General features: G+C 49.5%; 1 protein-coding gene across 1 annotated transcript; it reads left to right on the top strand.

The window, feature by feature from the left end:
• The first annotated feature begins 1,563 nt into the window (after positions 1–1,563).
• On the top strand, positions 1,564–91,934 carry LOC144717819 (MFS-type transporter SLC18B1-like). Its single transcript, XM_078593493.1, has 15 exons — positions 1,564–1,652; positions 12,946–13,018; positions 18,421–18,541; positions 19,995–20,090; positions 22,100–22,173; positions 33,440–33,587; positions 42,212–42,371; positions 57,772–57,920; positions 67,278–67,379; positions 68,987–69,078; positions 84,762–84,857; positions 87,079–87,153; positions 88,108–88,201; positions 89,298–89,350; positions 91,337–91,934. The coding sequence occupies exons 3-15, from the start codon at positions 18,431–18,433 to the stop codon at positions 91,521–91,523; spliced, it is 1,437 nt and encodes a 478-aa protein (XP_078449619.1). The 5' UTR covers positions 1,564–1,652; positions 12,946–13,018; positions 18,421–18,430; the 3' UTR covers positions 91,524–91,934.
• Positions 91,935–117,485: the final 25,551 nt, after the last annotated feature.

The raw sequence follows: 117,485 nt of genomic DNA, 5'->3' as shown, positions 1-117,485 counted from the left end.
GTTCCTGGATTGGTGCGCAGTTTCACGGTTTGAATCCAGTGGCCGCCCTGGGTAATACTGCGGATGTAATAACCATACAAATACGCTGTCTGCTTTAGAGTGGATGTGAAAGATCCCGTGATGTCATTCACAAGAGTCGGCCATTGTGTGCCATTATTTTTGTCCAAATTTGTAAAATAACCCACAAACTACTCAATTGGGATTGTGGCATTAACCTGTGACTTCACTCATGAATGGTGGCATAATTAAGAATGATAATGGTGCATAATCATCTTTCCTGTAATGTCAATACCGAGTATTGACCCATCTAATACATCCCTCAATTGAGTAAAATCTTGAGGTATAGGCAATTCCAAGTCATCTTAACCCTGAAATTTCTAGGCATTGCCGTGGTATTGGTATTGCTGTTGTAAAGATTACACGAAGAGCACTTCACATCCATGAACTCGAGTTGCCATCATTCCAGGTATCATGGGTATTTAGTACAATACCAGGGTCACTGATTGTCACATAAACACGCACTATCAATAAGAACCTGACACCCACCAATTTATGTGAGATGTAAAATCTACAGAAATTTTAAATCAAGAGCACAGGCGTAATAAGTTGTGCACTACATTATACAGTAATTTAGTTTGATTGAATGGCTTCTTAACCTCATTTTAATAGTTTTTAAAACCACAAGTTTGTTAACTTCCACATTGCCCTGTACTTATAGCCACAATTTCCCTGCACATTATTTAAATTCTACATTGCTTTTAATCACTTTGTTTTATTACATTTTTACAAGTATTTTAATAACTGTTAATTAAAAAAAAACATCAAGACGCATTTTTATTGCATTACTAATGAGTAATTTCATAGTTATTTTTCCCTTCAACTCTGCAACCAAAATGTAATTTACCGACGGAGGAAAGGTAGATGCGTCTTTTGAGTTGACGTGGGCTGATTTCACGTGAAAGTGGCATCCAGTCCTGGTGTGCACACACTGCATTTATGGTCTCCGCCTCTGAAGAGGGGAGAACCACGTGATAAAACTGGGACTTTGAACGTTTAATGCTCACCTCAAAGTGGATTGTCCTGGGGAAATCAAGACAGGTGGCATCCTGCAGATAATAGGAAGCGACTGGAGCTACGTACGGTGGGATAGAGGATCAACATACATACTTGCACGTCCTACAGAGGAAGTGTTTCCTGCGTTCTCCGTCTGCTGGTACACCAGTGTTTCTTTGGTTCAACATATATACAGCACATACGACCAATGTTTCATTTTGTCCAATTCTTGGCATACAAAAAAAAATGTTGCCCGGTTATAAAGGAACTTCCCAGCCGGCAACGTTTGGAGTGGGGGGGGGTGGCGGTTGCTGCGTTTCTGTTGAGTAAGGCCCCCGTCCTGGGTGGCTTGCGGGTTTGAGTGGCGAGAGGAGGAAGTTGCTCGAGGGTTGCGAAACTCCCCTCGGCACGACGGGAGGAGCGCCCCCGTCGCTGCACCTGCGAACGCGCCATCCGTGGACTCCGCACGTGCATACTTCCCTCCGTGGGTCTCAAGAGCTCCGTGCGTCCGTAGGACTCGGGATGAACGGGAGGACTTGGACTCGCTGCAATTGTTGCGCTGCGTTATTGGACCCAGGGCAGCTGTGAAGTGGAAGTCGGTAAGTTGAGTTCTGAGGTCGAGTATGTATGTCGAACTTCTTTCGCACCGTACGTAGCCAACCGTGCTAATCGGAGGTGCGGGGGGAAGGAATACAAAGTAGACGCAAAAAAGCAGTTCTGAAGAAATTCATTTTCAAACTAGCAATAGTTGATTGTAATGGCTGTGTGACCCTACCCCAGGAAACATTTTTTTAATTTAAGTTTCGTAATATTTTTTTTATAATTTGCAGTCAAAGGTGAAAAGCTGAACTATGTTACTTAGAACAGACTTTATCGTCGTTGCTTTGGAGTATTTTCACGTGTTGCTTCTACACTCTGCAATCAGCCCCCTGAATGTTGTGTATTGTGGAAAGTGCACAGTGTTCCTTACATTTAGAAGACATAATTTAGCCTCTGGTTGGAGACCCGTGTTTGCCCATGACATTGTTTTGAGACATTACATTTTTGAAACTCGGTGGTTTATATATATATTTGGAAAACACACAAATAGTCCACACAGTTGTTTCATTACCCTAAGTACATGGAACATTTTTCCTGCCTCTGCTCGTTTTTTTCCCAAGAGCTTGCTGAAATACCGTTACGACCGAATCGATTACCGCCATGACGGAATCGATTAGCACGGTTGGCTACGTACGGTGCGAAAGAAGTTCAACACACGCATGTATGTTGAACTTCTGTACGTCGTCCTGAATATTAAATAGGATTTTTCATTGATAGTTGTATTATATGGCGCAGCTTTGTAAAACAATTGTCAGTTGTAAAGTCACTTTGCCCCATCCCCGCTCGCCTTCACAAGCCATGACAATGCAACAAAAATGTTCATTTTCAACAGCCAGCGGCGGCTTAGTGGTCAATTGTCACCACCCGTGGCACAGATCAGTTTCTGCAGCCGTTTCGTAACTTCTATACACGCGTATGTTGAACTTATTTCGTACCATACGTACCATACGTAGCCAACCGTGTTCATCGGAGGTGCGGGAGAAGGAGAACAAGCTAAAAAAAAAACAGTTCGAAAGAAATTAGTTTTCAATCGAGATTATTGAAGAGTGCACAGCTCCAGTGGCTTTCTAATATCGGAAAGAAGAACGTTCCAGACGGCCGCAGAAGCGCGTCTGAAAGCGCGCGATGCGGTGAACCGTCTTTGTTCGATGGTTAGCCAAAAGCTGTTGCTGCGAGGATGAGCGGAGTTTGCGTGATGATGGTTTATGCTCCTTGAAAAGAATCTGCAGGGAATCACTAAAGCGCTAGGAGATTAAATATGTTGTGGATTCAACTGAGTCGCAGACTTACTCTGTGGAGGCAACACATATTTCTGAACACCAACGCATACAGTAACACAAAGGGGTTACTGCCCCTGGTGAATACAGTGGCGGCGTGTCAGTGGATGCCGCGGTGGCGAGGTGTTCATTCCCTCGCCTGGTATGCAGGAGGTCGTTGGTTCGATCCCGACCATGACGATGCCTGTATATTTGGAGTGTGCATGACTTCCGATTTTTCTCTGGGTCCTCCGATTTCCCCCCTCTACATTTAGAATCAACATGCATTTAGAGTATTTGGCCGTTTTAAATGTCCACGTGATGAGGCACTCCGTTGAGCTACCTTTTGTGGCCAGGTCGCTGCTGACTAAGAGCGATATAGCTCAGTGGGCCTTACCTAGTAAATATATATATATATTAATAACATTCATGGTCTTGCTTGAGGTTGAATGCAGGTTGCAGATCTTCACTTTGCTCCTCACCAAACCAAACGAGAAGTGTGGTGAATATGGTTGTGCAGGATCCATTTCCTAGGTCAGCTGTCCTGGGCAATGTATAAGTATTCCTGGGACATCAAAAGTCCCCGGATGTTGCCAGCTGTATAGTGATACACCACTCAAGACAATGTATCTTCTGGTAATGCAGGATATTCTTCTGCCCGTAATATGTCATGGTGTTCTTGTGCCACAATGATGACAAACCCCAAAGTGAATTATGACCAAATGACCCCCATGAACGACGTGGCGCGCGGAAGCATTCATCCAGCAGTGGACTGATTGATAATGGGCTGTCTGCAAATGGTCATATTTTGTTGACTATACACACTTTACAGGTCAGATGTCCTTCTGAGACGAGTGCACGCTGACTTGAAAGCAGCTGCCCGCATCGCTGCGGGCTGCTAGCCACGTGGTGAGCTTGTACGTTCACGAAGGGAAGTGGTGGGAGACCGCGGTCAGAGTGAAGCAGCCTTGATGCCCAAGGAAACGTGGTCAGCTCCCCTAGGTGGGCGACTTCTTGGGGATGCTGCGCAAAGACCACGCGCCAGGAACGTGGGTGTGAATGTTTCCCTTTGGCCGTGCGCTCACTTCTTTTTTCTTCAGCATAATGGAAAGACGTGTACATGTGTAATGCGGGCGTAAACGACCTCCCGGAAGTGACGTCATGGGGGGAGGAGTTACGTCACGTGGGGGAGAGGGTAAGGGTCTATAAGGGGGGTAACCGGAAGCAGTCGGGAGTGATCGGGGACTGGGAAAAGTGAGAGGCCACGCAGGGCGAAGGGTGAGAGAGAGTGGCGAGGTCGCCACACACCCGAGCCACGAGGATCGGCACCGTCGGCCAACGGTGACCGACCCCGGGGCAGGAGGAGCAGCGAGGAGGCTGCAGAGAGCAGCGGGTCTGCAAGGGAGGAGTCGGCAGCAGGGGTCTGCACGACGTGACAGCGACGGGGCTGCTAGGAGGGAGTTTGGGCTACGTGAGCGACAGCAGCCTGGGGCTGCAGAGTGGAGAGTATATAGGGGAGTACCGTGAGGGAAAAGAGATCGAACCCAAATAAAGGACACAGGACAGAGAGAAGCGTCCGAGTCTTTTATTACACTGGTGTCAAAGTCGAACGGTATGGCTAAACAACTGAGAAAAAAGAATATTCCGTCTCCGGCATCGGCTTCATCTTCCGACGACGATGACCTTCCTCCTGCGGTGGACCCGACTCCGGCAGAGGAGGAGATCCGTGCTGGGACGAGTGCGGGTCCAGGGGTCCAAGATGTCGCCGCGTCGGCGGACCAGTCTGCACCAAAGGATGCGGATTTGAGATGGAGTCAGATGGCGGAGCAACTTGAAACTCTCAAGAACGTGCTTGCACAGTTGTGTGCGCTCGTTACGCCGAGGACGGCGTCGGAAGGCGATGTTGGTGGTCCGCAGGAGCCCGGGTTGTCTTCAATGTCGACGCCATCAGCCACGCGGCATGAAGACGCCATCTTGGGCGTGGCGCACGACGAAAGGCGGGAAGCCGCCATTTTGGGCCCTCCGCGACGGAAGGCCGCCATCTTGTCGACACCACGCTGTGACGCCATGTTGAACATGCCACCGGAAGAGTCAGCGGCTGGAGGGAACGCGCCAAGGCGTCGCAGTCGTCACCTAACGACTGTCAAGGAATTCTCCATCGGGGGCGATTGGAGTGTGTTCGCCTGCAGATTTTTGGCAGCGATGCGCTCGGCGAGGTGGACTGACGCCGAGGCATTAGAAGTTCTTCCGACTCTCCTTGATGATGAGTCCGTTAGATTCTTTCGCTCTATAAAAGCCGCGAAGAAGAAAACATTGCGTGGTGTGTTCGACGAAATGGCAGACGCTTACGAGCCGCCGGATGACGCTCATCGCCGGTTTGTGCAACGACAACGCGCACCCGAGGAGTCTCCGGTGGCGTATAGGGGCGCGGTACTGGAGCTGGCAATGGCCGCATACCCGGAGATGGAGCCTGACCTGTTGGAACCTCTCATCCTGGGGAAGATGTTGGAGTTGTCCCGGGATCTCGGCATTCCCATGCCGGTGTGCGGTCACGAGAAGCTCACATCCCGGGCTGCGGCTAAGTGTCTGGACGCCCAGTTCAACCTGCGCCGGTGGAAGCAGGTTACGGCGTGGACGGGTGGGCCCATCGTCGAAGGGGGAGCCGTGGGTTGGGACCCCAAGAAAGCTGTTTATGTGCCGGACGACAGGAGCCCGCAGGAGCTGTCGGCTGCCGCTGCTCCGTGGCCGGAGCCGCGGGCTGCGCCGCCGACACGGCCGCGTCGGGACGGGGCGCCCGCAGCAAGGCGCAACAACATCGACTGCTTCCGCTGCGGGCGTAAGGGCCATTATGCCAGGGACTGCTGGGCCCGCGTCCCGGGTCCGCCCCAGCAGGAGGCCTCGACAGCGGCCGCTCCAAGGAAGGATTCGCCAGCACAGGCAAGTCGGTGCGCACCAGACACCCGGCAAGGCTTGACACCTCACTCATCACCGTTGTCATGCGATCCGGGTGTTTTTAATAACGGGAGACCATTGACTGTGCCTTGTCGTTCGGTAACGCAGTGGCGTAAGTTGGCTCGGCGGGTCGTCGCGGCTGCTACCGGTTCGTCCACCGTACCTGGGTCGATACAAGGGGTGGACGTACGGATTTTGGTAGATTCCGGAGCGTCCGCGACCATTATTTCGGATGTAATATTCCATCTCTTGAACATCCCACCAGAGGCCGTGAGTCCGGCTTACGCTTCCTGCGTCGCCGCGAACGGGGGTAGCATGGGCATTGTGGGCCAGGTGTACGCTACAATTACTATCGGGGGAGTGTCGGCCTCGGGAATTGTGTTAATTTCGAGGTCTCTTGCGGTTCCTTGTTTATTAGGGACCGATTTTCTGGCCAAAATGCCCATTTTAATTAGAATTAATGAGAACTGCATTCAATTACCGGAAGGCCGTAAAATTGCCTTTTTGCCGTCGCCCTGGGGGCGACCTGCTTCTGTCGCCCAGGTGCAGGCGTTGTCCGAAGTGTCTGTTGATATTCCACCTGGCTCACAGATTCTCATTCCTTTGCGTTATCGGAAGCCTGTACCTGGTCGTCAAGGAGCGATTGGGGTTTTGTTGTCACCGTCCGCCACCATCACGGGTGGATCGGCGCTGGTTGGGGCACAAACTATTGTTAGGCCAGACCAGCAGCCGTTTTTGCAGGTGCTTAACGCGAGTGCCGAAAGCGTGTGTGTGCCGGCGGGTACCGTTGTGGCACATGCCACTACTGCGTTTACAGCTCATGATGATCTGTCCGGCCGGGGGGTTGTTGGAGGTGTTTCGGGGCCCGGAGCTGTGGATGACCGCTGGATTGCTGAATTGTGTGGGGAGAATTCAGCTCTTTCTGGGGAACAGCGTTGTGCGATTCGTAAATTGTTATCGAGCTATTCCGATGTGTTTAGTTCCGATGATTTGGACTTAGGACGCACCTCGTTGCTTTACCATCATATTGACACAGGGGACGCTGCCCCTATTCGGTTGAACTCGCATCGGATGAGTCCAGCTGAGCGAGAGCATGTTCGAGGGGCAGTGGATGACATGTTGGCTGCGGACATAATATCTCCGTCTAACAGCCCATGGGGCGCACCTGTTGTTTTGGTCAAGAAAAAAGATGGCAAATTGCGATTTTGTGTAGACTTTCGTAAATTAAATAAGGTGTCGGTGGCAGATGCGTATCCCCTGCCGCGTATGGACGACTCTCTCGATGCCTTGTCGGGGGCGAAGTTCTTTTCAACGCTAGATCTCTCTTCGGGCTTCTGGCAGCTTCCCCTCGACGAGTCCTCGCGAGAAAAGACTGCTTTCCGTACGCCGCAGGGGTTATTTCAATTTAACTGTCTTCCGATGGGGCTGAATGCGGCCCCTGCCACTTTTCAGAGGTTGATGGAGTTGGTATTAACGGGGTTGCAGTGGGAGACATGTCTTATATATTTGGACGATATTATCGTTTTCAGCCGCACATTTGACGAGCATTTATCGCGGTTGGAGGCCGTGTTCACCAGGATGCGTTCTGCTAATTTGAAATTTAAGCCCAAGAAATGTCACCTGCTGCAACACTCCGTGCGTTATTTGGGCCACATCATCAGTGCGGACGGGGTGGCCACGGATCCGGACAAAACTGCGTGCGTCCGTGACTGGCCAACCCCTGCCACGGTGGGGGATGTGCGTCGGTTTTTGGGGTTCGCCTCATATTATCAGAGGTTTGTTCCAAATTTTGCTACGATCGCGAGGCCTTTGCATCTCCTGACGGGTAAAGGACACAAGTTTGCTTGGGGACCCCAGAGGAGGCGGCGTTTCGAGGCCTACGCGATCTATTGGCTACGGCACCGACGTTGGATTATCCGGATTTTGCGCATCCCTTCATTCTGGATACGGACGCGAGTGACACGGGTATTGGGGCGGTGTTATCTCAGTCCAAAGATGGTGTAGAACGCGTGGTCGCGTATGGTAGCCGGGTTTTGTCTCCCACTGAAACCCGCTACTGTGTCACTCGCAGGGAACTTTTGGCTATTGTTTTTTTTCTCCGCCAATTTCGACCGTATCTGTACGGTCGTTCGTTATGGTTCGCACGGATCATGCGGCCTTGCAGTATGCTCTTAAAATGGACCAACCATCCGGCCAGCTGGCGCGATGGTTGGACACGCTGCAAGAATTTTCCTTCCAAATTCACCATCGGAAGGGAGTGCGTCACGCTAATGCGGACGCACTTTCCAGGCTGCCGCAGCGATCCCCTTGCGCATGTGCGTCGGGGACGCATAGGTGTGGCCCGATTCAGCACCCCCCTCCGCCTGTCGCGCTGGCAGTCGAAGTGCCGGAAGCTCCACTTGAGCCGGGGCCGGCTGATGGGGGACCGGCTGATGGCATTCTACATCTCCCGAGGTCTGTGTGGATTCGGGAACAGATGTTGGATGATTCCTTGGTAACGTTACGTAAGCGGCCTGTCAAGGGGAGTGGGCGACTCTGTGCGGGCGGCGTGCCGGAAACCGCTCTCCGTGATGGCTTGCTGATGTGGAGGGAAGGGATGCAGGAACGCTGGCGTCTGGTTGTACCGGCATCATTGTGGTACGAATTGATGAGGACTCTGCATTGTGACACGCTTTTACATCTGGGGGTGCAGAAGACGCTATTGACGCTGCAGCGAGACTACTATTGGCACGGCATGACGACGGATGTCGTCGGGCACGTTCGCGCGTGTCCCGATTGTGCCCGCCGTAAGCAGCCTAAACATCCATATGTACCGCCGATACAATCCATCCAGGTGTCTCGAGTTAATGAGTTGGTGGCGTTAGATATTTTGGGACCCTTTCCGCCATCCGCTAGGGGAAATAAATATTTGCTGGTAGGGGTGGAGTACCTCTCCCGCTGGCCGGTGGCCTGGCCTTTGCCTGACCAGTCAGCGGCGTCTATCACGGACGCCTTTCTTTTTGGGTATGTTATGGACAAAGGGGTGCCGGAGAGGCTCCTTACAGACCAAGGCCGGAATTTTTCCTCCAAATTGTTGGGGGAGGTGTGTGCGGCGCTGGGTACAAAAAAAATACGGACATCTCCCTACCACCCACAAACGGATGGTATGGTGGAACGGCTTAATCGGACCCTGTCCGCCATGTTGTGCCATACGGTTAGTGAAAAACAATCGGATTGGGATTTGCATATCCCTGGGGTGCTTTCAGCGTACCGGATGACGCCACATGCGGCTACAGGATATTCGCCGTTTTTTCTAATGTACGGTCGTGAAAACGTACCGCCGATTAATGAACAGTTGGGAACCGAGGCGAGGGGACCTGTCAAGCCTCTTCCTGATTACATTCAGGACACCGTTCGCCGAGTCACTGAGGCGCGGGTGGAGGCTCGCATGGCTACGGCCAAAGCCCAGGCTCGGAACGAGCGGTGTGCGCGACGTTCAAAAGGGGAATGCCCTTGGAAAACGGGGGACCTGGCCTGGCTCCATTGTCCACAGGTGCGGCCAGGTACCTCTCCTAAATTACATAAGCCATGGCAAGGGCCGGTTCGCCTCATCGAGGTTCCCAACCCACAGTCGGCGCGTGTTCGGTTTGGTTCTCGGCGTTGGTTCGTCCATACATCTCGGTTGAAACCATACGTGGCCCCTCGACCGGATGCGTCATCTCCTGAGGTTGCCTTGCCGGGGTCTGTTGCTGCCGACTCGCCCTTGCCTGTGCCTGCTGACTTTGCTAGAGCGCCTGTCGTGCCTTTCACAGATGAACCGGCGTGACGCGGCAGGGGAAAGCAGACCCAGCTCGGGGTGTGCCTACCACGGCTGCGGAACCTTTGAGGCCCGCAGCCCTTCCTACCCCGCCGCGGGCACGATCGCGGGACGCCTCTGATGCTGCGCCTTTGAAAATAGGGGACCGGGACGTTGCCAGGCCTCCAATAGCGACAGACGAACTTCAGCCTGTCGCTCTTAAAACCCTGCCACGTTCCCGCTCGGCGGGAGGGCCACCGACCGTCCGGGACGGCCCGGCGACCCGCACCCGCTCGAAATCCCTCACATTTCGTTAATTGTTGTGTTGTGTTCTTGTTCTTTCCGTATAGTATCGTGTGTTCTGTGTCCTTTTTCGTATTCGGTCGTGTTCGCTCGCATTGCTTATTGGAGTTGTGTTCAGCCGAGGTCGGCTGGATTTTCTCTACGGGGGAGGGTGGTGTAATGCGAGCGTAAACGACCTCCCGGAAGTGACGTCATGGGGGGAGGAGTTACGTCACGTGGGGGAGAGGGTAAGGGTCTATAAGGGGGGTAACCAGAAGCAGTCGGGAGTGATCGGGGACTGGGAAAAGTGAGAGGCCACGCAGGGCGAAGGGTGAGAGAGAGTGGCGAGGTCGCCACACACCCGAGCCACGAGGATCGGCACCGTCGGCCAACGGTGACCGACCCCGGGGCAGGAGGAGCAGCGAGGAGGCTGCAGAGAGCAGCGGGTCTGCAAGGGAGGAGTCGGCAGCAGGGGTCTGCACGACGTGACAGCGACGGGGCTGCTAGGAGGGAGTTTGGGCTACGTGAGCGACAGCAGCCTGGGGCTGCAGAGTGGAGAGTATATAGGGGAGTACCGTGAGGGAAAAGAGATCGAACCCAAATAAAGGACACAGGACAGAGAGAAGCGTCCGAGTCTTTTATTACACATGTGCACGTCCATGTTTTACATTTGTGAGCCACGCAACAGCTTTCGTGGGGTAGCGCGACTATTAGTCTTCGACTTACGCTCACCCGACTTACGGCCACCCGACTTATGAACACCCGACTTCCGAACATCCACACTTACGAACCAGCTTCTATGACAGAATCACAATATTGTAATAATCATTTATAAAGCGCCCTTAAACAATCGTTGTCAGGGCGTCATACGTTTTTAACATCGAATTGCAAACGCAACGTCACAAACTGAACCGCGTAACCCCCCCCCGCCAAATGTTAATGAGTCACCGCATCTCGCTGGGAGTGAGTGGGTTGTGTGTGCACGCGCGTGCCCGTGCGCGTGTGTGGGGAGCGGTGGTGCAGCGGTTAGCGCTGTGCTGCGCTACGAACCCGGCGACCCGAGTTCGATTCCCGCTCACGGCCAACACCGGTGACGATTGTCTGAACCGGTCCTGGGCCTCCCCTAGGTCGACTCAGCCTCAAATCAGTATCTGGTCCGGTGTGTGTAAACATCGCCACTGGGGAGACAAAGGCGGCCGGGCGTGGTGCTGGCCACCCACCCCTTCGTGTGCCGTGCCGGCCTTCATAGGTGCTCGCTAACAGCACTTGCCCCCTACAGTCTGTTAAGGCTATACGGGGGATCTTTGTCATGTGGGGAGCGGTGGTGCAGCGGTTAGCGCTGTGCTGCGCTACAAACCCGGCGACCCGAGTTCGATTTCCGTTCACGACCAACAGCAAGTGACGATTATCTGCACCAGTCCTGGGCCTCCCCTAGGTCGACTCAACCTTAAACGAGTACCTGGTGCGTTGTGTGAGTGAACATCGCCACTGGGGGGAGACAAAGGCGGCCGTGCGTGGTGCTGGCTACCGCCGCCCCCTCGTGTGCCGTGCCGGCCTTCGTGGGTGCTAGTGGCCAACAGCACTTGCCACAAGTGTCTGTTACAGGCTACTACTACACGGGGGCATCTTTGCCTTTGGTGGGGCACCAGGGCTGAGTGCCAACTGGGTGGGGGTGGTCGTGGGGGGTGGAGGGGGTGGAGGGGGGGTGGAGGGGGTTTGTGGAGAGGGGGGGTGGAGGAGGGGGGAGAGCCCCCACCCTGGCACCTCCCTCGTACCTGCTCTGTGTGAGCCACGCGTCGAGTCAACATTTCACGAGCTAATCATTTACACACCACGTACGCGCATTGATTTTGTTAATTTCTTTGTTTTAAAGTCCGCTTTTGCTAACATTAAAGCGACGACGTTTATGTTTAGACTGTATTAAAGTAATGAGAAGTGTGCACCATCAAAAGCAGTTTATTTACCATTGTATGCAAACTCATTGTGTTATGTCTCCAGATATATAGTGTAATTAAAAATACCGTATATCCATCCAGTCCGTCTGCCGATTGTGTTTTCAGACCGATTGATTTTACCCCAAAATCAATCAATTAAGTAAAACTATGGACTGGTTTCAACCGTCTGGTTCTAAATCACCAGGATCCGGCTTGTATGTACGTACAGTACGTTGAACTTCTTTCGCACCGTACGTAGCCAACCGTACCAATTGGAAGTACGGGGAAGGGTAACTAACCAAACAAAAAAGCAGTTCTAAAGAAATGAGTTTTCAATCTAGATTGAAAAGCGCATGTAGAGATGCGGTGAAGGGAACTTACTGCTGGGTTGCGAGAAGAAGTTGGAAAGTTGTAGGTTCGTGAGAAAGCACCTGCAGTGCTGTGTCTGCAGTGAAGTGAAAGATGGAAACGTAACTGAAAGTTGTTTAAAAAAAATTCCACATACGGATCACCAGTTTTCTCATCGACTACAGACACTTAGTAAATTATACCCCGATGGCAATCATTCAAAGATTATCAGCGTATCGAGGACTACCATTGCCTCCATTCTACGTTGTTACAGGTTATTGCCCACTCGAGCTCACCTTTACATCCCTTGTATAGGAGCCTTGTAAATACCGCTGGGCTGCAATCTGGTTAAACAGAGGGGGGACATCCATCAGCAGGGTAAACATAGATAACGTCGTTGCTTTTGTGGTTGGTGTCCACGTTGCTTTACAGCAGCCGCACCCGTCCACACCACTCGGGGTTGCCTCACTCGACAATCTCTACCCCCACTTTGTTGTCGGCAAGAACAAAAAGCGACCGAACACGGCCTGTCTCGTGGGCGCCACAGACCCGAGAGGTTTGGGGGAGCCGGCTCAGAAACGCGGAGAAAGGCATCGCGCGCACGGGAGTGAGGAGTTGAGAGATAAGCTGGGATTTCAGAAGAGAAGGGGGGCTTTGTTTTAGGTGGCATTGCAGGAGAAGGGAGGAGAGGCAGCAGGAGTGCTTTTGTCATCACCGTCGCCTTTGCTGTGCTGCCCGTCTCCAGGTGACCGCTGCAAACGAGAGAGGGCGACCTGCAGCGGTAACCAGACGTCGTTGCTGTCAGATCGCCACCGCAGGTAAGGGAGGCGTGCAGACGTTTCTCAACGCTCGTGGAATGGGTCATCATTACTTGAGCACACGAGGGCCATTGGTCCGTCGCGTGCTTTCTGGCTGTGCCATGTTGTTACCGCCCGTTTGTCCGGCACACGATGTTCCGACATTTCTCTCCCAACGTGCTCGGGATGTTTTTTTATTCGTTTTCAGCATGTTGCGTGAAACGTTGGACATCGTGCCGAACAACACGCGGTACAACATGTGTACAACGCATCGGGAGAGCTCTACAGCACAATAATCCCCGGCCCGTCGGACAAATCAGACACCGGCAGGTCAATCGTTGGAGATGAAGAGGCGATACGTGGAGGGACAAATGGCTTCAACCGAGAAGGATGGACGAACCAACGGCGACGGCCCACTCGGATACGCACACATTGTGGCTGTTTCACCTCGACCACTTTCACGGGTCCTTGCCAGGGCTTATGTAACTTAGGAGATGTCCCGTCCGACACCTGGGGGCAATGCAACCATGCTTTGTCGCCGATAGACCACGGCAACACGTGATCCCGCTTCCCTGCATTATGTTCACTGCACACCTATTTTTTGGCGGCGTTAACTCTGGCCGCATCTCGAGCCGTAGAAATGCACTGTAGGGAAATTTGCACATGCTCAGACAATCTAGATTTCCCTTTATCCAGTGACGAACCCAATTGGGCATCTATAGAGGGCACATTCTCCCTCCCATACATGAGAAAAAAATGGCGAAAACCCCGTGGAAGCATGAGGGGCCATCCTATACGCGGCGAGTATACTCGGCACATGCAAATCCCAATCCGTCTGCCCAGCGTCGACCGCCTGACAGAGCATGGAGGTCAAAGTTCTATTCAGGCGCTCCAACATCCCATCCGTCTGTGGGTGGTATGGCGACGTCCTAATTTTCCTAGTACCCAAAGCGTCGCAAACCTCACACAGCAATTTAGACGAGAAATAGCGCCCCTGGTCAGTAAACAATTGCTCCGGGGCTCCCTTGTCCATCACATAACCGTACAAAAACGCCTCCGCAATGGAGGCCGCTGACTGGTCAGGCAGCTTACAAGCCATAGGCCATCGGGAAAAACATTCGACCCCCACTAAAAGAAATGTATTCCCTCGTGGAGTGGCCAGAAAGGAATCAAGGATATCGAGCGCCACCAATTCGTTGATACGCGAAACCGAAATGGATTACAGTGGCGGATGGGACCTCCGCTGCGGCGGTTTCCTGCGCGCGCATTCAGCACATCCTTGGATCCATCTGGAAACTTCGGCTGTCATCCCCGGCCAATAATAGTCACGCTGCAGTGTCAAGAAGGACTTCTGGACACCGAGGTGCAACAGCTTATCCTCGTGCAGCGCGCGAACCAAGTCACCCCGGAGAGCGGTGGGGATGACAAGCCGCCAGCGATCCAACATGTCCTCTGTCCACATCAAAAGGCCGTCATGACCGCTATAGTTTCCCGTGCATTTTCCGCGCAACCCCGCAAGACCCCTCAGGAATCGTCATTCAGCTGCTCGTGCACTCAAGCAGTCCTCCTCCATCTCCGCTTTTACAGCAAAACCTTGGATTGCGAGCATAATTTGTTCTGGAAACGTGTTTGTAAACCAAAGCACTCGTATATCAAAGCGAATTTCCCCATAAGAAATAATGGAAACTCAGATGATTCGTTACACAACCCAAAAATATTCATATAAAAATTATTAATACTAAATACCTTTTAACATTTTTATTATTTAAATGTAATATAAAGTAATCAAATTTATTAATTCAATTTAATCGTGGCTGGTGTGAGGGAGACGAGAGAGAGGAGAGAAGGAGGAGGGTTATTGTGTAGGACGACTTTCATTGTCACTAACGGAATCACTGCCATCTCTTGGCTCACTGGAATCTTTTTCTTTTTGTGCAACTTTAACAAGGAACCTATCCAATTACACTTGCTTTTGCCTCCTTTTGAGAAGGCAAAAAGCATTGTTGCAGTACAGTTACTAAAGAACAGTCACTACACTTGGACACAAAATTTAAAAAAATTCTTTACGCACTCACACGTGGTCACAACACTATAGTAAACAGTATACACTCGCACGTATGTTGACTGTACAAGTGAGGCACGCCGACTGAGACCGAGCATGGGAGACGATTACCCACAATCCCGCAGCGAGAGAGGAAGAGAAGAACCATCGGCTCAGTTGTGATCACGTGACGCTCGGCAGACAAAGCGTATACGTATTACTCGTATTGCAAGACCTCGCTCGTTTATCAAGCTAAAATGTAGGATTTTTTTGCTCGTCTTGCAAAACACTCGCAGACCAAGTTACTCGCAATCCAAGGTTTTACTGTATTGCCGCATGCGCGGCTAGGCTCCACCTCCGGCCACGCCCTCTCATGGAACTTTCTAGCCGGTTCTCGGAGTTTCTCGGCCGTCTCCACCCTTCACCTTTCGCCCAGATACCTCTCCTTTTGGAGATTGGATAATGTTTATCGTGGTGCCTGTATCCGTGCTTCCCTTTCCAACCAGTAGATGTCACTATCTCATTACACATTTATACTGCAGGAGACATCCGATGAGCTATGAAGCTCTTTTTCTCACAGATGTCCAGTAGGGGCGGGCTCAGAAAGTTACAATAACAAATAGTAGAAAAACACGGTCGAAAGCCAAAGTATAGCAAAGGTAAACAAATCACACGGAAAAAACTACTTTTTTAAAAATCTTAGCAGGTAAAGCCCACTGAGCTATTCACTTCTTATTTCAAGAGCCACCTGGCGACAAATGATAGCTTAACGAAGTGCCATTGAAATGTATAGCAGCTGAATAATCTAAATTCACTAAACACGTGTTTTTAAACGTGGAGGGGAAAAACCCGGAGGATCCGGAGAGAGAAAAAAAAATCCACGCTGCAGCTGCTGGGACAGACTGACGGCATTCACCGCTTACCAGGCCGGCGGGGGGGGGCAGGTGGAGATAAATTCACAATCGCAAGAGTAATTAAAACGCCCACCCCCTCCCCTTCACCCCCCACCCACCCCCCCTGGGCCAGGTGTTCGATCACAAGAAGTTATCGGCGCGTTGGATTTAATTGTGGCGCGGCTGGCGCGCTGCGCTTAGTGTCCGTCTCATGTTGACCTCCGCCGAGGCCCTCATTAATCACGAGGACGCGGCGCGCACGGCACACGCGGGCAAAGTAATCGCTGACCTTTGGCCGCACGTTCAATCGGGGCCTCCCTATTGTGGCTTCGCTTGGACAGGTTTGGTTTTTTTTTATTTTCCCACGTCATCCGTCTCCCAGTTTCCCCCTTGCTGTTATACCCCGTGATTAACGCCGCCGGATGTGATTTTCCCACGCGCGACCACAAGTCTCTCGGACAGGAGACCTGGGAAATTATAAATTGAAGGACACAAACAAGCACTGTCCGTGTCATTGGAAGATGAAGGTCACTCTGTCAACTGTTACCCAAAGGAGTTAGATAGCGTCCGCAAGCATTGTGAAGGGCCATATCCATCTGCACACATTCATGTTGACTGTTGGCAATAACACAGAGTACTAGGGTATATCTTAAATAAATAAATAAACATTTGCCAAATTACTGAGAGACAGGAAGGCGTCACGATGACGTCTCAGCCATGAGGGTTCTTTGACCATACTTCACCATGATGGTCAGTGTGGGTTGGTGGAGGGTGAGGAGACTTGGATCTGTTAAGATATCACTCTCCACCGATGTTAACCACGACCAGGAATTTAATCCAAGCTAGCCGGGTTCATAGTGCAGTGCGCTCATCGCTGCTCCACCGCTGCGCACCATTAGCATTATACAAATGTCTGTTGCATATTCATCACGGCACCTGTGCCAGGTGTGCCCATGAGGGACGGCGTTCGCCGCTTTCTTGCAGAGGATTGTAGTTAGTGCCCCGGTGGCCGCCCTGGTTAATACTGCGGGTGCATTAACAGTGGGCAATACTTAGCGCCCGTTTGTTTCACAGTGAACGTTACAGATTCCCTGATGTCATTCCAAACGAGTAGGCCATTGTGTGCTGACATCACGGTCCAAAGTTACTCGCAAATGACTTTTATTTATATTACACACTGCAGCAATCATCACACCCTACCGGCAGACTCGTGCCCATTTGCCAGCCAGGTGTTGTGTCACGTTGTGCCCACAGGGATAGCTGCCACTGGGGGTGCCCTTTCAAATGTTTTGAAATGAGATGTGAAGTGCTGTGAGACATCCCCAGCGTATAGGAGCAGCTCTAACACAAGAACATTTATATATTTTTTAAAGTATATTTTAACAATTTGTGTAATTAACACTAAATAACATATTTTGTTATATATAGCAGTATTAATTCCAAATGTGCTAAAGCTTTATTGTTGGATTTTATTACGTTGTAACATCAGGGATTCATTTTGCTGAATCTGCCTATTGCCCATGTCACCAACTCTGCATATATTATCATATCCGCCATTCCACATCCAGTGTTCCTTTCTCTTGGACCGTGGCTACGAGTAGCGCACCAGCTACTCCGGCTTATCAGAATACAATCCCTGTGCACCACTCGTTAACGCGGCCCCTTAATGTTCTCTATTAACGCTCATGAGCATTATTATACTTTTTGGTTCTTTCGGTAAAGTCACGTAGAAGGGAAATAATACAATAATAAAAATAAAACAATAATCATCATCAGATGTGAAAACCACAGCAAGAAACGTTGTGAGAATTTGATTGTTTTATTTTATTAATTTTATTATTTCCCTTCTGCGTGACTTTACCGAAAGAACCAAGAATATGAATCCCTGCAGTCACGAAAGCTTTAAATAGAAACATTATTATACTCTTTGGTTCTGTGTTTTGTCTCTCTCTCAAATTTAGCAATCTTTGGAAGAACGTAATCAACCAGGTAGGGTGTTGACTCTTGTGTTAGCCGACTCTATGTGTTGTATTGCATTGTATTTACAAGGTTACTATGTTTGTTTTCTCATTCATTCTTACCTGATGATGGTTGCTTGTGTTGCAATCGAAACGTCGTTTTCTATTATTATTTATTTTCTTTCTACGTGACTTTACCGAAAGAACCAAAGCGTAATTCCTGCAGTTACGAAAGCTTCGAATCGTTATTATAGTTACTGTATTACCATCTAAAGCTTTCGTGACTGCAGGGATTCATCTTCCTGGTACTTTCGGTAAAGTCACGTAGAAGGGAAATAATAAAATATATATTTTTTAATTCTTTCCCTTGTACGTGACTTTACCGAAAGAACCAGGAAGATGAATAATAAAATACATTTTTAAAATTTTATTATTTCCCTTCTACGTGACTTTACCGAAAGAACCAGGAAGATTTATTACCATCGTCATGATTCTCCTCGATCCTATGTGCTCCTTTGCTGGCCGGCCTAGGGGTGACGCGATGTGTGGCACCATGCAGAGTCAGCAGGTCACGATGCTGCTGATGGTGGGCTCCGCCGCCTTCCTGGAGACCGTCCTCTCCACCGCCCTCTACCCCTTCTTCCCTCAGGAGGTGGGTGCCTTCAGCTCGGCACCGCACGAGCGCAGCTGCCTTCTCTGTCCCTTCTCTCTCTTAAGAGCTGGCCAAACACACCCCAAATATAGGAGCACAGAGCTTTTTGGGCAATTATTGGCATCGGTTATGAATGCTTCCCCACTCACCTCACGGTTTTACCACAACTCCGTGTGAGCACTGTGCGCGTTCCTTCGTAACGGAGGAGTCGCTGCCGAACTACCGCCGTGGTGAAGTTCATTCCCTCACTCACATCGCCACGGTGGCGAGATGTTAACTACCTTGCCTGGTATATAAGAGGTCGTGGGTTCGATCCCGACCGACCCTTGCGCCTGCTGTATATTTGGAGTTTGTGTGTCTCTGTCACCGTGAACGCGTGGCTATATCTCTGGGTCCTCCGGTTTTTCCTTCCACATTTAGAAACAACATCACGCGTTTAGAGTTTTTGGCTGCTCTATATTTCCACATGATGATAAGCCGCTTTGTTGAGCAATTTTTAGTGGCCAGGTCGCTTCTGAAAAAGAGCTACAGAGCTCGGTGGGCCTTCCCTGGTGAAAAAAAAATATTTTAAATTGTTTAGTTTTAAAAATGAGTTTTCTTTCAAGAGGGTTCCTCTTGGGATGTTTAACCAAGTATTTTTGAGTGCTCTTTACATATGTGAGGAAACTTGAGTGCTCATAGGACTGAGTAGGCCATTGTGTGCTGACATCATGGGCCAAATTTGTAAAATTTGGCAAATTCGCTTCTGATTAAAGAGCTGTATAGTTCAATGGGCCTTACCTGGTAAAATAAAAAAGTTTTTTTATGTAGTTTACGGTTTATTTGAGTCTATGTGTGGCCTTGAGTCTCTTTGAGTCTCCATGTGAGTCTTTTATTCTCTATGCAAATCTGTGAGCCTCCCCCATAAATAAGGGCTTTATGCCATCACGTAGTCATGACTACGATAAAATTCAATCCCTTGCTCACTTCACCCACACAGCAGTAAGAATGTCAGAATCAGAATATTTACCGTATTCATGGCTATGGGAATCCGATGAGCTTATGAAGTTATTTTTCACAGATGGCGAGTATTTCACTGATTCGAAGCTTTCGTGACTGCAGGAATTACTCTTTGGTTCTTTCGGCAAAGTCACGTAGAAAATAAAGTAAAATAATAGAATACGATATTTTGGTTGCAACATACACAAAGACACACACAAAGACACACTGAGCGGTGTGTCTTTGTGTGTGTCTCTCTCTGCATGTGTGTCTGCCTATGCTGTTCCTGTGTCTGTGTTTTAGCATTCATTCTTACCTGATGATGGTTGCTTGTGTTGCAACCGAAACGTCGTATTCTATTAGTTGATTTGATTTTCTACGTGAATTTACCGAAAGAACCAAAGAGTATTTTACTGATGTATGATTGAGCACCAGACGCGTTACCCAGCTGTGCATGCGCGCGCGTCTTCTGCAGGCCGGCAAAAAGGGGGCGAACGTGACAATCGTGGGCATCATCTACGGATGCTTCTCCGTCACACAACTCGTCTCCTCGCTGCTCATCGGGAAACTGGTGAGGGCGGCACGGTGACAATCTCTTAGAGTGACACAAGCACACTTAGGGCACACACACGCACACTGATGGCACGCACACCTCGGGCAAACACACGCACACTGAGGACAAACACACAAATACTGAGGTCGCACGCGCGCGCACTGAGGGTGCAGACTAAGGGTGCACACACGCACACACTGAGGGGCACACTGCGGGTGCACACGCACACTGAGGGCACACACAGATATATAAGATTCGCTCACTGTCATGAAGAGAAAACGACTTAGAGGCGCGTGGAACCAAAGATAAGCAGGAAGACAGCCACGCGATGAGCCGGCGCCAAAAATTTCCCAAGTTCTGCGGTCCTCTACATATAGGCATTATCGGCCATGTGGGGGGAAACTGGAGCACATGGGGAAAACGCACAACACGCGTGGAGGAAACATTCCCATACAGACAGAACAGCTGGAGTCCACAGTTTTGCTTGACTGCTTTCTGGCAAAGCAGGGTTATAGAACCTTGGCGCAATCCACTGACCCTCATTCTCCACAGTGCTGGATGGACTACAGACGTGCGCCACCACCACCCGGATAAATATTTGTTTTTGTTTGGAGAGACCAAACAGTGTAATCAAAGACTGAAATTGAATATTATAAACTAAACTATTTTTCTTTTTACACGGTAAGGCCCACTGAGCTATCGAGCTCTTTGTCAGAAGTGACCAGGCCATCACAAATGATAGCTCAGCGAAGTTGCTCATCACGTGGACATTTATTGCAGCCAAATACTCTCAGCGCATGTTGATTCTAAATGTGGAGGGAAAAACCAGAGGACCCGGACAAAAATCTACGTGACCACGGGGAGAGAGACACCGCAAACTCCAAATATACAGCAGGCGTCAGGGTCGGGATCGAGGTAGTGAACATTTCGTCACCGCGTTCGCCACATTGAATGATCGTTAAGGCGATAATGCCCTCTTCTGGCCACTTTGTGGACGAATTAGAGACATGAGAGGCTTCGTGGGAGCGGCACCCTCTGTGCGCGTGTCCACTTGGCCGCTGAGACGTCACCGCGCATGAATCACGGCGGTGGGAGCCCTGCTTCTCGTAAGTCCCCGTCTTGAGATTAAAGCCAACCGCGACCTCCCCTGGCCACCCTCCCTCCCCTTCCTCACATCCTGCGTAAACAATACCGCGTCTCTCGGTGCTTTATGACCTTTAGACATTTTAATTGGTTTGTTTATTGGGGATCTCCTGGCCGTGCGATCCCGTACACAGTGTGCTGCGGCACGCACGCACGCCCATACTGTGACCCCGCACAACATTTCCTGTTTGGTCCCTTTTTCCCTTGAACCGCGTTTGCATTGCGTGTGAAGTCTGTGCCTGGCCCAATACACATCAACGTCGGCCCACGGCCCAAAGGAAATTGAGCGAGACGCGAAGGCATTATTGACTCCCGTGGATCCAGGTCGCTGGCCAACGAGCGAGGAGTCAATGTGGCATTCGTAATGTGAAAGCGCTGTTGCTGCCACCCCAAGCAACGCCGATGTGTGTTTGATGAAGTTGGGGTGTGAATGGGGTGGTCGGGTGGCCCCCTGTGGGGCAGACACGGTTTAAGCAAGGCTGTCGCCGGCGTCCCAAGCCTTTAGCGAAACTTGAAATGTGCTGGCTTAAACTTTGTCTCGCCTCATGCTCGAATCATGTTATGGGCAAAGGGATGGGTTACCTGACCAGTGGGCGGGGTTACCTCACCAGTGGGCGGGGTTACCTGAGCAGTGGGTGGGGCTAATGTGGTTATAGATCACTGTTTGAAATTAAGCGGGCCCACGAGAGCGAGGGGCTGCCAGCTCGCCACGCGTTGCGGTTGAGCCTCACAGAAACGCGGTGGCTTTAAGGCTTGGGTTGCAGTGCGACCGTTTGTGAACGGCAACGGGGATGCGAGCCGTTTGTATGTACTGTACGTTGAACGTCTTTCACACCGTACATAGCCAACCGCTGACCCATGCCACGTGCCCATGTCTGCCCCAGGTGCCATGCGTGGGAGCCAAGGTGCTGTTCATCACGGGGGTCCTCATCTCGGGCGTGTGCACCGTTATGTTCGGGTAACGACCGCGTCCGGACTCCACCCACCCTCTCACCCCAACACGCTCTCACCCCAACACGCTCTCACCCCAACACGCTCTCACCCCAACACGCTCTCACCCCAACACGCTTTCACCCCAACACGCTCTCACCCCAACACGCTCTCACCCCAACACGCTCTCACCCCAACACGCTCTCACCCCAACACGCTCTCACCCCAACACGCTCTCACCCCAACACGGTGCATTTGCGACCCCCGCATCTGTGGACGTTTGACGGTCATCACTGTGACCTGACTCGCACACTGTGCGCACGTGTTTTAGTCCACTGTTTTGGGAGGTTGAGGTTGGTGGATCATGTGCGTGAGTCACCCGGTCCATAGATGCCAGGAGAACAAGCAATTTTTCATGGGCTCTGAATGAATATGGTGGAAGAGTAGGCCAACTATCCCCTAGAGGGGCCCACTTGAGCTACTCTGAGTGGTGGCCTCTCCTCTAACGGTGGTGTGAGAAAGTCTTTACCCGAATGGATGTTGAACTTCTTTCGTACCATACATAGCCAACCGTGCTAATCGGAGGTGCGGGGAAAGGACAACAAACTAAACTCATAAAGAAGTTTTGAAGAATTTAGCTTTCAAATGTACGAATTCCTGGCACATGTAAAACACTCAACCAGGAATTGGACAAATATCACAATGCATGAGCCTCTTTCGAACGTTATAAGACTCAGAGAGGCATCCCTGGATAAATAAATAAAGACCAGTGTTAGGAGCTGAACTCAGACACGTTCTTTTCAGTATCATGGCATCGTCCGCGTACCTCCCAATCGTCTCGACATTAAGACACGCGTTTAAATTATACTGGTAGGAACCTCCTGGTTACACCAGCCCACAGGGGATTATTGTGTCCGTCCGTCCGTCATGCAAGGAGGGGCTGGGTGGGGAGGGAGGGGCTGGGTGGGGAGGGGAGGGTGGTCAGGGGCTGGGTGGGGAGGGTGGGGCTGGGTGGGGGGGGTAGAAGGGGTGGGGCTGGGTGGGGAGGTGCTGGTCACCCCGTGGTGCCCTTATAAAACTCAACGTTTAACCTACTCACGCCGGCTTGTGCCCGCCCTCACAGTCGGGCATATTTGCGGAATACACCACGCCTCCGTTGACCCTGGCCATTGACCGAGCAACCCAACGTTCCTACCAGTTCCCTCTGCAGGAATGTGTTTAAAATGCTAACGTGAGTCGATACCCAAGGGGTTCCTATGGGAGCCGAAACGTTAACCGAAAAAAAACTTTAACCGATGATGTCACTGTTAACCGAGGGACTTCTGTAATTTGATTATTAAATCAAAATAAAATATTCTCCCTGCGAGAAAAAGCTTCGGGTTGCACTCATTATGTCCGTTGAGCCAGCGATGCAACGTTGACCGTGACCCACCGCGTAACGCTTCTAAGCATGGACAAGAGGGCCAGGAGGAGGATGACGCTCGCAAATCCCACGCACGTGCGGCTTCCGCGTGGCTTCCGCGTGGCTGCACGAGGTGATTGCAAACCAGCGGTGCGGATGACCTCCATTGACCCCTTCCCAAATCAGAGCCACGGCGTATCGCGCGGGTATCAATGCGCTGTCGGTGTGCACCCGTGCCGCATTACCGGCAGCCTCGTATAGGCTGTATTGTCGCTCGGCGTGCACATGATGGGGAATAGAGCAATGAGACGCGGAACTGCTGACGGCGCAGAGGTGCGTTCAGGCCCATCCAGAGGGATATGGGGCCTCAGTATATATTCGCGCTGTGAAAATTTGGTTTGTCTTTTATTTAATTTTACCGGTAACAGAATTGAATAAAACAATGAAAAAATGGTACGAAAATTGGTTCCCGGTTTGCCGGACATATGTCTAATACACGGTGGTGAGATTAAAACTTCTCGGTCTGGTATACAGAAGGTCGTGGGTTCGATCCCGACCCAAGCAATGCCTTATATTTGGAGATTGCATGTTCTCCCCGTGGTCGTGTGGATTTATCTCCGGGTCCTCCGGTTTTTCCTTCCACATTTAAATCAACGTGCGTTTAGAATTATTGGCTGCTACACCATTTCCATGTGATAAGCCGCTTAGTTGAGCTAATACTTGAGACCAGGTCGCTTCTGAAAAATATCTATATAGCTCAGTGGGCCTTACCTGATAAGATAAAAAAAAGAGTTTACAGATTTTTTAATAGTTTTTTTATTATAATTTATAATAATTAACAAGACATTTTTACCTTTTTAGCTGAGTCGGTGGGAGGGGATGCTGCAGGCATGCTACAATGGCGAGTGCTCTGCAACTGCAATCCAGAGGTTGTCGCCCGTTTGGTTCAATCTCCCAGGCGTGGAAATTTAAACAATGGGGTCGGGTATTTTTTTTTAAATCCCCACCTCCTCTGTCCTCCCAGCAGTGTAAACGGGTTCACCACAGTTAGATGATCGGCAGATCTGCGCGTGGTGGGGTAAAGTGTGTGTACGCTCATCTCATCCAAGACGTCCGACCTGCACGCAAGAGTAGGCCAAATACCTTCTAGAGCTCCCTCATGCATGTGTAGAGGTGTAATTGTGTATGGGAGCGGATGGCAAACAAACACAAGGGGCGTGGTTAGGGCCGTACACATAGGAGGTGGCCACACCGACGTCCGCACCTGCATCCCCCACGGGCCCCTCCCGGGGGGGCCGCGGACTATAAGAGGGGGTGAGCCGGAGGGCTCGAGGTCGAGGTATCAGCTTTAACCAGCGAAGACGGAAGACCAGCTAGAATAGGCCCCGGAGCTCCCCTGGCTCGCTGTCCTTATCAGGGCCGACCAGGGCAAGCCGGTGGCGTGGCCCCGAGAGCCCAGACTGACGAGCAGGTCTGGGAACTCAGGGGGTCGGATCCCAGCTTGACCAGGGCTGGGACAGGTAGCCTCCCCTAGCTCCCTAGTGGAGGACTTGGGCTTAGGTTAGCGGGGCTTAGATGTTGTGTCTCCCTGTTAGCCGAGTAAGGGGACGTTACCCCTTAGGTCCTGTGTATACTCGCTAACTGTATACAAGTTGTGTTAATAAATAAGTGTGCCTCCGATCCCGTCGTCAAGCCTCCTGAGTAATTACTACACATGAGCAAGCAATTGCAGGGCCACGCCTTTAACAAGTGAACCACGCGGTGACTTGCGCAAGCCATGCGGTTTCTACGTTCGTGCACAGTGCCAACGATCGGTGCTTCCATTACTCACATTCCGCTGGACATGGTTACAGGCTCCTGATTTTCAGAACCGGTAACCATTTCCATAATCGGCTACCGGTTCACCGGTTATTGTTGTTGTCTAATATTCCCCAGTACACACGGTGTTGCCAGGGGACCCCCAATCCCTTCCCATGTAAATGTCGCACCTCTGATTAGCACGGTAGGCTACGTCCGGTGCGAAATAAGTTGAACGTACATACATTTTAAAATTAACATTTTTTCTTCTTCTGGGTTTTTTCTACCTCGGCGTGGGGCCCCCGTCCTGGTGTTGCTTCCTTCTCTCACTCGTCAGGCCTGGGTGCATTCTGTGCCAGTTAGAAGTCATGCAGACTTCTGGCTGGGGGGTGGGATTCAGCATTGCCTGTTTTGCGCAGTGTCTGTATGAAGGTGCGTGGTTCAGTCGTTCAAACGAGCGTGGCCGGGTGGCGCTCATTTCTGTTTTACAGCCCTGAGCCAATTGGCGAAGGATTTCACATTTCCGAGGGTATTGGCCGGTTAATGTGGAGGACAGCTACTTGCCTTCTCACGGAGAGTGCAGCTTGTGTCCGTATGTATGTAGAACTTTGTTTTCGGCATTGTACGTAGCCAACCGTGCTAATCGGAGGTGTGGGGTTTTTTTTTCCACGTGTAAAATCACTTATGAATACATTTGGAAAACCCCAGTGTGTAATTCTCTTTAAAAAAATATTCCTTGGATTTTGTGAAGGCTTTCCCCGGGTAAATGTCGTTACTATTGTAATGCGGGCGAAAGCGACCTTCCGGATGTGACGTCACGAGGAGGCGGAGCCAGGTGACGTGGGTGAAAGGTTGGGGTCCTTAAGCGGGTAAACCGGAAAGAGAAGGCAGTCGGGGTGTGAATGGAAAGGTGTGGGGCCACGCGGGCGTACGAGCCGAGGGGGCACCGTCGAAGCGGGGGCCAACCCCGGGAACAGTAGGGAGCTACTGGGAGGTGTAAAGCTGCAGATAGAGATAGGCAGTAAGGCTGTGTGTGAGGGGCAGCGGGGTGGCTGCCAAGAGTCGCAGGAGCGACGAGAAGAGGAGACAGCACGAGGCTGTCAGGGCTGCAGCAGGAACAGCCAAGGGAGCTGTGTGAGAGTACAGCAGCGGAGCTGCTGTGGGGCTGCAAGAGCGACAAGAACAGCAGCGGGGCTGCTGATGGTGGCTGGAGTGACAGCGGAACCAGCACTGAGAGAATAAGAGAGACAGCCGTGTGGGAACGCAGTACGGACCGAATAAAGGACACTGAGCCAGAGATCGTGGTCAAGTCTTTTATTACACTATTACTATTATAGCCCCTTTGTGTCGAAACTCTAAGCCCTCGCGCTGACGTTTCTTGCAAATGACCGAGTCAGCCCCTGATTGTAAAGGACCGTGATAAACTGTTATGATGGGGGAGAAGCTGATTTTTCAGTGATAGTTTTGAATTTCACAATGGTGGATCTCAGTTCTGTGGTGGGGGGGGTGTTGCCGCTATTGTATGTGCGTTTTCTCTGCCAATTGTGGTTTCATCTCACGTACAGGATTAACTGAGGAAGGAAACTCATTATTGGATGTCCTAATGGATTTTGGGTATTAAAATAATGAAAAGATAAGGATATGTTTCACCAATTAAGTATAATATAAATAAAGTAGTAGTAATACTCAGAGGTGGGACAAAGTCATTGTTATGCAAGTCCAAGTCGAGTCGCAAGTCATCAAATTCATGACTCGAGTCTGACTCGAGTCCAAGTCACATGACTCGAGTCCACATCTCAGAGGTGGGACAAAGTCATTGTTATGCAAGTCCAAGTCGAGTCGCAAGTCATCAAATTCATGACTCGAGTCTGACTCGAGTCCAAGTCACATGACTCGAGTCCACACCTCTGGTAATACTAATATGTTTGGTCCATCAACTCATACACCTTTGGGGACCAGCATACCAATGTTTTCCAGCAGAATTTGTTTAAGCAGGCAAACTCTGCACTGGTTTTAACATTCGGAATCTCAGCAAAGGGTTGTGGCCAGTTACTCCAGTCCCGCTGGCTTGTCGGATGTCATAGGCCAGAGCCCTCCGCCATTAGATACCACGCGGTTCATTCAGTGCAGTACAGCAACGTTGCACAAATATACGGAACATCTGCGTTGTATTTTATGTAAACGCATTGCGATAGTAAAGATACATGTGAGCGTCTGAGCTCGCCTCTTAGAGCAGCAGACCAGTGTAATGACGATCGGCTGTCAAGTATTACCGTTGAACGAATATACAAATAGGTGCGACCATTATTCACGAACAATGTTACATTAACTGTGGGGCCGTCCATAAATGACGTCACGCGATTTTGGACGATTTTTGACCCCCCTCCCCCTTTTCACACAGCGTCACAAAAAGTCAGACCCCCACTCAAATATGACGTCACAAAGCTCTGCCCCCCCCCCAAAAAAAAACATGCATCAAATCGCTTTAAACTATTGTCATTGTAGTGCGTATTTAATGTGGCGCTGCACTCTAATGTCGTAGGAGAAAACATTTATCAAAAAGTCTATTTAATTAAGTAGAACGTGTCTATATTTATTTAAAGTTGCGCATTTTTATGTGACGTCACATTTCTCAACCCCCCCCCCCCTCGTCACACATCGTCACAAATGTCTGACACCCCCCCCGCCCTAGGTGCGTGACGTCATTTATGGACGGCCCCTGTAGAAAATTAGGGTTTATACCGAGTAGACATGCCAACGTTGGACCAACGTTGGCATTTGGTCAGAGCCATTATGCCAACGTCACAACCTTCCACGTTTGCCGGCCAAGTACTGAGTTGTGATCTATGCCCGGCTTTCGGTGCCAAGCGATGAGCTGCGTTCCGCTTCACGGTGCCTCGTGGTGAGATGGTGGCGCATCACACATCATCACCAATCCAGGCGGGTGACGATCGGAGCAGAATTATCGCAGCATTGCAGTGCCGAGCGTTTTAATTAGAGTTCTGCACGTGCGCATTCAGGTTAATTCATTAAGTGGTGGGATGGGGGGGAGGGCACTTTAACAAATGCCATCGGATTAATTGACATTAGGCAAATGTCCTCGTATGCACCTGGCAAAAGAAGCGGTGGCGGCGGCGGCCCCCGCCACGTGACCTCTTAGTGGGAGCCTCCCTTGACGCGTGCCCCCCAGTTTGGTGAAGCGGTTCGCTGCGGATCGAGAGCCCGGGGCCAGAAAAAAACACTTTAAGGACTTCCATTTAGACCAAGCGTGCAGAACCGTGCATATGATTTCTGTCTCCATCACAGATCACAGATGAATCTGAATTCTGTCTCAATCACCGATCACAGATGAATCTGAATTCTGTCTCCATCACAGAGCACAGATGAATCTGATTTCTGTCTCCATCAAAGGTCACAACGCTCGCTTTACCATGTCATACACACCCAATTCTCTCTCTCTCTCGATCTCTTTGCCGTTCTACTCAGTGCTGAGGGGTTTCCATGACCTCGCTGATGAAACTCATGCCGTCTCGGCGATGTTGAGCTTTTCTGTGACTGCTACCGATTACATTTACAATTACACGCTGTCCATCTGTCTGTATCACTTGCTTCCCCCCCCCCCCCCTGATTCCGAATGTATCGAATATCAACAGTTTCTCCAGCTTTTTCCCTTCACGCCTGGCTACGTGTCAGAAACACTTCAGGGTTTCCTCGTGCATTTTTACTGGGGTGCACTGTCTTTCTCCTTCATCGCTATTTAGAAGCAAACTTTTAGTCGATTCCTCTTGCTGTCCGCATCATGCAATTCGTCGTCTTCCTTAGCACTGCTGAAAAACAAATCTCCGATCTTACTTCGGTTTGATAATCTGTGTGCGTTCTAGGCAAATATCGTCACTTGGAAGACAAAGACGACGGGGCATGGTCCTAGACGCGCCACCCCTCATATGCAGTGCCAGCCCTTAATAGGCGCTCGCTAACAGCACTTACCACAACAATCCGTGAAAGAATACACGATGGAAATGTTTGTGCACGTGCAATTGGCCGTTGCGTGCGATAAATAAGGAGGGAGGATCTGCGTGACTTTTTGTTTCCCTTTTTTTCTCGACAACTCTTCGGCACGCGGGGCGTGCGTGCGTGCCGTCTCGTCCCTGGGTCCCGAGCAGGTGGAGGAAACGAATCGAGTGTTTGTGCTGCGCTTTAAAACACGTGCTCCAGTCTTCGCGGTATCACGGACAAAAACCTCCCCCAACGTTCGTGTGGGCTGTGCCCGGGTTTGTTTCCTCGGAGCGCCCGATCGGACCGAGTCAGCGAAGGGTGTTGGTGGCTTAACAGTCCACGCCCGAGTGTCAAGAGGGCCTGGTGCTGGATTTACACCTTGCAGCACTTGTGTGCGCGCGCGAGTGCACAGGATGCACGCAGCTGACACGCGGCCAGAAACAATGCACCGCTCCATAAAAGAGTCAACATTCTATTTATTGCTCGAATTATGATGGGCGCGCGGCCGGGGTTCTCTTTCTATCGATAGTCCTGGGCCATTGACATTTCACTCTTAGTTTGTTCTTGTAATTAAAGTAAATACATCACATCACAGTTGTTTTTTTTTATATATTGTGCGTGTGCTGTGTCTGAACGTGACAGCTTTTTCCGTTGGGAAATCTTGCAGAAAGCAGGGGTTAGCGTCACTCCGCACTGGAGCATGGCCTCTGAAAGATGACGCCGCACAAAACTACTGGAATATTTGTTGCCGCTAATTAACACCGGCGGTGCTGAATTCTCTCTCTCTCCGAGGCAGCTGCCACGTGTGCCCCTGTGTATTAGTTGATCACGTGACAATCAAGCCTCAGAACGTTTGGAGTCATCTGAGCTGGAAATATCTCAAATTGATGGAAAACTTAACTTGTTTGAGGATTTTCTGCAGAATGTATTGATGTCAGGGCTGGAACCGTGAAACTAGCCACACACAAAAAACCCGGTTTAATCACAGGCGGATACAGATACAGTTGTGCTCTGATGTGTACTTAGCCTCCTGTGCCAGCGGATCACCCCAGGGAGTCACATGTGGGAACCAGTTTGTCTGCAGATAAAACTCATTGTCGACTTCCCAGAAAGTGATATAGCTGCATCGGTGATGATGATGATTCAAACTTGCTGATGAGGATTAACCTGAACCATTACAAAGACAGCAAACTAGAAGCAACAGAAATGTGTATTTTTTTTAAGACGGATGTTAACCATGTCATGGACAGACAAGAACGAGCGACGTGGATTTATTACGGATTATGGATAGAAAACTGAAATTTAATATGAAGAATTCGAGATTTGTTTTGGGACCTATCATGAGAAAACAAGAGACTGAATATGAATGTGGTTTGACTGGGAACATTGTAGGTGCAAGAGGCCGGGAAGACAGTAAAGTTACAAAGGCAATTTGAACGATTTGATGCAACTGGGAGGAGTATCTAAGAAAAAAAACATTCTTGAGTAAATGTCACAGAGCTCAATGGAAGGAAGGCCATGATGGCCGACATTTTTGGGGTGCCACCGTGGCTATGAGATGTTAACTACCTCGCCTGTTATACAGGAGGTCGTGGATTTGATCTCGACACTGACGCCTGCCGTATATTTTCAGTTTGTATGTTCTCCCCGTGGTCACGTGGATTTTTCTCCGCGTCCTCCGGTTTTTCCCTCCACATTTGGAAACGTTCATTTCCACTTGATAAGCCACTTCTGTGAGCTATCATTTGTGACCAGGTCGTTTCCAACTTAATGGACCTTACCTGGCAAATTTTTTTTTTTTAATAGTTTAGTTTTAGTTTGGGAAAGGACACGGCTCACGTTGAGAGAGATGATTAAGGATGTATGATGCTTATTATGGCTTAAAGATGACGATGTTGACAATTTTGATGATTATGATGATGGTTGAATGGACCCTGGCTGGGATTTCAACTCACGATATCGCCTTATTGTGCGATCAACCGAGGAGGCTCATTCCATCTTGTCTATTGATAACATTGTGTATTCCACCAACAAAAGACAAAGATCCCCCATATAACCATAACAGACTGTAGGGGCAAGTGCTGTTAGTGAGCACATACGAAGGCCGGCACCACACACGAGGGGGTGAGTGGCCAGCATCACGCCCGGCCGCCTTTGTCTCCCTAATGGCGATGCTTACACACCACACCAAGTACTCATTTGAGACTGAGTCGACCGAGGGGAGGCTCATGACCCGTTCAGATAATCGTCTCCGGTGTTGGCCGTGAGCGGGAATCGAACTGGGGTCGTCGGGTTCGGAGCAGAATGTGCTAACCACTGCGCCACCCCTCGGTGTGCGCATTGTGTGTGTGTGTGTGCGCGTATTGTACACACAATAAAAACAATGCACACACACACCGTGTATATAAAACGCTGCTGTCAATGCCCACATTGCCGTTGCCATTTTTTTTTAAACGCAGCGCTACGTTTTGCGATGTGGCGGTATTTTTCGGGTGTGCATGCTGATTTTAAACTTTCATTTCTTCTGGTCTTGCTATTTCTCACCTTGCTATTTGCTTCCGTGCAGTCACTCACTTCCGTGCAATTTTCAACCAAAGCAATTCCCCCCCCCTGGAAATGGAATATTTTTCCCAAAAGAACAATGATCGGTTTTTATTTTATTTATGTACGCATTTAATAATATATAATTCGCAGCCCTTTGTCGTTCTACTGCTGAATGAAGGCCAATCTCTCACGCTGTGTTTGTTCGTGGGGGGGGGGGGGGGTCATTTGACCATACTTCACCAAACTGGTCAGTGGGGCCCTGGGGCCGGTTCAGACGTTAACGATGTGAGCCATAGCTAGAACTCCAACTCGGATAATTGGGTTCACAGCGCAGTGCGCTAACCACCGTACCACGCACCGCTCCACCCTGTTTATGCACTATTTATGCTTTTAATTTTGAATCTGTAATGTTAATTATAGCAAAAAAAATTAAGTCAAATGTTTGAAATTGAATATCCACGGCAATTTAGGAAATGCATTATTTATTCACTCTATTATTCATGTATTACCGGGCTTGATTATTATTGTTTGTTTTACTGGTTTTGTTTAGCGGTTCATAATCCATGCCATTGGGGATGGCTTTCTGGAGCCATCGCTATTCACTGAAGGCCCAGCCACGGCAGTGCGCGTAGCAACAATGTGCCTTTGGAGAGGTAAAGGGTTAAGACCTGAAACCACTTTATCTTAGAGTATGAAAGCAAAACTGTAATGAGCTTCGTCTTGCCTGAAAGCAATCAACTACACAGCACATGCTCGTGGCGTTACTGTGTGATCCCTCTATTGCTGCAGAAACAGACCCTTTTTGTGTTTATCTGTGTGTCAAGATAGATATAGTTTTTTGTTAATCTTGCGTGTAAAGAACAAAGATGTGTCGCCACCACCCCATTGCTTGTTTGAGCTGGCAGATGCCAAGAGCCAGATTTGTATCTTTGACGAATAAACATTTTCATCTGTGATTTATTTTTCTTTGCGAAAAGCTCATCAGGGTCCGCCATCTCGGACAATGGGGCGACAAATTGCCAAGGCTCATTGGACATGTGGCATCCACCCGCCACACTGCCGGCCACTTCCCCCTCTACCTCTCTCCGTAGCCCGGCACCTGGGGCCCCTCCGGCCCATGGGCCTCGGTGCAGTTGTACCACCTGCGACGTGCATAGGCCGTTTCATGAACACGTGACTGTTTTATCGGTAACATTTACTCTTCCGGGAAAGCTTCACCGAGTCCCAACACTCATTCTCCGGAGGGTAAGTTTCGCAGCGGGGAAGTGGGTGGGGGGGGGGGGGTCGTGGTGGGAGGGAGGTGACATCACCATGCATTTTCCCAATTTGGTAATTTGCGTGTCATTTTTCACATTCGCCAAATTTGGGACGACGACACCTCCTCTCAACATCAACCGACAACCAAGGCATCCCGCACGTCCACCGCAAGCAGATGACGGCGCGTACCTTTTAACGGTTGACGCGCCTGCCTGCAACAATTTTAAATATTATCCGGGGCGGCCTCCTGCGGCTCGCGGTTGTGACCATGCCGTGCCGGTCGGTGTGTGTCACGCAGGCTGCTGGACAAGGCTCCGAGCGGCACGGCGTTCATCGCCCTGTGCATCGTGATCCGCTGCCTCGACGGCTTCGGCACGGCCTCCGCCGACACCATGTGCTTCCTCTACATGGCCACCGCCTTCCCCAGCAACGTGGCCACCATGCTGGTGCGTGCCGAGCCCGCGGGCGGGCTCGCGGACTACGGACGCGCTTAGGGTTGCCAGCCATCCTGGTTTTCCCAGGATTGTCCTTTGGGGTGTTGCCATGGTGAGGAGATGTTATCTCCCTCGCCCGGTGCGCAGGAGGTCGTGGGTGCCAACCCGGACCATGGCGCTTGCCTGTTGTATAATTGGAGTTCGTGTATTCTCTTTCTCCCCGAAGTGGTCGTGTGGATTTTTCTCCATGTCCACTGGTTTTGGTCTCCACGTTTATAAATGTGCGTTTATATTACGTGGCTTCTATTATAAATTCGCATGTGTGATGAAAGCCACTTCGATTAGCCAAAATATGTAGCCAGGTAGCCTCTGAAAAAGAGCTAATAGCTTCGTGGGCTTTCTTCGATAAATAAAATAGTAAAATAGTTTGAGGCAGCTGCCAAGTAAACATAAACTATATTTAAAAAAAGATAAACTAAACATGCCAATGTTGGACCAACCATTGGCATGTGGTTGGAATCATTGTGTCAACGTTGGGAAAACGATGGACCAAAGATCCATATTTACTGGACGCTGTACAGGGAAATCTGTAGGTCTTCCTGGGACATTGCTTAATAATTCAGCACACATTCAAGACGACACAATGCCTTTACACTGTAGGTCTCCCCTCTTCTGGCATTTTGAGACAGTCTTCTTCCCATACGACCCAGTGTTTTGTACCCAAGAGTTAACAATCCTATGACACTTGTGCATGCGGGAATTCGCGCGCCAGGCCAAGAGGTCATTGCGGTCAATGACACACCAAGCTTTCGATTCCTAATGATACGTACATTTTCTCAGCTGTGGCACAGTCGAGAAATTTCCTTCAAAGACCGCTCCTCTTCGAGTTTCGCTGCCACCACCTTGCTTGAGGTTATTCTCTCGTTCCACAATCGTGTGCACACTTTCCAGCGTCCTGTGACGCGGCCTCATTCGAAGTTATACGCATACATAGTCATGTCACAACGTATGTATCCAACCGTACTAATCCGAGGTGCGGAGGAAGGACAACAAATGAAACACAAAAAGCAGTTTAAAAAAATAGCTTTCAATTTAGATGTAAAAGTTCATAGCTTTGGTCGCTTCCTAACATCGGAAGGAAGAGCGTTCCAGACGGCCGCAGAAGTGCGTCTGAAAGCGCGCGATGCGGTGACCGCCTTTGTTCGATGGCCAGCTGCCGCTGCTGCTCCGAGGATGACCGGAGTTCGCGTGATGGCTTGCCACGCGCGCCTGGGGTAGTTGGTAGATCCAGCGCAGTTGTGAAACTGAGGTGGCCCCGGAGATAGCAGTACAGCAAGTGGAGTAAACATATTTCCGGGGGGATCTTAGAGCGTTGTCCTCTAATTTGTCGGCGGGGGGGGGGGGGTAACAACCCCGTGCCTCACAGGAGGGCTGAACGATTAATCGATTTCAAATCGAAATCGCAATTTGAAACAATGCGATTACCAAATCGCAAAGGCTGCGATTTTTTGCGATTTAAAAGTCCTATGACTTTTTTTATTAGAATTGTTTTATTTTTGATTATTATAACTTAATTTATTTAACTTAACAATTGTTCTATGTTTGATTGTTCTATTTAAATTAAAACATTTAAATAAATACATGTTGGAAGCAATTAATATATTTTAAGTTCTCATCCTTGCATTAGAATATATAGAGCAGTTAATATTTTGATGGTATCACGTGGTAATGCTCCATCACTAGTTTTAAATCTATTACAGTCAATATTGAACTGAAGCTTGACTTAAAAATGTTTGATCGCAAGTGAAATCGCAATGTCAGAAAAATCGCAATTAGATCTTTTCCCCAAATCGTTCAGTCCTAGTAGTCACAGCAAGAAGGGACTGAGTTTGATGTCTGACTCTGGCGACTGTCTGTATGGAGATTGTGTATTCTCCCCCTGTCCTGCATGGCTTTCCTCATGTAGCAGAGACAACCCGATGCAAAACAACAAATATCTGCAAATTACTCAATTGGGATCACACACAGAAGTAGCAACATCGCCCTCTGCTGCGAAAACGTGGCAGCACCTTCTTGAAAACGGAGTCTTGAGACTTGGTGAGGCTTTCTTGGGTAAATAAATCGAATCATACTAATAAAGACAAAGATCCCCCATATAGTCTTAACAGACTGTTAGGGCAAACACTGATCACGAACGCCTATGAAGGCCGGCACTGCACACGAGGGCTGGGTGGCCAGCGCCACGCCCGGCCACCTTTGTCTCCCTCGTGGCGATGTTTATTTCAGGCCGAGTCGACCTAGGTGGAGGCCCAGGACCGGTTCAGATAAATCAGCACCGGTGTTGGCCGTGACCAGGGAAATCGATCCGGGGTTGCCGGCTTCGTAGCAAAGCGCGCTAACCGCTACACTACCGCTCCCCACAAACAACAACAACAACGATATAATGTACACGTGATCACACGCAAGCAATCTCGCCGTCTGCACGACACGCGGTCTGAGCGGCTGCTTTTACACCAGAGGTCGCAACCGGGTACCCGATACCCGTACTCTACCCGATACCCGGCTAACCGTACCCGGCTGGGTACGGCTACCCGTTTGCGACCCTGGTGCGGCCGGGTACGGGTAGGCCGTGAGTCACTGGTGAGTAACTGTTTGTCACTCATTTCCCAACGTCTTGTCTCTTCTCACAATTCAAGTTCCTAGAATCAACCCACCCACGCCTTGCAACATGGCTTCATCCCAGAGGTCGCAATCAGGTACCCGATACCTGTACCCTACCCGTACCCGGCCGGGTACGGGTAAGGTACGGCCGGGTACGGGTACCCGTTTGCGACCCTGGTGCGGCCGGGTACGGGTACGGGTAAGGAATCAAAACCCGTTTGCGACCTCTGTTTTACTCCTCCTGTGTGGCCGTGTTCCCGGCGTTACACGTGGCCGCCAAGCCCCTCTGGGCTCAGCCGATTGAGCCGCACTCCCTCCGCTCGGCACGAGGGGGCCGCAGAGGAGCGGCCCCCTCCGTGGGACAGCAGCGGGGTCGTGTTGGGGGCAAGTGGCTGCGTCTGCAGACTTTCTCTCGCGAGCCCCAGTTTCTCTCAACAACGCCCACGTAAATTTCGATTTAAAGCTTTCGTGACTGCAGGGATTCATCTTCTTGGTTCTTTCGGTAAAGTCACGTAGAAGGTAAATAATAAAATAATAAAAATAAAACATAATAAAATAATTCTCACGACGTTTCGGCCACAACGCAAGCAGCCGTCCTCAAGGATTATTATTGTATTATTTCCCTTCTACGTGACTTTATCGAAAGAACCAAGAAAACGCCCACGTAGCTTCAGCTAGGACCCAAAGAGCGATGACCAACGTAGAAGTCGGCAAACAAAAAGGTTGCACGTAGAAGAAGGCAACCCTGATGGCGCAGGCAGTGATGAGAAGGAGACTGGGCACTGTTTGGACATGCATGGAGGATGGACTACAACATGAAAATTAAAAGTGTGTTGTTGTTGTTCGGGAAAAATGGAAGGAACCGGAGATAGAGGAAAACCTCGCAGACTTTTTAAACAACTTTTATTGCCACCAGCAGCAACAGCACTGGAGGCCCATTCCGATACGGAATACACAGTCACCAGCAACCAATACCACAAACACAATAAAACCACGCGCTGTGGCGCTAGATACGCCGCGCACAACACAAAAAAAGTCACGTGGTGGTGGTCATCGCGCGCGCCACGCCGACGAGCGAGCGCTTCAGAAGGTGAACACGAGGGTGCCGTTCACGCTGGTACAGAGGGCCCTTCCCGCTCCCCAGCGTTTGAAGAAGACGTGCACATCACCGACACGTGTGTGGTACATGGCGTGCTCCAGCCGGAGCCGCGCCTTTAGCAGGCCCCTGATCACTGGAAGCACAGAGCAGCCGTCAGTGTCACCTTCCAGCATCTTTTTTCTCGTCTTGTACACCGCAATCTTCGCTTGAGCACAGACGAAGTTGGCGAGGTCATGGCGCTTGTTAGGCACCACATATACGAAGCTGCTGTTGTAGAAGGGCACCCACAGAACGGCTTGATGACGACATCACAAGAGATCGGTGCCAGAAAGATGTGGCCACTACTTGAGCATATTGGCACAAGACAGAAGGATGGAATGTGCAGAGAACACCTGGGGCCTATTTGCCCATAGATCGTGGTGATAGCTTCAGTTTAACACGTAGGCTTTCACGACCCATATCCACTGCAAAGGCTTTTTGAGTGAGATTGTGTAAATATAAATGTGTCGTTAAACCCACCACCACCCGAAGAGTTTAGTTACAAACTGTGTTGGAGAGTAAATCCACAACATTTACAATTCTACTACGGCGTTTCTCTGGCGATTAGCCTGATGAAGCTGGTTGTAATCACCAGTGAAAAGTCGTACTTGAATTGTAAATGTTGTGGGTTTACTGTGCAACACACCGGCGTACTGAAGTAGTAACAAATTGGCACGTTTCGTTTCCGTGACAAACCTTACTAATTGGCTGTTTCATGTGTTGGCGGGTTTAACAACACATTCATATTTACGTGATGTAATCCATAGCTTCACTCTTGTTACTTATGTTCTCCACAACGACACTATTGATTATGTTGTGTTTTGTATTCTATCGTTTGGCCTCGCTAAAAGAGACGGTCCTTGCCTATAAATATCTGGCAGTTCACCGGCATAGATTCAAGCCAGGCGTGACTGCTGATGAGACACCATGTGTCGAAGCCGGTCCACAGTTTGCTTAAACTGAATCAATGCTGCTGAAATTATTTTGGGGTGGTTAGTTGTGTTAAAATATATTTGTTTTAATGTGGATAGACAGATATGTGAGGGAGACATTGTCTGCTTATCTGGGCACCAAGGTGGCGGGATGTTAACTACCTCCCCTGGTATACAGGAGGTCATGGTTTCGATCCCGACCCTGACGCCTATATATTTGGAGTTTGCATGTCTCTCTCTCTGTGGTTGCGTACATTTTTCTCCGGATCCTCTGATTTTTCCCTCCACATTTAAAATCAACATACGCTTGAGTATTTGGCCGCTATAAATCTTCACGTGACAAGCCACTTCAGTGAGATATCATTTGTGATAGCCAGGTCACTTCTGAAAAAGAGCTCGATAGCTCAGTGGACCTTACCTGATAAAATACAAAATAATAGTTTCAATTGTTTAAATTTATACTCTTTGGTTTTTTCGGTAAAGTCACGTAGGTAAAAAAAAATAAGTGAAAACAATTCAATTAAATCACGACGTTTCGGAGGCAACACAAGCTTCCGTGTTGCCTCTGAAACGTCGTGATTTAATTGATTTGTTTTCATTGATTTCTTATTTAAATTTTTTTTTTTACCTACGTGACTTTACCGAAAAAACCAAAGAGTATGAATCCTTGCAACTTCAAATCTAGAATTGTTTATATATATTTATGGCTTTATGCGATCGGATAATCATAAAACACGTTCAGTGTAGGTGGTATGGTCGTGAGGAGCGATGAGCCCTTAAACAACGGAGATGTAGGGGGCATGCAGGGTTTGTAGCAAGGAATTAAACTAAATAGACACAACAACAATTTATGCATATATTTCACGAAAATTATTAATATAACCTGCCCGTTAAATTAGGTTTAGGCATGAGTTGAAGCCCATTAAGATAAATTGAGCATTATAATTACAGTTCTGGTAAATGTGAGGCATATTTTAAGTGGTATTCATTAGAAAGAGATTTAGGGAACAAATGAAGATCGGAGGCATTGACTGTGAAGGAAAATAGCCTGTTGGCTTGGACACGATGCATCAGCGCTGTTGGGGATGGTGATGATTTGTGGACAAGACTGCCGACGGAATGGCAGTCAAACGCATCTGAGAGGACGACAGCCGTGGAGATGGAGCAATAGGAGCGGTTCGTGCGGGGGGTCAGTGGATCGCACAAATATTCGTGAAAACTCCCTAACCTGCTGACCAGCGTGGTGGCTAGGGCATTTGCGAGTGGGTTCACGAACCCATACGGCCTTCCCCCGCACCTCCGATGGGCACGGTTGGCTACGTATGGTGCGAAAGAAGTTCAACATACACACATGCACGAGCTTAATCTAGATAGTCAAAATAAAGACACTCGTTCAAATATCATTCTGCCGTGCAATCCACCATGGAACTCTCTTGAAAATTTGATACGAGACTCAGCAAGGACGTCCTAAAAAATGGATTGCTTAACGCATTCGCACGCCTATTACGTGTGGAGACATTGCTTTTCATTCAGCTGTGTGGATATGGCACATATCAATGCCTTGAGGTCATTCACCATACCTCTACCTGGGCATCAGTTACAGGACCGCATTGCCACTTTTCTGTCGAGGCTTAGTGCCGTGGCGAGAACAATATCAAGGAAAATGCTCAAAAAACCCATTCACCGTTGCGAAAAACCGGATTAACGGCGGGCTGTTATTCGAATGCCGTAGCACTCACACTGAAATAGCGTGACCTGACTCAACGGGGTCAGCGTAGGAGGCGACGCAGCCAGAGGAGGTTTCGTACGTTTCCCACGCACCGCTGCGCATGTATCCGATCAGGGCTACCTGACCCGCGATCGAGAGTTCAAATGTCAGCCAGCAGTTGACTCAGCCCATCGTCCTTGCTCCAGGGGTGTATTAAATTCGGACCGTTTTGTGAGCCATCGTATAACACGTCGTCCCACGGAAATCATGGCTCCTACAATGAGAATGTGGAATTGCCACCGTTGGCTTAAGGCTTGCCAATGGATATGAATGCCACCCCCATAGTTCACTTGGGCAGGAAGACGTGAGCAGCGGTGCAGACGAATCTGTCGTCGTCCTGCAAATCTATACTCCCACGTCTATGCTGCCACATCTATGGGGGAGGCCCTAATCCAGCAGTGGATTGACAAAGGGCTGTACACGCATTCTGGACGTAAGGGCTGTTTTCGAGCGCCTCTTATACTACCAGCACCACGCATCTCCAGTCACCTTTGTCTCCCCAGTGCCGGCGTCACACTAGCAGCCTCTTCTCACTCGTCAGCTCCTATCCCTCAGCCTCTCTTCCGCAAGCCACGCTTCGGTTGAAAGCACCGATGTAAGCGTTTCCACACCCCCCCCCCCCCTCCGATATAAACCCCCGGTTAATGCGCATTGATACGCGCCTAAGACTGTGCATGCACAAACACAATTAACTCCGCACAGCGCTCGCCCGAGCCACCTCTTTTCACGTAAATCCTTCGCGCCGCGTGTTAATCCCTCGCCGATTAATTTGTATAGAGCGCGCTTGCCCCGTTTACCCAAAGCCAGACTTAGAGACGCCCTCTGCCCTATCACCTCTGCGCTATTCCCCACGCCGTGCGGGCAGACGGTCGCTCCACGCTCTCGTCTCTCGCTCGATGCCCCGAGATGCTGTGCCCTTCCACAGTCGCGTCGCTGCACCTGCACCCAAATCCGTTGGCTGTTGCTTCTCGAGTTCCCGTTGTTGTCGTTGTTGTTGTTGTCTTACTCGCCCGATTGAGTTTGCCTCGCGCACACCTCCTCTCCGACCTTTCCCATCGCCTCGTATCTCGTTTCTCGTACCTTGTTTTTGGTGCAGTGTGCCCGTTGTTCATGTTGTTAATAGCGCTCATTTTTTTGTTCCGTAAGCACACATTCTTTCGCCCGCACCTCTGACGTGTTCTTTTCCGCTGTCGCCCGTTCCTCTGTGAGCATCACTCTGCTATTGTTGTTCTTGTCATATGCTGATAGCACCACGGATCTCTCTTCCTTGCAAACCATAGCTGGTTAACTGGCTACACAGGATTTTCCGTGTAACAAATAAGCGCTGATTGATTAATTCCGCTTCACGCTGCTTGCACTGCTGCTGCTGCATACACTCAAGGTGGCTGGCTCTCTCCGATGAGTTTTCGGGTTGTGCCGCGCGATGTCCGACGTTTTGCTCCACGTGCTCGGAGCTTCGATCGATTCCCAAACGGCACGCGGCAGCAACTCGAAATCACGCCGGAGAGCTGTACGGCACGACTGCGGAAATCTCAACCGAAACTTAAAGGTGGCTTCACAATGAATCGCTCAACACGTGTAACGGAACGACCAATTGAGCCTCACACTCAGGTGATGTCACAGGGGTGTAGAGTTACATTCGATCGGTTGAACTTTATTCGTGTTCTCGTTGCTTTACTTCACTGCTCCGCTTCGTCTTGCCATTTTGCTTTAGCCATTTTTGGATGGCCCAGGTCACGCACGCTAATTAACCCATTCCCATTCCGATGACGTATGTGTACGTCATCCGTGTGTACGTCATCGGTCTTTATTCCAATTCTGCTCCGATGACTTACGCGTATGTAAAAGGCCATGCGGAAGGGCGTGTTGCACAGTTTGGCGGCAGCTATCATAGAGTGCGGTCGTGTCGCTACAGTTCTCTGCGGTGAGTATAACGCTTTAAAAAACAGCGAAGCTACGCCTCTCTAAATAAAATTAACGCTCACCGTTTGCACGTTCCGAGATTCAGCGGTGAATGGGAAACCCACCCCATAACTTTCAGTCGTCTTGGAATGGGAAAGGCTTACACTCACCCGGTTCAACGAAGCAATGTTGACCAGCGCAATCTAAACCCTGTGTTGTCTGTTGAGGGGCGCAGGGAATGGTGGAGATTTTCAATGGCGTGGGCATGCTGCTGGGGCCACCCCTGGGCGGACTGCTGTACGACGCGTGGGGCTACGAGGTGCCCTTCGTGGCGCTCGGCTCCACGCTGCTGCTGCTCCTACTGCCGCTAAGCCTGGGCGTCCTGCCTCGTGATGGTGAGGGGCACGCTATACCTTGTGCACATCCAGGGCTGGGCCATACACAAACTGTATAAATATTTTATTTTTATTTTCTGTATGTACGTATGGATGTTGAACTTCCATAAGAGGTTTTTTTGGGTTAGGTCACGTAAATATGAATGTGTCGTTAAACCCGCCACCACCCGACACAGCCAATTAGTAAATAAAACATGCCTATTCGTTATCAGTTCAGCACACGGGTTTGTTGGAGAGTAAACCCACACAACATTTACAACGACGTTTCGCTGGTGATTAGCCTGATGAAGCTGGTTGTAATCACCAGTGAAAGTCGTACTTGAATTGTAAATGTTGTGGGTTTACTATGCAACACACAAGCGGCGTACTGAAGTAGTAACACATTGGCACGTTTTGTTTCCGTGACAAACCTTACTAATTGGCTGTTTCGTGTGGTGGCGGGTTTAACAACACATTCATATTTACGTGATGTAATCCATAGCTTCACTCTTGTTACTTATGTTCTCCACAACGACACTATTGATTATGTTGTGTTTTGTATTCTATCGTTTGGCCTCGCTATAAATGCCGTTAATTACAATCACTCATCACCGTACGTAGCCAAACGTGCTAATCGGAGTTGTGTGGGGTGGGGGGGTCAACAAACTAACTACAAAAAGTAGTTTTTAAGAAATTAGTTTTCAATCTATAGTTTTACCAGGTAAGGCCCACTGAGCTATGCAGCTCCTTTTCAGAGGCGACCTGGTGGCAAATGATAGCTCAATTAAGTGGCTTATCACGTGGAAATATATAGCGGTCACATAATCTAAACGCACGTTTCTAAATGTGGAGGGGAAAAAACTGAGGACCCGGAAAAAAATTCACACGGCCACGGGCAGAGAGAGACATTCAATACTCCAAATATAGGGGCATCGTCAGGGTCGGGATCGAACCCATGATCTCATGTATACCAGACGAGGGAGATAACATCTCGCCACCTCAGCGCCCACTCAAGGGGGACCATGGGAAAGGGTGGGTGGCAAGGCGCTTGTTTAATTTGCGTTTGTATAGCCAGGTGAGAAACCAAGAGACCCAGATGGGTCCCATTTGCAAGAGTGACCCAGGTTGGCAAAATTACAAAATTTAAAGCAAATTATGAGTAAGTTCAGAGATCAAGCGAAGAGAAATCAGAGCAACAATAACTGTGTCCTGTAGAAAATCGAACATTTCTCAATGTTGAATAATACATTTGCTGTAGAGCAAATTGACTAAGGCAGTTTCTTTTAGACCTGATTATAGTAATAGTACAAATGAAGTTACAAAAAGCTACAGATATGTAAATAAACAAAGACATAATGAATGTGAATCATGTTAAAATTACAGTAAGCCACTGGGTAATTAACGGCATGTTTAACTTGAAAGGCATATAAGCCAGGCATGGAGGAACAGTGCAGAGGGCTTTCCTGGGCTGCATGAGAGAGAATTCCTGGAAAGAACCAGGAATTGTGTTTTCCGCTTGCGACACGCGGCACGATGTTCGCTCACCCTTTGGTAGATAGAGAACGACTCAAAGGCGCGAGGAATCGCAGACACGCGGGAAGGCAGCCATGCGGCGAGCCGGTGCCAACAATTGCCCAAGCTCTACGGTCCCTTACATAGTAAGATGTTGCAGCAATTGATGAGTGTTTACACATGTGGGAGTAAGTCGGAGCACCCGGAGAATCCCACGTGTGTGAGGGGGCAACACTCTATCCCGTACTGATGGAACAGATGGAAACCAGTCCACGTTCTGCTGTACCGCCGTCTCTTGGCAACTCATTGAGTTTCGCAACTTTTGTGCGATAATCCACCAACCCTCGCTGCTGCTGCCTCTGCAGTGCTTCATTACAGGCAGCCACGTGCAGCGCAGCCACCGCCACCGCAAAGAAATAAAAAAAAACTCAAAACAAGACATTGTCAAGGATTTCTGGGCACTCAGCAAAAGGATGTCTTGGTTATGAATAGAAATTACTTTGGGAATGCTTGGGTAAGTGATTTTTTTTTATATGTGGGTGGGGGGGGTATATATATTTTTGTGATCACTTACAAAACGTTTGTTTCCGGTTTTAAACACGAGGGTGGCAGCGCGCGTATATATCTCCAACGTAGCGGAGCGTGACCGCAGCCCAAGGGCATCCTCCTCCATGCGGCCGGGGGGAGAAGCGAGCGTGGCTGTGGGAATCCCATTAAAGACCACGACGGAAGATTATGACAAGTTTGCACGATTACAGTGAGTCATCTACGTGCAAAATTGCACCCTAAGTTTTAGCCCACTGGCCTGAACCAGGTAATTGGCTCGGATTCCACCTCCGGTTAGCACGGTTGGCTGCGTGCGGTGTGAAAGAAGTTCAACATGCACGTTCATTCCTTGCCCAGTGTAAACACCGGCGAGATGTAAACGTAACCACGTACTGCGGCCTGTGGCCCAAGCGCTTGCGGGTGATGCGTCGCCTACCGGCGAGCCTCGTGCGCACGACAGGGGACGACGGAGTGTCAGTGCCGGATTATCCCAGTAGCAAAAGTAGCTACATATGCTACGGGCCCCACACTCTCAAGGGCCCTGGGCTAAATGCTTTCAAGCTATTAATTCCGGTTCAGTGATTCTGCACTTGCTCTATTGCTACAGTACTATACCGCCTTCAACTTTTATGAACGACTGGGTGTTTAAGGTTAGCGATTTGTCGTATTATCTGGCTGTATAGCAAATGAAAAAATACAATTACTTTACTATGCAAGTAAAAAATGTAGTGGTTTCAATGTTTTATATATATATTTATGTAGGGCCCCTTTATAACATCATGCTACAGGCCCCGCTTTAGCTGAATCCGGAACCACAGAGTGGCTGTGCTGTGCGGCGTGGCAGGGAGCGTAGGCTTGGGAATGCATCTACGACTTCAAGAGGTTTCTTTCCTTCACAGCAGTCGCCAACAGCATGCATGTGTAGTGACATCGGGGATGTCGGGGATGTCACTGTATGGTGCTGGCCCGGAAGGGCCGTGCCGTTCGATGTTCCTACATTGTGGACAGCACCGTGTGGGTGGCTGTGTGTAATACTAGCCCCAGCGGGGCTTGGTGAGCACTGGGATAGCGCGGGCACCACGCACAGCGTGTGGTGGGGGCTCCCACGAGGGGGCGTGGGTGAGCGTCAGCCCAGGGGCAGGGTTGCCCCAGGCCATGGCACTCTGGTTGACCCCGTAGACACGTGATCCGGAGTGTCCACACAGAGGGCCCCAGGTGGGGGGGACTAGGGGGTGATCACGTGTCCGGGGAGAGTCCTTGAGAAGGATCAAGAGGGAACGAGAATGCTCGAGAAGGCGGGCGGGCCGAGGGCGGAGCGGCCCCAACCATAGGGGGATATAAGGCGGGTCCCGGAGAGGGACCGGGGTCTCTTCTTTCGACAAGCTGGAAGCTCGGGGTCTCAAGCTGGAAGTTGGTCTTATGAGGAAACCACGTGGTCGGAGACCCGGGTGAGAGTCCGACCCTTGGTAGCAGTAACTCCTCTGTATAGGGTAGTTAGCTGGGTGGTCACCACCCTAAGCTATATCTGGTAATGGGGCAGTTACCCCTTTGTGTTACGGTGTTACAATAAATGTGTTGCCTCTAAAACAAACAACGTCTGCGACTCAGTTGGACTCATTACACATGTGTAACAAAAGACTCCGTTAGGCACTGCTGGTCTCCGTTGGTCTTTTATTCAAGTTCTTTCTCCGCACCCCGCTGGTCTCCTCCGCGGACCAGCGTCGTCTCGCGCGCGCCCCGCACGCGCTTCCTCCTCAGCTCCTCCACTCTTCCTCACACCCCGCTGGTCCTGACAAGGGACCAGCGTCTCCTCTCGCGTGCCGTGCACGCTCCTCTCGCGTGCCGCGCACGCTCCTCCGTTAGCTCCTCCTCGAGCGCGCCCCACATGCTCTCTCCCGTCAGCTCCTTCTCGCGTGTGCCCCGCACGCGCTCTCCCGTCAGTCGCTCCGCTCCTTCCCGCTCCGCACACCGCTGGCCGATGGTGTGCCTAAGCCTCATCAGCCACGTGGCTGATGGCGCGGCGGCCACCCAACGTGGTCCCGCTTCTTCACTCCAACAACTGACCCCGATCTCTTCCGGGCTCCCACTTATATCCTCTCCCGGCTGAAATAGGATAAAATAATGCGAGCGACGGCAACACACTCAGGAATCACAACCGACACAACGGAGAGCACAAAACGACGAACCCAATCAACGAAAGAGAAGGGAATAGGATCCGGTACGGAACCGTGCAACAAGCAAGAAGAATTAAGGAATGGAAGGCAATGCACAACAACGGTAACTGACACGCAAGAACGGCAGACGCGCATAAATCAAAAATCCAGTGTCTTAGAGCGTGTCTGTGTTGCTGGTCCATCTGCCTGGCTCAAGTCCAACTTCAGAGAACAACTGGTAGAGCAGGAGTGACGAACAGGCGCTCTACTCCCCCTTCAAGTCCACATCCGGTTAGTACAACCGGTGACACCCAGTGTGGCAGGCGCCGAAGATCTGTGACGAGAAGGAGAACCCAACCCCCCGAGGCACAGCACCACGAAACGGCACATCCGCATGTCGTACACGACAGCCACCCAGCCCCAGGGTAGTGGAGATGATCATAATCCGCCCGGCGTAAGGAGAAAACCAATAAATACACAAAAATCGACACGATGGATGTCCCAGTATCTACATTTTAACAAAAAATATTATTTACACGTGACAATAAAAATTTTCCTGCTCTTGCCCATCAGCAGTCCTCCCTTGAGAACCAGCACAGACATCTCACGTACACAGCATCTACCCACTGTCACTCTCAACACAGCCGCCGGCCGCACACCCTCGCATGGAGAGAGCAACGCTCCCCAGCGGCAACATTTAACTTGCCTTCGCCCGCACCGTGGTCGTCCAACCACAGCAACGTCCACTGGCCATCCACTCGGCCAGTGCAATTTCGGGGACGAGACAATGGCACATCGCAAAGACTCAGCCACGCTCAATCTCGTACTATCCCATCACCAATGGACACACCCCGGCATCTTATAGTCTGACGCTTTACAGACAAAGGAAGGTTCATCCCTTGGCAAGGCCAGACGCCATCGACCCCCCACGGGGCAATGTTTCCTAGCCAATATCTTGACGATATGGAGTCGCACTCCCCAACACGCATTCTGAACAACTTAGGCTTACTATCACCAATAGGCTGAACCCGCTGTCCAGCATGTGTCCTCACTGCCGTCCTAGCAATCACCCCGGACCCGTCGCATTCCGCTAACCTAGGCCATATTCCATTTACTTGAACCCCCACAATATCCATATCCCCGAAGGACCAGTTCCCCTATACATTCAATACCGTTATAACCCAGAGTGAAACAAGTCCATGGCCCTTCCCGCTGGAGGACCCGCAAGGGGAATCCCTGCCCCATGTTAGCCAGGTCTCACCGTTCGCTGCAACGTAACGGAACCCCTACTCCTGAATTCTGTGAGCCTCCGGCCCACCAGGTTAAACAGTCTGCCACCGCACGACGGAACCCCGACTCCACGAGCCATATGAGCACATGGTCCATTAGCTTGAGACATACTACGGAGTGTCTCGCTTCCGGGCTGTCAGGTCAGCCCTCGGCCATAGCACGATGTGACCACAACTCGTGCATCACCCACTCAACAATGGCAGGCATATACTGGTGAAATATTTGCCCCAGAATAGAACCCAGCCAGCATCTCAGTCCCAAAATGCTGGTGCAATGACACGCCCCCCCTTAGTCAGACACGGGCCACTATGCTCCTGTTACCCCGATGGGCGCCAACACGCCAGCATTGCGCACAACACGCAATGCACGCCCACAAGTTAGAGCGCAACACGAGAGTCAAGGGATGAGATCCATAACCGCATCCCCGCGGCTCGACGTGTATACTTAAAATGGCGACGGCACGTGCGAAGCGCCCTACCGAGGTTTCCCGCACGCGCTCAAAATGGCGGCCCCCTGCGCCAAGCGCATCCCCGCGATTTCCCGCGTTAGCCAAAATGGCGGCCCAACGTGCGACCACTTCGGCAGTTTTTCCCGTGCGTGCACCCCAGCTGCCCCTTGCTGGGGGTCACAACACACATCCCCTGTCACGTTTTAACAACCCCCAACGATACGACGCATCGCCGCAGCTCGCTGCGCACAGCAGTCGTATCGGGGAAATTTTTTACCCAATAATTGACCAAGACACATTGCTCATACACACCAACTCGCAATGCAACCCCTGGCCGCACGCAATCAACGGAAAGAGCGACGCCCCTTGGCGGCAATTTACGGCCCCATCACCCTTGACGGCAGAGCCACCAACAACGCCCTCATCCCTCAACATTCGCATTTTTCTATGAACACATATGCAATCTCGTATGCACGAACACCCATACAACCAGAAATTAGGGTCCCCCAACGAATTGACCAATTTCCGAACAGGTACGCACAACTAATGACAATCCCGAACCCAATGGTCAGAACAATGCACCGCACTCCGTATCCGTACAGAAAGACAGTCTATACAGTACGTGCAGTCAGCATATCGCGATTACAAGCAGCAAAGTTCCACACAGGTCGTACATTATGCACAATCGCAAGCAGAGCTGCAGGCAGACAACACACCGTCAACCCTGTCGTACCTTGCAGCAAAAAAAATCATCAAAATAAACACGTCGCACACGGCAACCCACGGGATGGTAACGGGCTCGGGACACTCGACGCAACCGAATTAATAATTAACTTCGCCATCAAGATAACATCCCCATGCCGCAACGCATAAACACTATTTGACACAGAGCAAACACAAGCAGACAGCGCGTCCATCCTCAACACACACACACAGCCCGAACCGCGTTCCGCAATCTCGAGCCATAAACAATCGCACCCCGGCACATGCAAGATGGGTGAGGTGTGTGTTAGGGCCGGGTGCGTATCGTCTTGACTTGCCCGGGGCTGCGGCGAGCAGAGGACGGCAGGGTGGTGACTTGAGACATCTCGAAGAACTCGGACGGTGAGCGCGGCGTCCTCTTGCGACTGCTCCGGTGTCTCGCACACGAGCCAGGGCGGGGGTGCTCCCCCGTGGTTCCGGCGCTCTCTCGTTGAAGGTGGTGAAGCCGCGATGTTCAAGATGGCGGCGGCCCTGCCACGTGGTCTCTGGAGGACGTGTGCCGGCGGCCGTCTCTTCGTCGTCGGAAGACGTAACAAGTGGGTTACGCTTTTTCAAGTTCTCGGCCATCTTTCTTGACGTTATTCTGCTTTGAAAAAGTCCACTTCTGACTCCAGTGTAACAAAAGACTCCGTTAGGCACTGCTGGTCTCCATTGGTCTTTTATTCAAGTTCTTTCTACGCACCCCGCTGGTCTCCTCCGTGGACCAGCGTCTCCTCTCGCGTGCTGTTCACGCTCCTCTCGCATGCCACGCACGCTCCTCCGTTAGCTCCTCCTCGCGCGCGCCACGCACGCGCTCTCCCGTCAGTCGCTCCGCTCCTCCCTGCTCCGCACACCGCTGGCCGACGGTGTGCCGAAGCCCCATCAGTCACGTGGCTGATGGCGCGGCGGCCACCCAACGTGATCCCGCTTCTTCACTCCAACAACTGACCCCGATCTCTTCCGGGCTCCCACTTATATCCTTTCCCCCACGTGACCCTGACTTCTCCCCTTCCGGATCGTCAGATCTCGCCTTCCCATACTGCCCTGCTGGCTCCACCCCCATTCACCTCGCTTTCCATTGGAGCCGAGGTGAACGGCGGCCCCTCCCACACGCCCCCCATACCGGGCTCCGCCCCCCAATACCCCGGGCTGTGTGATTGGGCCAGAGCCCAGCAGCAACTCCATTTACGCTCGCATTACATCTGTATGTTGGAAAACTCTTAAAGCTGTACTTTTTGACCGAGCGATAATTACCCGTTACAAGGAGCTACGTGGTAGAATTTAGTGTTTTTTTTCTCCTAATTTATAACAACACCCACACACCGTTTGCCTGTTAAATTACTTCCCGAAGTAAAACTGGAGTTTCACGACACATTTCTATATTTTCGCGATCTAACAAAAAAAAAAACCTGTATTATAGATGATATGTGTTAAACAAACTGGAGTTTATTCTCATGCTCTGCCGTCGTTTCTCAAATACCCCCCTACACTTTCCTTCACCGCATTGTTCGCCCAGTCTAATGCTGCTCACTACTTCTATGCGACACGAACCGATTGTATTTTGCCAGGTGAAGCCCTTCGAGCGATTAGCTCTTTTTCAGAGGTGACCTGGCCACGCATTATAGCTCATTCAAGTGGCTTATAATCACATGCCGGAATTGATAGTAGCAGCCAAATATAAACGAAACACGTGTTTCTAAATGTGGAGGGCAATACCGGAGAAGTCCAAGAAGAATGCAATAACAATAACAACGATTAAAGCCAGAAACAGTAATAGTTACACTCACAGTACAGGTACATTCTAATCGAATTACAGGAGAAGCCAATGAAATGAATGTACCGTCCTGGGAAGACTCACAGATTTCTCCAGGACAGCTGCCCTCAAACGGAGGATACGCCTGGGTTAACCGGGACATGTGGCAACCCCTAGCCACAGTGGGGTCAGCGAACGGGCGGTGGCTATGTGAGCGTCCGTTGCCTGCGGTAATAATCGCCAGGGTTGGAATTGAACCCACGGCCTCCTGCGGAGCATGCGAGGGAGATAACATCTCCTTGCATTTGTATGCTTTATGAATGCAATGTGCATCGCACTGTAAACACCTTGTTAAGGTCGCCCACCATGTTAGATGAAGATTGACAGCAACGAAGCTATATTTGATAAAGTGAAAATTTGTTCTTGGTGAAAGCTTAGTGTTGACTCATTATGAGTGAGTCAGATTTTTGGGTCGGATTGCCATGCAAATAAAACTTTGAGTCGTAAACCCTCCTCCACCCGACACAGCCGATGAATGAAATTGTCCCGTGATGAACAAACGTTGTTATTCACAACTTTCTATCCGCAATTTTGGCTATCCGTGAATTGCATCTGGAACGCTACATGACGACTGCATGGAGAGAGAGAGAGCGAGATAAAGAAAGTGATGAGATTAAGTGATCCTATAAAGGTAATTTATATACTCTTATTTAATACTTTAATATTCATTTTTATTTACATAGTGTTTATTATTTTAAAAACAATGTGTTATGATCATTTTCACGCAGTTAATAGCTTATTTACGTATTTATTTAAGGTAATTAATTAAAGAGATAGGTTTCGTAGGCCAATATCATTATCTGTGTAGTGTGCTATTTACGTGCATCTCCGGAACGTATCCCCTCATCGTGAATAATGAGGGAACACTGCACGCATATTCTCCGAATCCAATTTGACACAAACAAAAAATCAATTACGAATAATAACATTGGTTGCGAAAGCTCTCGTGTTCAATTTAGAGTTATCATCAGTTAATGTTGGTCAGCGGATCATCATTTAGCGCTTTATATTTTTGCATGTTTTATGTTCAGTCGCGTATAAGGCGCCGAGTTTACGTGTTTCTCTTGCGTTTTCTATCATGACATCGCGTACAACATTTTTAACTGAAATACACAACTATGCGAAGGACAAAGTGATAATGCTTGAGTTCATAATAATGTTTATCTTTACAAGAGGATCCTATTTTGGATGATTGACCAAAGTCGGTGGAAATTGTAGTGCCCATATAACACCCCCGAACACAATGGGATATCACTCAAACCTTTCAGGGGTAGGTCAGCAACCTACTTTCTGCACTATGGGCTACCCATGTCTCCCATAGAAAAACGAAACATCTCTTCAACTAACCCTCTACTGGTTTCTAAATGAACATTTACCAACCGCGTCTCACCGAAGAGATTCATGTAGATTAATGTGATTTCCAATTCCTCTCTATGCAAGAAACTTATTTCAGAAAACAAATAACATTTTCAAAGCCTGTGCCTCAGCTCAAAATGTATGCGGATGTCTTTCCGATGCCCTTGAAAGCCACGCCAATTAGAACCGTGCACGCGGGCAATATTCTTTGAGAGAATTCGTCAAAACGCGATGGGCCGTAATTCCCCAAAGCCTGCAACTCTGGCCACGGAGATGTGGCGGCTAATCCATTTAGCCGACTGTGCCGCTCACGTGAAGGATAATGACGGAAGATGCACGCTCATTGCCGGCGCGTCTCAGAAAATTGGAGGATTCTTTTTGGAAAGGGGCAGCGCTTTCCCTCCCTCCACCCTCAGAATGATTGAGCTGTCCGCGTCATCAAAGCTGAATGGTAGTTCTCAAATGCCTTCTTGGTGCCCTGCCGTGTGGGCTGGGTAAGCGGTTGCGGTTTGCTGTGTGAAAGGACGTATAATGTATGGACGTACGTGTGTGTGTTGAACTTCCTTTGCACCGTACGTAGCCAACCGCGCTAATTGGAAGTGTGTACAATGCTCACTTAAGCATGTGAGCATTGGTATACGGCTACAATTCTGGCAATATCGCCCGATGACGCTGGATGTAATCACCAGCGAAGCGTCGCCCTCGAAGTGTTGTGGATTTACTCTCCAACACACCGGTGTGCTTTGTTTACGCGAGAAACCCTTACTGTTTGGCAGTGGCGGATGGTTAACGACGCATTTATACTTACGCGATCCAACCAAAAAAATAAACTTTATTATGAATTATTATGAGGCTACAAGGCGGCCTGTAGAAGTGCAGTGTGACGACCATCTCGCAATAACGCGCCCTGGCCAATTCACCCAACGCGGTATGTTTGTGCACGGCGGTGGGCCGGCGTCAACTCTCCATTTTCCATTCACACTTCCGACCAATTATGTAGGAGGATGTCGGTGCGAATTATCGCCTCGTATATGAGTTGAGTTTTCTTCCCGGGCACTTGGGCTTCCTCCCGCATGCACAAATGTCGGGAAAGGAATGGGGGAGTTACATCCCGAGCAGGAACGGGTACTACTGGCACCACCTGAAGGGGCATTTTTTTGTGCTCCTGGTGTATGTATGTGATCAATAAATGCACGCCGCATGTACACATGCAGCCCATTGTCAGCCCACTGCCGGATGAGGGCCTACCCACTCTGTGCGGGTCTTGGGGGGGTATTTGACCATACTTCACCACATTTGCTCAGTGCGGATTGGTGAAGAAATATACTTTAAAATGTGATCACCTTCTGTTGTCACACGCGATTGTCGCACGCGCTTTATATGCAACTATAGACTTCGCAATAAACACGCGTTTAGAGTATTTGGCTGCGACAAATTTCCACATGATAAGCCACTTCGTTGAGCTATCATTTGTAGCCAGGTTGCTTCTGGAAAAGAGCTACGTAGCTCAGTGGGCCTTGCTAAAATAAAAAATAAACTTTATTGTTTAGTTTTAAAACATCAGTCTTTTCCCGCGTCATGCGATACTGACAAGTCACACGTCTACTCGGGGCTTGTGGGCATAATTATTATGACCACAGATGAAAACGTGAGGCTCACTTGAGGCTTTCTTGAGTAAGCGAATGAATGCTTAGGCCACCTTCGATTAGCACGTTCGGCTACGAACGGTTGCGAAAGAAGTCCAACGTGCATGCATACGTACATTGTTAGGAGACGTGGGACGGTCCATCGATTGAAGTTTTGTCACAGCAAACAGGGAGTCGCCACAGCTAAGGAGCAAAAAAACTCTGGCGAGGGTCACGGGAAGGAGGAGGAGAATTTCTTGAGACCGGACGAGGCGAGAGCCGCACCTCACGGCGCCTGTCGCCAGTTGGTGTACCGTCATGCAACTGACAAAGTAATTTTGATAACACTGTGTAACAAAAAGAGATATTTTTTGTTCCTGGGTAGTAAGTGTTATTTCCAAATTGCTTATGCCTCAAAAGTACAGAAAATGGCTATTATTCCCCACAAACTTTGCTTTTGTGACCAGGACAGTGATTTTTCGATTTAAAGCTTTCGTGACTGCAGGGATTCATCTTCTTGGTTCTTTCGGTAAAGTCACGCTGTCGCTTCGACAGACCTGGTTTTCACCTGAGGATGGCTGCTTGTGTTGTGGCCGAAACGTCGTGAGAATTGTTTTATGTTTTATTTTTATTATGTTATTACTTCCCTTCTACGTGACTTTACCGAAAGAACCAAGAAGACAGGACAGTGATATTTAGAAATGTACATATATTCAATGAGAAAACGTGTGCTTTTGTGTCATTTTTTCACGTAAAGTCCTGGTCACAAAAGCAAAATTTTTGAGGAATAATAGCCACTTTCTATACTTTTGAGGCATAAGCAATTAGAAAATAACACTTACTACCCAGGAACAAATATCGTGTTACATAGTGTAATAATAGATTCGTTAAATTTTTTTTATTATAAAGCACCGCTCATGTTGAAATTCCTCGAATCGCCTTACGTAAAAAAAGTATTAAAATCCTACGCTCACAAGCATTGGTGCAATCCAATCGAAATGCAGTAAAAGCCAATGATGAGAATAACTACACTCGCAATACAGATAAAATGAAGAACAAACAACGATCAAAGCCAGAAATAGTATTAGTTACACTCAGAGTGCAGGTAAATTCCAATGGGACTCCTGGAGAAGCCAATGAAATAAATGCAACGCCCTGGGAAGACTCATGGATTTCTCCAGGAAAGCTGCCCTCAAACGGAGGCCGCGCCTGGGAAAATCGGCACAGGTGGCAACCCCATAGCCACGGTGGGGTCAGCGAACGGGCGGTGTCCATGTGAGCGTCCGTCGCCTGCGGTGAGGAACCCCGCGGTGACCTTCGCCTCCCCCGCCTCGGCGCCGCCCGGGGGTGCCGAGGTCGGCGCGGGTTCCTTTCACCCGCTCTGTGCCGTGGGGCGCCTTTTAAACGGCCGTGCTGCGAGAGATATATATATGTCCATATACACACACACGTAAGATTAGGCCTGGCTTTGCGAGGTAAGCTTGCCCCGATAAGAGACAGAGCCCGCAGAAGCTTACACGGGGTGGGGGGTGGGGGGGGTTGGGATAAAATCGTAGCGGGAATTTTGGTGAAATTGACCGGTGCGCTGCGGCGCTGCAGGCGGTCGCGGTAACGGCGCGGAATTAATCCGTGGCGTCAACGCCGGCTCTCTCCCGAACGAAGACCGGGCATTTTTTGGGGTCGCGTCAACTCCGTTTGGTGGAGGATCCAGACGTGTCGATTGTACGTACGCACGTATGTAGCCAATCGTGGTACTCGGGAGGTGCGGAGGAAGGACGACGAAAATTCGAACGTGTATTGCACGTTGGACTTCTCTCGCTCCGTACGTAGCCAACCGATGCTGTTCCAAAAACAAATATTTCTGCTTGTCTCTGCATGGCCCCGCACGGAAGTGAGTACCGTAACCCACTGAGACTGACTGGCCGTTGGGTCTCTCGTTTCCAAATGTTACGGAGAGTTTTAAGTCTGACTTAAATTATCCCCCAACCCCGCTGTAAGTACGGTATTTTGAGGGTGTGATACTGGTATTTGCCGGCTCGCTAATAACCTTATTACAGCTCACGTCACAAGGAGTTTTGATGTTTGCTGAGTAATTTCAGGATCCCAGTGCAATCATTAATAACCAATGCCTCGTAGCAGCAGTGACAAATTATATTGGGGCCCTAATTAAGTGCACTCTCATATGAAATATGAAGCTGGGCTCGGGGAAATTTTTATCTTGGCGAATGTATGGAGGTGGGGCAGTGGTTAGCGCACTGCCCTACGAACACGGCCATCCGACTTTGATTCCCGTTCATGGCCACCGACAGCAGTTATAATCATCTGAACTCCTCCTGGGCCTCCCTTAGGTTGACTCAGCCTCAGATGAGTTCCTGGTGCGATGTTTAAGCATCGCCGCTAAGGAGACAAAGGTGGCCGGGCGTGGTGCTGGCCTCGCACCCCTTCGTGTGCCGTGCCGGCCTTCATAGGCACTACTCCGTGAACAGCACTTGCCCAACATTCTGTTGAGGCTATACGGGGGATCTTTATCTTTGTGTCCATGTGCACCCGCTTGACGTATTAACACAAACAACTGCTGAGGTGTTTAGTGCGCGTGCATGAAATAAACATGGGGATGGTCATGAATAGGGCATGCCGAGTTATACCACGTACATTTGCAAGTCTAAATGTAATCTATTTCGTTGCGTGTATGCGAAGGAGGTTGCGTTAGCGTGCAACGCTAGGGTGCGGTTGATGAGGTGATGCTGCTCGTACTCTTGCGGTCGGTTATGTTCAACGCGCCTCTCAGCTCTCGGCTCTCTTCGGTTTTAATTAGGTCAGGAGAACTCAAGAGAGCAGGATCAAGTCTCATTTGCAAAGAGTGACCTGGGGCATTCGTCTGCGTATGGTCCCATTTGAGTGATTTTCAGGTAATTGTCGAATTTAGCAAATTTGGACGGTGATGCTGGCACACGTGGCCTACCCACCCGTTTTTTTTTAAATGACAACGCGGGATGTTAAACCGTCCACTGCGTAGCAGACGGCACCGAGTCGTTGTTGGTGACTGCACCCCCAGTGTTAATGGGGAGCCACGGTGGCGAGATGTTAACTACCTCGCCTGGTATGCAGGAGGTCGTGGGTTCGATCCCGACCCTGACGCCTGGTGCATATTTGGAGTTTGCATGGCTCTCTCCGCATGGTCACGTGGATTTCTTTCTCTGGGTCTTCCGGTTTTGCCCTCTACATTTAGAATGAACATCATGCGTTTAGAGCATTTGGCTGCTACACATTCTGAAAAAGAGCCTCTGAGAGAAATGAAAAAATGCGCAAACCGCTGCGGCGTGTCACCGCCGTTGCCGCCGCCGACAACTTAAGTGTAGGAGCCCTCGCAAAGGACCCGGTTTTGCAAAGGTGTAACGGTGCAACGGTCGATCGAGTAATCCACCCTCCAAAAGATTACGAGGCTTGGATGCCGCCGGTGAGCCTTCTACCGTGTAAGCCACGGGTCGTGACACCGCGCCGTCTGCGACTCCGTTAGCATGGTTCGCGGGAAGCCAGCAAACGATATTTGTCGCTGCGAGCGTTCTAGCCGCACCGATCGGTGACCAGAGGGGGGGCATTTCTAATTTTAGCGCTGCGCTCAGTCGCTTCTGCGACTCCAATGGGCATTTTGCAGTGACCGAGATGCGTGTTGATTTGGAACGCGCCAGAGGCATTTAATTCCAAGTAGTCCCTTTCAGCACTCGGTAAGGAAATGGTTCCCCACAACCGCTGCTGTAAATAATTTCAACGGCAAAACCGCGTTCCTGCTCGGACGGGCGTGGGATGGCACTAAGTTTAATTCGGCAGCCCCCAGCCAAACAGTGGACATTCCACACTCCCATGGTTGTGGGGGACGCTGCCGAACGACGGTTGCGCCGTGTCACCATGAGTCTCCTCCCACCCTCCCCCCCCACAGTGACCGAATCGGATCCCGAGTCCTCGAAAGGCGGCTATGTGAAGCTGCTGCGGGTCCCGACCATCGCGATCATGTCGCTGCTCGTGTGCACCACCGCGGCCTCCATGAGCTTCCTGCGCCCGACCATGACCATCTTCCTGCACACAGAGGTCGCTCCCAGTCCTGAGCCCCGACACGCACGCTCATTCTGCTGCGGAGTCTGAGCCCCACCCCCCCACCACCCACCACCACCCCCCACCACCCCCAGGCCGATGCGCACGTCTCCTTCATGAATGGGAAAATGAAAGAGGCGAGCCTCGACCGTGGCCATACATTCCAACATATGGACGGCAGAGTGAACCCATAGAGACTCATAGCGGGCATGTATATTGAGCTTCTTTTTCACCGTACATTTAGTTTTTCATTTATTTGGTATAGCCCTGTGAGCCATTCGGCTCTTGAATCGGGTACAACCGCAACTAACAAAAAACAAAAACATGAACATGCCAACCGTGCTAATCAGAAGTGGACGGGAAATAGATCGGGACACATTGAGATACACTACGTTAAAGACAAAGCCACAGGAGTGGGATTGTGGCCATGCAACCCAAGCTATGGATAAATAGAGTAAAACCACTGCAGTCTGCATTTCTTTAATGGAGGAGGAATAGCAAAACTACACAAACTCTCTCCTGAAGCCCTCTTGTCGTAGCCAGCAGATCTCGAGAGTGGACTTTAGCTCGTGAGCCCATTGCCGCCATCACACGCAAGCATGGAACGGTGACTTCAATACTTCCGCCACGTAGGTGCAGCGATGTGCGTGTTGGGGTTGGCGGATCGCACAGAGGTGGGAAGCGTCGTGCGCGTCATGCGTTAGACGGCCGCCCGCACGGTAACGCCCGCCTGCGTGACAACGAGGTGACGGTCGTGGTGCGGGGCTCACGGGGATCCCGACTGCCATACCTTCTGCTTGGAAACATCGAAGCCAGACAGGCAAATGGAACACAAAGACGGATGTGGTAGTGCTGATGGGGGCGGGGGGGGGGTGACATCAGGAAGTGGACCCACGTTAACTGACGACCTCCGAACCCGGAGCTGACGTGGGATTATACGTGGGATGGTGGCGTAACCGTCTGCGGGGATGTTTTGAATTCCTTTATCAAATGTTGGGAAGGGCATCTGGAGGCAGGACTGGCATGGCAGGCGCGATCAGGAGGTCGCTACGAGTGGGGCACGTGTCATCACGCAAACCATCACGCGAACTCCGGTTACCCTCACAGCCGCTTTTGGCTAGCCATCGAACAAAGATGGTCACCGCATCGCGTGCTTTCGGATGCGCTTCTGTGGCCGTCTGGAATGCTTTTCCTTCCGATATTAGGAAGCCACTGGAGCCATGCAATTTTAAATCATCGAGATTGAAAACGAATTTCGTTCAAACTGATTTTTGCGTTTAGTTTGTTGTTCTTCCCCCCGCACCTCCGATTGGCGTGGTTGGCTACGTACGTTGCGGAAGAAATCCAACATACATATACATACAACTGCGACAAACTTCGAACGAGACCACGTCGCAGGACGCTGTAAAGTGTGTGCACGATTAGTCGTGCTGCTCTTGTGGAACGAGAGAGCAACCTCAAGACAGGTGGTGGCAGTGAGACTCTGCGACAGCTGACACTATGTACGTATCATTAGGGATCGAAAGAGTCATGTTTCATTGACCGCAAAGACCTCTTGACCTGGCGTGTGAATTCACGTGTGCACACGTGTCATAGGATTGCTAAGTCTTGGGTACAAACGACCGGGTCATATGGGAAGAAGACTATCTCAAAAATGCCAGAAGGCATTACGTTGTCTTGCATGTGTGCCGAATTGTTAAGCAACTGACAAAAGCCAGGATTTTCAATGTGCCAGGAAGTCTTAGAGTTGGAGACGTACGTTGCGAAAGAAGCTGAACATACGTACACGCGACGTACATACGCGTGCCGGCCGGAGGTGGGGCAGGTCGCTGGGACGGGCATTGTGAGTGACGCCCAGAGGGTTGGGGACCAAGCGGAACGCCCGAGGCCAGACGCCAGTGGTTGGTGATGGTGAGACTGTGAAGAGGAGAGCGGCCCTTGAAGGACTTGGTCTCAACTTGGTCTTAAAAGCGCAAGTTATGGGATCTGGCCGACGGATAGAAACGATGCAGAGGCCACGAGCGAGCTGTCGCGATCTCCCGATCTTGTCGATGCGATTGCTGGCTACGATCGTAGTTGGGTCTTGATGCCGAGTGCAACCAACAATCTCAACTTGAAACGTTCTAAACGGGCGAGGAACCTACAGTCTGTTTCTGGGTAAAACACAGCAATGGCTGCACGTATTAAAACAATTCCTAAATTGGATTATGCAGCTTTAATATGTAAAAATGCATGTCTATTAACGTATTTCTGGCACAATCAATCATATTTAAATATCTTTTACTGACATGTTAGTTTCATCTTAGAAGATAATGATTAAGCGTGCTGGCGAAATGTGTGTGTGTTTATTTCTGAGTGTATGTGTGAGTGTGTGTAGTTGTGAGGGTACCGCGCTTCAAACTTGACGATTCGAGTGAATTTCCCTATAACGGCCAACACAAGTGACGATTACACTGTGCAACTAAAAAACATTTTGTTCCTGGGTGGTAAGTGTTATTTCCTAATTGCTTATGCCTCAAAAGTACAGAATATGGCTATTACTCCCCACAAACTTTGCTTTTGTGACCAGGACTTTACGTGGTGCTGGCAACCCACCGACTAATGTGGCGGCCGCCATAGGTGCTCGCTAACAGCACTTGTAGTGACGGTCTGTTCAGGCCTTGCAGGGGGATCTTCGTGTGTGCGTGTGTCTCAGTCAGTCGACCCGTGGCACCTGCTGGGTCTGCCCCGTGACCTCCTGCCAGCGATCGTTCGACACTTCATGTGGCCTCAACGTGCACATAGCCTGGCGCACAAGCGCCGTGGTGACGTCACCGCCACTTAGTGGCGAATGGCGGTTGTTGTTGATTGTGTGTGAGCACCTTGGTGTAAGTGAGGAGCAGTGTCACAGTGGTTCCCACACTGTGGTCAAGAAAAAAACTCCGCTGCCTGAGTTTGATTTCCAGCTACGGCTGAAATCAGTGGCATGTTATGCCTCAACTGGTCTCGACTCTCCCCTAGGTCTACTCCGCCTTAAATCCGTATCGACTGCCGTGTGTGAATATCAACACGGTGTAGACACAGGCGGCCGGGAGTGGTGCTGGCCACACCTCCCCATTTTGCACCATTTCGGCTTTATTAGGTGCTCACTAACAGCACTTGCCCCAACCCTCTCTGCATCGTGATACTGTACATGGATCTTTATCTTTTGTAGCTGTGCGTGTGCGTGCAGGTGTGCGTGTGAGTGTGTCTTTGTGTGCCGATGAGTGTGCGTGTCTGTGTGAATGCACAATTATGTATGTATTTCTCTGCACATTTGTGTGAACCTGACTTGAACCTCCCTTAGGTTGGCTTAGCCTAAAATTAATAATTGATGTGGTGCGGCCAACGCAGAGAAAGGAGAGACAAATTAGGTTGGGTCTGGCACCGGCTCCAGCACCCTATTATACGCTATGCTGGCTTTAGTAGGCACTCACTGACAATAATTACCCCGTAGGTCTTTACCGCTAAATGCTGAATCTTTATATTTTATGTGAGAACGAATATTCTCCGAGCATGTGTGTGGACTTGCGTGTCAGTAAATGGTCCTGCGTTGGCTATTTTTATTTTCAGTTAACGAGTGCTTTGGAATATGTGAGGCATGCGTGTAGGTTTTTTGTCTGGTTGGGAGTTTCACTATGCGAGTGGTACTGTGGCTGTTAGCGTGCTGCGCTACGAGCCTGGCCACCCAGCTTCGATTCCAACTCAAGGTCAACAACGGTGGCGATTATCTGAACCGGTCCTGGGCCTCTCCTAGGTCGACTCAGCCTCAAATTAGTACCTGGTACAGTGTGTAAGGCAGCCGGGCGTTGTGCTACCCACCCACCCACTCGTGTACCGTGCCGGCCTTCATAGGTCGCTCGCTAACAGCACTTGCCCCCAACAGTCTGGTGAAGACTATACAGGGGAGCTTTGTCTTTGCTTGTAGTATGAAGAGAAGTGGTGCAGACTGTGAGCCATGGCGGCTCCAGTAGAGTGTTGATTCCTGGCGATGCACGTCAGTGCTGCGTGGCATCTGAAGCCGTCCCAGGCCCCGCCTAGATTGACTCGGCATGAAATGAGTGCCTGGTGCACTGTTTGAACATGAGCACGAAACAGGTAAAGGTGGCTGGGTGGTGTGTTTGGAACACCACTTTGTGTCGGTTTTACAGGTCTTCATAGTTGTTAGCTAACAGCATTCACCTCGGTAAGACTGTGTGAGAAAGTGAAAATACATAGTGTGCACTTTCCCCATAATATTTTAGTTGAAGCTTTTTGATGTGCAAAATCACACAAAACATTATTTGGGAGTCTACACCAGCCACACATTGGCAGATTCCACAACGACTCCATTCATTTGTGAAAATACACCAACAACATAACAGCTGCTTTCCCATAACTCGCTGCCGTCAAATTGGATACACAAGACAATTTGTGTTTTTATTTTTCTCCTCTGGAGCGCCGCGGTGACAAGATGTTATCTCCCTCGCCTGGTATGAAGGAGGTCGTGGGTTCGATCCCAACCCTAACGCCTATATATTTCGAGTTTGCATGTTCTCCCATGGCCGCGTGGATTTTTCTCTGGGTCCTCCGGTTTTTCCCTCCACATTTAGAATCAACATCACGCGTTCAGAGTATTTGGCTGCTATAATATTCCACACGATAAGCCACCTTTTCGAGCTGTCATTTGTGGCCAGGTCTCTTCCGAAAAATAGCTGGCTAGCTCAGTGGGACTTACCTGGTAAAATAAAAAAAAGTTTAGTTTTTATATCTGTTCCCTTCCCCCAGCCGTCCGTGTTGTCGACTTCATACCGCTGTTCAAGTTCAGGCTCTCGGCTTCCTCTTATCCTCTGCCTGTGGCCGACTGCCTATCTACAAAATACACATGGACGCCGATTGCTCTGCGGCGTCTTGAGATAAGATTTAATTTCGATGCATTATAAATCCACATTGCATCGGAGTCGGATTCGCTTTCTGTTCGCTATCCGCTCGTGGAGTAAGCTGCTCGTACCCAATTCGGAATTGTTCACGTAAACTCTCTTCAGTTTTTTTATGGGGCCGCAGCGTAAAGTGCGATCTCCAACGATGATTCAGCCATTCTCTCTGATATTCCCACTTCTGAAGAAGGGTAATTAGTCACCCGAAGCATGAGCGCATCCTCTATATTTCTGTGATGGAGCAGTGCTCGTGAACAATGCAGTGAACTCTTGTCAGACTACTGGCAGATCACATTCACAGCGTCAGTAAACCACAATTATTCCCTTTTTGAGTCACGTCGATTTGTGCTACGAGGCACATTACTTAGTTACGCCGGATTTACTTTTTTACGAGCTTGCAACCTGGGGACGCGTCCTCGGATCAGCTGTTGTCGTGCCAGCGGCAGCAGCAGCGGCATAAATATCAAATGAAGGAGGGCATCAATACCGGGGAGGATTTGAGAGAAAAGCTATTGGTGACTATTAGTCAAAGCGGGGCTACAGATTCGCCGTAAATTCGGGTCATGTAGGTGCCACGTGGTGTCGGCGCTGGGTGCTGGGATGTTGGTGTTCAGCGTTGCATGGAGCACAACACGCGTTGTGCTCCATGCCCTGTGTGGAGTGGCGCATTTACGACCCTTCCCATGTTTTGTTTTAAAAATAACTTCATTTTTGGGGAATTAAGGCTTTGTTAGACATTTGCAATCCCCCAACAAAATTGTCACCTGCGTGCCGTTGCTTCGTCGGAATTTCGAAATCGGCAGTGAGTCAATGGCGCAGTGGCTAGCGCGTTACACTATGAACCTGGTCGCCTGAGTTGAACTCCTGGCCATGGCTAATGACAGTGGTGTCTGAACCGACCGGTCCTGGGCAAGTCCCTCTCCATCAACCCTTTAGAGGCCAGCATGGAGAAGTATGGTTAAACAACACCCATGACTGACACGATGTGGGGAGGGCTTCATCTAGACATGGGCTCTTAGTTTAATTTGTTTTAAACGTATCCATATATACTAAACTCTGTAACGTGTAACACCGTCCCAGCAAACAAAGACAAGGACCCCCCATATAGCCTTGAACACACTGTTGGGGGCCAGCGCTGTTAGCGAGTAGCACCTATGAAAGCCGACACGACACACGAAGGGGTGGGTGGCCAGCACCACGCCAGGCCTCCTGTGTCTCCCTAGTGGCGTTGTTTATACACCACACCAGGTACTCATTTGAGACCCAATGGACATTCGGGAGGCCCAGGACCGATTCAGATAATCGTCACCGGTGTTAGGGTGGCCGTGAGCACTCGGGTCGCCAGGATCGTAGCGCAGTGCGCTAACCGCTGCACCGCTGCTCCTCACTCTTCCACACCGTATCAGTGCGTAGTAGAATCCTCGCGACCTGCCGAAACCCTCCCATGCTGCCCCCGGCTCTCGACTCTGCCGTTACGACGCTGCCATTATGGCGAGCGGAATCTCATCGGGAAGCGGCTGAGGAGGCAGAAAAGAGCCCCCCGCGTGTCCCAAGTGAGCCTCGTCCCAGGGCATGCCGTCACGTCACGGGGAAGTAGAGCATGACCCACGCAAGCACCGCCGCACCCAGGAGAAATCCCGCGGCTGGGAGATGCGGTATTGACGTCTCGGCTCGTGGTGCCGGCTTCCTAGCTGCTGTTCTGATAGAGGTCGATATAAACTAAAGCTAAACTGAGCTATACGGCTCTTTTTCAGAAGCGACCTGTCCACAAATAGCTAAAAAAAGTGGCTTATCACATTTAAATTCACACCAAAGAAATACTCTAAACGCACGTTGATTCTAAATGTAGAGGGAAAAACCGGACCCGGAGAAAAATCCACGCGACCACGGGGAGAGAAAGAGAACATCCAAACTCTAACTATATAGCAGGCGTCAGGGTTGGGATTGAACCCACACCCTCCTGCATACCTGGCGGGGTAGTTCACATCTCGCCACCGTGGCACTATTCCCCACGAGCGCCGGTCGGTCTGCGCAACGCAAACGGTGTAACAAACGGACAGGGCCCCGACTTCCGCGATGATCAGAGGTGACAAGGGTGAAGGCGCAGCCCCTAGCGGTCACTTGCTCGGCTCGAGGGAGCTCCGCATAGCCACTCTGCTGGGTTCCTACTTTGGCCTCCTACTCCAGATGTCTTGGAAGAGGCAGAAGTGCCCACGCTGTGGCCCCACCACGCGCGACCTCCAGTCGGCGAATTGCGATGAACCCATTCAGGCTGGCTGGGTGGACCGTGGCAGGCAGAGGGGGGGCATTTGAACTACCACGCCCCAGAGATCGAATTGGCGACCTCTGGATTGTGCGTCCAACGTGCCGACAGTGGTGCGACGGCGGAGACGTTCGGAATGCCATGGGATTCGCTTGGCGTGGCGCCTGTGCCATGTAGTGCGGTGTGGACCGCCTGCTTCCGCGGGCGTCCCCCCCCACCCCCCCCCTCCGCGTTGCCCAGAATTTCGACGTCTTCGCGGAGAGCTGACATTTGTTGTCTGCGGGTGCAGAGCGCGATTTAGCTTGCAAAGCTATGGGGCTCCCAGTGGGGCGGGGTGTGAGTTATACTGAGTCATCTTTATAGCCATCACCACCACCAACAACGATTTCAGACATACCATCATCATTGTCATCATCACCGTAAATTTCAGACTTATCATAATCATCAATTGGGGTAGATATAATGAACACCGCCTGCGTGCGTGAATGTACGTATTTGACCGTGTGCGTGTATTTAAGGAGTGGTTAACGAGATGGTGGTAGTGTAGTGGTTAACGAGGTGGTGGTAGTGTAGTGGTTAACGAGATGGTGGTAGTATAGTGGTTAACGAGATGGTGGTAGTGTAGTGGTTAACGAGATGTGTGACTACTAACGCAGTGATTGGAGTTCAATTGCCGGTCACGGCCAACATCGGTGACGATTATCTGAACCGGTCCTGGTCCCACCTAAGTGGACTCAGCCTTTGATGAGTACCTGGTGCAGTGTGTAAACATCACCATTGGGGAGACAAAGGTGGCCAGGCGTGGTGCTGGTTACCTACCCCCTCGTGTGCCGTGGCAGCTTTCATAAGCGCTGCTCGCTCACAGCACTTGCCCCTACAGTCAGTTATGGCTACACGGGTGATCTTCGCGTTTAGATTAAAAGTGTGTGTGCATTCATAAGTATCAAGGTATCATAACAGGATGGGTGAGGAAGATGAGTCTCTATTGTCTCCGATAATGGCCAGGCTCTGACCAGTGTCAAAAGGTTCCAAAAAATGTAACCCATCAAGTTGCGCGTGGCAAATTTTAATTCACATCTGACGATGCACGCGCAGGCTGACGACAGCCACGCACACGTGAACGAGGTTACGGCCAGACATGACCCGGAGGCTTATGGCGCACGTGCGCAGCACCGCTCTAGTTCAGCAGCGCGGAGGGAGGCGCACGCAAGCCTCGCTCAGCCATCGCAATGGGGATCCGCAAGTTTGGAGGGGGGGGGGAACAACGACATTTCGATATTAGATGCCCTCGGATAGTGATGAATTTGTCGTGTTGATTCACGCCAGAGAGGTAATGCATCATATTAATGGAGGACGTGACGGAGTGTTGTGAGCACATCCTTGCAATTAATGATGACAAACTGCGTGCGTGTGTGCACCTCCACTGCTTATTTATCGAATGAGAAAAAGTCACCGCTTCCCATTCTCAACACAAAGACAAAGATCTCCCGTATAGCCTTGACAGACTGACGAGGGCAAGTGCTGTCAGTGAGCATCCAGAGTAGGGTACAAGGGGGGGGTGGGGCTGTTGCGGTCAGCACGCTCTGCTGCCTCTGTCTCCCCGGGGCCCAGGTTTACACCCTGCACCAGATACTCATTTAAGACTGAGTCAATCATCGGGGATGCCGTCACACAGTGGTGTAATGGTTATCGCACAGGACCTGCAATCCAGAGGTCAACGGATTGATTCGACCTCCCGGTTGACAGTTGAAACAACGGGGCAAAAATCCTAATTCCCGCCCGCCCTCTGCCCGCCCGGCGGTATAAATAGGTGCAGCGCCGTGAGTCGATCGGCAGGTCGTGTGTGGTGGGGTAAATTGTGGGTATCCCCACCTTATCCAAACATCCTCTAGAAGGGTTCTCTAGAGCTCACTATGGTGGAGGCCCTTTCGCCAACAATGGCGTGAGCAGGAAATTGCAGGGCTGCGCCTTTACACCCCCTCTAATTGCACACATCTCAATACAATCGGTGATTTGCATCTAAATTGCATTCCCTTCCACGAACGCGTAACTTGTATGTGAACTGCACGAATGGATGAATTGTGGCCATATCTGCGCGCACACGCAATACTGTGACACAAGCCGAGCAATGGAACGGGATGTGTGCCGGCCCCGCAGTTCCAAATGCCGCCGGGCAAGATCGGCCTGGTGCTCCTAGGATTCGCCTGCTCCTACGCCATTTTCGCTCCACTGCTCGGCTACATCAGCGACTCCTTCCCGGTACGAACTCTCCCACACCCCCTCCCCCCGCCGCCCTTCACACTTCCTTCCCCCTTGCACTCTCCTCTCACGTTTTCCTCTTACACTATCGTTTTAAAAAAAACTATCCTCTCACACCTCCATGTCCCAGTCTCTCATCCCTCCCTGTCTCCGCACCTTCCTTTCCCGTTCCAGGGAGAGAGACGACTCTGTCCCTGGTCTCTCCTCATTTCCTGTCCACGACCACTTGGCGCTTTACCTAAACTATAAGAAGTATTCACTTGATCTTATTTGACCAGGTATGGCCCACTGAGCTTCATAGCTCTCTTTTTAGAAGCGGCATGGTCATCACAAATGATAGCTCGACGAAGTGGCTTGTCAAGTGGACATTTAGAGCAGACACATATTCTAAACATATGTTGATTCTAAATGTGGAGAATGTAGTCGCTCATTTTGTTTTGGGAGACATTCTACTCACTCAACTGAAACTATATTTTTTATTTTTACCAGTTAAGGCCCACGGAGCTATATAGCTCTTTTTCAGAAGCGACCTGGACACAAATGACAGCTCACTGAAGTGGCTCATCATGTGGAAATTTATCGCAGCCAAACGCTCTAAACGCGTTTTCTAAATGTGGAGGGAAAAACCGGAGGATCCTGAGAAAAATGTATGCGACCACGTGGAGAGAGCCATGCAAACTCAAACTATACAGCAGCAGGCGTCAGAGTCGGGATCGAACCCGCGTCTTCCTGCATACCAGGCAAGGGAGTTAACATCTCGCCACCGTGGTACCTGGATCCACAGTCGAGTGTTCCCAGAGCAATCCTCTCGGGCTGGCTCGGTCCCAATGCAGCCTAGCACTTGATTGCTGGGCGTTGCCTGTTAACCACCAAATCAGATTGTCACCCGGGCCGAGTCCAGGACCAGTCGTGACATCGGCGGATGGAGAGGCGACATCGCCCACTGATTTCAACTTTTCAGCCACGGTAGCACCAAATGCACACTTCCAAAAATGACAAAGCAGATTTTAACTCACCGTAATCGAAAACGTCATGCTTGTCCCATTAAAAGCCCTTGCCTACATTTTATTTAATTTAACATGAACTTGTTTAAGCATCGTTTCAAAACCCCACACCCCCTGACCCTGGAAGGTAGTGGCAGTGGGGAGGCGGTGCCAGAGTTTAACCAACATCAGCGTAGGAGAGACAAAGGTGGCTAGGAATGCACGACCACACCACGTGCCAATACCTGTGCGCCTTGCTGGATCACCAAGAGCACTCGCCTGTACGACCGACCGGCGTGGCTGAAAGAAGGGGCACTTGTGTGTATGTGCGAGAGTGTAGCGGTGAGTGCGCCGTGCTACGGACCAGACGACCCGAGTTCGATTCACCAATAGCGATTATCTGAACTGGTCCCAGGCCTCCTCTAGGTCGACTCAGCCTCAAACGAGTACCTGGTATGGTGTGTAAACATCGCCATTAAGGAGACAAAGGTGGCCGGGCGTGGTGTTGGCAACCCACCCCCTCGTGTGCCGTACCGGCCTTCATAGGTGCGAACAGCACTTGCCCCAACAGTCTGTTAAGGCGATACGGGGGATCTTTGTCTTTGTGCGTGCGCTTGTGTTCAGGCCGTGCGGAAGGTGATGATGACGGCTGGAGTCACTATCTGCTCCCTCTGCTTCCAAATGCTGGGGCCAATTCCACTCCTGCACATAAAGAGGTAACGCAATGCGTGTCGCTGCGGTGAAAAATACCGCCGCTCCAAACAGAGTCTCCATAGCCAATATAAAGAGCCCTCGCCACGACCCCATCAGTCTCCTGTCTCGCACATCAACGTGCCCGCTACACACCCTGTGAGTCACTAAATGGATTCTGATTGGCTGCAACGGTATTTTTCTCTGCAGCAGAGTCGAGCCAAGGCGGCACGAAGCAGACGTCTCAAATTTGTGAGCGTTTCCTTTCAGTAGAAGAGCTCCGTTGGCTCAAATAGATCTCTCTCAGTGTGAACTCGACCGACGTCAGCCATCAGAAAGCGGAGGCTTTGCAGAACAGGGGCCCTCTGATCATGTTAGTAGGCTGTGCTTTTTCATTAAGGCGTAGGAGAGATAGATTTGGCGACGTGTCTCCGTCGGGATTGCGCCACTCCTGGCGGAAGGGCCTCCATGAGAGGGGCTGAGCTCTAGGGAGCCCCTCCAGAGGTTATTTTGAGCGGCGCTGCAGTGGTGAGATATTATCTCCCTCCCCTGGTACGCACCTCCAATTAGCACGGGTGGCTATGTATGGTGCGAAAGAAGTTCAACGTTACATGTGTAGTAAGCGACTTCCGAGACACGTCGGGTAGAAGGCTTGTTATTTATTAAGAGCACACTGGGCGATACGTTATGTAACGCAGCGACACAGGCGATCCTAACACTCACAGCCCCACCGCTGGCATACCACTACGCAGCTGTCTGACTAGTGTAGCGACAGCGGCGGAGAGGGTCTTTGCGCAGATCAGCCACGTGGTCGGAGAACGAATAGATGACGGGCAGCGACATAGCCAGGACTCTAAACAGCCCTGAACCTCTGGTTTGGTCCTCCTTATATCTGCCCCGGCGCGGCCAAGCTCCACCTCTGTCCACGCCCCCTTCCAGAACCCTCGAGCCAGTTCCCGGAGCTTCTCGACTGACTCTGCCTTTCACCTTTAGCCCAGATACGCCCCCTTATAATAAGGCATTGCATAATGCACCCATAACCGCAATTGCCACTCCAGGCCGAGAGGTGTCACCCTGTCAATACACATGTATAGTGTCAGTGATTAGGAGACAAGGGTTTCCAGGAGGCACCTTTATTGAACAAGTTCACACTTCACAGGTTCTTCTCTGCACTCTCCATAGTCGTCTAGCCGAGGCTAAACACAACCCTAACCGCGTAACACTGATGGAGCTGACTGAGACAGCAAACAATTTTCTGGCCGCGCAATATCTAGCGAAGGCGGCAGCGACAAAGGCGGCAAGATGACAGCGATGACGAGACGAGTCCACTCCCAGAACCGGCAGCCCCGACTGCCGCTCTCGGCTCCTTTTATGCTACCAGTGCAGCCTGGCTCCGCCCTGGCCACGCCTCCCTTCTCGAACCCGGTAGCAGGTTCCAGGGGCCTCCAGATGGGGTCCTCTGTGACCTTTACCCCAGTTCTTCTACTCTGCCAACACCTCACCGGCGTGTGTACTCTCCGTCCACCACAGTTGCCGCTGCTGTCCACCAGCCGGCTCTATTAGTCTACACATGGATACAGGAGGTCGTGGGTTCGATCCCGACCCTGACGCCTGCTGTATATGTGGAGTTTGCGTGTCTCTCTCCCCGTTGTTGCGTCGGGTCTTCCGGTTTTCCCCTCCACATTTAGAATCAACATCAAATGTTTTAGAGTATGTGGCTGCTCCAAATTTCCACTTGACAAGCCACTTCGTTGAGCTATCATTTGTGATGGCCAGGTCGCTTCTGAAAAAAGGAGCTATAGAGCTCAGTGGGTCTTACCTGGTAAAATAAAAAATAGTTTTAAAAAATAGTTTAGATTAACCGACTCTTCCACGCTGGCCAGACATCTCGGAAGAGCTGGAAGCACCCACACCTTGGGATATAAATCTTGAAATCAAAACGTCTCTCCGCTGCTCACACACACTCTGGGTCCAGCGCTCACTTCTGTCATGCGTACGTACGATTGTATGTTGAACTTATTTCACACCGTACGTAGCCAACTGCAGGCACGTTAGTGGGCGTGGCGTTTCAATATATGCAAGAATGGAGACAGATGGCGTGTGTGGTCAGGGCTATGCATATACATATGTTGGCCCTGAACCAGCGGTGAAAATTCCAGATTTTCTTCAGCAGGGCTCCGGCCTCCCATAGGAGAGCACCCCCGTTGACTCTCCAGAGAGTCGGTCCACGTGAGGACCGTCGGCCGAACAGACCCCTGGCTGCTGTGTCACGCGGTCACACGCGGTCACGCGCGGTGTGGGTGGATGGGCGGGCGGGCGGGCGTCCACACATCGACTCGCTCTTGCCGACCGCCTCTCGGTACACGCTCACGAACGATAACCAACCGGCCTGACATGGCGTAGCGAGCGGCATATACCGTTTGTTTACAGGTTAATTATATTGAATGCTTTTGCGAACCATTCGGCGTAGACTGTGTGTGTGAGTGCTTGGGTCAAATTTGCGGTTATGTTATTTGAATACCTGATTGCTATAGCTTAGCGAACTCCCTTCCCTGTACTTGATTGCTTGCACTCATTATAAATGCGTTTGAATGATGGTTTCTGCCTCTGACAGCGTGACCAACAGGAGCCCACGGAGAGCTCAAGCGTTTCTGTGAGAAATTATTAATTACTAGTTGTTCAGGGGCATCTGCTGCGCCACCCACAAAAGCATTTCCGGCCTTCGGCCAGGAAAAGTCACAACATTTGCACACGAACGACGCATTCACGCAAGCTCCAGATGCTCCATTTAGAAGTTTTATCTTATATTATTACATTATTCATCATAGAAAGTTAAAGTTGTGCGCTTACCAACGTAATGGGCCCGTGCGCCTCCGTCGTTCAAACCTACGCGCCGCCTGCATGAAAACGACGGGGAGTGCAGCGTTCATCACAGATAAAGTTAGGCGTTTATAAATGTAGATTTAAAATAAATAAATAGTTAACTTGATAAACTTGACCAGTTGCCCGATATGTCCAGTCACCCATCGTCAGCAGTATTTCAGAAGTATTCTGTTGTGTTTATATCAACTTGTTCTCAACCAGAATGAAGGGTGATTTAAAACTAAATTTGTAGAAGACACTGGATTGAACCTCTCAGATGAATGATCGCCTCTGTCATCTCAGCATTATGAGCCAGCCCAGCAACAATCCTACAGTATGGATAATTTAAAATAAGTTTTCCCCTTTCTGGCAATAAAACCGGTGTTAAGATCTTGACTTAAAGCTTTCGTGACTGCAGGAATTCATATTCTTTGGGTCTTTCGGTAAAGTCACGTAGATAGGTTCAAAAAATTATAAAATAAACAAAAAAACTACGACGTTTCGATCGCAACAGAAGCGATCGTCATCACCCAAAGAATAGGTATTGGGATGTTCAAACACCATCTTCACCACAAGTACTCTGCTTGGTTAATGCAGTAAACTTGATTCCTTGCAAAAGGTTTCTATTTGGTGTTCGAACATCTTAAGACCTGTTTTATGGCCAGAAAGGGAAAAACCTATTTTTATTTTTTCCTACTTTGATACTGGGAAAAAGGTCCCAACAATCCTCCAATAAATCCAATCGCGGGTGCATTTGCTATTCGAGCCGTTCTTATCGTGCAAGGCTGTCACGGAAGATTACTGTCGCTGTCTAGTCTGCAGTCGTTTCACACAAGGGGTGATGTTGCTACGCGGCTCTACCCAATTGAGTAATTTGCCAGTGATTTTTTTCAAATTTGGCAAATCTGGGCCGTGACGCGAGCACAAAATGCCTCCTCTTTTTTTCAGATAACAACACTATGGGATCTTTAAAGTCCACCGTTCAGCAGATGGCGTGTAGCATTTTTTTGGTTGATATAGGCGTCGTATTCATTAGGGCGGATGCTGGGGCCGAACCACGAACCTCTGCAACAACCAGCAAATGCACTCTCTCCGGCCATGTCACTCTAAAACTAAACTTTTTATTTTACCAGGTAAGGCCCACTGAACTCTTTTTCAGAAGCAACCGGGCCACAAATGGTAGATAAAATAAGTAGGTTATCATAGCAGTCAAATATTCTAAGCGCATGTTTCTAAATGTGGAGGGGAAAAATGGAGGACCACGGGGAGAACGTGCAAACTCCAAATATACAGGGTCGAGATCGGAACCCACAACTTCCTGTGTACCAGGCGAGATAGTTAACATCTCGCCACCGCGGCGCCCCCCTCACTGCCCCCAGCAGGAATGAAAAAGCCAGCTGAGGCAGTGCATTGAACGAGCCTCCATTATGCGAGAGAATTTGTACGATATGTGCACACGACACACAAAACACTCACGAATGGACACAAAAAGTTAGGCGCGCACTTACGCCCACACACTCATGTTCGAACACGCGCGCTCATCACGCCGATAGGCAGCACCATCAGCGCTTCCATTTTATAAAAAACAATTTAAGTCTTCAAACAAAAGTTTTTGGTAGCCGTTGCCAAAAACGTATCAGATCTGGACTATGGTATCTGTAACGTGCGGGGTGCGTTTCACGACAGCGATGGGTTTCAGGCGTTTTTGCAGTTTTCGTTAGAAACAAGCGAAGTGTCCTCGGATGAAGGAAATTGTCCTCTGGCAGAAGCACAGGCGAATGTGATAATAATTCGCGGACTTCGCACGAAGTAGCATAACATTCCCTCTGGGCTCTGTGGAGAACACGGAGGAGGAGAGGTGAGCAGGGGTCCCGGGTATACCCAGAGGAATCGACACGCGGCAGAGGAGATGTTTTGCCGAATCAAGGATGCTCAAACTCACATGCTCACCGTTACTCAAAAATTATTTCCCCCCTTTCCTCAACGACGCTCGCACGCCGGTGCAGGGTGCCGCGCGTCCAGCGGCACGTAACCGCAAGTCCACAGCGCGTGCATACTTCAACGTTACGCATCTGCCCAGGCTTCAATTTGTGCCCAGTCGTAGCCGTGGGAGCACAGGTGGGCAGGAGGGCAGCTGCTTCTCCCCCCACCCCCATCGCTCCGGTTCTCCCCACAACTTTTTGGACAGGGACTCAAGCTATGTGCCAGGCTTCGTAGGCCCCCTTGCCTACTCAACATGGTTTCTCACAGACACTTGCTCCTTGGTATTCCAAATCGTTGCCATAGTCACCTATTCAGCAATCCTCATTATGATCATCATCATAGCCGTCAGACAACGGATCACAATCGTCACGAGAGATCTGGGTTCCTGAACTGGCGGACCGCGAGCCACCCATGGCAAAGGCTCTTGAAGTGGCCCCTAGAGGTGTGGTCTTGCCTAGTTTATAGGCCTTGCCTGTGACTTTGGAGTTTGCTTGTTCTCCCCATGGTGGCGTAGATTTTCTCCGGGTCCTCCGGTGTTTCCCCTCTATATTTAGATTCAAACATGGGTTTAGAGTCTTTGGCTGGTAGAAATATCCACGTGATAAGCCACTTCGTTGAGCTGTCATTTGTGGCCAGGTCACTTCTGTAAAAGATCGAAATAGCTCAGTAAGCCTTACCTGGTAAAATGAAAATAGTCAACAGTAAAAAAGATGTCTTTCTGAGGTGTAAAGAGATACAGATAAGTGAGATTAAAGGGAGATAAACAAGAGGCAGAGATGAAGAGAGCTTTAGACAGAAGATAAAGATTGGCGAGAAGAGAGCGAGATAAACCAGATAGATGTGAAACCTGGAGCATGTGACGTCAGAGCACATGGCGCTGCGTGGCTGCCAGTAAGCACCAGTTTCATTACATCTCCCAACGGAGAATATACGTAAAGAATCTTACACTAGATCATCATAATGCACGAACATCATTTTAAAAGTGCCTTTCACACGTTATATTGCATATTACACGCACACAGCTAATGCAAATGTCTCGACAATTCTAGCTTGAAGGCTGAAATCGTGTTTAAAAAAAATATATATATATTTATAATTTCCAATGGGAGAGAATTATTCAAATGCACAAAAAAATGAGGAATGGTCCAGGATGCTTGTGAAACGGTCTTGAGACCTGGTAAGGGCTCTTGTTAAGGAATAAACAGTTGTCAAAGAGCTTTCTAGTAAAGGGATAACCGTCACACCAGTGACGATTATTTGAACAATTTTTACATAGGGGGTGAGCCATATGCGTGCTGTAAGATATGCATGGAGTAAATTGGTGTGTGTTTGGTTGCATAGTATCTGGGGCAGTGCCGGATTATCCTAGTAGCAAAAGTTGAATATGCTACGGGCCCCGCGCTAAATGCTTTCAAGCGATAAATTCCGGTTCAGTGATTCTGCGCTTGCTCTATTACTATAGTGCAATACTGCCTTGAACTTTTATGAACGACTGGGTGTTTAAGGTTAGCGATTTGTCGTATTATCTGGCTGTATAGCAAATGAAAAAATACAATTACTTTCTTATGCAAGTTAAACATCTGTGTTTTAATATTAGTGTTATTTATTTATTTAGGGCCCCTTTATAACATATGCTACAGGCCCCGCACTAGCTTAATCTGGCACTGATCTGGAGTGGTGGTGTAGTGGTTAGCGCGCTGCACTACCAACCCAGCGACCTGAGTTCGCTCACGACCAAAACCAGTGGCGAATATCTGTACCGGTCCTTGGCATCCCCGAGGTCGACTCAGCCTCAAATGAGTGGGGTGTGTAAACATCGCCACTGGGGAGTAAAACGTGGCTGGGCATGGTGCTGGTCACCGACCCCCTCGTGTGCCGTGTCGGCCTTCAAAGGTGCTCGCTAAGAGCACTTTCCCCAACAGTTTGGGAAGGCTACACGGGGGATCTTGGTGTTTGTGTGAAGAGAACCGCGCTGTTGACTGTGAGCCAGCGCCGTCGTCTCGCATGCCGCGTCAATGTTTGTGGGGGCCACGGTGGCAAGATGTGAACTACCTCGCCTGGTATGCATGAGATCGTAGATCTCTACCTTGACGCCTGCTGTATATGTGTAGTTTGCATGATCTCCCCGTGGTCGCGTACATTTTTCTCCACATTTAGAATCAACATGCGTTTAGAGTATTTGGCTGCTAAACGAAGGAACAACGTGAACATTTCATCGGCATGGCTGTCGCCTGCACAGACTGGGGATTCTCGCCACGCCGTGGCCCCATTCGTGGGGGTGCTGTTTTAAATTGTTCATCCTTCTTGGTTCCACTCGATGCTATCCACACTCCGGTCCGTTATTTCGCCTTTAAATCAATCGGCGGTCTTATGAGGTTGCAGCGGCCCTGCTGAGGGCGTTTCACGCTGTGAGCGTGGAACGCGAGCGAGCTCTCACGGTGACCTCCCGAGGTCACAAACATTCCCGGCGCCGCATGATTTCGCCGTCGATTTCTACTTCGCTGCCCACAGCGCTGTCATCAAAACGTGAGCCGTGCGTCTGCCCCAATGCGAGCCGCGCACACACCATGCGCGCACCCATGCGCGCACATCATGCGCGCACACACCATGCACACACGCCATGCGGTAATTTGGGGGTCTTGCTAGTGGGTCATGCAGGGATCACTTTATACCATGAGACTTGCACCGGCAGGCACAAATATAAAAAAATAATCACGCTTCATCACCCCTGTGTAGTTATCAATCAATGTTAGCCATGGGCAAGAATCAAACTCGGATGGCTGGGTTCATAACGCAATGATAAAACAATGGTGCCATGGTTAGTCCACTGCACTATGAACCTGGCAGTAACGTGCGGTGAGGTCAATGGTTGGGGAGGCACTGGCTAGTATCAGAGCCAGATTTACACACATATGAACCCAATAGAGGTAGCTTAAATTCACCATTCAATTGGCAGGTTGCACAATGACTATTGGTTAGGCGGCCGTATGTTTCATATTTCATATGAAACATAACACACGCATACAGGTAAGTCACGTATTCGATTCACGTTTTATAGGCGAATGCAGTTCCACTATTCATACTCATTCAACGCAAATGAAAATATATATTGCATGGTCTTACCTTTACAGTACTTGTAAATGAAGTCCATTCGCCTATCCTTCTGGACAAATATGTCAGTGACTTTGTTGTAGAAGTCCTCTTTATTCTCTTTTAGTTTTAAAAGTCTCTCCGTCTGAATAGAGATGATTGCCAGGGATGAAAGTCGTCCTTGGTCAGTCCGATTCCGACTATGTTTTGAGTCGTTTCAAAGCAGAGAACGACCTTTAAACGGACGCTGTTGTGGCTGATATAGTGAGCACCAGCTGGAGTAACTTTGTCGCCTCGGGAACCGTCTGCATCAGATCATTCTGGGCCAAAAAGCTGAGGAGTTGTCCGGGTGATTTGTATTCATTCCTCACCATTTGTGAAGTATACAATCCGATGAGGTCAGCCTTTAGTCTAACAAAGTCAAAGTACTTTGCATATTTCCATAGGCTCTACAGTTTGGTGTCATCGAAATGTTGGGACATTTAATAAAATTTCGTGCAATCAACCAAACCAAGGAAAGTTAGCTCACCAAAATGATCAAACCTAGCTTTCATTTGAACACTGATATTGTCCAGAATGTTATAAAACATTATTTTCCTCTCATCTCTGATCGGCTGTTTACTTTGGGAATTGTCTGTAAGGCCAAGTGTGACGCATTTCTGCTCGAATCGATCATAGAAACTGTCAAACTCTTGTCTCTAGCATTCCACAACTCCCATCGTGTCGCGGATTCGTGCACAGCAGAATCCAATGTCCATTACTTTATTCTGCAGCACACGAAAGAGTGCATCGGTTTCATTGAAAATGCCCTCATGCCATGATTAAGAAGCAGGTTGATGCTTTTGACAGCCAGAGATCATATCCGGCGGCCATCATCAGGGTGTCATTGTCCCAACCATCAGGATTTTCGTTCATAATTTGGAACGCAGGACGCAGATCAGATTGGTACATGCTGATCGTCTGAACTAGTCTAGAATTTGAGTTCCATCTCGTGGGCACTGTTCTTGGTAAACGTCGCTTCACAACATCGTCCAGTAGGTGGGTGCGCTTGGTCGACTTATTGAAAAACGTCGCAAGTCCCTCAACTGTTTAAAACAAAGTTTTACACTCAGGCATACATTTTGCTGAATGCGAGAGCACCAGGTTCAATTTGTGTGCATAACAATGGGTAAACGTGGCTTCAGGTACCTTTTCTTTAATCTTGGCCTGCACCCCATTAAGATCTGATGCCATCACAGAGGCTCCACCATAAGTCTGAGCTCGCAGCTTTTCAACGCAATTGTATTTCCCCAACACTCCCAGAACATAATCAGCAATAGCTGGTGCTTGTCTGTCATCACTGACATAATCAAATCCTAAGAACGCCTCCCTCACCTCACAAGTCACCTCACTTTTAGCCACATAACGCAAAATTACAGAGACCTGGGCTTTGTTCGTGACAGCCGTTGGTTGTCTCGTCTACTTCGACTGCAACAAATGGGGCTGCATTAGTCTCCTCTTTGATATAAATTCTAATTACATCACCGACTGCTTCGATTGAATCGTTCTGTATTCTGTTTGATAAGCCAGAAAACACAGTGGATGTCTCCAAATGTCTAGCTAACGTTTCATCTTTCTCAGCAAAAGCCGGTAATAGCTCCACATCGTTGCCACGATGAGAAGAGCTTGCACTCTCATCGTTACCACGAAATGCTAATTCCTGTTTGGCTAGGGAGCAGGTCGCATTAATAAGGTCTTTTAAAAATCTCACGCTTTTCCTTTACCTTAGCATTGTGGATGCTGTTATTTCATCTCCGCTGTTCATTCAAAGCCAAGTCTATCCTTGAAGCTCCAAAAGTTTTTAAAGCAATTTGGCTTTGAATGTGAGTTGTCGATTTTTCACGTTTGTTGAGGCTCCTTGGTATATAAGTCACAGAATCCCGCGTTAGTCCAAACGGTGTCGGTAGTGGAGAACAGAAGGCAGGGAAAGCAGTAAAGGCGATTCTTTGTAGCACAGCCACACAGCCAGTCGCTTCGTTGGTACCACTCCATTTGAAACGACCGTGTTATTTTTTGTCCCTTTGTTTTAAGTAGGTACTTAAGCTCATGCATTGGTCTTCCATTGTTTATCACTCCCTGTTTTGATTTGAAAGTCCAATTTTGAGAAATTTTTAAGGTTAGATATAACGTTTTCCATTATTGCAGCCGCTGGAATTTTTTTGTTAGAGCTGGCTAACGTGGAGGGAGAGCGAGCGTCAATTACGTGGGCTCAAGACACGCCCCCCTCAGTGAGGCAGATGTGATAGCTGCCTCACTGAGGGGGGCGTGTCCTCACTGAGGGGGCGTGTCCTCACTGAGGGAGGCGTGTCTTCACTGAGGGGGCGCGTCTTCACTGAGGGGGCGTGTCCTCACTGCGGGGGGCGTGTCCTCACTGATGGAGGCGTGTCTTCACTGAGGGGGGCGTGTCCTCACTGAGAGGGGCGTGTCCTCACTGAGAGGGGCGTGTCCTCACTGAGAGGGGCGTGTCCTCACTGAGGGGGCGTGTCCTCACTGAGGGGGGCGTGTCTTCACTGAGGGGGCGTGTCCTCACTGAGGGGGGCGTGTCTTCGCTGAGAGAGGCGTGTCTGACACGCCGCCCTCAGTGAGGCAGATGTGATAGCTGCCTCCCCTCGAGCTTTTTCATTGCAATTTATGACGAGACCAGCGAGCCTAAATATCTTTATACACATACGTGAAATAATATACCTGAACTATGGAAGGCGAGGACATGTAATGAAGGGGTCTACAAACATTCCATTGGTGATATACTGAGATAGTAACAGGCACGCGCTTATTGCCCGTGCTCCATACGGTTACTGAGGGGTTGAGCAATCAGAGGGGAGGCTGGGCGCGTCGCTGCCTCACCTCTCGTCTCTCCCTGTATTTGTAGCGAAGCTCCGCAAATTTGGCGATTTTGACTAGAAAAAAATATTGGAATCATATATAAATGATATTTATTTTATTATTTACTTTTCGTAACAGCTACTTTCATTGGAGTATGACAGGTGAGGCTCTGCCTCCCCTGCCTCCCCTGACCACACGTCCCTAGAACCTGGCATACCTGAGTTTAATTCCCGGCCGCAGCTGACGTCAATGGCAAATGATACCTGAACTGGTCCTGGGCAACCCCTTCACTAAGCGGTAAAGTATGGTCAAGCAACCTCCATTCCTGACAGTGTGGGGAGGCTTCCATCCAGCAGTGGATTGATAAAAGGCTGTAAATAATGATAATTATCAATCTCCCACACCGGCACATATTTATGTACATATGTACGTTGAACTTATTTCGCACCGTACACAAACAACCGTGTTAATCGGAGGTGCGAAATAATATAAATGAAATATTGTTACATTAACGTAAGGCGACATGAATCAAACTGAGTGTCCCTGTCGAGCAGCAGCTATGACGCAGCAGCTGTGAGTGTTCTGGGATTAATGCGTCTGTCAGGAAAGCGAGGCAGCACTTGTGAGATTTAGAGTTCAAGGCTGCAGTTCAGAGACATTGAAAGACAAGCTTTCCCTCTTGGGTTTAACACCTGCTGGCTCTCCCACGCATCTGGTTTCATGATCTCTGTGTGTGTGGTCATTGGCTTCCAATCCAGTCACAGATGCTGCCCAATATGTACCTGCGTTGACTGGGCCATGGGGAAAAAATATATTGGTGGTTGGAATCAACAGCTTGGCCGTCAATATTGAAGTCTTTGATCGCTCGACCGATTATACATTTTGTCACTCGATTGTTTAGATAACCTGTATGTGCGTGTTGAGCTCCTTTTGCACTATACGTCGCCAACCGTGCCAATCGGACAATAGTTGGGAAAGAAAAAGTATCATCAACGGTGTTTGCAAGTGTGTCGCTGGTTGGGAGGTGATTGACAGGTCTCATCGGGGTGGCCACCAATTTTTAAATGGACCCCAAGTAATCGGGCACAAAAATTAGTAGCCAAAATCATTCTTAGTCTAGTTATTAAATTAAAATTTAATTTTGATTCGTCGTGGTTCCAGTTATAATGGCTTTGGCCAGGTTAGGGCCCTTTTGAAAGTGTCGTATTCTGTTATGAAAATAGGTCACCCTCCACATGTCACCCATAACACAGCTACACAGACACCTGTTTGAAACATCTCTGCACTTTGTCAGCCCAAGCTTGTTTCGGCTTCTTTTGCACATATGACTGAAACACTTGAAAAAATGTAAGGGTGAAATTCGAACATGTTTACAGTCATATGCCCATCCAACATGAAATGATCCTGCAACAAACTGATTTGACTCCATGCTGTTTTGAAAAGCTGTCTAGCTGGAACTGTACTGCAGGATGCACATCTCACGATCATAAGCTTGAATTTAATAGTGGTATTTATTTGTCTATCTAGGAAAGCCTCACCGAAGACTCTTTGTTCAGGAAAATTTTGGAAAATATATCTTCTGTCACAGAAATGTTCATGTTACAAAAAATGTCTTATGTCACAGAAAATTTTTTATATCACAGAAAATCCCTCATTTTACAAGTGGAAATATACCAGAGAGTATCCAGAGAAAGCTCACGCAAAAGCCACTCCAGGACTATTTTTCACATATTTATACAGGAGCATCGTTGCTAATGTCATCGTGGCGTTCCCAATTGCTGGCCACAATCACGCACCTCTGTGATAATTACATCATGCTGGGAGTCATTCTAACGACTTTTCTTGCCCACTGTGACTGTAATCTTAACCCTGACCCCAGCCGTGACCCCGGCCCTTAGCCGCAATGGCGTCGCGAATGACGCCCGCGGGCAGCGGCTGCTCGTGGTGTCCCCGATGTGCGGTCACTCGGGGTGAGCGACCGCGGCTTTTTTGCTCGTTTGTAAGCGGTGGCGGTGTTGGTGGGGTTTTATTTTTTACATCGGTGAGAGGTGCTTAACTCTCTGGATAGTGGATTGAGCAAACGGAAGCGGTCCTATTTGTGTGTTTAAACGCCAGCGTTTCTGTCGACCCAGATTTTTGGGTGAAAAACGCGTCGCCCATCACCCAACGGTGGAGTAAATTAACGCTCTCCACGGTTTGGGTGAACACATAATGAGCTTGCGACCCCTCCCTCTCCGTCGTCCCCGCCCATGTTTACATAACCACGCCCACTCCTCCACTAGCACCGCCAACCAGATGCTGGCCCCACCTACTCCTCGTAGGTCCCGCCCAATGCACAGATAGCTCCGCCCTTTGCCTTTATCACGAGTGGAGCGTGAAACATCTAAATTTTTGTCAATTACTTTGGGTGACCAGAAACTATTTTGTTGAAACCGAGACTATCCTGGCCACATCAGGACGTTTCGTAGATGAAATAGTAAGCTGTGGATGTTTAACAATAGCATGTGTTGCTTCATATACAGGGTCACTGTGACGTCTTATCACTGATGGAGTTAACCAGCGCTGTATTTAATACCTGTGCGTTGCTGTCAGTTGCTATCTTCTGCTTGGTTTCCTGGTCTGACAATGAGCATCAATACAACTCCGAGCGCACAATGCAACTCCTAGCTGCTGGGAGTGCTTATTGATGCTCACATGCCATAGCAGGAAACCAGGTGGAAGATAGCAACAGACAGCAACGCGCAGGTGTTAAATACATGGCTGGTTAACTCCCGTCAATGAAAGGAGGTCACGGTGACCCTGTGAATGAAGCGATCACGATTCAGCGCGACTGACGGACAGGGGTCGGCACTAATAGGCGGTGGGGGTGGGGGGAAGGACACCAGGGTAAAGTGCCCCTGTTGTAATGGAGATGGATCGAGAGGTCAGTGCTGTCAGAGGCCAGAGGCCCACTGGTGGAGAGAAGAGGAGTAGCTTGCGAGGGCAGTGAGGCTGGAGTACTTTACTCCCAGGGTTGCCACTTGTCCTGATTTGTTTCCTGGAACTTGCCCTCGTTTGCAGGCGGCTGGGGAAATATCTGCAACTCTTAAAAGTTCATTTTTTTGTCAGTTGCGTAAGCCAATTAGCACGGTTGGCTACCTACGCTGACGAAAGAAGTTCAACGTACATGCAGAACAATACGAAAGAATGCTTAGATGTATTTAAATGTGCATTTCTCCTTCACTCACAGTGTCCACCTACAATTCAGCCATCCTTACTTCCGTTTCTCTCTCTCTCTAAAGAAGAAGCAGCATTTCTCAACTGTCTCGGCCTCGCTGTGCGCTGCGTTGCACCACTATCCGAGTAGTTAACCTTGCATTCAATAAACCTTGAGAGCCAGGGTGAACATCCGACTCCAAACGTATTTAATTAATAGAACGAGGTAAAACTGATAGAAAAACACAGCACAAAATACAGCATCTGTTAATACTTGAATGAAGACTGCATCATCATAACATTGTCTTAGATAACATGAAACTCAACAATAGGTCTTGGATGGACCAGGCACCTACATTAGCACTGAATAGCTATACAAGAGAATAAGCTACTGTGTTAAATAAAGACACTTTGTGTAATCACCATACTGCAGCTGAAATGTACAGCGCTGCACATAACACTGAACTGTGGATGAGATACTTCTTCATCCTTGCTCTCTAGATCGCATTAAAGTTACATGGGTACAAGTCTCACTCGACTTATTCAATTACAAGTAACATTCACAATAATGCAAGTGGCAGGCTTCGTTGTTAACTAGGCCTCATATTTTCATAACAATTTAACGACATTATAAAGCTATTTACAGCATTATAACGGCAATGCTAACATAACAGCATTCCCAGTATTATAAGAACATCAACAAACTTACAGACAATGCTTCTTAAAGCCCCACAATGAACAGATGCACGTGTCTTCACTGAGATGCTATTTGTGCCTCCATTTTGTACTCTGTGTAATGGCTGACATCCAGCCTCATGGCTTAGAGGACCTTAAATCGTAACGTCCTGGTCACGTGACCAAACTCAACACCATGCCATGGGGCAGAACACCAACACTTTTAACATATACCACTGCTTTAATCGGGGCTTAATTTCTCAACGACCATTTTCCAGGTTGCAGGTAGACAGGAGTAGGTCGCAAGTTACAAATATAAGCCGCAGCCTTGGCGAGAGGTATTTTACTGGATGTGGTGTGCCTGGGTGTGATCATGTTTCCTGCTAGTCGAACGGTCAGACTCGGCTGAAATGAGGCCCTGGTTATAACAACTCAGAACGCCGTTGTATTTTACGCGCTCAATTAATGCAAATCCTATACTTTTTTTTCTGACACCCCCCCCTACAACTCGCCCTAGAGTCACGCAGATGTGCGCCCTGGTAGAGAGGGCAAAATGGCCAGCCGCGTAAATGTTTTTTTGTTCGTGGTACTTCCACATTCAAAGCGACGCAATGGCATACGGTTGCAGGTACCCTGGGTTGGAAATCTATTCGGTCCTTCTGAAATGTTGACCCGGTTGTGCCACTGACGTCGCGTGTGGCGGCCGCGCTCTCTCTCGTCGTGGGCAATCACACAATCACTCCTGCGGGTGATACTGCAAGGGGAAGTACCGCACCGCCGATCGGCACGGTTGGCTACGTACGGTGCGAAATAAGTTGAACATACAGAACAATACAAAAATGCTCACGTAAAAAAAAACATTTACGTGCATTTTTCCTCCACTCAGTGTTCACTGACAAGTCAGCCATCCTTTCTCCCGTCTCCCTCTCCCTGAAGAAGAGGCAGCATTTTCCAACACATTTGCTTATCACATATATTACTGTTTTACATACAAACTGGTGCGTGTGTGTTGCGTGTGCGCGTGTGTGTGTGTGGCGTGCAGCCAGGTGTGGCTGCTGGTTCTGGTTCTGGTCATCATGGGCATCTGCCTGGGGAGCACCCTGGTCCCGGCTTACTCCATCATCCTGGAATCGGCACAGTTAAGCGCTCCGCTCTCTCGCCTCCCAATCTTGCCACGTCTGCGCCACCCCCTTCCCCCCTCCACAGCGTCTCGGGCTGCGTGGCCTCCCCTGTACCCCCCATCCCACCCCCTTCCATTTGTGAGCGGATCCCCCTCCGTGCCAAGCGAATGGTGCCGGCTGCGTCACGCGGCGTCCGCCCCCGGTGTTCGTTGAACTTACAGTGGGTCACCGTGGCCCGATAGGCGAAGCGACGAGCGACCTCAATGGAACGCGTCTCTCTGCTACGGAGACGGGGAGCTGTTGCCCAAATTGTTGCCTAATGAGGGCAGCAATATTGATGTGTGCGTCATGAGTTTTTTTGTTGTTTGTGTTTCTGCCAATGCCATATAATGAGAAGGCTCGATTAAAACGCAGCTTTCCGAAACACATTCGCATTTAGACAGCACCTGTTTTCAATCCACTGCTGGATGAATGCCTCTCCTCATGCCGGTACATTGTTCTGTGAGAATTATTCGACCATATTTCTCCATCCTGGTCAGTGCAGGCTTTTGATGGTGGCAGGTGGGGGGGGGGGGGGTCAGCTGGTGGGGGGGGGGGGGACATCGACATGGAAACGTAGAAGATCAGTACAACGCTAAGTTTATTGTTATACACTGCCGTCCGTGTGATTGCCCGAGCGTAGGCCCGCGGCCCCATCGCACCCGGCCTGTGCGATTTGGGCGCCCATCCAAGCACTGTGTAGGCTCAACCCTGCTTAGCGTGTCCCACATCTGACGAGATCGGATGCACGCAGTGTGAAGAGCATTGTAGTACATAATAAGTAGTGCCTCTTGGCACTTATTTCAAAACTCGAATCTCGGCGCATTGCAGATGCGACCTAAATATTGTATATTTTGATATAATCTAACGTATGCGGAAAATTCTTCCAAGTACATGCAGCGAACACAGCACGAGGCCAGCGCACGTGGGACGTGCAGATATTCTTAAAGATCTTCACGCCGCCTTGTCAGCACACATACGCTTAAAAAGTCAGAGTATGATTTAGTTAAATATATGTGTGGATATCCACAGTGTACCCTGGATAGAAACGAACGTTACGCCGGCAGACCTCACCCAACCATTTAATGGGAGTGTGCACATTAGATACTGCACACCGTACAACACACAGACAAGTCACACCAGTGCGATTGTGGCCATGCAACCGGAACTATGGACCATATGGTACACCCATAGAGAGACACAGAGACTTGTAGAGATGCAAAGAGACCGATAGAGATACATAGAGACCCATACACACTCTTAGGGATACATAGAGACCCAGAGATTTCCATAGAGACCCATAGAGATACATGGAGACTCAAAGATATACTGAAGAGACCCATAGACTCTACATGCGCTCATAGAGACACATTAAAAAGAAGCCAGAGTGCAATTGTGTCCATAGAACCGAAACTATTGACCATTCATTGAACATAATTAAACAGCACCTGTGTAAATGTCAAGATGTGCAGACCGTCATCATGTCTTAAATGACGGCACATTTAAAATTTACTCACGTGGCGCTGTGTCCCGGGTGGACACAGCGTATATCTACGAGATTAAAAATCAAGTTGAAACTACATTTATCAGTGCTGTAGTTCTGTGACTGCAGCGGTGTTAAACGGCACGGCGCCTGAAGAGCCATCGTGAGCCCACTTTGAAAACGAAAATGCAGAGGTGGCTGGGGGATCTGAGACGCTGAGATCGTGGGTCCGCGTCTTTGTTTCGGCCACCTGTGATTAAACCGGGTTCTCAGGTCACGTGAGTTGATGCTCACAGAACTGGCAGAACAATTCTGTTCATGAAATTTTGGTGAGTGTGCAAGTGGCTACGCGGAGGGGAGATGCTCACAACAAACCCATCACGTTAAATTTGGTTCTGCCCCCTTAATTTGGCTTAATTCCAGCTCCTTGATTAGTACGCTTATTCGTTTGTCTGTCACGTGACGAACATGACTCCCCGCGGCACAGTGGGTGGATCAGAGGTCACTGGAATGCGATCTCGGAGGTAGCTCTGTGTTATCCACTTTCCACGGGCCATTCTGTCGCGTGAAGGGTCCACACGCCGGACGGCCTGAAACACGCGGCCTCGGCGCGAAATGACAAGACAAGGTCCCTTCCTGAGCGGCTCGGAAGTTTCATGACGCGACTCGCGACGTTTTGCGCGTCTGATGCGAGTCCCCCCGCGTTGTCTCTGCAGCCAGGTGGGGTTTGCTGACAATGCGGCGACGCTCGGGCTGGTGTCAGGACTCTTCACCTCCATGTGGTGTCTGGGGTAACGTAATGTCGCTCCTGCCTGCTTGCCTCCCCGTGTGGTGTCTGGGGTAACGTAATGTCGCTCCTGCCTGCTTGCCTCCCCGGCACCCCCCCCCCCACCGCCCCCCATCGTAAAGAACGGTCCTCGCACAATAACGGCGTCGTACCGCGATTTACAGCTCAATATCGTTGCTCACGGTGCCTCCTAAAGGTCACGTAACGGCGCGTTTGGCGTCCGCGCTATTCCCACGTGGTGCCGTCGCTAATTTGGATTGGGGCGGTCGTTGGCACGTGGTGTCTGAGTGATAGTTGTCTCAAGACCGAATGTTTTTTTTCGGGAGAGGATGGGATTGCACCCCTGAATCGGCGGGAACTGTTTGCGGAACTTCTTTCGCACCGTACGTGGCCAACCGCGGCTCATCTGTTTCGGCCACACATTCTCGGCGAGTGTGCGTGTGGCTGAGCGGGAGCAAATGCTCTGAGCAGTCGCAGACGCGGTTCGGTGGTTGCTGAAGCTCGGCGAGTTGGCGCAGTGGAGGGGTGGAGGAAGTGAATCACCTTGCTCTGTTAATGGAAATATCTGGGTCTGTCACGTGATTTTGTGCCATCACGACTTCATATGGGTGTGAGTGCACCTATTCAGCACAAGAGCATTGACAATGGGATGACTGCTCTATGCGAATGGTGGTTGTTGATGTATGTGTGATTGTACATTTGTGGGAAGCCCAGAGACCCGGGGTTCGATTCCCGCTCACGCCCAACACCGGTGACGATTATCTAAACGGTACTGGGCCTCTCCTAGGTCTACTCCGTCTCAAATGAGTACCTGGTGCGATGTGTAAACGTTGCCACTGGGGAGACAAAGGCTGCCGGGCGTTGTTCTGGCCTTCGTAGGTGCTGCTCGCTAACAGCACTTGCCCCACACAGTCTGTGAAGACTACACGGGGAATCTTTGTCCTTGTGCGCGCTGCAGGGAGTGCGTGGGGCCCGTGTTCGGAGGGCTCATCCTGCGGGTGCTGCCCTTTGCATGGGCCGCCTCGGTGCAGGGCGGCATCCTCTTCGTCGTGGTGCGAACCTCCCCCCCACCCACCCAGGGGGGGCCCCCCGCTCACCCCCCCTCCCTACCCCGCTCACACCCCCTCAGTGGGCCCCCGCTCACACCCTCCCACCCCACTCGCACCCTCCTCCCTTCTCAAGGGCCCCACCCACTCAGAATCCCCCGGTGAGCCCCCCACTGACACCCCGCTCCGAGGGGGGGCCCGTTCACATCCCACCCCCGCTCACACCCCCCGGGGGAAGAGGGGGGGGGGCTGTGTTGCCCCCCGGACTGAAGCTCGTCACGGCGCAGGGTAGTGAAGAGAATCGTCGCCGGAACGATTTGGCTCCCGCTCACGATTATACCAGACAGGTGGCACTTTGTATTGACACAATTCTATAATGATTGTCACAATAATACGATGCTCATAATAATAATAATACCTAGAGTAGAAATGCGGCTGCATCTAAAGATGCTGTACAGAAATGCAGGAGGTCCGCTGTGGGGAAGAAGCCATGAAATCGGCCCGCATGCATTTGGACGGTGAACTGAATTGCCACGGAGGCTTTAATGACCAATATTATCAATGAAGGATCGCGTAAATATCAATGTGTCGTTAAACCCGCAACCACCTAACTCAGCCACTTAGTAAGGTTTATCACGTAAACAAAACATGCCAATTAGTTACTACTTCAGCACACCGGTGTGTTGGAAAGTAAATTCACAACATTTACAATTCGAGTACGACGTTTTGCCAGTAATTACAACCAGCTTCATCAGGGGATGGCCATAGTGTATCCTGCTGGGCGGACAGAAAGTTTTTGTTTGCGTAACGAATTCAATTGCCGCACCAGGAGATCAAATCAGCGCGACCTCTGTATTGTATGGGCAGGCTGGTTTAGCGACACGTTTATATTTCTGTGATCCTAACCCCCCCAAAAAACACGATTATTATTTAATGCCACACCGTGAGAGATGATAACGAATTGAGGTGGAGGGGGGCCAGGGGGGGGGGGCAAGCTTAATTTAGCAGTGGATAGATTCACGGTTGCTGCTGCTGATGATGTTGTCGTGGGTATCATGTGAACGCATGTGTGTGTGTGGTGTGAAACTCTTTTCTTTTGCAGGCTGTGGTTATGCTTATTTTCAGCCTGAGAAGCTACTGCTCCACAGATGAAAGGTATTCATGCGCCGAACCAATTTGCTAAGTTTATTAACTGGACTGCTTCTGAAGTGGCATCTGAATATGGCCAACATATTAAACTTCATCGTATATATATATATATTTTTTTTCTACAATAACATTTTCGCTCAAAGGAAATTTAATTTGAAATATCCTCCTTCAAAATAGAGCCCATGCAACGATTTCAGCCCTGAAGCTAATTCCAAAATATTCCAACCGTCGGTGTCTTGTTATAAACGCAGCTGTGTCTGCTTGAGATGAGTCAGGCCCTTTGAGGTTCATCAACGTAATCCTCCATCACTTTCACCCACACTCCTGGAGGCCGGTGTGTGCGTGTGTGTGTTTAATAACCTTTTCGATGTAACACACACAACAGCATTTCCCACAAATGCAGCCCTGACATAGCGAAGGGGATACCTGTACAATGTTCCCACATCTGTGCACCCTGCCTTCACTGAAACGCGCTGACTAACTCTGTGAAGTATGCACGTAAGTTGAATTTCTTTTGCACCGTATGTAAAAGAAGTTCAGCATACATACATCGCCTCGCTGATCAGTGCGGGTCGGTGAAGGCAGGGTGCATAGTTGTGGGAACATAGTTTAGGAATTCCCACCCCCCCCCCCCCACTATATGTCAGGGGTGAGTGGGTAAAATTAGCAGAGGATGACGTTGATGAACCTCCACGACGACCTCCACGGGGCGAGAAGGCTCCCAACTGGCAGTGGACCGACGAAAGGGCTGTCGGCGTACAACGGTGGTGATGATGATGATGATGACGATGATCATTCTTTCTATGGCTGATAGTGGTGTGGATCAACAGCTGTACAGGGATACTTCGCTTAGCGCTCAAGATGCGTTCCTGGTGATATGAAGGGGGTCATTATATAATTATATATATGGGGATGCGTATATGAGGGCTTCATTGGCGTATCGGTAATACCACTAATAATATAAAGATAATTTAACAAGTAAAAACATATATAATATCAATAAGTATTATGTACTGTACTCACAAGTGCATTCTACTTTACTCCTACAATGTAGTGGTGGAAGACGAGGTTAGGGACGAGATTGCGTGAGCTGCTGTGCTCCCAATCCGGGTCTTAGTGATGCCCTCAGTCTACATTTCTGTGGTGAGGTTTCTTTTAAGTGGAGCCAGAGTGAGACTCTATCCTGGTCTCGCGATTCCTTACCTGGCTAAACAAACGCATTGTAATAATATTGGGGGAAAAAACTTAAAATGTGGATTAAAAAAAATGTAATCGCTACCATGAATCGTGATAACCGAAATAGGGGGGATGGGGTTTGGTTGGCTCACAGCTTGCATTACTCGTTGGATGAGTGAATGATGGGTCGAGGTTTCCTCAGCCAGCACTGCTGTATATTCTCACTTAAAAGCACTTTGGCTACGTACGGTGCGAAAGATGTTCAACAAACATTTTAGATAATTAGATTTCATGTTTTTTTTCTCCAGGACAAAGAGCGCCATCACAAATTAGCGTTCTACGGGATATGCGCTAAGCGAGGTCTGCCTGTAAATTTGCATTCAGGTGGTTGAGCCAGACGACTGCGTCGTCAAGAGTCGTGGAGTGGTGTGATCACGCCTCCTCCTTCGTAATTGTGAATCAGGCGTTGACTTGTTAGACGTTCAACGGTTCTGTTCTGAGTGGTGACCACAATCGCCGCACACTGCCGGTTAATTTTTTATTTTCCATAATTAAGATCAATATTACGATGATAATAACAACGATTATGATTGTTAACCACTAAGTTGTACGTATGTATGTTGAACTTCTTTCGAATTGTACGGAGACAACCGTGCTAAACACAAAAAGCAGTTCTAAAGAAATGAGTTTTCAACCTAAATGAAAAAGTACATAGCTCCGGTGGCATTCTAATATCGGGAGGAAGAGCGTTCCAGACGGCCGCAGAAGGGCATCTGAAAGCGCACGATGCGAACTTGCTGGCGTTGTCATCCACAGGGAGCGGCAGGAAGTCTCCGAGCCGGAGGAGTGCACGATCATATCTCCGGACACCATTTGCTATGGGTCGACGAGACACCTCGTGGTCCCCGCCATCAACGATGCCAAGCTTCACGTCGATTTCTCCTCGGGCCTCAGCCCACTCGCCGAATCGTTGGCCGAGAGTGTTGCACGGACGCCCGCGTAAACACGGACACCCACGCTGCGTTGATGGAACAATGAGAATAAATGAGAAGCTGATTTTTCTTGGTGTCACCAGTTGATTTGCATACACACATACATGTATGTTGAACTTCTTTCGCACTGTACGTAGCCAACCGTGCTAATCGGAGGTGCGACAGATCAGTATGCATCAGCGATCTGTCATTATTTCACCATTATCGATAAATACACAGGAGGCTAACCTTCAAGGAATCTCGGATAATGAATTGTTAATGAGTCATGGATGGTCGTCCACCACTGCATATCTAACAGTAGTCATGAATAATAAGTTATACTGTGTGTACATAAAAAACATTGCTCTGTAACTTTTGTTGCCTTGCGTTGTGGCATGCAAATGTAATGTTAAGGGATGACAAGTAAAACTCTCTGGAACATTTCAATTTGTCTGGCAATTGTAACGCACATCAAACCACGATGGCTCGTATTTGTCTCCAGACATAGCCGTGGCTGGACGCTGGCCGTGGCCTGCACCACCCATCGCCCTGATCATCACCACCCGGTGGGGTTGGGGTGGGGAAAAAATGGGAGTTGCTGAACTTTAACCTCCCCTGGACGCAGAGGCCACCTTGCACCATGCTAACCTGTGCTGCAGACATCAGAGCCCAGCTGCATTGCAAACATCTCCTTGACACTGAGATAGGAAACTGTAAGAAAAAGTTTCACCCATGCTGGCTCAAGCAACCGATCACAGTTGTTGGCGTACGTCCCTGTCAAAGCTTCTGACCAACGTTTCTTTTAAACGGGCATAAATTTGGCCCATGACCAAAATAGCTCAAAATGCACTGATCTGATCAATGTTGTGTGCCATGCCCTTCCAAAGGTTCACAACGTGGCCCGTGGTCTGGTCCACATCGCTAAGGTCACGTGCCGCCGAGTCTCCGCTTGGATCGGTGGTGACGGAATCCACCACGGATGCTGCGGGTCATTCGTATCGGGGTGCGCCCTTGTTTTTGACATTGGTCTTATCCAGCGGGGGTGGGAGCCACGGTTGGATCGGTGATGACATTTAATGGAGACGTGGCTGTTTATGCCAAAGTTGTCGCTGTTGTTCTTTTGGCGTCAAAACTCTGAACGTTCGGGCCCTTTCGCCATATTCCAGAAGGGGTGGCCTCAATGTATTGGTGAGAATCAATTTGCCATTGCCCTCCAGTGAGTGTCGACGATGCGTTCTGTCATAGCCAGGATACCATGGAGCAGGCCTCTGCGGTGGATTCCGAGCCGCTGAATTTGCGATGAACGCCGACTCCTACGCGTGAAGACCAGGCACCGTTTCGCCGACGCAACCTCTGGCCTGACAGCGATACACAATGCAAACATCTGAGCGCAGCAGTGTTCCACATTGCTTATCAAGTCACCTGGGGTCGAATGAGCGATGGACAGCGCCCGACACTGTTGCCTGCACCGATCCAGTCTTGGAAGTTCCTCATTACTCTGGCAGGAATGGGCTCGTCTCTACCGGACAACTATCGTTTGACGTTCCACTAAGTGGTTCTCACCGGGTGATTGGTTTTGTTTACAGTTTGAAAGCCACGATTAATGAATTGACCTCCTGTGGTTTTTGTTTTGAATGCGGTGACTCCTCCACCGGCCTCACAGTGTTTAGGCATTTGCCGCGTGACGAACGTTCTGTAGCTCTTTGCACGTGTGTCTTTCACAGCATCCTAGCTTATTTTTTTGCCACGAATCCCCTGTAGCTTGCAGCCGAAATCAGTACAACCAATTTAATGGTAACTTCACAATTTATTCACGGGCAATTTTCATATTTTGCCATTTCGGCTGACATCAGCGCTACGTAATTATTTGGCCGCTGTAGCGGGAATAAATCGAATTGTCAATGGAATGCCGACCGGCTTGCTAAGGGAGCAGCACCCTGACCACAAAGCCACGCTGCCACCCACATTCATTTGGGATTGCGCATCACGACAACTGGGCAGGGTCCTCCGGTGAGGCTTTCATTGGTAAACCAGCGTCATAATAATAATGATTCACAGTATGTCCTGAAAGTAGCGTAAGTGGATTACTGTGCCCTGTCTAAAATGGGATTTTTTCTGGGGACCCCGGGAAAGTAAGGTAATAACTCTACTCAGTTGAAATGCTTATTGTGATACTAAACTCCATTGGCCCTCTGTTTAACACGTAGGCTTTCGCGACCAATATTATTCATAATAACACATTTATAAATAATGCAATCCATTGGCCCTGTAAATATCTTGAACAAAACTGAATATAAGTGATGGTGAAAGGGAACGGAGCGGTGTGTGCACGTTAACCAACAGCATGGATCACACACACGGATACTGGCAAAGAGTACGGAACCAAATCTGAAAAGAGCACGGACACATCACTGGACGGGATGGTGCCCAACGGATGGGACCTAGGGCGTAAAGGGAAGACGTCGGAGGAGAGAACGCGCCCGTGAGGGTGACCAGCGCAGAGGTGGATCATCATCAGCTCGAGGGACGAGTGAGACGGATCATGGCATCGGCGCAAGACCGTGGGAGATGGCGGCAGTGTGGGGGAGGCCTCTGCCCAGTAGCGGATCGTCAATACCTAGTAACGATAAAGATGTTGGTACAGTGCCGTCAAAGTTTTAAGTGACACCTGCAAGTGAAGTATTTAGTTTGGGACCATGGACGAAAAATATTACATTAGCCGCGACTGCCAAGTCGGCAGCAGCCACACATCCTTGCAGTTTGCTGCAACTGCTTTCTTGATGCACAGCATCGAAAACGCACCGCTGGCCTTAAATGCAAGACCCTGCATGTGCTTGAGTTCCATGGCAGTGAGCTGACGATAGATCAGCAGTTCACATGCCCCCCGTTTTTTTTATTCTTTCGCCGAGTTACGACGAGATGGGGCGAACACAATCTTTTCCAACTCGCAGGGATTTCCAGGAATTAACGGAACATTCTCCCTAGACCTCGCGAAGTGGAATGGTGTTGATGGTGGCGAGCGGCGTAAACACCTGGAGAGGTCTCGCTGCCAGCATTCATCGACCATCATCGGCCGATAAAGCGAACGCGGATTCAACTCTTCACGTGCCACCTTTGGTTAATGGAGTCCATTGAGGGCGATCACGCGGTTAAGAAAAGCGATGCTGATTTACTTTGTGTCTCCCCATTGATGCCGCCGTGCCGCGTTGATGTGTACGGTTTATTTTGGACCGAGCCGACGCTTGAGGATAGCGTTGCACGGGCGTGGGGGCTTTGGAATGGTGATGCATAGTTGCGGCACACCGCGCCAGGGTCACAATGCAAGCTATTAGCGAGCGCCGACGGCCACATCCGTCACCGCGGGGTTGTTTCCGTAACAGGGCGAGTTTATTATGGCCATTTACAAGGAGACAATGCTTCCAGTGGCAGTCACTGGCAGTATTTCATTAAGAGACCGTATTGTGATGAGAGCATTAACTCACTCGCGCCTCCCCCCGCCCCCCACCGAGGAAAGCAACTATGGAAGTTGGGGTATCTGGCAGCGTGATGTGACGCATCAGGGTCCAGTCGACCAACATGGAGTGGGGGGGGGCATAAATGTTAGAATAAAAAAAATTGAACAATCATAATATAGTTATAGCCTACACATGATTGTATACGGGTAAAACAAAAACATCTGTAGCTATTTCAGTAAACGTGAGTCGGGAGAAAGGAGGCGGTGGGGGGGGGGCTACAGTCGTAACCGGCATTGCCACCGCCACCCTCCCAGGTCATGAATCTGCGGGCAGAGCGGCGTCCCCTCAGCGGCGTGTGGCTGTTTCTTGTTGTTGTTGGTGGTGGTTGCGCACTTATCCAAATGATCGTTTGTGTCACCGCGAGGAATCTCCGGCGAGGCGGAATTGAATTCCCTTCTTACGATATACGGGGCGGGGGGCGGGGGGGTCATTGAGCTGAACCTTATGGTGGGACCCCGGGGTCCCGAATAAAAGGAAGTAAAAAGCGTAATTAATTAATTTATTTTTTGCGAATCCGTCCCACCGCGCACATAAACGCAGCGACCCACCAGAAATCAATCCTCTTGTTCTTCACCAAGCACCCGTCGTTGCCAAAATTGCCATAGTCATGAACAAAACTTTTAAACTTTGATTAGCGCATAGTGTAGAGTTCGTCGAGAGGAATAGATTGCCGTGTCGTTCGCCTTTAACAGACATAAAATGACGTCGCAACGCAGTTTATGCGAGAGCCGGGGGCTTATGGGACCCCGGGTCCCTCCACAAGGTTCAATTTTTGCGGGGTGCAACCTGCGTCGAATTGCAAGAGGTGGCGGCAGATCGGGGAGGAGATATTCAGCCGGCAGCTAACTCACCATGGCTGACGATGATGGTGATGGTGATGATTGACGATGGCACCTGCATTGCAGCGGAAGAGGAAGTAGAGAAAGTAAAGTTGTATATATGCGCTGACGTTTAATGCTCATACCCTCGTATGCGTGATTGTTCTCAATCGATCTCCTAGTAATTCTGACCGTTTACCCTAGTTCTCTATATTTTCCTGCTTTCCATATATGGCGCGTTGTGATCTACGGATGAAATGCGCCTTAGAAATGTAAATGAAGATGATGATAATAAGAACATTCAGTATTGATTTGTAAGTATGTTTATCTTCTTTTGAACCCTACGCAGCGACCCGTGCCAATCTGTGGTGCGGGAAGGTCTCGAGACTGATTAAATCTTACGTGGGTACAGCCTGCATGTCGCAGTCATAGAATCACGCATCAGGATGGAACGTCATTACTTTCTTTATTGGACATGTTTTAAAGCAAAACAATAAACCCTTATGCAATGCATGTATTTAAACGTCTTTCACACTAATCTTGATTTGAGGTTTTCGTGACTGCAGGGATCCATACTCTTTGGTTCTTTCGGTAAAGTCACATAGGTAGAAAAAATATATATATATATCACGACGTTTCGATCGCAACACAAGCGGTCGTCCTCAGGCAGAAAAAATAATCCAGCAGTGGAACTGCTGAACCAGCGAGAGAGCTGTTACAACAAGGTTATTTATGTATGTGGCGATGAGCAAGCAAGCGGGGTCTGAGCTGGAAGGGAATTCCATCCACGGACGCAAGCACGTCAGTTGTGTTAATGGGGGAGATTAGGGAGAGGGAGATTAGGGAGAGAGATTGGCATGAATGAGCTTTCGTCGCCGCATAAGAGTATCATCCCCGCATATGCGCACAACAGCAGTGTTAATGAGAGATTAGCACCATGAGAGTGCAATTCAAAGGACATGTGAGCATGAGAGTACAATCCAAAGGGCATGTGAGCATGAGAGTGCAATCTAAAGGACATGTGAGAGATCTAAGAGAGAGGCACAGAGAGAGAGAGACAGAGTCGGAAATAACAGCTGACATAGGCATGTAGGATGGAAACATCACAGTCAGTTAAGACTTTACCTGGTTAATAACATCCTTCCAATGATTGCTTAGTTTGTACCAATTTTCTCGGTTGAAGTTGTGTCTGTGTTTATATATCTGAATGGCTTCATGAACAAATCTCTGAAGGTAGCCGGTGGGTTTGCAAAGTACCTTTGTCTTGGAAAAATCAATTTCGTGTGAGCCCACAGCGTTAAAACAATGATAAGCAACGGCAGAGGTGATAATAGTTTTTTTACCCTTCTATCTGGCAACAAAACTGACACCTTTTTTACAAGGAGTCATGTTTGCATAGACCACAATACCTGCAGCCATAATGCAAACCAAATACATAACTCTGATAATATATGCACTATCCTTGAAGTTGATTGGTCCACACCCGAGACAGCTTTCCTTAGAGCCTAGTCTCACATGGGTTGGATCAGATGACGCCAAAAGGCGCACAACTCAAAGACAATGCACCATCAGAGTATGAGAGCTCGGGGTAAACATTTACACTATTGGAACCTCATTTTCCAGAAAAAATATGATAATTGTTTTTTTGTTTGCATTATGGCTGCAGGTATTGTGGTCTGTGCAAACATGACTCCTTGTAAAAAAAGGTGTCAGTTCTGTTGCCAGATAGAAGGGTAAAAAAACAATTATCATATTTTTTACTGGCAAATGAGGTTCCAATGGTGTAAATGCTTACCCCGAGCTCTCATACTCTGATGGTGCATTGTCTTTGAGTTGTGCGCCTTTTGGCGTCATCTGGTCCAACCCATGTGAGACTAGGCTCTAAGGAAAGCTGTCTCGGGTGTGGACCAATCAACTTCAAGGACAGTGCATATATTATCAGAGTTATGTTTTTTGTTTGCATTATGGCTGCAGGTATTGTGGTCTATGCAAACATGACTCCTTGTAAAAAAAGGTGTCAGTTTTGTTGCCAGATAGAAGGGTAAAAAAAAATAATTATCATATTTTTTACTGGCAAAGAGGTTCCAATGTTGTAAATGCTTACCCCGAGCTCTCATACTCTGATGGTGCATTGTCTTTGAGTTGTGTGCCTTTTGGCGTCATCTGGTCCAGCCCATGTGAGACTAGGCTTTAAGGAAAGCTGTCTCGGGTGTGGACCAATCAACTTCAAGGACAGTGCATATATTATCAGAGTTATGTTTTTTGTTTGCATTATGGCTGCAGGTATTGTGGTCTATGCAAATATGACTCCTTGTAAAATAAAGGTGTCAGTTTTGTTGTCAGATAGAAGGGTAAAAAAACAATCATATTTTTTACTGGCAAATGAGGTTCCAATGGTGTAAACGGCAGAGGTATTGGTCCTACCGTGTTTCAGATCTGCCTTGTGTTCACGAACACGGTCTGAGACATGTCGTTTTGTTTCCCCAATATAACTGCTGCCACAACCACAATTCAGTTTGTTTCGAAGGAGCATTTGCTCTGCGAGAGGAAATCGTGTGCACATTGGACGCAGAAATAAATCAACCAACCAAGTTTGCCGGTCTTTAATGAATGTTCACAAATATTGGCTTACGTAAAAAAAAAACTGCCTTAATATCTAGCGACTGAGCGTATCTGTGGTCAAGAAGTTATCACGGCCGATGTCAACGATTCCACCGCACCTCACCGTCGGCTTCCTTCTGTGCTCGATCCATGGTGAGGTTGACACCTGACCTCTCCTAGGTCACCTTTTACAATCTCATTATCGCTAGCATCTGGTTCACCCTACCGCCAGCTCCTCCAAAAGTCCCAATCCTTGTCCTTTCTGCCGTTCCTTCCACCCCCTCATTAGAAATCGGATCCTTCCCTTGTCTGGGCTCTAATGGTGATCCCAAAACTCCGGGAGCTGCTTTTAATAACTCAGCGGCCCAATTATTAGCCGAACGAGGGAGCGAGACATTCCACAATGCTGAGAAGCACACAAAAACATCAACGGTGCACTTCCCCCTTTTTTTTTTAGACAAATACTCTTGCACATCATAGGAGGCTAAACACCGCGAGGCTGCAGCATATTGCAGCCATTAATGACAAATTCGCGCAAGTCGAGACGGGGGGGGGGGGGGGGGGACCTCGACATGGACAGACGCTGCCATTTTCTTCAAATGATCGGAGGAGGCACAGTGAGGGGGCTCCACGGCATCTGCCGCTCGCTCTCTCGGTGGTGAAGCGGTCGCACGCAGTGCCAGATTATCCTAGTGTAGTGTTTAAAAATTACTCACACTGACACGTTGTAACAAGTCACCTGCTTTCACTTTATTCACCTATTCTTGCACCAGTTGTAGGCACTCCTATAACTATATGTTCGGTAACTTCTCCCCACTCTTATCTACCTTTCACCTAGCTTATCCTGCACTCAGCAGCTCTGCTCTCAGCGACTTCGCACACAGCGTATTCGCACACAGCGTCGTCGCATACAGCAGCTTCACACACACAACTCCCCATCTCTGCCACTGCCCTTTGCCGGCGACGGCGTAAGTGGCAGCGGTGAGATGTCTTCACTCATGGTTCCCCGCAACAACTCCCTCTCCGCTCATGATGCACACACCTTTATATGCCTCTGCTAATTCGTGCGTTTCTGTAAGGTCTCACCAGGCTGGCGCCTGTCGGCCCATCAATCAACCCTTATCTCCCGTCTCCCTGGCAACACTGTTTGCACCTGTTTCGCCCTTTACAACTGACGGTTTGTGCATGCAAACCTCACACGCACCTGCTTGCCCTCAGTTGCCCTCGGTTAACTGTGCGCACCGCGTATTTTACTCCTCTACACTAGTAGCAAAAGTATCTGCATATGCTACGGGCCCCGCACTTTCAAGTGCCCCGCGTTAAATGTTTTCCAGCTATCAATTCTGGTTAAGTGATTCTGCACTTGCTCTATTACTATAGTACTGTACCACCGCCAACTTTTATGAATGACTGGGCATTTAAGGTTAGCGATTTATTGTATTATCACGCAGTAGCGTTGCTCGGCCGGGGACAATACCCTGCTGCCATATGCCACGACTCTTTCCACCCCGTTCACCACCTGCGACAGCACTGCACCAATGCCCGTGTTGCTGGCGTCAGTGTCCAGGATGAAGGGTAATGAAAAATCCGGGTATCGGAGGGGAGGGGCGGCCACCAGCCCATCCCGAAGCGCAACAAATGTGGCCTCCTCCTCCGCTCCCCATCGAAATTTTTGGCCCTTCGCCGTCAGGGCGTGGACAGGTTTGGCAATAGTGGCGAACCCAGGCACAAAGCAGCAGTAATAAGATGCAAATCCGATAAAACTGCATACCTCACCCACCAACTTGGGGGTTGGATCTGTAGCGATTCTTGACTCTCTGACGATGTGTCCAAGGTATCGGATGGACGTCTTCAGCAGGTGGCATTTCTAGGGTTTAAATTTGAGGTTAGCCGCCTGCATTTTAAAGAAAACTGCGCGGAGCCGCACTAAGTGCTCCTCGAATGTGCGGCTCAACACGATAACATCGTCCAGGTATATCAGGCAGGAGCCCCATTAGAGTCCTGCCTGGACAAGTTCCATGAGCCTCTGGAACCTCGCCAGGGACAAGTGGAGGCCCATCGGAAGCCGGTTAAACTCAAATAAACCCTGCGTGTCCAAAAAGCAGTCTTAGGCTTTGAGCAATCATCCAGGGGTAATTGCCAGGATCCCAAGAGCAGGTCAAGCGTCGAGAAAAACACGCTCCTACCAGAGCGAATCATCCATGCGTGGCAGGGGGTACGCATCCACCACAGATACTTTGTTAAGTTTGAGGAAGTCTACACAAAAACGCAAACTCCCGTCATGTTTCTTTACGAGCACAATTGGAGCATCCCATGGGCTGGTGGATGGAGAAATGACATTGCCGGCCAACATCTCGTCGGCCGCCTGCCGCACATGTTCCTTCTCAGTAGGACTGAAGCGGTCAGGGTTTTGCCGAATGGGGGAAGAGTCACCTGTGTCAATATGGTGGCTTAGGAGGGTCGTGCGGCCAATGTCAAATTTACCCTTGCTAAAAACATCCGCAAACCCAAGCAACAGCGTGCGTAGCGCGGACCTCTGGGTGCCGGACAAGTCCGAATTATCGGAGCAGAGGCATCCGCCCAGCTGTCCTTGCTGACCTGCCCTTGGTCTGTGGCCGACGTGACCCCCATTCCCCCCACAATGTTACCGTCCTCCTTCATGGCGTGGGCGAGCACCATGCCCGCCTGTATAACCGACGCGTCCGGCCCGACATTGAGGATCTGAATGAACGGCTGTTGGTCCCTAGAGACTACCGTCTGAGCCCCCACGAGCATCATCGCCCAGACCACCCTGTTAGAGGGTCCTAACACGACTCCTCCCGCGGTGGCCTCCCAATCTAGCGGTTTTCGCAGCCACAGGGGAACAAGCATTTGCGTTCCAGGGGGAATTTTAACCGTGACGCTAGCTTGCGCCTGGACAATTGCGTTAGCCGTGTGCACTCGGGTTGGGGAGGACAAGAATGCAACGCGACGGCCCAAGGGCAATCCAGACATCCTTGATCTATCAAAATTTTCAAGGGCATTTTACTTAGAAAATTGGTCCCCAACAGACAGGGCACGGCCAGGGAGGTGGAAACTAGGACAGGCCCCACCAATTTAATGTCGCTGATGGACACCTCTGTCGATATCTGGCCTATAATGCCTAATGAACCCCCGTTAGTGGCAAAATATGGAACGGTAACAGGGTGCAAGGAACGACATCCACATGGTAGAATATAAAAAAATAAATTCGGAAATAATGGTGGCGGAAGCCCCCGTGTCGTTGAGAATCCGCACCTCTACTCTGTGTATCGTTCCGATAACCGCCGACGATCCCGCCACCACGGCAACAACACGGTGGGCCAACGTTGACCACTGAGCCAGCCAGAGCGGCCAGCCACCACCCGACCCAACTGACCCTTCACGTATCGCGATCCGACGAGGACAAACAACGACCGGACGCTAACCAACACGAGAATGCGATGGGTGAGGTGGGAATGAGGGCCGAGTGTGTAGTGCGCCGTGACTCGCCTTAGGGCCCCTCAAAGTTGATGACGTCGGGGAAGGCGATAATGGCGGCCCGGAGAGTTGTCGACGAGCAATGCGGCACCCCGATGAGACGTGTCCCGGCGTGTCGCAGTTGTAGCAGACGACGGGGCTGTTGCCAGGACGAGAGAAGGTCCCTGAAGGATGATCGCGTCTCCATCTCCGTCGCCGCTCTGCATCACAAGCCTGGGCGGGCTCGTCCTCTTCCAATGTTCCGAGCACCTCCGCGGGTGCAGTACACACCACCAGCCCCGTTCGACGCTTTAAATTCAGGTGAGCTTGAATGCACCAGGCGATCATGAGGGACAATGGGTCATCCTCCTCTGTAGCTGGCAAGGCGATTCCACTCCTTTGCCAGCGCCAGCAACCGCTCCAGGACCAAAGAGTCAATACCCGCCGGCTCCATTTTCGGGAACACCGCTTGTGCCAGGGACAACAGGGCACTACGGAAGGTGAGGGGCGTCTCGGCCTCCCCCCGCCTCCGCGCCGCGAACCTGTGTCGAACGCTCAATCCCGGGTCATATACCGCAGCCACCTGTGTAAAGGCCTGCGATAACGTGGTCCTCTCTCCTGGTGGGATGGCATAAAATGCCGCTCAAGCATTGTCGTCGAGGGCGGTGGGAAGCGCCTTCAACGCCTCCGCCTCAGTCCAGCCCGCCAGCATGCAGTTCGCGGAGAAGTGGCGTGTGAACGCCTCCCAATCCCCGCCAGCTGCTGTAAATTCCCAGACGAAGGGGAGTCGACGGTGCAGCGCTTGAATCTCCCGCGGCGAATTTGGCGGGAAGGAGGAAATGGCAGTATCCGCTCCCCCACCAAAATGGCCGCAGAACGGTCGGGCGGCGGAGTGGGAGAATCGGGCGTGTGTAGGTCGGCGCCACGCGGCCGCATCCTCCGTCGCTGGCTCCCCAACATTGAGCTCGGTGACCAGCACGGCCGCGGCACTCAGCAGCTCAGCGAGGCGGACGTGGGTAGGGTGGTGATCTCTCTATGATGAGGCTGCTTGAGTCGCACAGCGCTGCTCCGCCGGCGGCGAAGCTTCGCCCGCACCCTCCGGGGAAACTATCCCCGGGGCTGTCGGAGAGATGTTTTTTTCGTCGTCGCCCGAGGACGTTCTGGTGGGTTGTCTGCGATGCGTAAGCATATCGCCTCACTAAGACTAACTTAGAAAAATTTGTACCACTTCTGGCACCAAATGTAATGGGTTCGATTGAGGCGCACACTCAACTTGGAGGCAACGCTATTTATTAACAACCAACGGGAACGTTATACACAGGGTGGTGACCACCTTTCCTAATCTCACTAACACTCGGGGAGGGAATACTACATAACGTGACCAGGGCAGGTTAACGGGCTCCCTGGTCACGGACGAAGCTCGGAGACTGGAGGAGCGTTGATGGTGTCTTCATCCCGTTGTCGAACAGCCCCGCTTTCTGTTCACACCCCGCTTATAACTGCTGTGGCGTGGGCGGCTCCGCCCCAAGCCACGGCCCCCTTCTCGATCCTTCGGGAAGGTCCGGGCCCCCAACCACGTGACCCACAAGCTCCCCCCTGGGGCCCCTAATTTCCCTTTATCCGGTCACGTGTCCTGTTGGGTTTACGCAGCGTGTCACGGCCTGACACGACCCCCGTGACACCCGCCTACAATACCCATATCGAGCCACAGGAGTGACATCATATGTCCCTACGCTCGTATAGTCCCGACACAGTAGGGACATCGTATGTCACTACACAAGTATTTTTTTTTTATAATTACGTGTTTTATTTTATTTAGGACCCCATTATAACATTTGCAACAGGCCCCGCACTAGCTTAATCCAGCACTGGTCGCACGCGTCGGTACCCCGGGGAAACAAACACGGCCGCCGTGACACGGACAGAGAGAGAGCAGGGACGGTTTACGGGAGGGCCGCAGATTGCCTCTCGGTGCGAAAGGTCACCTCCTGCGACGACGACAGTGGCGTCTACGTGACCGCCGCACACCGAGACTCGGGCGTTACAATTTCTGCACACGGCACCGTCCAGTATGAGCATGGCCACAAGCTGTGCCCTTACTCACATTGTAGTTTGCTTACGATGTAGTTCTCCTAAAACTGTAGTTTGCCTACATTGCCTATATTGCATCTCCATATCCTTTCTCTTTTGCATTTCCACAGCGTTACTGATTGCACCTGTTACCTTCTGCATGTATGTCGAAGTTCATCCGCACACTACGTAGCCTACCATGCTCATCAGAGGATGCAAACATTAGTAGTATTATTATATTCTTCTTCTCGAGAATTATTAGTAAGCCACGCTTAAAGCGTATATAGATTGTGGTCATCACAATCTAAGGAGGGAATTCTCAGCTGACGGGCTTGGCGCTTGCCTCTTGACGAAGGCAGTGAGGCTGAAGAAAGCCAGCAGGAGAACACGGGCGAAAAGGTTAAAGAAATTAAAATCTGGGAATGGCATTTTACACTTCTGAAGCATTTCTCGCTGCGAAAATATATTAAAAATATATATGTGCATAAAAAAAAAACTCTCCGAGAAAATGTCCCTTCATCGCTTAAGCCTGCGATGAAGGGTCATTACCTAAAAAGTTTGGTTCTTTTTACCCGGCACCATGGCACGGCTCAGTGACGGATTATCCCCACAACTTGCGCTCCCTCACCGCTGCCCACGCCCACTCGGAGAGAGTGAGAGACCGGTGCCAGCTTTATTACCGTCGTCCGAAAGTGGCCCCACTTTAATTACTGCGCCGCCAACATTTACCCTACCTTCATGAAAGGCGCTCTTTTTTTGCCTTTTCATGAAAACTAATCGGCGATTAAAGATTCAGCGGTCGCGAAAGGGCGATTTGCCTTCCCGTGCTTTGGCAGGTTTCCACGCTCTTGCCCAAACCTTAAATTATACATTTTCTCGTGCGGTACTGCGCTGATGGATGTTATCTACCTTGCCTGGTATACAGGAGGTCGTGGGTTCGATCCTGACCGATCCTGACCCCTGCTGTATATTTGGAGTTTGCATGTTCTCTACGTGGTCGCACGGATTTTTCTCCGGGTCCTCTGCTTTGTCCCTCCACATTTATAAATGTGCTTTTTGCATTATTTGGCTGCTATAAATTGCCACGCAATAAGCCACTTCGTTGAGCTCTCATTTGTGGCCAGGTTGCCTCTGAAAAACAGCGACAAAGCTGAGTGGGCTTTAGCTGGTAAAATAGAATAGTTAAGTAGCAAATAATAAAAACTGAATACGTTCATCATTAACGTTGCCCTGAAGGGAACATGTTAATATGAGAGGTGACGTTTTGGGCAATGGCCCTTCTTCATGGAAGCGAGGCCTGAAATCAGGGTTGCCACCTGTCATGGTTTTCCCAGGTTCGTCCTCTTTTTGGGATGGCTGTCCTGGGAAACCTATAGATCTTCCTGGGGTAAAAAAATGCCAGTTCTTGTAAGTTGCATAATAATACCATACCACTCAAGACTTTGCATGTACGTGTTGTTCTCCCCTCATGCTATTATGAGATATTATTTCCATGATACGTCCTGGTTTTCTTTGGAGCTTAGAGGTGGCAATCAGCCACGCGAATTCCCGTCATCCTCGCAGTGGCGTTTGGCTGGCCATCAAACAAAGGTCGTCACTGCATCACGCACTTTCAGATGCGCTTCTGTGACCGTTTGGAACCATCTTCTTTCCGATATTAGGAAGCTACTGCAGCTATGCACTTTAAAATATATATTGAAAACGAATTTCTTTTTAACTGCTTTTTGTGTTTGGTTTGTGGTCCTTCCCCCGCACCTTCATTTAGCACGGTTGGTTTAACACACAGAAATACAGACTTGAAATCCCGCACTCCTGTTATGTGTTGCAGGATAACAGGTCCACAGCTCATAATGGCTCGTGATGAGAATAAGCAGATTGGTGTGGCTGGGTGTGGCCCCCACGGCGGGGGGGGGGGGTCGATTACACATCCGGAGATTAAGCGGCAGGGAAGCAGCGGCACATTCAGCGCCACCAAACGAGAGTATTAAGAATTCACGTGACCCGTCTTAGCGGGGGGGGGGGGGGGGTGCAGACCCGGAGGTCAGAGGTCAGAGACGCAGTTCCCCAGTGGCTTTGGGGATTAGTGCGGTACATGAAAGCAATCTATTCTGGGTTGCCACCTCGGGGGCGCCGCAGTGGTGAAATGTTAACCACCTAGCCTGGTATACAGGAGGTCGTGAGGTCGTGAGTTCGTGGGTTCGATCCCGGCCCTGACACCTGTATATTTGGAATGTGCGTGTCTCTGTCTCGATGGTCGCGTGGATTTTTCTCCTGGTTCTCCAGTTTTCCCTTCCACATCTCCACATTTAGAAACGTGCGTTTACGTTATTTGACCGCTCTACATTTTCACATGATAAGCCACTTTGTTGAGCTATCATATGTGGCCAGGTTGCTTCTGAAAATGTTTTACTGTATTAAGCTCGTGGGACTTAGCTGGTAAAATGTTTATAGTTATAGTTAATTAGGAAGAGGTACAAAAACAACCAGAACATTCCATATGAAGAAGATATTCCAATACTGAAAGAGGGAAGAATTGCATTTAAGTTAATTGTCTTGAGTGGTAAATAATGACGCAATTGACAAAACCCGGGGTTTTTTATCTGTATGGTTTACAGATTTCCCAGGACAGTAGCGAGCTCAACAACATGACGATCCTGGGAAAACCAGCACACATTATGTATGTGTGTTCGAACTAGGTGGTAGTGGTGGTGATACGGTGAAACTATAGTGTTCTGTTGTGTCTGTACAGTATTAGAACATGGCTGCTGTATGTAAAACCTTTGTTGTTTTAACTTGGCAGTAGTATGACAATGTGTGTTGTGACAACTTTGAAGGGATGACATGTGAATTCACCTAGTTTTCGATGTTGGATCCAGCCTGCGTTGTTGATGATATCGGATGTCTCGTTTCTCGCGAGACATCGGATATCACCTCCAATATCATCACTCGCCACTAATGATGTCCATGGCAGCAAAACCCAGGTTTCCGGGTTCATGAAACTAAAACTAATTTTTATTTGTTATTTTTACCAGGTAAGGCCCACTGAGCTATACAGCTCGTTTTCAAAAGCGACCTGGCCACAGATGATAGCTGTATGAAATGGCTCATCACGTGGACATTTATCGCAGCCACATACTCTAAATGCGTGTTCCTAAATACAATTCAATATCATTGAGTACGTGTAAACTTTGCCATATTCACATCGGCAGCCTAGCTTAATAGGCAGTTGCAGTCATGAGCAAAAGTTTGACTTTTGCATTTTAATTGAATTTAAAACATGTCTGAGCCCTCCGCGTGGATTTCCGATAACTCCTCCGTGCGCTGGCATCGCAGACGGTTCACTAACACCCGCACCTTGCAGAATACTCACAAATGGGGAGGGGGGGGGTGAAGAGAGAACATCCGTGGTAAGGGGTTTGTTTTTAATGAGCAATGAAGCAACAATAGATTCCACGGACCAAAGGGGGTACTCTGGGTCGATTTATGTTCGTGGCATTTCTTTGAAGTGGGGGGAAAAAACCCTGGCCTGCTGCTTTCGACTTCACCGACCGTGCCGTAGTGTGGCTGCGTTATTTATACCGGAGGCTTTGTTCGACAATGCCAGTAGTCCCCTCGGTTAACGTATTTTAATCCGTTCCACGAAAAAAATACTGTTAACCGAAACAACTGTTCATTGAATTCACTTGTAAGTTGAAAAATAAGTACAATTCACTCTAGTCTGCACAACAAGAGAGAGCTGTTTCCACTGCCAAAACGGAAAGAATAATAACTTGAACAAAGCCAGTCGAGGTCTGAACGCTCACAAATGGGCATCGCTGATTGGCCAAGAACATGGCTCAGCCCCACTTACGAGCGCCCGGATTGGCTGAAATTGGAGCCACCGCGTGCATCACGTAAACATTCCGGAGATCAAAATGTCAACGTGAGTCGACACCATGGGGTCCTATGGGAGGCGAAACGTTCACTGAAAAACCGTGAACCGATGTCACTGTTAACTGAGGAACTACTGTATCGATGGGACCTTTTAGCCAGTATCAATAATTATGGAGAAAAAAAAGAATAGCTTTTACCCTTTCTGGCAATAAATACAGGCGGTGTTCAGACGTTCAAACACCAAATAGATACATTTTGCAAGGCATCGAGTCTGGATTAACCACACATACTCCTGGAAAAACATGCTCTGATAATATATGTGTAGTGGAATAGAATGGTCACTACTGTGTCGGCCTGTACGAGGGCTGGGGGCCCCAAGGGGGTGCCTGGGGGGTCACGTGCTGGAGGGATCCGGACCTTCCCAGAGGTGGGGGAAGTGAGGCGTGTCCTGGGAAGGGAGGCGTGGCCTGAAGAGAGTCAGCCACGCCGGGGCGGAGCCAGCCACGCCAAACCAGATATAAGCGTGGTGTGAACGCAGAGCGAGGCTGTTGTACTGTACTCCGAAGTGAAGACATCATCGGTCGTCAAGTCCCGAGTCGTGGTCCTGGGCCAGGCAGGCCGTTGCCTGCCTGGTCCAGTCTGTGTCGCGTTCCAGAGTGTTAGTGAGTTGAGGAAGGTGGTCACCACCTCATGTACAGCGTTATGTTACTTACCGTTTAATAAATAGTGTTGCCTCCAAGCTGCGTGTGTGTGCACCTAATTCGGTCTTACTACATATGCATTGGCTGTGAAACTGATTGGCCTACACCAGAGAAAGCCTTCTTTACGATCTTACCTCACCAGCGTTAGACCAGAGAACGTCAAAAGGCGAACGGTACAAAGAAAATAGTTTACAATTGGATGATTCACTTTGCATATGCCCTGTGCATAACTTTACATAGCTTACATTTGTTTTAGTTTGTTGTCCCTCGTCCGCACCTCCGATTAGCACGGTTGGCTCAGGGGTGGAAAAAAACAAATTATTTCAGATCCGAATTTGAGGTTTAATAATCCTAATAAGCCTAATGGTTTTATTCGCAATAATTCCAGATCAGTACTAGTCCTCCTCCGACGAGTCCATGTCGTTGCCCTCGGACACATAACTGCATTCGGCGAACGCCGCATAGTTGCTCTTGAGGTAGACCAACTTCTCCACCGAACTGGTCACCAAGCTGTTACTGAGCTTGCTTTGTATGAAGCCCATAGTTGAGAAGTTGTGCTCCGAGGCTGCAGAGGATGTCGCCATCGTGAACAGCTTAACGCCGATCTTCTGAAGATCGGGCCAGGCCACGCCGTCAGACTGCCAATACTGCAAAGGTGTCTTACGTCCCTTGAGCAGCATAATGGATGTAAACCAGCTCTTTTTGATTAGCCGGGCTCAAGCCCTCTCCAATGAAGCGAGACTCTAACAGATACGCCAGCCCATGGGCCTTTCCGTACATGAACTGAAAGCGACTTGCTGCCAACTTGATCAGGTAGTTGATCTCTTCAGTGCTCGCATGATCGTCTTCGTGCAGCTTGGCAAACTCAGCAGCGAGGGTGTGAAAATCCGGCAAAAACTTAAGAGACTGGTACGGAATCGGATTGATATTTGACAATCAATGCGTCGATGGGCATGAGAAGGGCAAGGGACTTCTGCAACAGAGAGACAAAGTCGTCGCTCATAATGATGGTCTTGATTCGCATGCGCTCGGATTTTCACAAATGATTCGGGAGCAGTGGGCGTGATTGGCGGCGGAGTGAGTGGGGCCTCGAGCCAGAAGAGCGGTGATAGTTGCTGAGTGGGCGGGGCTGTGTAATAGTGGGTGGGGATAAGCTGTTGTGTAGCGTGCGCTACGAACCGAGTTAGATTCCCGCTCACGGCCAACACCAGTGCCGATTATATTTCTGAACAGCCGATCCTGGGCCTCTCCTAGGTCGACTCGGCCCTAAATGAGTACTTGGTGCGGTGTGTAAACATCGTCACTAGGGAAACAAAGGCGGTCGGGCGTGAAGCTGACCACCCACCCCCTCGTGTGCCGTGGCGGCCTTCATAGGTGCGACTCGCTAGCAGCACTTGCCCCAACAGTCTGTTAAGGCTATACTGAAGATCTTTGTCTTTGGGGTTGACATGGGGAGGGACTGTCAGCTCATCATGTGTGCTGGTTGAGCCTTCCCGAAACTTGGTTTAACTTAAATGCACCGTGGTTTGTAATAGGACAGCTGCGGGGCTGTGCTATATTGCAAGCAGCACAGGGCATTAAAACAAAACTCCATTGTTATACTGTGCTTCTATGCTCCTGTGTCTACGCTCCCCGACTTCACTAACACGCACGAACCAACATACTGAGGTATGGTCAAATAAACTCGCATGACCGACACAGTGTGGCGAGGCCTTCATCCTGCATTGGATTAACAACGGGGGGGGGGGGGTGATATTGAAATATTACATTTGAAAACATTGCTCACATAAAGCTGTGTTGGTCCTGGCAAAGATGATGGTATAAAAAAAAAAAACCTACGTTTCGTTGTCATTATTATCATTATTATTGACACCCTCTCTGCACCTGAAACGAGTTTTCATTTCATTCCTTGACTGAAGACGACGCATTCACCCCTCCCGGCCAACCGTTGGCTGCGATGTGCACGCCCCAGGACCGTGTCTGGCAATGGAATTCTGGAATTGGCCATCGACATCAAACGCCAATGTGAAAACATGTGCCGCATTCGTCGCCAAATCGATTGTATCGGACCACACCTGGGCACAGATTCGTTTCAGAATGAACACTTCAGTTTTAATTTCAGTGCAACATTTTTTTCCATAAGAAAGCTGGTTAAAAAAAACACGAGAATCCATCATCTGATTTCTGTCTCCACTTAGGGGGATTTTGTAATCTATAATAACGACAATAGCAATGGATCTGACGCGGTATGGATTTAGAAGTCATGCCGCATCAGTGTTGTTGGGGGTGCGGATGAAAGCTGCGTTTGAGTGGTTTGAAGTCTTTAACCATTTTTAGTCTGAAACTGGGCTTCATGATACGATGCACTCACCGCTAGGCTCAAGGTGTTACTGTTAGCAAGGGGGACATGCTAAGATACAAACACAATTCGTGCCGAGATTTTTGCCGTTGTGTCTTTTGCCTTGGAGCTCGCCGTTCGGCCGACATCAATGCCGTCACCCGCTGTAAGCATTTTACGCGGCACTCAAATGAATTCACCGCCGTTTGCCAGCTCACCCGGTATGCCACCCGTCTCGTCAGATCTCAGAAGCTAAGCAGGAGTTGAGCCTGGCCAGTGCCTCTTGGATGGCTCACCACCGAGCACAGACGACAGGTTGCAATCGGGAACCGGGACTTTGTGCTGGACCGGGAGATGGGAGCGCGGCACTCCACTTCCACGCCGATGCCGCCCGCCTTCACCAGCCTCTCTTGGCCAACGTGGTGAAGTGGGGTCAAATAACATTGACGACCCGTACAGCATGGGAGAAGGGCCATTATCCAGCAGTGGATCCAGGAGAAGAATGTGCCGTACTTGTATGCAAGGAGTTCACCGGTTGAGTTGCGCCTGCCAATATATTCACTGCTATATACGTATACACTGCTGAGGGATCGTTATCAGGATTACGTTAATATTTCCACCGTTAAGTTAATGATTTCACTGCTGCATACTTAGGTTAATGGTTCGCTTTAATGAACGTAGACCAATTAATTAACAGTTAGGCTTCACGCTGATGTATTCACAATTATAGACACATGCACGTGGTTTTACTGTTCTTCACTGTACGGTACTCGTGTTATTTTTTTTTACTTTACCAGATAAGGCCCACTCAGCTACATAGCTCTTTTTCAGAAGCCACCTGGCCACAGATGATAGCTCAACGAAGTGGTTTATCACGTAGAAATTGATAGCAGCCAAATATTCAAAAAGCAACGTTTCTAAATATGGAGACCCGAAGAAAAATCCACTCGACAAACGGGGGGGGGGGGGGAGAGAGAGAAATGGAAACTTGAAATATGCAGGCATCAGGTTTGGGATCGAACTTGCGATCTCCTGTATGCCAGGCGAGGCAGTTAACATCTCGTCAGCGCGGCGCCCTGAAGCGATTGCGATTGGACTCATGCTAAGTTGTTGCGACGTTATAGAGACGTATGCAAAGGAATTCACTCCGGAATCAGGACGCCTGGTCAGGTGAAACGGTTCATCCCATTGAATCGATTCTCGTTTCGAGCCCCTGGATCTTCTTCCTGATGACGTCTGGAACATTTCCAAATGAAGCGTCGCTTCGATATTCTGAAATAATAAGAATAGCAATAATAATAATAATAACTTTCGCATTGTAAATGTATTGTACAGGTGACTATTTCATTGTTTGGCGGACTGATGGAGGGGCGTACAGAGAATACTGAAATCCGCACCTCCGATTAGGTCGATTGACTACGTACGGTGCAAAAAAAGTTCCACATGCATACGATTGGTCAGATCGGTGCGTGGCCGAACCCAAAATAACATTCATGAATCAGGGCTTCACCGTTAGGGTTAAGTTGAGGTTCACAATCACTCACTGCCTCTGCATTTTCCCCACACTCCGCTTTTAATAACCCAGATAAAGGCGCGTTTCACATCTTTTAGTGCCGTGTTTTAATCAAGCGCGTGCTCTTCTGAAGGAGGTTAACAATAAAATATAAAAAAACAACAACGCGGGCGTTCCAAAGTGGCGTTTCGCGGAACTGTCACAAGGTCTAAATATCCACGAGGCTATAACGTTGCGTGTGTTCCCATCGTTAGCAGAAGTGGCGACGTGATTAAAAGGTGTAATGGCTTCCAAGTCGTTCTATTTTTGGCTTTTAATCAACACTGTCAAGGAGCGTTCGACACCCGAGACGCCGGGATGTAAACACACCCCCGGCTCGCACGCCACTTAACCACGCAGCCACTTCGTTGTGCACACATCGATTCCTAAGGCCCCTCTTTTCTTGCACGTTGTAACAAATTGCACGCTACGCGTGTGGGAATAGGTTATTTTCAATGCATAGCAAATCCGTCAGAGATCGCCCGGTTCGATCTCCCAGCGCGGAACATTTCAACGATAAGCACATTTATTTATTTATTTATTCTTGAATCCACCCGTCAGTCAATGTAGCGGATCGCGTGCAGTGGGGTAAAGTGTGGGTACTCCTACCTCTTTATCAAGATATGAAGCCAATGTGGAAGAGGGGCTGTATGCTGGTAAAAAGTGCAACCACGATATTAACTTGCAGATATTTTAAACAAATGCAGGGTGGCTATTGCACAGGCATGCAAATCGACGACACTATAAGTCAAATTAAATTGCAAGTGAGGTTGTACGGAATCCACAGCTTGGCATAAAATTGTGATTAAGACGGGAGAGCAATCGAGGACATTTTTTTTGTCTCTAGCGCTTTCCACGAGTGGAGCCCTCTTCAACCGCAGCAGTGACGTGCGCAGGCGATTGCAGGGCTGCACTTTTACCTTGTAGGAAAATGTTATCCCAATATTATAGGAATGATACCACGTGGGCACCGGTAAAGACAAACCTGTGAAAATGAGACAGAACGAGACGGTAAAGACAAGGCGACAAATAATACAATTGATTCTTGAATCCAACCGCGTGTGACCACAAATTGTGGCAATTCATTGACTCCCATTTGGCTGAGATGGAGTGATGAGCTTTGCCAGTGTGCTCGGGGAATTGTTGCCTGGCAGGATCCCGAGAGATGACTGTGGTTTGGGGAGCCTTCATCCAGCAGCGGATCCATCATGGCTAATGACGATCGCCTCGGAAAGCGGGGAGTGAATTGTTACGTGTCTAATTCTCAGCCATAACTCTAAATCTCTCCTGCCTCTCTCGCCTCTCCCTTCTCTGGCCACATCTCTCCGATCGATTCTCAACTCTACGCCGCTGTGTTCCTCTGTCTCTGCCGTGCGTGCCGCGGTCTGAAACAAACAAACAAACATTTGTTTTGAGCAGGTAAGGCCTACTGAGCTGTGTAGACCACGAATGATAGCTCAACGGAGTGGCTTCTCGTGTGGAGACTGAGAGTAGCCAAATACTCTCAACGCGCGATGTTGATCCTAAATGTGGAGGGAAAACCCGGATGAGTAATCCACGCGGCCACAGGGAAAACACGCAAACTCGTAATATACAGCAGGCGTCAGGGTCGGGATAGATCCCACGACCTCCTGTACACCAGGCGAGGTAGTTAACATCTCCTAGCCACCGCGGCGCTCCGATACGAAAGTCAGCGGCGCAGCATCGCCGGGGCATTCTGCTGCTCTAGTTTACAAAAAAAACTTTATAAAAGCCATGGGAAAAGTACAAAACTGGGGCATCGCTGGCTTAATCGGAGCAGGTGGCGGCTACTTCGGTTCGGGGCAATGACTTTGAGAGCTCAATGTGAAATTAAGTAGGACACTTGAAACATTATGCGCAGCGTTTAACGCTCGGTTGGCACGTTTCCCCGCGCCACTCGATTGGCATAGTCTGCCCCTCTGATTGCATAATAATAATAATTAGCGCCAGACATACACGGTATGTGAAGGAGACATATTGTGTGTGGCTATCTATGGTCTCGTGATTTACGAGCGTTTCAAACGTAACATTGTGATCTTCATGGTGCCGCGGCCTGCTCATGAATAATCGTGGCTCTTCGTCAAATGAGTCGTGAAGGCGCTCGTTGGTGGGTTTTTTTTTCTAAAACACAAAAAATGTGTCCGGCTCCCGAAACCAAATCACAAGTTCTTAATCGCGAGGGTGCCTTCCCTCTTTTCACCGCAGGTGGCAACTCGAGTTGTGAAGCGTTACACAAAAATAAAACGCCTAAACCCAACAGTATGGAGGGGGAATATCCACAGCGCTGAGCGGTAACGCTTCATGTCTGTCCGCTTGTGTTGTCTCGATGTGTGTCTCTCTGCAGTGAACGTCTGCACGCGACTATTTGCATGTGTCCGTTCATCCCATCCGTGTGTGGGGAGCGGGAGTGTAGCGGTTCGCGCCCTGCGCTATGAACTCGGCGACCCGAGTTCGGATTCCCGCTCACGGCCACCAACACCGGTGATGATTATCTGAACCGGTCCTGGGCCTCCCCTAGATCGACTCAGGGGAGACAAAGGTGGTCGAGCGTGGTGTTGGCCACCCACCCTCTCGTGTGCTGTTACGGCCTTTATAGGTGCTACTCGCGCTAACAGCACTTGCCACAACAGTCTGTTAAGGTTATGCGGGGGATCTTTGTCTTTGTTTGTCTGTCGATATCCATTTATGTGAAGGATTTACATTTACATGAAGAAGCTGATGATAATAATGACGACGACGATGCGTTGCTCGTGATTCATTATTCATGATGGGATGTTGATGATGCTGATGGTGCCAATGGTGGCTGATAATGATGACTTTGGTTCAAGGGATGATGATGATAATGATAATTTACCGTGATGAGGCTAGACGAAACCCTGGCAGGGATTTGAACTCCGACGATTTTAATTTGTCACGAGCCACCTAAGGCGCCTCCCTGCAGGGGTGCTTCGAGCAGCAGGCGCCGCCGCTGCATCCAGTGACCCTTCAACCCCACCCAGCTTTCAGCCTTCGATATAATTATCGTAAATGTAATCTCCATGAAAACCCCAGTGAAGTGGTTGAAATATCCTCAAGCACCATTTTGATAGGTCAACTTGGGAGGGCTCATTGCTAGGTGTTCATTTATTTCCATATAAGATAATGCAAGAAATAAGTCACGGGCACGCTCTACATTATTGGGTTATGTAGCAACTGCTCTATACATGACTGGGTTATATAGCTACTACGGCTCTATACATGACTGGATTATATAGCTACTACGGCTCTATACATGACTGGATTATATAGCTACTACTGCTCTATACATGACTGGGTTATATAGCTACTACTGCTCTATACATGACTGGGTTATATAGCTACTACGGCTCTATACATGACTGGGTGATATAGCTACTACTGCTCTATACATGACTGGGTTATATAGCTACTACGGCTCTATACATGACTGGGTTATATAGCTACTACTGCTCTATACATGACTGGGTTATATAGCTACTACTGCTCTATACATGACTGGGTGATATAGCTACTACTGCTCTATACATGACTGGGTTATATAGCTACTACTGCTCTATACATGACTGGGTGATATAGCTACTACTGCTCTATACATGACTGGGTGATATATCTACTACTGCTCTATACATGACTGGGTGATATAGCTACTACTGCTCTATACATGACTGGGTTATATAGCTACTACTGCTCTATACATGACTGGGTGATATAGCTACTACTGCTCTATACATGACTGGGTTATATAGCTACTACTGCTCTATACATGACTGGGTGATATAGCTACTACTGCTCTATACATGACTGGGTTATATAGCTACTACGGCTCTATACATGACTGGGTTATATAGCTACTACGGCTCTATACATCACTGGGTTATATAGCTACTACGGCTCTATACATGACTGGGTTATATAGCTACTACGGCTCGATACATGACTGGGTGATATAGCTACTACTGCTCTATACATGACTGGGTGATATAGCTACTACGGCTCTATACATGACTGGGTGATATAGCTACTACTGCTCTATACATGACTGGGTTATATAGCTACTACGGCTCTATACATGACTGGGTGATATAGCTACTACTGCTCTATACATGACTGGGTTATATAGCTACTACGGCTCTATACATGACTGGGTTATATGGCTACTACGGCTCTATACATGACTGGGTTATATAGCTACTACGGCTCTATACATGACTGGGTTATATAGCTACTACGGCTCGATACATGACTGGGTGATATAGCTACTACTGCTCTATACATGACTGGGTGATATAGCTACTACTGCTCTATACATGACTGGGTTATATAGCTACTACTGCTCTATACATGACTGGGTTATATAGCTACTACGGCTCTATACATGACTGGGTTATATAGCTACTACGGCTCTATACATGGCTGGGTTATATAGCTACTACGGCTCTATACATGACTGGGTTATATAGCTACTACGGCTCTATACATGACTGGGTTATATAGCTACTACGGCTCGATACATGACTGGGTGATATAGCTACTACTGCTCTATACATGACTGGGTGATATAGCTACTACGGCTCTATACATGACTGGGTGATATAGCTACTACGGCTCTATACATGACTGGGTTATATAGCTACTACTCTATACATGACTGGGTTATATAGCTACTGCTCTATATGTCGTGTTGAACACGGAGGCACACACTGTGACTTGGAGACAACACGTTTATTACACAGCCCCAACAGGGCTAACCACATGAACGTACACACACTGACTAGACCCTAACAGGATAACAACACCTTGGCTTAACAGGGAAACTACATAACCGGGTCAGTCAGTAACATGCTGGCTGACCCACGTTGCCGAGCGAAGACCGAAGATCGAAGAGACGTAGCACCGAGGGATGATTCCAGAGAACAGCTAAGGGGTCGTCCATAAATGACGTCACGCACCTAGGGGAGGGGGGTCAGACATTTGTGACGATGTGTGACGATGGGGGGTGGGTTGAGAAAT

This window comes from Lampetra planeri, chromosome 4 (genome assembly GCF_965212315.1).
Source record: "Lampetra planeri chromosome 4, kcLamPlan1.2.h2, whole genome shotgun sequence".
Lineage (NCBI taxonomy): Eukaryota > Metazoa > Chordata > Hyperoartia > Petromyzontiformes > Petromyzontidae > Lampetra > Lampetra planeri.
This window is presented reverse-complemented; position numbering and strand designations above follow the sequence as displayed.

What these genes read in the sequence shown, in the direction of transcription:
- LOC144717819 (XM_078593493.1), top strand. Translation starts at nt 18,431, where the DNA reads ATGTGTGGCACCATGCAGAGTCAGCAGGTCACGATGCTGCTGATGGTG. An exon ending in ACATCAGCGACTCCTTCCCG is followed by an intron (nt 67,380 to 68,986) that starts GTACGAACTCTC and finishes GCTTGTGTTCAG; the next exon opens with GCCGTGCGGAAGGTGATGAT. An exon ending in CCACTCCTGCACATAAAGAG is followed by an intron (nt 69,079 to 84,761) that starts GTAACGCAATGC and finishes TGTGGCGTGCAG; the next exon opens with CCAGGTGTGGCTGCTGGTTC.